At 44.2% G+C, this 138,551-nt stretch overlaps 1 protein-coding gene across 1 annotated transcript; it reads left to right on the top strand.

The window, feature by feature from the left end:
- The first annotated feature begins 50,846 nt into the window (after nucleotides 1–50,846).
- On the top strand, nucleotides 50,847–135,650 carry SCN11A (sodium voltage-gated channel alpha subunit 11). The gene is made up of 26 exons (XM_032594643.1): nucleotides 50,847–51,151; nucleotides 54,248–54,366; nucleotides 56,159–56,260; nucleotides 63,628–63,756; nucleotides 65,072–65,175; nucleotides 69,039–69,212; nucleotides 70,180–70,243; nucleotides 75,450–75,591; nucleotides 76,158–76,355; nucleotides 77,191–77,364; nucleotides 80,438–80,567; nucleotides 81,633–81,871; nucleotides 85,796–85,978; nucleotides 88,626–88,994; nucleotides 91,145–91,576; nucleotides 101,641–101,754; nucleotides 102,714–102,828; nucleotides 104,796–104,950; nucleotides 107,893–108,066; nucleotides 113,521–113,622; nucleotides 114,076–114,345; nucleotides 115,023–115,076; nucleotides 117,799–117,940; nucleotides 125,867–125,967; nucleotides 130,974–131,244; nucleotides 134,174–135,650. Exons 1-26 carry the CDS (start codon nucleotides 50,879–50,881, stop codon nucleotides 135,202–135,204), a joined length of 5,361 nt encoding a protein of 1,786 aa, XP_032450534.1. The 5' UTR covers nucleotides 50,847–50,878; the 3' UTR covers nucleotides 135,205–135,650.
- Nucleotides 135,651–138,551: the final 2,901 nt, after the last annotated feature.

Below are 138,551 nucleotides of genomic sequence, written 5' to 3'. Positions count from 1 at the left end.
GAGGAGAATAAGAAAGCTGGAGTTCTCAGGATGGGCTACGAAACAGGAGAAAACTGCACATTGGGAGAAACCCAGAGACATGTAGAGTGTTCTCACGTCTTCAGCAGAATACTGGTCAGTGAATGCATGTAGAGAAATAACCTGTGGACAGGGAAAGCAGCACCCAAAAGTGTGAGAGGTAGCAATGCACAGTGCTCACACAGAGCCAGGAATGGTGCCTCTTCCCACCAGCCAGACTGGGAAACCTCAAGACGCACAGGGCACTGGGTAAGGTACACACAAGAGTCTTAACCTCCATACTGGGAAACAGTCAGCCCTAGAATGAGCACTGTGGAAGTCCCACCCAACAAATCATCAAACCAAGACCAAAGGATCAAACGCTTTCCAAGTTACTTAGTAGTGGCCCAGAACGAAGCTCAGAAATATTTACTGGAAGACAAGTTGTCCATACATAACAAGTGAATTTTATAATATCTGCTATCCAATATATAACTGCCAGGCAATGCAAAGAAGTAGGAAATATGACCCATGATGAAGGGACAAATTATTCAGTTGAAACCACCCAGAATGGACACAGATATAAGAATTAGTAGACAAGGATATAAAGTTATAACCATATGTTCAAAAAGTTAGGTAGAGACATGGAAGATGTTTTAAAAAACACTCAAATAGAGCTTTCAGAGATGAAAATTAATAAGTGAGCTGTGGGACTTCAAGTACCCTAATATAAATATAGTTGGAGTCTCTGGGGGGGGGGAGACAAAAAAAAATTTAAATGAATAATGATTGAAAATTTCCCAAACTTGAGGGAAACTATAAACATATACATATGAAACCACAAATATTCAAGCACAATAAAGTTGAAGAAAACAACATTGGCGCCCATCATAATTGATGAGGGAGCGTAAGGCAAGCTGACACCCCCCCACACCCCCCCTCCACTCCCAGTAGGGATATGTGTGACATTCCTCAGGCACTCCTGGCTGTCCAAGAATAAAGGAAAGGGGAAAATAAATGGTTAACTGAGAGATCACGGTTCTGCAGGACATGAGTTTCCATCAGTTTACAAATGTACAAATGTCTTAGCAAATTATAAGAAAAAGGCAATCTTATCAATAGCCTAATCTCCAGAAACCCATAGACTCAGTTTCCTGGAGCCCCCTCCCCTCCATAGTGATGGGGAACAAAGACAAGAAGGAAATGACAGGTAAAATTAAATTTCTCTGTAACCTGCAGTCCGTTGACAAATACTTGAGGCAAATACAGAGAGAACATTTCTCTGGGAACCCCCTACTGTCCTAAGGTTAATGCCTTACTAAAGGGAAAACAATCTTAGCTTGACAATAGCAAGGCCTCTGGTGTCTTAGGAGTCCTCATTAGCATATGAAAGTCCTTTTGGAGGCCTCCCTTTTGCTTGCATCTACCTCAAATCCATGGTATATAATCAGTTGCTCTTCACAACCCCAGTGCTGCTCTTTCGGCCCATGGGTAGGGTCCCTGTGCTTTAATAATGTCTTTTTGCGTTAAAGACATCTCAAGAATTCTTTCTTGGCCATCAGCTCTGGACCCCTACTACTCCAAAACCCCGTCAATAATCAAATGGCTTAAAAGCAGTGATAAAGAGAGAATCTTGAAAACAACTAGAGAAAAAAGGCATTCTACATATGGAGGAACAAGGGTAAGGATGAGTTCAGATTTCTTGTTGGAAATAATGCAAGTGAGAAGATAATAGAGCAATAGCTTTAAGTGCTAAAAGAAAAACAAACCCATCAACCTAGAATTCTATACTCAATAAAATATCTTTCAAAAATGAAGGTGAGGGGCACCTGGGTGGCTCAGTCGGTTAAGCGTCCGACTTTGGCTCAGGTCATGATCTCGCGGTCTGTGAGTTCAAGCTCTGCGTCGGGCTCTGTGCTGACAGCTTGGAGCCTGGAGCCTGCTTCGGATGCTGTGTCTCCCTCTCTCTCTGCCCCTCCCCACTCATGCTGTGTCTCTTAAAAAATTTTTTTTAAATAAAAAAAAAGAAGGTGAAATAAGGTGAAAGGTTTTTAGACTTAACGAAGATGGAAAGAATCACTACTACATCACACACAAGAAGAAATATTAAAGGATGTCCTTCAGGCAGGAGGAAAATGATGCCACATAGAAATCTGGATCTATACAATGAAATACACAGCAACGGTTCCATTGATGTGGAGGCATTTCTACACAATGGAGATAAATAAGACTTTGTCTGGAATTGGGATTCATTAAGGTGCTTCCTAATACCTGCAAATTCGATAGGAAAGGTCAGTCACTATAGGGGAAAGGGATAATAGCAACCCCAAAAGGCAGGATGATTAAGAATGAAGGTTGGGGTCACCTTACTAGGTAAAGAATTCCAAGCAGCCAAGGTTCTGAATGAAGTCAAGGGCAACATGGAATGGGTAGAGGGAGAAGGATATGATAAATAATCAGCTATGGCCTTGTGATCAGTTATGAAGTTGAGAACTAAGGCTGCTCTATTATGTGTATTTTAATGAATGATTTCAACACCCCCTTCCTTTCCCTGTGGTTTTGCATAAAGAGTTTTGGCAGTGCTTGTGGGGGGAGGGGGCTCAGTTGGTTAAGCATCTGATTCTTAATTTCAGCTCAGGTCATGATCCCAAGGTCATGGGATCCAGCCCTGCATCAGGCTCCATGCTGAGCATGGAGCCTGCTTAAGATTCTCTCTCTCTCTCTCTCTCTCTCTCTCTCTCTCTCTCTGTCTCTCCACCCCCCCCCCCGCTCTCTCTAAAAAAAAGTGTTTATAATGTTATAATTTCAAACTTTATAGGCAACCAGGTTATGAGGCATCACACTCAGGCCTGATGGTGCTGCATATCCCTTGGAGATCCTAGACTTGATACGGACAACCTGGTAGATGGAACTGTGTTCCCTCTTTTTGGGGAGAAGGTGAGAGCATCTTCATTTGTAGGATACATCTTCTGCCTGGCCTAATCTCCAGAAACCCATAGACTGACAACCCTTTGTGTTGTGTTGGTTCCAGCCGATTCATAGTGATGCTATTGGCTAGGAATGCCTGAAGCACTTACCCAGACCTATTTTATTGTTAGCAAGACCCCACAGACAGTTCCCCACCAGGACCAGCATTGTGGCTGGATTAGCCCTTGAGATTCTTCTTCTTATTTTTTAATTATTATTTTATTATTTTTTAATGTTTATTTATTTTTGAGAGAGAGAGAGGTTGAGAGAGAGAGAGAGAGAATGCAAACAGGGGAGGGGCAGAGAGAGGGGAGACACAGCATCCGAAGCAGGCTGCAGGCTCCAGGCTTTGAGATGTCAGCACAGAGCCCAACCCGGGGCTCAAACTCACAAACCTCGAGGTCATGACCTGGGCCGAAGTCAGATACTTAACCGACTGAGCCACCCAGGTGCCCCTTGTGATTCTTATCATGATTGTAGGATGCATTTCAGCAAGAAATGATCAGAGAACTTTGAGGAACAGGATTTATTACTCACAAGTGCTGGAGGGCCATATAGTGAGGTCTAGGGTAAAGGGAAAAGAGGGAGGGAAGGAAAGAAAGAGGGAGAGAGAAAAAGAGAGGGAGAGAGAGGACCTAGGGCTCTGCCTTTATTAGGGTCTAAGGGTGGGTTGTCTGGGGTTTCATAAGTTTCATTGGCTAGTGTAACACTGAAGAGTGGGAATTAATTAGGGCATGGGACAAGAGAATCAGGGTCAGACAAGGTTCTGACAAGAGAATCAGAATTGAGTGGTCAGTTGTCTAAGTTACCCAGTGCTCTCTGAAGGCGGAAACCTCATGGGTAGTGGTGGCTCGATTCCTTATCTGGTTGTTTTGCTAGTAGCTGTGTCACACAGCCGGCAAAATGTTTATTCAAGATGGATGTCTTTGAAAGTGGATGCTTCAGCAATCGAAAGCTTAATGCCGGGCACACACACTGCAGTTTTATGTTAGGTAGGGGCATGAAGTTGTTTCAGAGGGTTAAGCATGGGTAGAAAGATGGGAACGAATGCTGAGTAGCAAAAGGGGTGGACTGTGTTGATGTGGCTCTTGTCGATGCCTCACCTGGCCCCTTCCCTGATTGATGGGGGCTTGCCTGCCGCCCGCCACACTTTCCAGACCCTCATGTCTGCTGGCTTCTGGCCGCGTTTGGCACCACTGGGAACCCGGAAAGAAAAGAAAGGAGGAAGCCAGGGAATTTCTTTGTCTTCTTCTCTGTTCTGGGCATCATCTCTGGCGGGGGGCCACGTCTCCTCCATAGAACAGCTATGACATGTATACGCTTTTATGTCTGTGACAGTGTGTGTGTGTGTGTGTGCGCGCGCGCGCTTTTAAAATGTGCCTTTGAAATGTGTCGCTGGGTCACTCTGGTTGCTAGAGCTGCTAAGGAAAAAGATTGGAAGACACTATTAATGATGCAGTCTGTTAAAGGTGGTTTTCTCTAAGTGGTAGCATTATTGATGACTTTTCTTCATTTGGTTATTTTTAAAAAAGAAAAAACAGTATGCCCCCTCTCACCTCCGTTAATACTCTTTGATGAATAGTGCAAACTGTCACCTGGTATTTATTTTCATGCACGCCTAATTGCAGCTAATCAAGCATTTACCTTGCATTTACAGGCTCTTGCTACAGGTACATTTTTAGCTATCCTCAGTAAAGAAACATAATTGCAGTAGAAACCATAGAAATGAACATAAGAAAAAGTAAGAGTATCATCACTTATTACTTAAGCATAATTCCTTTTTTCTAGCCACAGAGATCAGGAAGAGAAAACAGCATCTTAAATAGAATTTACCAAGCAGAGAAGCTGTTGACAAGGAGCTCAGATAAAAACACCATGGCATTTGCATGTAATGAAACTGTATCCACAACGCCAATTTTATTCGATGAATAGAATTATGGATTATTTAATTGGCAAATCTTGAAGCCCAAGTCAAATGCTATTTTCTTCTCCAAAATGTTTTCATTTCTGTGTTAAAGATAAAAGAGTTTCCTTGTTCAGATCAATCTGACCTGCCTTTGCTGTCCAGAATGTTACTGGTAGAGCCTACAATAGGTTTTTAGACTTAATTGTAATCTTAGTGACCATCAAGTGCAGCCCTCTAATTTAATAGGAAATTGAGACCAAGTGACTTGGTTAGGCGAGTAAGTGGCAAAGCCAGGACCACAAACCACCCTCTTGATTCTACCTTCACTGCTTCCCATAAATACTAGCGGCTCTCAAATAGTGGTTTGTCTTCAAACCACACCTACCCTCCTCAGTGTTCTGACTCTTGTGATTCTCTTATGTTCCCTTCCCCAGTTGAAAACCAGCATGTTATAATCTCCCACCTCTCAATTCAGAATTTAAAATCCCAAATTTACTATGTTATCTCTTGGCTTTCTACTGTGGGAGATGTGGAGTTAGCACTCTTTTGCCTACCGTACTTTTAGCCCCCTGGTCCTGCCCCCAGTCCCCCAACATAGTTATGCCATACCTTTTTTTTTTTAAGTTTATTTATTTATTTTCAGAGATACAGAGACAGCACAAGTGGGAGAGGGGCAGAGAGAGGGAGACAGAGTATCCCAAGCAAGCTCTGTGCTGCTAGCACAGAGCCCGATATGGGGCTTGAACTCATGAAACCACGAGATCATGACCTGAGCCAAAACCAACAGCCGGCCGCTTAACTGACCGAGCCACCCAGGTGCCCCAGTTATGCCATACTTTTGATTAGACAATATCAGTTTACATTAATATGTCTATGTAAATAAATGCTTTCCTCAGCTGAGCCATGCAGTATGCTATGGATACTTTCCTTTTCTATTTGATTTTCTCTTTTCTCTGGAGTTTACAGTTGTTCGTTTGCTTAGGTCTACTTAACACGAATGCAGTCCACACACTCCACTAGCTGTCTAAATTAGTAGTTCTCAACCTTTTTGGTCTCATAATATTAGGAAGGATCCCAAAGAGTTTTTGTTTATGTAGGTCATATCCACTGACATGTGCCATATTGGAAATCAAAACCAAAAAAAATATTTATATATACATTCAAAAGAATTAGTAAATCTATTTCATGTGAACATGAATAATATTTTTAATGAAATATAACTATATTTTCCAAATCAAAATACATTTAATAAGAAGAGTGGTATTATTTTGTGTATTTTCAAGTATCTTTAATGTTGGGCTTATCAGTGGACATCTGGCTTCTCATTTCTACTTCTGCATTCAATCTGTTGTATGTATGTTGTATGTTAAGTAGCCTCTGGAAAACTCCACTGTCTGCCCATGTGGAAATAGTTTGACCTTGCAAATTCCCTGACAGGATCTTGAGGACCTCCTACAGTCACTGGACCTCATTTTGAGAATTATTGGTTTAAATACGTTCAGATGCAACAGGTGTTTCTGGATCCTCTGAGTTCTCCAATACGGCCTGGTTTCCCTCTATGTCAAGTGCTTAGCTATTATCCCGGGATCTCCCTTCACCTGCCTCCAAAGGAAACATCCTTTGTTTCATATATCCCAAGGCTTCCTCTTTCTGGTTTTGGTGGAGTATATCCTGCAGTAGCTTTCTTTAAAATGATGCATGGGAGGGGCGCCTGGGTGGCGCAGTCGGTTAAGCGTCCGACTTCAGCCAGGTCACGATCTTGCGGTGCGTGAGTTCGAGCCCCGCGTCAGGCTCTGGGCTGATGGCTCAGAGCCTGGAGCCTGTTTCCGATTCTGTGTCTCCCTCTCTCTCTGCCCCTCCCCCATTCATGCTCTGTCTCTCTCTGTCCCAAAAATAAATAAACGTTGAAAAAAAAAATTTAAAAAAAAAATAAAATGATGCATGGGAAACACACTTTCATAGAACTTGCATGTCCAAAAATATTCTACCTTCATACTCCATTGGAATTTGGCTGAATTTATAATGATTGGAAATTATCTTTCCATCATTATTTTGAATGCATTACTCCATCATCTTTTCTTTTAGCTTCCTACGTTGTCGCTGATGAGTCAAAAGCCATTGTGATTCCTGATCCTGGTATTTTATCCTCAGGGAATTTTTAGTACTTTCTCTTTGTTCCCCCTGTTCTGAAATCTCACAGTGATATATCTTGGTGTGAGCCCACTGGAGTTTCCTGAGTGGTAGGAGTGAGAGGAACATCTTTTGTTATTTATAACAAATCCATTTCAAGCATACCTGAGTTTATGTTAATGAAGTGACTCGAAGGTTGGGGGCTGGTTGCCAGAGGAACCAACCCTGTGGTTAGAGGGTTGGAACTTTTAGCTTTACCCCCTGACTTCTGGGGTGTCAAGAGTTGGGGAAAGAGAGGGGAAGGCTATGAATTGAGTTAGTCACCAGTGACCAATTTTTAATTAATCATGCCTACATAATGAAACCTTCATAAAAACCCTAAAAGAAAGGGTTTGGAGAGCTTCTTGGTTGGTGAAGCTGAGAAGGTGGTGCACCTCAAACTCCATGATAACAGAAGCTCCTGTGCTTGGGACCCTTCTGGACCTTGCCCAATGTACCTCTTCATGTGGCTTTTTATCTGTATGCTTTATAATATATCAGTGATATTAAGTAAAGTGTTTCCCTGAGTTTGTGAGCCATTATTGAACCTGAGGAGAGAGTTGTAGGAACCTCCATTTTGTAACCAAAATCAGACAGAAGGATAGGTAACCTGAAGACCTATGACCTGTGATAGGTATGACTGGTTGAATCATTGGCCATTAGTGACTGACTTAACCTCTAGTCCCTGTCCTCTATCTGCAGGTCAGGTGTTGGGACTGCTAGATCCAACCCTCAAGTCACATGGTTGGTGCTCCCAGGCAACCACCCCCCATCCTGAGTCTATCTAGGGACTTTACAAAAATTATGTCATTAACATGAACTCCGGTGTGGTTGAAAGTGTTATGAGTGACAAAATCTTTACCGCTTTGGAGACGTTTTAGGAACCAAGGACAAAAGACCAAATATTATAGCAAAAGATGTTCCCATCACTCTTTATCCTTCAGGATGTTTTAGGAGCTCTGTTCCGGGAATGAGACAAAGACCAAATGTACATATTTATTACATATTACAATCTCATAAGAATATACACAGGTCTGGCTACCACTGTTCTGGAGGGAAGAGCACTGGGCATCTTAGCACTCAGCAAGTAAACATTCAGTCTTCCTAATTTCAAAATGGTGCCTGTTGCAGAGATTGTTAGTTCACCTAGAGCCCCTCAAATCTTTTTAAAGTTTTTAATATACTTTATTTTTTATTTTTTTAAACTTTTTTTTTTTAATGTTTTTATTTATTTTTGAGACAGAGAGAGACAGTGCATGAGCAGGGGAGGGGCAGAGAGAGAGAGGGAGACACAGAATCCGAAGCAGGCTCCAGGCTCCGGGCTATCAGCCCGATGCGGGGCTTGAACTCATGGACGGTGAGATCGTGACCTGAGCCGAAGTCGGACGCTTAACCAACTGAGCCACCCAGGAGCCCCTATACTTTATTTTTTTTTAATGTTTATCTATTTATTTTGAGAGAGGGAGAGAGCACGAGCATGAGCGGGGGAGGGGCACAGAGAGTTGGAGAGAGAGAATCCCAAGCAGGCTCCACACTGTCAACACAGAGCCTGACATGGGGCTCAATCCCACAAACCATGAGACCATGACCTGTGCTGAGATCAAGAGTTAGACGTTTAACTGAGTCACCAGGGTGCCCCTGTACTTTATTGTTTAGATCAATTTTATGTTCACAGCAAAATCAAGTAGAAGGTACAGATATTTCCCCAAATACCTTCTACTGCCACACATTCATACTCTCCCCAACTATCAACACCCCAAACCAAAGTGGTACACTTGTTACAGTCAATGAATCTACATTGACACATCAGTATCGACCAAAGTCCATAGTTAACGTTAGGTTTCACTCTTGATATTGTACATTCTATGGGCTTTGACAAATGTATAATGTCATGTATCCACCACTGTAGTGTTATATCAAATAGCTTCAATGCCTTAGAAGTATTCTGTGCCAGACCTATCTGTCCCTCCCTGACCCCTAACCCCTGACACCACTGATCTTTTTACTGTCCTCATATTTTTGCTTTTTCCAGAATATCATATTGTTGGAATCATACCACATATAGCCTTTTCACATTGGCTTCTTGCATTCAGTAGTATGCATTTAAGGTTCCTCTCTTTTCATATCATGATAGCTCATTTCTTTTCAGTACTAAATAATATTCCATTTCTGGATGTACCATAATTGATTTATCCATTCACTGACTAAAGCACCTCTCATTTGCTTCCAAGTTTTCATGATCCCTTTTGCCTCTGTGCTTTGGCTCATATGAATCATTCCAAATGGTGAAACTCAGCTCTCTTTTTACTTCATAAACATATTCCATTCACACAAAACATCTTTGAGTAAAGAGAATTTATTATAGCACTGGTCATGGGGCATATTATGGGCAAAATAAACTTACAAGTTCATGCTTTCATAGTCTTTGTATTTCACTTAAACTTCTTTATGCCTTATTGCTTAAGAATCACTGGTGAGATTTCAAAACTTACTATAAGCTACAGTGATCTAAACATTGTGGTACCAGCATAAGGATAACCATGTAGATGAATGGAATAGAATTGAAAGTTCACAAATAAACTCATATGTCTCTGGTCAATTGATTTTTAATAAGGATGCAAAAACCATTCATTGGGAACAGAATAGCCTTTTCAACAAATGGTGTTGGGACAACTGGATAGCCACATGCCAAAGAATGAAGTTGGACCCCTTACCTTACACCATATACAAAAATTAAAATGGAACAAAGACCTAGATGTGAGGCCTGAAACTATAAACCTCTGAGAAGCTAATGTAGGTATAAACCTTCATGACCTTGGGTTAGGCAATTGTTTCTTAAATATGACACCAAAAACATAAGCAACAAAAGGAAAAAATAGACAAATTGGACTTCATCAAAATTAAAACTTTTGTGCCCCAAAAGATACTATCGAGAAAGTGAAAAGACAACTCACAGAATGGGGGAAATATTTGCAAATTATAGGATCTGATAAGGACCTCATATCTAGAACATAGAAAGAATTCTTACATCTGAGCAACAAAGAGACAACACAATAGAAATAGATATTTCTTCTAAGAACATATACATGTAGGGGAGGAAAAGTAGTTTTCCTGTACTCTTCTAGGTTCTTGGCTGAGATCCCTTATAATAAAAAGATTCACAAGAGAAAACATATTTAATTACATGTGTATGTACAGGAGCCCCACAAAGATATGGGATAAAGAAGTGACCAAAGTAGGAAGTATTTTACCTTTTAGACAAGGAAACAATAAATTTCTGAAGAATTGACTGGTAAAGGGGTTTGGACTAAGGGTAGTAAAATGGAGAAGAAGTAACAAGGTTTAAGGATCCTTTTTGGCCTTAAATTCCCCGTCTCTAGTGATAAGGATGCTTCCTTTCATAGGGGAGATTTATCTCCTGCTTTCAGAAGGACAAAGACAGGTCAGAGTGTTTTGTGCTTGGTGTTTCTCAAGTTTAATTCAAAATAATCAGTATGCCAAATGGCAAAGCTTGAGGTGATATATTCTGAGTCACTGCATACAAATAGCCAACAAGCACATGAAAAGATGCTCAATATCACTAGTCATTAAAGAAATGCAAACCAAAATCATAATAAGATACCACTTCATACTCACTAGGGTGGCTATATCTAGTGTGAAACATGGCGAATATACTAAAACCACTGATTGTCCACTTTAAGAGGACTTAACTGGTGAATTGTATGTTACATGAATTTTACCCCATTTGAAAACACGGACTTCAGGAGACTGATGAAACCTTGGGCTGTTTGACACAATTACAGGATTCATTCATTTAATAAATTTTGAGCGAGTGTTTTCCATGTGCTAGGTAGTGGAACACCTAATAAAATTAAATCATGACAGCTATACTCAAAAAGCTTGAGTCTAGAGGAGGAGATGGACTATTAAACAATTAGGTTGCATGTGGTTAAGTGTTGTCAACAGAACTGACTAAAACTTGTTTGAAGCACAGAGGAAAGGGAGAACAACTTTGGGAAAGTTGAGAAAGTCTTTGTAGAGGGGACATTTGAGCTTGATCTTGAAGAAGAGTTTGCTGATTGGACCAGTACTATAAAGAACGTGTGCAAAGTCAGATATGAAAGAATGAGCCATATTCCAAGAATGGATTTCCCTGTTACTGTGCAAGCCTTGAAGGCTTGTAGAGCCACACCCAACACAGTCCAGAGCAAACCAGACACAAAACCAGAATCTCTCAACAGTCTCCCATTAGGAGGAAGGGGTTTTAAGCCTTGCCAGACCTCCTCAGTGGGACTCCTCAGCCCTGACTAGGGCTAAGCAAATCTACACAAATCATAGACTGCAATGCATTGCCCCCTAGAGTCCTTTATATTGTCTACAACAGTAACATTGGAAATGACGCTTACTTTCAATAGGTGGCAGTGTTCACAAAGCAGATACTTGTGTCTTCTTTTCCCCCAGGATTTTGGCTGTAGGTGTTGACCATAGCCTTAGGGCTTCACCACGCAGGGTCTGGAAGCCACAGCCCGGAGGGACCCTAGTCAGCCTCTTAGCCAGCATCACTTACATCAGAGCTGACCACCTTCACCCGTGGTGGACTCCTCACATTTCTCCCAGAGGAGTCCTTTCACCCAGAAACTGCAGTGCTAATTCCTGTTTTTGAGTGCAAAGGAACGGCATTATCAGAGTGTTTGTTATCGGAGTACCCATAATTACCAGTTGGGAAGCAACCTCCCAACATGAAATGTTCACTGACAGACAGATCCCTTAAAGCCAGTCCCCCATCACATCTCTTTGTGGCTTAATGCTGACAATCTACTCCCACCCAACCTTGATGTCAGATGTTTTCACTGTGATTACTACTGTGTCAAACAATTGCAAAGTGAGATTGCCAGTCTCGCCAAAGATGTAGGATTTCGCTAAGATAATGGAAGTGTTGGTGGAGGACTGATTCAGTAATTATTACAAAGCCTCCAAGAAATGAGGGTCTGGCAGAGTTTATCTGGTTACTGAAAAAAAGAAACTCAACAATGATGATGACGTAATGGAGGTTTCAGAAGGGGATGAAGAGAAATTCAAAAATTAGGAGCAGCCCTGGGGAAAAGTCATGAAGCCCTCGACTATTTGCAAAATTTACTTTCTTTAAAACCTCACTGTGAAGTTCCAGTGAGAAATGATGAATGTTGTATTTTGCTATGTTACAGTTTCTTTTTTTCAGAAAAAAAGCATGCCCCAAACAAGTCTGGATTCATTTTTCTGTTCCACGAATTAGTCCATTGCAGTTATAATCAAAATGTGGTTAAATATAAAATAAATTTACTTTCATCATTTTTAGTTCTTTTTGAGATAAATCTCTGATCTGCATTCCCATTTACCCCCTCTATTTGCTATAAAATGTTGCTTTCCATTTAAGTGGATTCACTTAAAGTGACCTTTTGCCAGGACCAATTATCCTCAAAAACCTTTTTTTTTTTTTTTTTCTTAAGGAACTCCTTAATTCTACCCTGTGAGAGCCTATAGGGCCCACTAGGCGTGAGAGCATTTTAGATGTGCTCTGTGTTTGGTTAGTGGAAATTGCAGACTCTCTGGGCTTTGTGAGGAATTCAGCTGCTGATATAACTGGCTGTCCATCCTTCCTTTAATGGTGCAGCCACATTTCTTTTCTTTTCTTTTCTTTTCTTTTCTTTTCTTTTCTTTTTTACTTTTCTTTTTTTTACATTTATTTATTTTTGAGAGGCAGAGACAGAGCAAAATTGGGGGAGGGGCAGAGAGAGAAGGAGACACAGAATCAGAATCAGGCTCCAAGCTCTGAGCTGTCCGCACAGGGCCTGACGTGGGGCTCGAACTCACAAGCCGTGATATCATGACCTGAGCTGAAGTCGGACGCTCAACCAACTGAGCCACCCAGGCACCCCTGGTGCAGCCACATTTCTTAAAAAGTGATACATGTAAATAAAATATTTATCAAGTGAGTCAATTCTAAGGGAGGGGGGAAGTCCATACTTAAAAAACAGAGAATCCCCATGTTATACTAGGAGCAAAGAATTCCTCCTTTTTTGGAAGAGAAATGTTTTGAAAATTCTTCCCCTCCCTATCCCTAATTTATAGATATTTAATGCATTTATTTTTTAAACTGTGTGACCAGGGTGAAAGCGGGGAGGTCAGTTATCTGCAATAACCAAAGCAGGAAATGATGGTCACTTAAACCGAGGTAGAGGCAAAGAAAGTGTTCAGAACTGATTCGCTTTGAAGGTAGATCCAACATGTATTTTGGTACGTTGGATGTGTGATGCAAGAGAAGCAAAGAATGATTCTAAGTTTCTTGGCTACTGGAAGGACTGAGTTTCCATCAGCTGATGAGGGAAGACTGTTTCAAGCATAAGAAAATCTTAGCCGTTTAGCTTTGGATATGCGAAATTTGAGATGTCTGCTAGTCATCCCCGTGGAGATAGTAAATAAGCAGTTGAAAATAGAGTTTAGAGATTAGGAGAGTGGTATAGGCTGGAGATATAAACTGACTGTCACCAGCAGATAGATGATAATTAAAGCCACATCGATCGAGGAGGTTGCCAGGGGTAGTAAAGAAGACAAGGGGCCCAGGATGGAGTCCCTGGGCACTAACATGTAAAGGTGTTGGGAAAAATAGGGGGACCCGAGCTGAAGACTGAGAAGGAGCTGCCAGAGGAGAACCAAGGGAGTATGGTGACCTGGAAACAAAGGGAAGAAAGTATATATAAGAGGAGAGAATGGCCAACTTTATCACGTGTCACTAAATGGCTGAAAGCTACTCATTGAGTTTAACAACTTGGGATGCAGCGGTGACTTTGGCATGAGAGGTTTTGTCATGGGGATCGAGGCAAAAGCCTGACTGGAATGGGATTCAGAAAAGGCAGGAGGAAAAGAACAGGAGACTGAAAGAAGAGACAACACTTTGGGGAGGTTTAGAGCAAAAGGAAGCAGAGAATTGGGGCAGAAACTGGCAGGGGAAGTGGAGTCAAGAGAAGGTTTTGATTTATTTTTTGGTGTGGGGGAAATGTCAGCATGTTTGCAAGCCAGTAGGGATGATTCCTTAAAGTGGGAAACATTTGGGGTACAGAAAAGAGAGGGGAGAAATGATGAATTGTGGCTCTAAAGTTGTAAGAGGGGATAAGACACGTGTGCAAGTGGAGGGGCTGGCTGTAGATGGGTCGCAGAGAGTCCATCCAAAGTAATAGGGAGTGTGTTGGTTAGCTTTTGTGGCCTAACAAACCACCCCGAAGCTTAATGGATTAGTGGATCAGTGGGGTGGTTCTTCCTGTCTGGGCTGGCTTGAATGGTCTTTCCTGGGCTTGCTGTGGGTCAGCTGGTGGGTTGGCTAGAAGTTGGGTGATCCAGATCATCATTTGGAACTCAAGCATCGCTCATCTATCTGGCAGTTGGCTGTCAACCGGAGTGTGTTGGTGGTTTTCCACGTGGCCACCACTCTGCTGGGAGGCTCACTTGAACTTGTTGACATGGTAGTCTCAGATTTCCAGGGGAATGCAGACCCCAGTGTGCAAATATTTCTCAAGCCTCTATTTGCATCGCACTGACTAATGTCCTCCTGGCTAAAGTGATTCAAACGTTAGAGAAAGACATTCTATCTCCTGATAGAAGAAGCTGCATAAGTACATTCCAACGGGACATGGATTCAGGGAGGGGAAGAGTTTGTGGCCATTTTTGCAATTGGCGACAGGACAGAAGGCAGTGAATATGAATGCAGATCCCAGTAGGTAAATGGATATAATTGTGGGATTCTGGGGAATTCTCTTCTGAGTGCTTCAGTTTCCTTAAGTTAAGGTCTCAAGTTCGAAGCTCACACCAGGCTGATGTTGATTTATTCATTTACAATGAACCAGAAAACTGCTTAGAGAACTAGGTCTTTATGGCACCTTTCTAGAGTCCTCCTTTAGGAGACTGTTTCATGGAAGCCACCCAGCCATGAAGCCTGGGATTCCTACAAAAGGGACTAACTGGGTAATTGATGACTGATGTCATGGAACTTAACAGCGAGATGCACCCATCCTTGAAAAGGACAGATTGAAATATCCTGTCTACTAGGCATCCCCCACTCTGGATAATGCTCTACGGGTGCCTCTGGACTCTGCTTTTTGAGTATATTTTCTCTGTGGACCAGCCCCTTTATCTACCTACTCTCTACTGCATATGTTATTAATGAGGCTGTGGTGGACTTCTGTTCTTGCTGTTGTGGTCCTGGGACCATTTTGACTTTTCAAATATATGTTATCCCAACCTTTACCTGAATCTTTACCAGTTTAACTACCAGTGTTCTGAGAGGTATTTCCACTTGGGTTTTTCTTTCTTTGAATGTATAGATTTTTTTCAGACCTCTGTTTCTTCTGGATTTACAGTGTCTCCCTGTAATTTTATGAAATGTCATTCAGTGACTAGAAGCTTCTATCGGCCTGGTTTTATGATCAGTGCATAATTTGATTCTTGTAGTGAACCTCATCCTTCTCTTGGTTAGTATAAAAGTATTTGATTGGGAACTAATAATTTTAGAAGGAGGAGAAGGAGACAAGGTCAGTTTTATGGACTGAATGTTAATGTCCCTATTCCGCCCTGTACGCCCAAATTAGTATATTGAAGCCCTGACCCCCAGTATGATAGTATTAAGAGGTGGGGCCTTTGGGAAGTAATTAGGTTTAGATGAAGTCATGAGGTGAGACCCTCATGATGGGATTAGTGCCCTTATAAGAGACCAGAGCTCATGCTCCATGCTCTCTCTCTTCACCACGTAAAGACATAGCAAGAAGGTGACCATCTGTAAACCACCATCTGGTGGGCTCTCACCAGGCACTGAATCTCTCAGCACCTTGATCTTGCACTTCCCCATCTCCAGGACTGTGAGAAATATTTGTTGTTCAAGCCACCTAGTTATGGTATTTGTTGAAGCCTGAGATGACCAAGAAAAGCAGCATAACTTTGGGACACCTAAATATGATGTAACTTGGCTGAGAAAAGGCGAGACATGATTTTGGCTCAGTGCCTCTAAGTGGCAATGGAGATTCATTTTTGGTAGGGCTCCATTTTTGTGGTTTCTCGTAGACTTGATCCTGGATTCTTGAATGAGTAGGACTCCAAGGAGTACCCCCAGTCTGGGGTCTGTTGCCCCTCTCAAGACCCTTTAGAAAGCCTCCTTCTGCCCTCATGGGCACCCCCAAAGAAGTCCAGGTGGATACCCAAACACTTGGGAGTCAGTCACTCCAAACAACCAACCAGCCACAGCTGATCTGTGACAGAGAAGTGCCTTGGAAAAATCGAATTTTCCTCTCCTCCTCTCACTGCAACCCATTCTCTGGGGCTCAGTGGGCCAAGTGCAGCATTAACCACTGCTCCTAAAAATCAGCCAACTCTACCTGTCTTTGAAAATCAAGAAAATGCACTGGATTAGAGTCGGGCCCCATCTGGGCAGTATGATGCTTGGCAAGGCACTTAACCTGTCTGTGCATTGGTTTCCTAATCTCTATAATAGTGCCATGCCACTCTAATGAGGTTGCTGTAAGAGTCAAGTGAGATTAAGCGTGTGAAAGAATATTAGCTTGACAGAATAACTGTAAGGGCATTTTTACTATTTAAAATAAGTAGAAGGTCAGGGTATGAGTCATTTATATAATATGCGCGAGCAGGAGAGAGGTGATGGGGAGTTGACTGTCAATGGGGAAACGAGATCAGCCGAAGGGATGCAGGTTGTCTGTAAAGACATAACAGAAGTCAGCAGTTATATTTAGCAAAACTATAGGCCTCGGGGTGAGCGGTGTGTTGTCTATTAACGTTTTGAGGCATAAAAGCACAGCATTCATGAGGGGGAGCTGTATGGATGATTTGGCCGTGACCCATCCTGGATAGATTGAAATCTGGGTCTTTACCCTGAAATTAACTTTGACAGATCAATTCGTCAGACCCTCAATGAAACGTCTCACTGATAGAGGACGCACAGAATGGAAAGGATGTGTTGGACTTTGTTCCTGTGCTCCAGGATCGTGGGGAGAATAGAGTTGCGAGACAACTGGGAATTATTTGCAATCTAAACCACGAACTGAAAATTCGACTGCTTATCAGGGCCCAGCAGGTGACATAGCTGAGGAAGGACACCAGTTATAAGAGAAAGAAATGCATAGATGCCATATCGATGGCATTTAGACTTAATAAGAAAATATAGGGGGTGGTAAAGACAGAGGCAAACAGCACGGGTCCTGTTGAATGGGCCAGGAACCTCAGCTCAGCTCCCAAGTTGCCCAGCAAGAATGAAGGCCTATGGTTGCCAGGTCTTCTGGTTTGGTCAAAAGAGATAAGAAATCCAGATGTCTATATGGAATTTCTGAATTTTTGTAGGTTCTCAATTAATTAAAAAAATTATAAAACATGGGTCTGTAGCTCTCTTTGGGATCTTTGCAAACATGTAGTGGTGAGTGGAAAGCTGGGGGGGGGGGGCTCCTAGAGAAAGGAGTGGTGGGGGTAAGCTTGGCATCCTGGGACCGAAGGATGGGCCCTCTGCATGGCAGGAGGGCGGGTCCTCAGCTCACTCTGGGGAGGACAGGATACAGAGGCTCATGGTCCCTGGCTACTTCCGTAGCCCAAGGGCTGGCTCTGGCTTGATCTGTTTTCCCCCTCTTGACATTCCCTTAAGGGAATGGTGGGGGCAGGTGGAGGAGAGTCTTTCCTTTGTTCATTTTTAACCAAACAATATAGAATTGTAAAAGTGACACAAGACAAAACTTTCTCACATTTGGAAAGTACAAAGTAAAAAGTAAGAGCTCCTCTTCCTTCCCCCCTACTCGCTTCCATTTCCACTCCTAAGAGGTAATCACTGATAACATGTTTTTGTGTGTATCGTTCCAGAAATTTGCTAAGCATATAAAGCCATACGCACGCTTCCTTTTTTTCCCAGGAGTCAGAGGAAAGATGTGATTGGCCACTGAATGAAGAGCGCAGCCCCACCTCTGTGCCTTTCACCTGTAGGGTCTCCTCCTTTCCCTGTCCCCTCACCTCTTTGTATTAATGCCTTGAATGGCGGCACCATGTAGTGGCAAAGGACAGATTCCCGAGTCAGACTTTCTGGCTGCACATCCGTTCTACCATTTGCTAACTCTGATTCTAGCTGAGTTACTCAACATTTTCGTGCCATGATTTTCTCATCTGTAAAAGGGGATTAAAAGTAGAATCCACCTCAAAGGGTTGTTACGAGGAGTAAAATATGCTAAAGTGTATAAAGGGCTTGGGGCAGGATTTGGCACAAAGCAAGTGGTGTATAAGTGGGCGCCTGGGTGGTTCAGTCGGTTGAGCGTCCCACTTGGGCTCAGGTCATGACCTCACAGTTCGTGAGTTCGAGCCCCGCGTCGGGCTCTGTGCTGACGGCTCGGAGCCTGGAGCCTGCTTCCCATTCTGTGTCTCCCTCTCTCTCTGCCCCTCCCCCATCCATACCCTGTCTCTCTCGCTCTCTCAAAAATAAATAAAACATTAAAATGGGTGCATTAAAAAAATAAATACATGTTTCTTCTTCTTCTTCTTCTTCTTCTTCTTCTTCTTCTTCTTCTTCTTCTTCTTCTCAAAAGCCTAGCACTTGTTTCCTCCTTACTAGGAAACCTTCAATTAGCCCTAATCCCTGCTCCCCTCCAGTTTACCTCTTTTAGTGCTAATCATGCCACTTAATTTGGCACCCAATTATACTGCCTCGTATTGTCCCACCGTCTGTCATATGTGCATGTGTCCTGCTGACTGTCAAGGCAGGGGCCACGCCTCTTCTTTGTGTCTCTGTAAAGGCACCGCTTGAACAGAGTTGGGGCAGGAACACAGGTGCCTCCATATCTCTGTCCTGCTCTGTCCCCTGTCAGAGATCAGTGAGCTGCAGCAGGGACCTGGGACCCAGCTGCCCTTCTTGTCCAGGGCTTGGGGTGAGAGGAAAATGGAGGGCTTCTCTTGTTTTGAGCTGCTCTTTATATGCCCCAGAAGGTGCCCTGCCAAAATTTAGAGCAAACAGTTTTAGAAACTCTTCCCTCGCACCAGGGCCCTCAGGGCGGCACTGCTCGGCACTTCTCCTGTCCCCAGGGAGCTTCTGAGATCATCTCAGTAAAACTTTAATGCCTGGAAGTCAATTAGAGCGGAGAATTCTCTTGTAATCAAAAGAGGCAATGCTTTTATTGGAAAGGTGCAAACTAGAGGGGAAGGATGGCAGCTGCGAGAGGCTCTCGAGTTAATGGCTTGGGCTGGGAACGTTGTTTGGACCAAGTCAAGCTGTATCTCCCAGGCCTCAAGGCGAGGGGGGCTGTGGAGTAGGCAGGACGGGGAACAGATGGTAGGTGGCCGCTGTGATCCCCTTAGAGTGAATAGGTTTATGCCTTCACTTTCCTGGACCCTCCCTCACCCCCCACCAGATCCACAAAGTGAAAATCACACCCCATCTGTCATTTATAGAAGAGGAACTGAAGTTCAGAGACCTTAATACAACACTGGATGTGAAACTCCAGCTTGTCCACTTCTTTCCAGAAAGCAAACCTGGCTGGAGCGACGAGTGTGAATGGGGAGCGGGGAAGAAGCCTTGCTTCTTCTAAGCACATCTTCCAAAAGCACCTTCTTGTTGTCTATTAAGAGAACACTGTTAGAAGAAGTCATGTGAAATTTATGACTTAAACCTCAGCGGACAGATGTACGGCCTGTCTACGTCTGTTCTGGTTACCGCGGCATTACAGGTCACCCCAGCACTAATGGTCTCGCAACAACCATTTCATTATATTCACAGATTGTGTGGCTCAGGAATTCAGACCGGGCAACAGTGAGGATGGTGTCTTCTTTCTGGGGCGTCTGCTGGGAAGACGTACCCACGAGGGTCACTTGACAGCTGGGGCTAGAATCTTCTAAGGGTCCACCTGGGTGGATGTCCAGGGTTGCTTATCAATGGCTGGCAGTTGATGTTGGCCATCATGGGGCTCAGCTGGTGCTGTTGAGTAGAGCCCCACGTGTGGCCCCTGTAGCATGGCAGTCTCAAGGTACTTGGTACCCTTACACGGGGGCTGGCTTTCCCCAAAGTGAGCCTCCCAGGAGCACTTGACAGACCTTTTTTTGACCGAGCATCACTTCTGACCCATTCTATTGATTGAGGCAGTCATAAGGGTGCTCAGACTCGAAGGAAGGAACACAGATACCCCACCACTCAACAATGCCAAAGAACACACAGCCATCGTTTTTAAAAACCGCCATTGTCTTATTCCTTTATGTCGTTGTTGCTTTATTTATTTATTTTTTTATGACCCCCTCTAATTCCTAATTACTTTAGAAACTGTGGCCGGAGTCAGCAGGTGCCGAAATCCTGCCTTTGCTTTGCCACTTCCTAGTTGTGTGACCTTGGACAATTTACCTAACCCATCCAAATTTCCATTTTCTCATTTACAAAATCATTTACTATAAAACAAACAAACTTTTGGATATCTTTTGTCACTTATAAAATATCTTTAAAAGGTAGCTGTCCTAAAAAAGATCTGAAAAGGGTTTTTGGAAAGGATTGGAATGTCCCCAAATTTGTGTATGGTTCTTGTCGGGCAAAAGCTTGGTAACAATGGAGAAATGGGTAGAGGGCCTTGAGAGCAACGGTGGGGAAAATGGAGCAGAGCTGGACAGAGGTGAGAGGCACGTGTGGGATCACCGGAGACAGAAAGAGACTGGAAGGTGATCCAAGAGGGTGAGTGTGGGCTATGGGGCTGCCACTGCTGCCCCAAAATAGGAAGAACATTGTAAGGAGGAGGGATGGGATGGTCCAGAAACTTTGATGATGGAGACCACAGGATATGTGGAGGCCAGGGAGGGGGGCAGATGAAATTGCTTAGGCTCAGAGAGTACAAGATGGATAATAAGTAGAGGAAGGAAGAATATTTCTCCTTCAGGGTCCTGTGTGGCCCAGCCCAGGGCTGGAGGGGGCACACAGGGAGACTGGCAGGATGAATGTCAATGGCAGGCATCAAAGCTATGGACTCAGGGGAAGGGACAGGTGGGCAGGGCCGGCTTGGTGTGTGTGCAGGCTTGTGCAGCCACACAGAGCCCTGCACTTCGAAGGGCCTTGCACTTGGTTTAATGCTCTGCTGTCACCATTTTGAAATTCTTAATAATGTATGAACAAGGAACCTCACGGTTCCATTTGCAAGGGGCGCTGCAAATGATAAACTTGGTCCTGTAGGCAGGGCAGCTTGACTGTCGCCTTCAGGCTTAATCAGAGGCTCAGCTGCAGAATTTGTGCCTAGATCCCTCATGGGATAGCAAAGTGAATGCATGTGCTTCTGTGGATGGAGGCTGGAGATGGGCACAGGGTGGGAAAATGTCCTGCCACTGGCGAAGACGGATGGGTATGAGGCATGGTCCTTTGTTAAGAGAACTCTTCCTTAAGGCCAGTCCTGGGGCAAGACAGGACCTGGGCTCGCCGAGGGAGCCCACCTGGGTGTTCACAGAGCCCGGTCTTTGCATTTTTAAGGTAAGACTCAGTAAATCCGATCAGTTAGCATTTATGGACGTGTCAGTGCCCAGGCTGAGTTTGATAGTGTTCACAAGGTGACCATCTCGGAGCTGAGGTCACAACCCTTCAGATCACAGGGGTGGAGAGCTTCCTCCTTCTTGTGCTGCCTGCTCTTAGGGGCCAACTCTTGGTCTCAGAGTGTCTCAGGGAGATTAATACCTTCCTCAGTATTCGACCCACTTTCCTTGGTGGAGTCTTTGAGAAGTTTCGGGCACTGGGAGAGATCCTGTCACCTGGATCACCTGTGGCAGAAGGCATAAACTAGGGATATGGTCCCAGGCATACCTGTGCCTTTAGCCAGACCTGTTAGGTAACAGTGACTCCTGTAAAAGAAGAGAGGGGTGTGTGTTTGTAGGGTGGGGATGCTTGCATCTCAACACTGACCACTAGCCTTAGTCGATTTCTTTTATATCTTCAGCTCCGGGTTTCCTCTTCCTTCAGCAGATACAGTCACCTCCCTGTATGATGATTCATTAACTCTTGTGGGCCCCTCCGTGTGTTCTGAACCCCAAGCAGGAATCCACAAGCCTTTCGACAAATAGGGCTTTGTGTCTCTCTAGCCCAGCTCGCCTCTTAACGGGGAACATCGCGCCCCACTCAAGTCCACTTTTACACGTCTGGAATCACTCCCGTTTTCTCATTTGTACCTCTAAAATCTGCTCTAATCCTATTCTCCAGGTCCCTGTTGCCAGGTGGGCCCCTCAACACCCTGAGTGCTCTGTCTGCATTGTGTCCCAGCATCAGTGTGGACGGTGTGGGAGCCAGTCACCAAGATGGCTCCTAGTCATTTTTGCCCCCTGGGATCATGCCCCTCTCACACTGAATAGGGCCGACCTTTGTAACCCACAGGATACTATGGGAATAACAGAGTATGACTGCTGAGGCTAAGTCATAAGAGGTCTTACATCACTTGCCTGGAGTAAGGCAGCTGTCGTGTTGTAAGGACACTAAGGAGATTGGAGAGAGGTCTAGGTAGTGAGTAACGGAAGTTGCCTACCGATGGCAAGCACAGCCCGCCGGCCAGTGAGTGAGCCACTTGCAAAGCACATCCTCCGACCCCAAAGAGGACTTACAGGGGCTGCAGCCCCAGTCAACGGCTTGCTTGCAGCCTCATGAAAGAGCCTGAGTCAGAAGCACCCAGCTGGCCACTCCTGAATTCTGTGGCCACTCACAGAAACAGTGAGATAGTGACAGTTTATTGTTACTGTAAGCCACTAAATTTTGTGGTCATTGTTATGGAGCTAGATGACGAATACAATGACAGGCCTCTCTCTCCCATGGTTTCCACCATCCCAGCAGATGGCAACTCCATCTACTCTGTGGCTCAGTCCAAAATCCAAGAGTAAAACTGGATTCTTTTCTTCCCCTCCCACCCCACATCAACACATTTTTTAAGGCACCTTTTCCTTAAAACCTTATCACAAGTATGTCCACTCTTCCCCACCTCCACTACCCTGACTTGCACCCAAGCCACAGTCACTTCCTGAAATAGTGTGTGTTTGTGGACTCCTGAAATAGTGTCCTCACTGGCCTTTCTGTTTCTACACTTGTCTTCCATGGGAAGTTCTCAAGACAACCAGCCAGAAATACGTTTGGTTTTTAAATCAGAATAGGTCACTCTGTTCAAGCCCTTTAGGGGCTCTTACCATATCATAAAACCACAACCCCTCACTGCAGCCTAGAGACGCTTCAGGATCCAGCCCCTGCCTAGCTCTCTGCCCTCGACTCCTTCCACTCGCTTGTTCACTTGGCTCTAGCCACGCTGACCTCCTTGCTACTCCTTGATGATGTTCCCACCTCACGGTCTTTGCATTTACTGTTGCCTTCCTAGAATGCTCCTTCCCAACCCCTTGCCTGCCTTGTTCACACACTTTGTTGAAGGATCATCAGAAATTTTGCCTCCTTAGAAAGGCTTTTCTTGACAACTCTATATAAACAGCTCCCTTTCCCCATCTATTCTCTTTCCCTCACAGGTGAGGTATCGTATTAAAGCCAAGGTTCTTGAGTTGCAAGCAACAGAAACCAACTCTTTCCTATTTAAGCTAAAATAGCAATTATGAGAAGGCAGGGGGAGCAGAATTTGATGGAAGGCAGTGTTGAAGGGCCAGGAAGGAGCAGACGTTGGGCAGCTCTGAAGTTTCTGAATAGAGCACCTGCCCCAGGGCAGGGGCCTCAGATGAAGAATGAGTAAACCCAACTGGAGAAATGTGGTTAGAGCGAGCTGCTAGTGAAAAGGACCATATGACCAAGGTCATAGAGCAAGACTGCTCCAGGATTCCTCCTTTGGTCTGGTGGGTGAGGTTGGGGAATGGTGACTGCTCTGGAAACCTTCCCAAAGCGATTGGACTAAAAGGAATTAGAAATGTGATGAGCAGGATTTCATTTTACCCCATTCTAGTCCTGGAAACAAACCAGTGAACTGACCTTGACCTGCACCAGAGGACCATTTAGAAAGAGAGTAATGGAAGAAGCACACAGACTTGAAGGATTTATAATGTGTAAGCTCATCTCTAAGTAGGTTCGGTTTCTAACTTCCTGGTGGGTGAAACCCAAAACAAGCTAGCTTAAGCAGAAAAAGGTTTTTGCTTTTGCTTTTTTTTAAATAGAGATAGATCATTGTTTTACGAACCCGCAGTTCTCTTATGATGGCCAAAGGACTGGGACCAGAGTTTTTGGCAACCTATAGGGGTTCTTACTGTGCTTCTCGCAGCCTCCTTATGAGGTAGGGACTATTATTAATTCATAGTTGAGGAAAGCCGACGCATAGAGAGGTTGAATAACTTGCCTTAGTGTCACATCTTGTCTTGCCTCTAGGATAGGAGGGTCCTCATTCATCCTGGCACAGTGCCTGGGGGTTTCAGAATGTCCTTGTTCTTTACTACTTTCTTTCCCCATTCAAATGAGACTCAAGCTTCTGGCTCAGGGGTAGGCAGGCTGCAGAGGACCCAGTGTCCATTGAAACATCACTTTACAGGGCAGCGTAGTGCCCGCCCTCTGTCCCATTGCCTGCTACCTTGGAGTCCTTGAATGGGGGGGGCCCAACACCCAGCACCCTCTGTCTGAGGCCTGAGTGTTGAGAAACGAGCGGCCTGATCACTCTGGGCGGGGTGATGCGGAGCAAAGAACACCAACTCTCAGGAGTAGAGGGCGGGATCATGGAGACCTTGAACCCAGGAGCCACAAGCCCACCTGCTGCAAGAACCATCCAGGCACCATAAAAAAAATAAACAGTATGATAGGAGTGTGATGGTGTGGCTGATGGTCTCACTTAAAAAAGCCCAGCTTCTACTCAGCTCTGGCTTTTTTCTGCTATGTTGGACTGGCGCCCAACATTGTCAGGCTTCCTGATTTGTTTTTCAGAGAAATCAGAAATTTTCTTCTCCTACCTCATGAGATCGTTGTGACAATTAAACGAAATAACTGCATACAAGGTGCTTGGGACGTGCATCTGCCATCTGGAGGGAACCAAGTGTTGGTTGCTATTATTATTACAGCACTTCACAGATGTAGAAGCCAAGGCCCAGAATGGGGCCCCCCAAGCTTACAATGAACAGGTAGATGTTACATGACAGCCCAGGCTCCCGACCCTGGGCCAGGGCCCTCCTTCCCGGCTTCCCCCTCCTGCCGTCACCCCTTTCCTAAGCCATCAACCATCTTTATGATGTAGCACGACACATTTCAGGTAACCGCATAATGCTTTGCTGTTGTAGCTCTCATGCAGTATTTCTGCTGATTGCCTACTCTCACAGGAATCTCCTTCCCTTAGTAAACGAAACCGTTCTTTCGGCTTATTCCAGTAGAACTGTCCATAGGGTTCTTTTATGTCCCTTTAGGTTCACGCAGGAGTAGCAACTTTAAAGTAGCTCCCCACCCTGCTTCATTAGCTCTGTGGGGCTGTATTCTGTAAACTCACACTTTTCCATTTAAGTCGGGGGCTCACCTACTGTTTCACCAGGGCCCATTAAACCATTAGGAACAGCGATGCTTAGCGGGCCAGGGCGATCTGTGCACTTTGCTGGGAGTAAAGCTCATTTCCTCTTGCTCTGTGGAAAATGCCCTTTATACTCATTAAAAGTTCCAGGAATTCTGCATCCTGGGCTACTCCAGGTGTGATCCCAACAGACCAGGTGTCAGGGCTACTGTTTTCCTCCTCAGTTTTTTGGTCCTTCATCACAGCTCTAAATAGGGCCTGGTGTTGACCCCAGTCCCTACGTTTGTCTTACACTCGTTCGCACAGTTCTGAGTCCGTCGTGTCTCACTTTGCACTCTGTGTCAGATTCATCCCACTCATTGGAAAGTCTGAGGTTGAGTGAGGTCACTCCCCATCCCTCGCATGTTTTGAACTGGAATGTTCCTGTTGTTTGACCTGTAGCTAGCCTCATCTTGGCCCTAGGATGGCCACTATGGCACTTGAACCTCAAAAGCCTGCCTTAAGTCGGATGGCCTGCTGCCCTTTCCCAAGACCGTGGATCAGGTTGCAGAAAGAGAGACTCGGGACTGATCCCTAAAGACAGCCCCATAGGGCTGGGGCTGAGGGGGCACTGGCTGCCCTTGGTTTTCAGTTCTCCTCAGCAGACAGAGCTCTGATTCATACTGGAGCCGACTTGGAGCCATTTTCCAGGTCTCTTTTTTTCCGAACCACTTCTTGGAAATATAATTAAGGTGCAAGGCGAGACAGTTGCACCCTTGCATTTGTCCCTCAGGTCAGGAAGCGACATCCCTGGGTACTAAGAATTTGGCTAATAGATGGGAAGCCCAATGCCAGAGAAGGCTTGTAAACCCATGGGTGATTTGAGATTCCGGTTTTTCCGAACGACGAAGATAAGGAGCCACATCAAATAAACTGTAGCCTTAGAAACGGTGACGTGGTAATGACAGACATGTACCCACAGAGAGGGTAGACGAAGGTAGATGGGAGAAAACCAACGTCAGGGTCTATTCAGCTGCAGCCTAGGGAGGGAGGCACGGCGTCTGGCATTCTTGAGTACCTCACTCTGGGTTTTAGGCGGGCCGGTTCCGCACTACATCGAACATCCCAGGCCCTGTGTAGTCTTGGTTATGAAACAAACAAACAAAAATATGTCTACAACTGTCTGGTCCCCTCCGGCTCACTTCCACCCAGCGAGTGAACTTCCGGGTACTGATTTGGCTTCCCTGGAATCCTGATGCTGGGAAGAGGCTGCCCAGGACAGCAGTCACAACTGTTTTATTAATAAATGAAGTGCGCCTGATGCAGCAAAGCTCAGGACCAAAATCCGCATCTGACCCGACTCTACCGTGAGCTCCTCCCTGCTGGACACCAGCACCTACTGGAAACTCGAAAAGCCCCCCAGATCTCTCCTGGGCTCGGATGCCCTCGCAGCCCGGTTACAGTTAGAGCAGCCTCTCACGCATTTCTCCTTGTCATCCTGCCTTTCCAGTGGCATTCAGTTTGCGATCTGTTGCGGATCCTGGTACGGACTCGGAGAGTCCACGGGTAGGGACGTGCCTGAGTCCCTGCAGGGAGGGCACGTGGCAGCGGTGACCCCTGACTCCCACTAATGACCGAGATCGCCGTGCCACGGCTGCCTGCGGTGGTTCTGGGTCTTTTGTTGTGCTGCTCGCCCGTTAACTTCCCTCCCCGGGAAGATGTTTTAAAAACCACTTTGCCCCTGGAAAGGAGCCCCTTCTTTCTCCCATTCTTCGCAGAGGCTGGATGTGAGGTTGGGGCCGCGCTGAAGAGGGCCTTTAATGTTTGCCGGGGGGTTTTGAGGACATCTTGGGGACCTAGGGTTTTTCAGCTAAGGGACAGTCTGCTCATCTATGAATTTTTGACTGTGTGGCGAATCGGTTGAAGAAGACAGGGACTGGAGGGGCGTGTTATGATGGTCGAGGTGCCAGAGCATGAGGGCACGCGTTAGAGGTCGGCAGTGGAGACGGGGCGATCCAGAAGCTTCAGAGGACCACCCTGCAGGCTTGTCGGGCAAATCCACGCCTCACCGTCCCATCAGAGACACAGAAGCTGAGCAGGGAACAGAAGACTTCCCTGCTACACCCACAAGGAATTGCAGGACTTCACTACTTGCTATCTCCAAAATCCAGGAATCGTTCATTCGTTCAGCGAGTCATTCGTTCAGCAAATACCATTAAGTGTCTATGCTTGACTCTGGAAATGCAGTGGTGAGCAAAACCAACAGCGTGCATACCCCTGGTGGAATTTACATGAGCCGGCGGGAAAGACCGATGTTAGTGGACAAACGGAAAAGTGTGGTGGATGGGGCGCCTCGGTGGCTCAGTCGGTTTGAGTGTCCGACTTGGGCTCAGGTCGTGATCTCACGGGTAGTGAGGTCGGGCTCTGTGCTCACAGCTCAGAGCCTGGAGCCTGTAGTTGGATTCCGTGTCTCCCTGTCTCTCTGCCCCTCCCCTGCTCATGCTTTGTCGCTCTCTGTCTCTCAGAAATAAACAAACATTAAAAATAAATTTTTTAAAGAGAAAAGAAAAGAAAAGTGTTGCCGGCAGAAGTGCTGAGGAGAGACCAGCAGTGCTCTGAGACCTGAGAGTAGGGGGATTCAGTTCACTCAGGGAGGTCTGTGAAGGTTTTCCCAGGGAAATATTTTACACTGGTATCTGGAAGGCCGGAAGGAATTTTTTTCATAGTTTCTTTTAAGTTTATTGAGAGACAGAGAGAGAGAGAGAGAGCTTGTACAAAGTGGGGGAGGGGCAGAGAGAGTGGGAGAGAGAATCCCAAGCAGGTTCAGCCCTGTCAGCACAGAGCCTGAGGCAGGGCTCAATCTCACCAAGCATGAGATCATGGCCTGAGCCGAAATCAAGAGTCGGACGCTTAGCTGATTGCACCACCCAGGTGCCCCAAGGCCTGAAGGAGTTTAAGAGTAAGCTAAGAGAGTGGGGAAGAGTGTTCTGAGTGGGGGAACAGCATGTGCAAATACCCTGTGGCTTCAGGAGGCATGGCAAGCACTGAGAACAGAAAGCAAACTGTTGTGACCAGAGTGGAAAGGGCAGGGGAAGAATGAAGGGATTCAAGGCTGGAGGGGCAGGCGAGGCCTAATGGCACCTTCCCGGTATTGTTATTCAGGATTACTTTCTATCTATGGCAAGTGTTGTTAGTTTTTAATGGATAGTAGTAACATTCAGATTTTCTCAGAAGAACATATTTAAGACTAAAATTTGGCTTGATTTAAATAAAAATGGTAAGTTAATAGTTAGGTGGTAAACAGAAATGGCAAACATTGCAAACGCAGCTCAGAGACCATACTTGTGGAATTGAGGAAACAGACCTGTTCGAAATTCCGGCCCCTCCACCACTAGCTCTGTGACCTTGGCTCTGAGTAGCAGTTTTCTTGTCTGTAAAATAAGCATGGTAATACCCGCTTCATGAGGGTGCTTGTGACGAGTAATGAAATATTGTAGAAGGTTCTAGCGGTGCTTGGCACATCCCAGGTAATCAGAGAATGTTCGTCTCAGGAGAAGAGAATTTTCTGGAAGCATCAAGTATGGTGACATTGGTGGAGAGAGGTTGAGGGTTGTTTGACTCTGCAAATATTCCCGTTTGGAGGTGATACAACTCTGATACAGGATGGTGGCAACAAGAGGAACGTCTGGAGAGAAAGTAATATTTGAGTGACACCTTTAAGAAAATGGCCCATCTGCCTATTAACCAATATGTAGAGAGAAAAAGCATGCATTCCAAGTGGAAATTACAGAGTGATCTAAAGTGCAGGGATAGGAACTCATGGGCATGTTTGGGGGCAATGGAGATGGTCCAGTTTGAGTCACAGCATGCAATGAGTCAAGAAGCGTCAGTGAGGGTAGGGCCACAGTGCACAGCTTTATCTGCAGGGTGGACAGTTGTGAGCAAAGCAAGACAGAGCAAAAAATAAAATAAAATAACCAACAGTGGTAACAGCTGACATTTGTCGAGTGCTTATGATGTGTCAGGCAATGTTTGAAAGGCTTTTCAAACACTAAGTGTTCCTTCTCCTATCAGCCTCATGCCTCATGTGAGTTTTGTTTTCTGTAATTCACAGAGGAGGAAACTGAGGCACAGAGGGCTTAAGTGACGTGTTCAAGGTTGTGCAACTCTTAATTCAGTAGCTAATGCGGGGGTCCTCCAAGCCTTCTGAGCAGCTGTGGTCTCAGGAGTGCTTGTGTGTGGGGCGGATGGAGGGGAAGAGGAACAGAAGCCGAGAAGCGACGGCCAGGGAGGAAACCGCACTCGATCTTGGCCAAAAGGCCGAGAAGCGATGGCCAGGGAAGAAACCATAACATTTCGGACAAACTATGAGCGTTGGACTAGCCTGGTGGAAATTCGTTGTGAAGCAGAAACCTACTGTCTCGTTTCGTTTTGTTTGGAGTAATCACTGTGTACTCAGCAACAATAATTTTGTTCATGTCATTTTCTTTTTCCTTTTTCCTTTTTTTTTTTTTTTTTTTAGCAGAAATGCACATGGATCCAAATTCACCATAAGACATCTGATTGAGAGGGTTTGAAGGGAGGCTTTCAGAGGGTTTGCTTCTCAACCCTAGTTAGGAACCACTGCTCTCGAATGATCTACACTCTGTGAGCCGCATTGGATATTAAATCATTTCTCCGGCTACTTCTAGTTCTACATGTAGTGATAAGTCACTGCCTTCTGAGGAGGAAGGCTCCTCTGAGTTTGGACAGAGGGACGGGAGAAAACTGAGTTGCTCAGAACAAAGACCAGGGAGGATTGGAGACCCTGGTTGCCAGAGGGGTGGGTGGAGGGAGAAGGACTAAGCCAGTGAGGTCACTTGAGGCATGGGACTTTGAGGGGTGACCAAAGAACTGTTCAAACTTTGGTTTGAAAAGGTTTGTATATCTGCAATGTGCAGGCCCTGTCACCATCTCCCAAGACCTTCAGTAAGGTCCCCTGCACGCAGAAACGTCTAATGTGGGGTGTGAGTGGATGCTTCGAGTGTGTAAAAAGCGAGAAACAATACTCATAACTATGGAAACTTGGTTTGTCACGGTATGTGTGTTTTGTTGGTTGACTTTCAGTATTTCTGTTTCCTTATGTTTTAATCATGTCTCAAAACGAGCCTACACCTGGAGTTTTAATTTTAAATCTAATATTACAACATTGTTTGAAACTGGAGAGCCCTGTTCACTTTTACAGTAATTACTGATATACCAAGATACATTTCTACTACATTATTGTTTTCTTCTTATACTGCACTGTTTTCTAATTTGTTAAGAAAGAAAATCTCCGTTCTTTTTTCTTTTTAAAAAACTTGTGGTAAGATCCACATGACATAAAATTTACCATCAGCCGTTTTAAGGGTATAGTTCAAGCGTCAAATACATTCGCGTGGTCGTGAGACCAAATCCCGGGAACTCTTCTCACCTTGCAAAACTGAAACTCTCTATCTGTTAAACAACAATCCCCTGTTCTCCCCTCCCTCCAGCCCCTGGCAACTGCCGTTCTACTTTCTGTATGAAGTCACTACTCCAAGTACCTCATGTAGGTGCAATCTTTTTCCGACTGGCTTATTTCTCCTAGCAGAATGCCCAACAATCTCCTCCTTGTTTTCTTCTTCTTCTTTTTATTATAATTTTTTTGTCAACTTGTTTAGAAGTTATATACTCTGTATCTATTTTTTTTTTTTAAGTTTTATTTAAGTACTCTCTAAACCCAACACGAGGCTTGAACCCACAACCCCGAATTGCACGCTCCTCTGACTGAGCCAGCCAGGTGCCCCTCTGTGTCTATTTCTTAGCAAGTTATTTTAACATGCCTTCGCTAGTTTAAAGTTAATCAGCATTTTAATCCTACTGAGTTAGACAATCCAAGGGTCTGAGCATGCTTTGATCCTTCTCCCTGTGATCCAGTGTTTTATTTCTAGCCTACCTTTCACCCCTCAAATTAAGCATTATTATTAATGTTACTGTTATTATTATTAATTTTTAAAGTCAGTGTTTGTTTAGCTTTACCCACATATTAACATATTTTTACTTGGGGCGCCTGGGTGGCTCAGTTGCTTGAGCGGCCGACTTCGGCTCGGGTCATGATCTCGCGGTCCGTGAGTTCGAGCCCCACGTTGGGCTCTGTGCCGACAGCTTGGAGCCTGGAGCCTGCTTCAGATTCTGTGTGTGTGTGTCTCTCTCTCTCTGCCCCTCCCCCACTCATGTTCTGTCTCTCTCTGTCTCAGAAATACACATTAAAAATTTTTTTAAAAAACATATTTTTACTCAATATCGTTTCATGTGTCTCAGACTTTCCATCTGGGAAAATTTTTCTTTAGCTTGAGGGATTGTGGCAGAGTTCCCTCCCTAAGGAGAGGAAACAAACAAAGAAACAAACAAACCACTCAAGGCAACCTGGCTATAGGACCTTGTACCATGAGACCACTTGATCAGACTGCATGTTTGTGTGTTACCATATATGGGAGACAAAGAAATAGAAAATGTATATAAAAGAGGCTACGTGGCCTGTGGGGCTCAGTTCTTCAGGTAGGAACCCAACTGAGCCTGAGCGGGGCCAGCAGGAATAAAGTTGCTTCCTGGACAGAAAAGTCTTGGTGTCACGACTGTGTGAGAATCCTACTACAGTATATTTTTAGTGAGGATCTTTTGTTGGAAACCTTTCCTAGTTTTTGTCCAAAATTGTCTATATTTCACTGTTGTTCTCAAAAGATAGTTTTGTCAACATGGAATTTCAGGTTTACTTTTTTTTCCTCTCTCCCATTCCATTGGATGTTTTATTCGGTTCCTTCCCGGATTATTTTATTGCTGTTGAGTTGTTAACCGTCAATTACCTCACCATCCGTTGGTACATGATCTGTCTTTTCTCCATGGAAGCTTTTAGAATCTAGTTACTTGGGAGGTTCTGAAATTTTTTTTTTTTATTAAAAATTTTTTTCCCTTCTTTGGATTTATTGAGCTCCTTGGACTTAAAGATTGATGTTTTCTAACAGTTCTGGGAATTTCTGCCAACTGTACTTTGAACGTTCTTTTCTTTATTCTATTTTTTCCTTTTGGAACCTCAATATGAACTTATGTTAGGCTTAATCTATCTTCCATATCTCCTAACCCCTCTTACTAATTTTACATCCTGTGCTGCTCTTTGTTCTAACTTCCTTATATTTATCTTCCAGTTTAAAATTTTTCTCTTTATATGTGTCTAATCTGCTGCTTTACTTGTATATTGCATTTCTAATTGCAGTTAGTAAATGTTTTACTTTCTAGACATTTTTCGTTTCGTTTTAAAATTTGCAAAGATCATTATTTACAGTCTCTTGCTCCCTCATATTTTTAAGCTTTTTAAAATCAGTTCCTAAATTTCCTGTCAGATAATTCTACCACCTGAAATCTTTGTGTTGTCTGTTGCTTTGACTGGTTCTCGCTCTTGGTGACTTATTTCCTTCCATGTTTTGTGATTTTGATTGTGCACTGCTGAGTTTTATTAAAACATTATTGTGGGAATTGCTTGAGGCCCTGGATCACAGTGGTATTTCTCCTGAAAGGATTTGTGTTTGCTTCTGCCAGACTCCTTCTAGAGGCAGATTTTATTTCTTGTTTACTGTGCATTGTGGGTGTAAGCACTTTGAGGCTTCCACCGTATACAGTGGACTGTTCTGACACATCCCACTTTAGATAAACCCTAGGCTTTCTGTCCTGCCCCACACACTGTGCAGCCGTCTATTGGACACATAAGGTCTCTAAGGCTTGGCAGAGATCCTTTAGGTAAAAGCTGGTTCCAACACTCTTTTCCATCCAAGGGTTTCTGTTTTGTCTTTATCTGTAGAGTCCTTCGAGCTTTTTAAATATTTTAATTTTTCATCTTTTAATGTTTTATCCAGTATATTAGTTGTTTCAAATACAAGAAATTTTCAAGGTATCTAACTCTCCATATATATATATATATATATACATGTATTATATGTATATACGTGTATTTTATATATATACATATACATATACATGTATATATATATACATGTATATGTATATGTATATATACACATATAGACGTGTATACATGTATATATTTTATATATACATGTATTTTATATAATTTTATAATTATAAAATTTTATGTATACATGTAATTTTATCATTATAAAAAATAATTAATATATATATATGTATATATATATATTAATTATTTTTTTCTCCCAGTACTGACTCCTGACTCTAAGGAAAGTCTGTGAACCTCTAATTAATAGTCCTGTGAAAAAGCTTTTTCTCCTGAGATAACATGCATTTACACAAAAGCTTCATGAAAGGAATACAGCAATTAAAAAGTTTTTCCTGTGATAAAACTGAAGGTTGAGAACAGTCTTTAAACATAAGATTAAATATAAATTTAAATCCACGTTTAGGAAAAGGGGCAGGGTCTTCAACCTTCTACTTGTGCTATGTCTTATAACCCTTGTTTTTTATTTCTGTAACCATAAAAATGTCTCTTGATAGTATTTGTTAAACTATCTTGTAGATGGGTAGACTTCAACATTTGAATGTCATCTCCCATATCAGGTAACTGTAACTCTCCAAGCCTTGCTAACTAATTGTCATGTAAACATTACTTGTGAAAATCTAGTCTGTAACAGTTCTAAATGTTTCGAAACTTCTTTCTTTGCGGATGTTGTTATCAGGCTAGCTTTGCCTGCTTCTTCTTCCTTCGGCCACAGGATTGTCAATAAAATCCCAGACTCTAACAGATCCTTTGTCTTAAATTAAATGTTAGATTTTTTTTTTCTATGCAGCCAGTGAGTTCCATGTCTGTTCTCTTAGCTGAGTGAAGGCAGAAGCTGCGTCTTACTTATTTCTGGGTCTCCTTAACCCTCTCTCCCACTAAGCGCTTTATAATTTGGTAGGAACTCAGGATATATATAGGAAATAGAATAGAAACATAAGAAATAACAGTCAAAATCCAAGTTTTTGAACAGAGATTGAATCTGCTGTTGAAGCCACCTGGCTTTCTTTAGGGTGAGAGACATCTGAGTAGGGCCCCGTGGGGCAAGGTTGGTGTTCAGAGCCTGGGGGATCATAAGGTGACCTCCTGCCACTCAGCTCACCCCTCTGATTCTCTCTCCCTTAGGAGACTTGGCTGCAAACAGCTACAGCCGCTGGGGACCAGAGTGTGGGTAAGGGGACCTGGCCACCGCAGGGGGCTAGGGAGTGAGGTTGGCCCCATGCTTGTCACCCCTGCGTGATGGCTTTGCGGTCCTAGAGAAGCTGCAAGCCTGAGATTGCTGCCGTCTCCCACCCCGTTCGGCAGGCTCAGCGTTCCCTCCAATTAACTGTGCATAACAACAAGGAGTGAAACCAAGTGATTTAAGCAATAATTTATCATATTCAGTTCACCATTAACAGCCATCTAGTGTTTCCTTTGCCCTTTTAAATGAGTCTTTGTTCTGATGCTCAGCTCTTCTGTGTATTCGAGAAGCTTTTAGTGAGCCTTTCCTTCCCTCCCTCTCCCTCTCTCCCGCCCTCCTCCTGCTTTCCTCGAGCTCTGAAGCACAAGGGTCTTTCTGGAAGCAGCTGAGCCATCCCTCATCTAGCTTCCTTCATCCCATTTAACAGGGAGCTTGAATGCTAATTCATGGGCACCCAGAGAGCGGGGTGCTGAGAGACGCAAAGGGAAGAGGACGCAGCCTTTGCCCTGGACCAGCCTTCAAATAGGGTGACGAGGCTCATCCAACAGGGAATGGTCAGAGGAGGAAGGGGGAGGGGCAGTCAGTGTCAGCAAAGTGCGACCTTGCTATGAGAAAAGCTCCCTAGAGGAGGGGGCGTCACCTAAGTTCTGAATGTTGGTGTGGATTCCAGGAGGAGGTAGCGGGGAGGGCAGCGTGGGCAGGGGACTGGCAGGAGCACAGGTGTGGCTTTGAATGTGAGCCTCCAGCTGGCACAAGGGAGGTAAGTAAAGGTCAGGGAGGTGAGCCTTAACCAAGCCAGGGCTGCTCAGGGCGGCCCTTTGTCTGCCTGCTTTTGCTAGTTTGTCTCCTCTTTGGGATCACCTGGCCTGTGAGCCTCCCTTTCTTAGCCTCCTGGTGTTTGGGGGTGTGGGGAGCACACTCTTATAGAAGAAATCAGGTCATGGCCCCAACGAAGTTTTAGGTTTTCTTGGTGTTATTTACTGTCACGTCTCTGTTTGCTGGGTTGTGTGGATGAGTGTGTGTGTGTGTGTGTGTGTGTGCGCGCGCGCGTGTGTGTGTGTGTGTGTGTGAATGCACACCTGGGCTCTCAGGGAGCCTCATCAGACACTTGTGTTCTGGACTTGAGCCTAGGGCGATAATAACAGAATTGGTGCAGCAGGGGCGATAGCTTTGAGTCACTGACGCTGTGAGACCCTCAGCCCCACTACGGGGACCCTGGTAGCAGCTCTGTCCTCACCTTGAGGTCTGCCAGGCTCCTTGATAGTGGAGGATGGGCCCAAGGATGGGGAGGTAGGGAATCCTGGGCCTTCAGAGGGGCTGAGGGAGCACCCAGGAAGGCCCTTCCTCTTGAGCAAGGTCCTAGGCCTCTGGGGACACACGGAAGGTCCCATGGTCAGGGCCCACCGACCCACTGAGCCGGCCCTTTCTCAGAAGGAAATTCATGCTGGGTGCTGTGGGAGAGTGGTCTCACTGGCCTCGAGGGGCTGAGGTGCTGACAGGTTGGACTGGTCAGGGCACAGATAATTCCAGAGAGCGGAGAGGAGCAGAGAGGGAGAAGCTGCACCCCAGTGGTCTGACTCCCCAGGCATCTAGGAACGTCTACACACGTACTCGCTTCATGGTGTCATTTAAGACTAAACTGTCTTAAAAGCGAGTCCTCAAAAACATGAGGATTTGCGGCATCCATTTTGATTTCTAAAGTTAAACGTAAAACCAATGGCAAACAAAATAAGACAGTATTACCTTTAATTCCCAAGTATGGCAATCCAGTGAGGTAAAGACTTGTTTCTTTACCACATTTCTTTTGCAGAGAGCGTATTATTTGCTCGAAAGAAATGCTCAGATAAATCGCTTGAGATGGCAGGTGAGACCCAAGGGCCTGCGGGTAAAAAAATTGAGGGGGCATCTTTGAAACCGTGATGCTCAAGGCTTGGAAAGAAATGTGCCTCATTCTTGAGGGGAAAGATGGCAGGATGTTGAAGTGAATACAAAGACTTGAGGGCCCAGGGGGGCTGGGGAAGGCCGAGAGAGATTTCCCCAGAGCCAGAAGCAAGGGACAGCCGGGGTGGGTCCAGGAGACGTTGGAGGGACAGACCGCTGACATCGGTGCTACAGTTAAAAGGCTACCTTCTCTAGATGGCCACCGATGGCCACCGATGGCCACCGACGGCCACAGGCTCCAGCCCTCCTAGAGGTTTGGGTCGGGCCACGTTTTACAGCGGTGGCCAGAGGAGCTACTGTGCTGAGGGTTTTAAAGAGACCGGAATAGCATCAAGTTTAGGCTTTGGCGTGAAGCACTTAACCCGAGGCCAGGGGAGGCAGAGGAGGAACGTCTTCGGGCTTCTCCTGGGACCCCCCTTCTGTTTCTGAACTTGAACCTCAGAAGACCTTGTTTCTCTTCTGTTGCACACGGTGAATTCATTTCCAGATGGCTTTACATTTGCTCCAGAAATACCAACATCCACTTTCTGCCCAGTCAGGGAAAAGCAGAGAAGACGCTGAAATGACAAAACAACGGGGGGGGGGGGGGGGGACATCCTGAGGCAAACCTGCTGAACTGCAGTCCTGAGACCACCTTCAACCCCTAGGGGATTAAGGGCTGCTGGGGAGGGGGTGGGGGAGGCGGGCCGGGAGCGGGGTGGGGAGGCAGTTGGGGCAAGACAGCTTCATAGGTAGATGTGTTTCTTCCTGTCACTACAGCTCAACCCCCCCTCCTCTGTCTATTCTCTGAAGGAGAGCTGTGCAGAGGTCTGATGTCAGGCAGGCCGCTTCGTGTTTGTTCAAAGCCTAGACCGGTCCCTCTCCTTTACACGCTTGGGGGGGTGCTGTCCCTTTAAGACTTTTCCTTGCCTGTATTCCTTTCCTTCCCTTCCTCCTCCACACGGGCAAACCACCGAGAAGAATGAAGCCAGGGTAAATTGAGAAAATATTTGAAACCTATTAAGTGTGGCTACAAGTTTATTGTGATTCTTAAGTTAATTATATCCTTTTTGACTTCCAGCCAGTCCCTTCCCTGGGCTTCCTTATAGACTTGGCCACCTATCCCAGCCTCGGGCTGGCGGCATGCCTGTCTGCCTGCCTTGTTTCCCCCCTCCCTCCGTCCTTCGCTCCCTCCCTCTACCTCTTCCCCTCTCCCTCCTACACAAATAAGTTAGCAATACACTGTAGCTACTACTTGCTGGGGATTAAAAAGGGTAGGGGCTGCGGTGGGCATAAAGACGTTGGAGCTTGTGTGTATTTGTATCTATGGGGGTGGGGGGTAAAGACGCGGTAGCCAGTGGGCGACCACACATGGGAACGCTGACTCTCACCGCAACGAGCCTGCGTTCATTTCAGCTTGTACTTTACAGTTCACAAAAGCGGTAGCCCCTGATCAGTTAAGTCTCACAAATGCTGCCTACAGCAGGCGTTATCAGTGCCGCTTCTGGACGAAGAAACCAAGATTTAGAGAACGTTGAAAAAGAGATCACGTGGCTTTTAGGTGGCACAACAAGGCGGGATTCCAGGCCAGGTCTTGTGGTTCCCCAAGAACGATAAAGTTGTTTCTTTGTATACCGTGTAGGACTGTACAGAGAGAAGTTCACACATGTTGCCTCATTTGATCCTTAAAACATGGTGATGTTGGTGCTGTCCGCATTTGGGGTTCTCCAGGAGCTGCTCCCCCTGGATCCATTCGGGTTGGCAGTGGGAGTGGCCAACCTCCAGCGCCCTGGCCTCTGTTGATCGGTTCAGAGTCAGGCCTTGGAGCCGAGTGGGGTCATTCAGATCCTTCCCCAGGGATTTTGCATCCCAGAGTGGAAAGGCTCCACATTTCAACGCAGAGGTTGAGATGCCATTTTCTGCCGGGTCAACGAGGATCACAGAAAACTCATGTACAGCAGAAAAGGGAGCACAGGGGCTGGGGAACAGCAACAGGAACAGGAGATGAGGAGAGACAGAGCTTCCTGAGTTTCCTGCTGGACTTCGGCTTTTCCGTCAGGGGCCACAGCCATTCGTCCCTTGGATTCTGTGCGACACCCCTGATCCCTGCCAATAAAATCTCTTTTCTGCTTATACTAAACGCCAGGGTTAGGATTTTGTTAGCTGCAACCCAAAGAGTCCTCACGGTTACATATCAGAAATACGCATCATGTCAGCATGCATATCAGACAGTGGAAGCTCTGTGGACTAAATGCTAAATACAGGCTCCAGTAATGAACGGTAGGAGTTAGGTGATGGGGCTGTCTTCACTCCTGTGTTGCACGAGACCTCACGAGCTGGACATTGAAGCCTTCGCTCAGTCCCTACATGCTTGTACGAGCCTTTGGCTGACCGTGTGGCATCGGGGAAGGGAAGAATATATAGGAACCAGCTTTTAGGAGGTCTCTGACTAGAGCGGCTGCTTTTGGTACACACTGCTGCATTTCCTCGGACTACCTCCGATTTCAGCTAGTTCCCCCGGGTTGGTTTGCTCCCTCCCAAGTTTTCCCGCACACGTGCCGCTCACTTCGGCTGCCCACACCTGCTGTGGCATACGTCGAACCCTCGGCATTATCCGTGAACATTGTTTATTTGCACGGATGTCTTACTGTCGGTGAGATGTCGGTGGTGGTGCACATTAGGGAAACAGAAGACTTGGTGGTTATACATCATCAGAAGCTTAAGGCTGTGCCGGCGCCATGCCTGTGACTCCATACAAGTTCAAGTTCAAACTCCCGAGTGGTAGTCAAGTGGTGTTCAAGGCCACGCAAAGCCTCCTCCTCTTCTGTATCCTCTTCTTTGTCACCACTTCATCCTCATGGAACAACCTGAGGTTCTCTACACATGCCCTGTCCTTGCCGGCCTGTGTGTCCTTGCTCAGGCTTTTCCTGGAAGGTCCATCCCTACCTGCTCTGCATACTGAGTTCTCATTCATCTTCTCAGCCTCAGCTCAAATTCCCACCTCCTCTTGGAAGCCTTCCCAAGGCTCTCTGCTCCCTCCTGTGAAGGCCTCTGTTTGCATCTTGCTTGCAGCTTCTTGAAGTCCTCTGTCTTGTTTTTAGTTCTCTGTACATCTTTCTTTCCCATGGAGGAGACGGCATGCTCCTCAAGGACTCAGGTCCTGTTTGGGTATTTCCAGGCGTTCTGCAGTAATAGAGGTTCAATGTCATCTTTGCTAAATAAACAGATGGGTGTGTGGCTGCTGCTAAAGCCGATGGTCCCTACTTGGCCACTGAGGTCAAAGCTGGCCAGCCTATCAGATGGAAGGACTGAGACTGTCAGGATCTTGCTCCCTGCTAGCACCCAAGGGAGGTGACAGTGCTCCAGGGACACAGCAGATGTGGGGGCATCCTGCCCACGTGCCGATGTTAGCATGCCCTTATAATGCAGACTCAACACAGGGGCTCTGCTCCAGCCTTCAGGTGCACATTCGCTTTCCCCAAGTGCTCCGCAGGAGAGGCGAGTCTGGGGAGCGTCCTGCATGCAAACCCCATGCTGCTTCTGTGGCCTGCGTTGGTGTATTACTCTTTGGAAGTCCTTACATTTGGAATCATTTGCATTTACCTTGAAGACAGAAGCTAGGATGTTCTCTGAGACTTCAGAGTGGGAAGTCAGAAAATGACTTAATAGCTTAGGAAAATAATATTTGCCAAGAGTTTATATTTAAAAAAAAAGCCAGGGCCTTTTAAGATAATGGATTTAGAGGCCTCCTTTAACCTCTCCAGACACACACGTTTTTAACCATGTAAAAAAAATGCTTATTTATTAGCTCTACATCCTTTTCCTCTTCACTGGTCTTCTCTTATTCTGAGAATCGCCCTGAAATCAGACAGAGGTTTAGAATTTCTGATCACTGCTTTAAAAAGTCAGGGCATATACATTGTGCCAAGCCCAGCACTAATCCCATGTCTGTGACTTCAGTGTGGCTGCGTGGGATTTAGGTGTTGAGTCAGTAGGGGGAGAAAAGCAACGAGGCCTTTTCCCTCTTAAAGATGAAGATACTCATATCCGGTGTTTGCACAGTGTTTTTGTAGCTATTATCATATTTGCTTCTTAAGGCTAAGGAGGTTTGAAAGAATGATCCCATTTTATGCGAAGAAAATTAAGGCTCAGGGAAATTGAGTGCTTCATCCAATGTCATGCAGCTTTAGCGGTAGAGCTGGGATTTATGCCCAGTTCTTTTGACGAGTGTTCAGTGCCACTTCTGACAGGACCGAAATCTGCCTGTAATTGCAATCCAGCACTCCTTTAAACACCTACTTCCTGCCTCCTGCCCCCGTATAAACATCTTGTATCGTTTATCTCAGCTGGTTGTCAGCTAGCCTCTGGAAGGGGACAGCGGCTGAAAATAGCTTATGGTGCAACACTTCCCAAAGAGATCTAAGTTTTCCCCAAGAATTAATAAAACAAAAGCTAAGTTGGGGGAGTTTGGGGGTTTGGTGACAGATCATTGTCGCATCGCTTTGGTGGCCAAGGGATGTGCTTGGCGTCCCTGGTGACAACCACCTAGGTAAGCATGTCTTTTCACAGGTCTGAACCCTCGGTGTTGATGGCCCGAGAGAAAAGAAGGGAGGAGCAGCCGACCGGGCGCCTTATGAACCATTTCACATCGTGGGCCTTGGCAGGTTCCGGGGGGCAAGAAGCCGGAGCGCCTGGGTCAGGTGGCCTCCAGGCTGAGCGGCGTGGCTTTTCAGCTAGACTCTCCGCTGTTCTCTCACCCACTTGGACGAGGCCAAAGAAAAAAAACAACCTGTTTCTTTATTAATGATGCTCTCTGCAGGGTTAGATTAAGCGCTGATTAAAGGCAGATGCTTCCAAAGTATAAATGTAAGTACCATCTCAGTCACTTCTCCGGTTACAGGGTTTCCTACACGATTCTTTAAAATCACTTTGGCTGTGTTCCCATTTGCCTTCCTCAACACTCTCCACCCAGCTTCCGAGCTGCCCCTCCCAGAAGGCCTCCAACTGCCAGGAGCAGAGGCTCAGGCTCTGTGAGACTTGCTCCGTGGAGAGCTCTGAGAGGGGCTGCTGTCCGGAGCCGCCTTCCCAAGGCAGGTAAGTCCTCTGGGCCGGTGGCATCCCTGTTCTTCTGGGCTTTCGAGGCTAGACCTGTCACTATGGAACTTGCTCTGTGTTTTCCATCAGGATGGAGTACAGGCCTCTTGTAACCACGTCCTACTCAGATCAGGGACCAGGTACAAGATACACGGCTCGGGTGATGGGGTCCATCGGGTGCTTCTCCTCCATTCAAGTGCTCTGAGAAGACATGGGGCCAGGGGGACGGGAGATGGCTGCCTGGCCTGATAGGTGCTCGCAACACCGGACTTCATGTCAGGAGTTGGGTTTTTCTAGAAAAGATGTGCTCAAGTCTTCTATCCCGAGACTGCAGTGCAGACCCTCCAAATAGTTTCTGAGTTCCCTGTGGCCAATTAATTTAATCAGAAATTAATGTGTACTTAAAAAAAATTTTTTTTTTTTTCTGAAGAGGTAGTAAGCTCATCAACCTGGGATTGATTTTGGATTGAGATCAATGAAAGTCTATTCATGTTCGTTTGTTTTCTGATCTTCTTGTGGGATCTAGGAAGGAGGAAGGGGCCATTATTTATTTGTAACCTGTGTTAATGGACATGGTTTGTGTGTCACCAGAGGTAAGATCTTGTTGTTCAGACCACCATCCAAAATGGACAAAGGGGTGTCTTATAGGGTACGTTACCATCGGGCTGTCTGGCTTGGGTGGATGAGACAGTGTCACGGTGGGGGTGGTGGGATGCCCGAGGGAGTGACGTGTGAGGCTGTGGCAGTAAGGCTGATGTCCTGGGAAGCATGTCACACAGTGAGGATGTCATAGACCCCACCCAGCCCAGCTGGAAGCTGTGTGGCTTTCTCCTCCGGACTCCCTTCTCTCACCTTCTTGGGTTGTCTTAGCTTGGACTATGAAGAACTAGGCAGGTAGGTGGATTGCACAGTGGTGATTACTTGGGATTGAGATTCTCTGGCACTTCCGTATGTGATCTTAGGCAAGCCTCCCAATTCCTTTACGTCCTCGTGCTTTCTTCTGTAGAATGGGGGCGATATAACAATATCTACCTTGTAGATTTCCTGGGAAGTTAGGAGAGATTATGAGAGATGATCCATCTAAAGCATTTGACCCAGTGCTTGGCCCATAGTGTATAGCTTTTATTAACCGCAGTGTTGCGTCTCAGGTTGTGTGGACCAGATCCACATCGAAAGGCTTTGGGTTGCAAACCTTTGGTGACTTGCCCAATGGCCTCCCCTACTGGTTAGGGTCAAGTGTGAGGGTCGGTTTGTCCTTTCTCCTACTAACAGAGAGAGCTGGAGAGAAACTCTAGCCAAGGAAGGTATAAGGTTAAAACCCCTGCCTCTTAAGAGAAGGCCACAAATAATTCACCTTCATTCCAGATGAACATTTCCTTTCAGAAACCCCTCAAGGTTAATATTTATCTCATGAGATTGTTCTGAGGCTTAACGGAGATAATGTGTGTTAGCACACTTAAAATTTTACCTGGAACAGGGTGGATGCCATTAAGTGATACCTATCTTTGCAAAAATGTTTGCAATATCACATTAATTGAAAAGTTCACGAGATAAAATTGCCTATGCATGACAATGCCAGCAGTGTAAATATGTGGAAAAAAGACCGCGGAACAGAAATATACCAAAATGTTAAAACTTGCATGTGCTAGGTGGCTTTGGTTTGTGGGCGATCATTTCCTTTTCTTGTTTTCTAAATTTTATTTAATGGATGATTCCATCAGCCAGAGCCCTGGCAGGAAGCAGATGGCACATTCAAACTGGGCATTTCGAGGATATTTTATTAAGGGGACATTTTTTTTTATTTTTATTTTTTTATTTTTTTTTTTTTTAATTTTTTTTTTTTTTCAACGTTTATTTATTTTTTGGGACAGAGAGAGACAGAGCATGAACGGGGGAGGGGCAGAGAGAGAGGGAGACACAGCATCGGGAACAGGCTCCAGGCTCTGAGCCATCAGCCCAGAGCCCGACGCGGGGCTCGAACTCACGGACCGCGAGATCGTGACCTGGCTGAAGTCGGACGCTTAACCGACTGCGCCACCCAGGCGCCCCCTTTTTTTTTTTTTTTTTTTTAAAGGTACAGGCAGAGCTCAGTAGCAGCAACCGGTGAGGGTGCAGTTCTCAGGGGTGGTGAGAATGGGGTGCCTTACACCCACATCTGAAGGGGCCGGGGGAGGGAGGTGTTACAGAACCAGAGAGAGCCGTGTGGATGGGCCACCGGGCAGGAGCCGTGGCGCGTGGCCGCCACTGGGGAGAGAGCTGGGAAGGAAGACCCTGACCTCACTCTCCGCCGTTCTCTGGGTCTCTTGCTGGTGCCTCCCACTGGCCAAAGGGAACCAGAAGCCAGAATTCAGGGGCCCCCACTGAGGGGTCCGTGTGGGTCAGCTGCACAGGCCCTGAGCAAGGAGGAGAAGGACAGGGAGAGGCTTGGAGCGCAAACTGCAGATGTGCAGCACAATGAGGTTACTCAACTTTTATAATGACTGGCAGAGTCATAAATAGGGGAGAAAGCCGTTTGCTACCCTCAGTGTTTTCACACATGCTCACACCTCCCTCCATCCTCCCAGCTCAGTGATTTCCGATTCTTCATAACCACGTTGTCCTCTGGGCTCCCACAGCACCTCGGGTTCCCCGCTAGTGCGGCCGTATTCACTGTGTGGTTTCAGCCTCGGTCCCTGACTCACCCAGGTGCCCGCCCCACTGTAAGACCCCTGGGGCCTGGGATGGTGTTTTAAACCATTTTGCATTGCCCGTGCCCAGAGCGTGAATGAGCGAGCAATCGGAGTTCAGATCCAATGCCTCTGTAAGGCTTGTAGATTGGACACAAAGCCCGGAGCGACCTGATCTTAACTGCAAGTGAATTCCCTGAGTAATTTAAGCTCTCTGCTTAGGGAATGAAGCTTCAGCCCTGTTTCCCTGGATGGGAGCTTGTTTTTTATCTGGCAAGCGTGGGCCTGTGGGCCTGTGAGCCTGCTGAGGGCCAGTCCTTAGAGGAGCAGGGACAGAGCCCCCTCTGACGGGGAGCCCTCCAGCCAGTCTAGGGCATCCCCTCAGGGAGGTCTGGCAGAGCCTTCTGGGGGGGGGGGCGGGGGGGAGGTCCTGGTCTCTGTGGTTTCCCTATCACATCATAATTCACACGGCGCTGGCCTCCTGCTTTGGACTTCAACTTGAGATTCTGCTTGCTTCCTTTAGGACTCGAGTTAGTTTAGAGCCTGTCATTGTACCTGATATTTTGACCCTCTGTTTTAAATCCGAGGATGCTTGGAGGCCTGGAAGGATTTTTAGTCTTTTAGCAAATCTGTAAAAGTGACACTTAGGTGTACATAATTCCAATAACTCAGAAGGAAGAAATGCTGGGAAAGGTATCACATGAAAAATAAAATGACTCCCCGCCCCGCCCCCCCCTTGCCTATCTCCTCCATCCCACTTTGAACCCCTTCAGTGTTTCAGTGTTCTGGTTGTTGTCTAGCTAACTCGAACTGATCCTGTTAATGCTTTTATTTCTTGAGTTATCAAGTTTAAGTAACAGTTATTGAATTGCCCCTGTGCAAGATGAGGAATTTAGTGTACTGACGGTAATCCTTCTTCCGTACCCAGGATTCCTTCAGTTTCGGCTACTTAGCATATTTTTAATTTGGTCTTGCACTGGATTACCTGCGTAATTTTCAGGGATAGACTTATACTTGTATTGCTTGATCCACAGACCTTCTATAGGATGTCTTGATTCTTCAGGTGCTTAGGATGAGGAAACTGTAGCTTTGAGCATCCCTTCATCTTTGCTCTCCAACTCCAGCTCGCAATACAATTTTATAACATTTATGTCATTTGAATTCTATTCTGTAATTATAATTAATTCTGCTTTATCTATAGGATGATTGTTAAAATAAAAAACTGGTGTATAACTTTTATGATATAATGAATTTGTAGCTTCTAGTCTCTAAAACCAATATTTGGTATCTTATTTGGACCCATAGAGATGCGAATGGACTCTGATGTCACTGACCTTCTGTTTCATGAAGGAGAATGTCCTAAGTGTCAAGGTCAAATGGACTTTTTCCCCTCTTCTGTCAGCTGCTCAAGCCATTTAGTCAGCTTCATACGTAAAATCTGACTTTCTGAAGAGCTGTTGTTTTGATGGAATTTCTAGTTACCTTTCTTTTTTACCTATTAAGAAACCACTTGCTTAATCATATTCCTTGTGACAGAGAACTTAACTTATACTTGAAAGGTTTTTCTTAGGGCTCTCTGACTTCTAGTTCTTCTTAGATCAATTGCTTTTTAAGCTGATTGTAGTGCAGTTATCCTGGAATTTTTTTTTTACTGCACTCTTGGGTTTGGTACACTATGTTTTGGAATTCATGTGCCCATCATTTTTGAGATTCTGTTTTCATTATTTGGAAGCATATACCCAAATAATTTTTTTTTTTTTGTAAAGAATCACTCAGTGTCTGCAAACCTTGCATATATTGCAAACCTTGCATAAATATTTGATTATTAGTAAAGCTTGAGAAAGATTGCACGTAGCCAATTTTTCAACCAATTTTTCCGTGCAACGCAGTCTACTTGCTATAGAAAAATTCTCAGCGTCAAGTATCTGGGGTATAAATTTCACAATGAAGATTTGAATTGTTCCAAATGTTACCAATTAGGCATACTGATTTTATTAATTTATTAATTGAGTTAATTTTGCATACACAGGCTTTATTTCCACAGTCCAATTTTCCTGAGTCTACTTTTATTAAAAATATTTGAGGGGCGCCTGGGTGGCGCAGTCGGTTAAGCGTCCGACTTCAGCCAGGTCACGATCTCGCGGTCCGGGAGTTCGAGCCCCGCGTCGGGCTCTGGGCTGATGGCTCAGAGCCTGGAGCCTGCTTCCGATTCTGTGTCTCCCTCTCTCTCTGCCCCTCCCCTGTTCATGCTCTGTCTCTCTCTGTCCCCAAAAAAATAAACGTAAAAAAAAAAAAATTTGATTCATCAATGTTTTTCAATTATAAGACAATTTTACTGTGTGTGATTTATTTTTTCAGATTTATTTGAGTTGATAATTTTTATAAAGTCCTCTTTTTTTATTTTTTTTATTTTTATTTTTTATTTGAGAGAGAGAGAGAGAGAGAGCATGAGCGGGGAAGGGGGGCAGAGGGAGAGGGAAAGAGAATCTTAAGCGGTATCCGCCCTCAACACAGAACCCAATGTTGGGCTTCATCTAATGACCGTGAGAACATGACCTGAGCTGAAATCAAGAGTCAGACACTTAACCGACTGAGCCACCCAGGGTCCCCTAAAGTCCTCTTGTTCCTAGGTCAATTTTTGTAGTTTTCAATGTTACCTTTAACATGTGGTTCTTTAGTTATTTCCACGTCTATAACAAATTTTATTTATTTATTCATTTTTAATTCAAATTCAAGTTAGTTAGCATACAGTGTAGTCTTGGCGTCAGGAGTAGAACCCAGTGATTCATCTCTTATGTGTGACACCCAGTGCTCATCCCAAAAAGTGCCCTCCTTAATGCCCATCACCCATTTAACCCATCCCCCCACCCGCCTCCCCTACAACAACCCTCAGTTTGTTCTCTGTATTTAAGAGTCTCTTATGGTTTGCACCCCTCCCTGTTTTCATCTTATTTTTTTCCCTTTATGTTCATCTGTTGTTTTCTCAAATTCCACATATGAATGAAATCGTATGATATCTGTCTTTCTCTGACTGGCTTATTTTGGTTAGCATAATACACTCTAGTTCCATCCATGTTGCTGCAAATGTCAAGAATTCATTCTTTTTCATCGCCAAGTGGTATTCCATTGTATATTATATATATATATATATATATATATATATACCACATCTTCTTTATCCATTCATCAGTCGATGGATGTTTGGACTGTTTCCATACTTTGGCTATTGTCAATAGTGCTGCTATAAACATTGGGGTGCATGTGCCCCTTTGAATCAGCATTTTTGTATCCTTTGGGTAAATTCCTAGTATTGCAATTGCTGGTTCGTAGGGTAGCTCTATTTTTAATTTTTTGAGGAACCTCCATACTGTTTTCCAGAGTGGCTTCACCAGCTTGCATTCCCAACAGCAGTGCAAAAGGTTTCCCCTTTCTCAGCATCCTCGCCAACATCTGTTGTTTCCTGAGTTGTTCATTTTAGCCATTCTGACAAGTGTGAGGTGCTATCTCATTGTGGTTTTGATTTGCATTTCCCTGATGATGAGTGATGCTGGGCATCTTTTCATGCATATATCTGTAAACAATTTTAATGTGTGCAGTTTTTATTTTGTGTTACTTATTTCCATTAAGTCTCTTTTCTGCTAGAACCTGGGTGAAATATGCTTAGGGTCAGAACAACAGGGTCAGAGTATACAGTTTCTTCTTTAATAGTCTCCTTATTATGGTAGCAGTCCTGTATTGGATTCCTTGCGGTAACTTAGCGTAAGCTTTTGCCATCCAGGGTCTTTCTATGCTCATCTATTTTCCAGGATCAACTCGCATCCATAGGCTGTTGACTGCAGAGGACTTCATCCCTGTCTCAAATGTCTTTCATGAGCTCCAGAACCAAATACAGTAGAGTCTCACATAGTCCCACTTTATTTATACAAATTCAATAATATATGTTTGTGAGAGAGAAGGAAGTGGAATGGAAGAGAAGAGGATTGGAGGGGTGGGAAGGGAGAGAGAGTAATTTAAATTGTGTGGCCAATTCCATCATCCAGGCATATCCATAAAGAGCTTAATGCTGAATGGATGGGACAGAATGCAGTGAATCTAGGTTCCATATGTCATTTCAGTTGACATATGACTCACACTGTGGGCATTGCATTACCCTTAGTGTGTTTAAAGACACATATGTTGCCTTTATCATGGCCCTTAAACACAACCTGACCACTCTGTTTGTGGATAACTGAAGGGTGACTGGTTCCGGCGCTAGAAGAAAAACTGGCCGTGTTGACCTCGTTGACCAGTGAGTTGGGATGTCTCTTCAGTCTGGTGCCTTCCTGAGGGATTTCCAAGAGAAACTTGACTATGCTTTTTTTTTCTTATATGCTATATTCAGAGGCTAATGTGTAAGCTATGATTGCCCTGTATTCAAATGCCTCCTGGCTCTCTCTACTTGCAGGTTCATAAACAGCTTCAGCTTTATCTGTTTTAAACTCAATTTATTCCCCCAAAGCTTCTTCCTTCCCTAGTGCTCTCTGTCTGAGTGAGTGGCACCTCTGACCAAGCCATTGGTGCCCAAGCCGGGAACCTCAGCTCCTTCCTGTCCCTCGAATCTTTCCCTCACCATGGCTATTTCGAAAGTGACTCTCCAATCTACCCACTCCATTAGGTCATCCTCAGTGGTTGTGATCATTGCAACAATTTCTTCAGTTCTACCTCCTCACCTCTTTCAGCCCCTGTCCCAAGTCCTATCTATTCTCATGAGTAAGAGGGATTTTTTTTTTGAAACCCCGATAGTGTTACTCCTCTGTAACAACAACAACAACAACAACAACAACAACAACAACAACAACAGTAGCAACTCACTCTTTAGCAACCCCCCATTACCGTCAGGGTGAGGTCCATGGTTTTCACTAGGATTCTAGGGTCCCGCATCCTCTCTCAATGCTGACTGGGGCCTTATCTGGCCATTTTACAATGGCAGATAGAACTTGTTGATGGACATCATGTTCTTTTTCACCCACGGGTCACTGCACATGCTGCTTGTTTCCCCTACCATACTCTAATGTCCTCCTTTTTGCTTATCTATGTCTTACATATCCTTCAGGTTTCAGCTGAGACATTAAAGCTTTGGGAGACCATCCTGATTCCCCAAGACTGGTTAGACGCCTAGCCCATGCACAGACATAGTACCCTCTCTTTCTCCCTATAACAGCATCTGTGTTACTCTTATAATTTCCTGCCTTTTATCTGTCTTCTCCACTTACACCAGGAGAGCATAACTTGTAGGACCGGGAGGAGGGACTGTTGTGTTTTTCCATTAGTGCCTACCACTGTTCTTAGAGCAGACACCACGCATGTGGTTGCTGAATGAACAAACCAGGGCTATGGTGGATTACTCGTAATTCTCTGGAGTGCCTTGGAAGTCAATCGTAGATTGGTATTCAGGTAAATAAGAAAGGAAGACGATGCATGGCATGGGAAGTAAAGGCATTTAACATGAGCCCTACTGCCTTTTCTCATAGCCTACTTTTTTGTTTCTTTAAATGTTTACTTATTTTTGAGAGAGAGCGAGAGAGCGAGAGAGCGAGAGCGCAAGTGATCAGGGGAGGGGCAGAGAGAGGGGGAGACACATAATCCCAAGCAGGCTCCAGGCTCTGAGCTGTCAGCACAGAGCCCGACGCGGGGCTCAAACTCACCAACTGTGAGATCATGACCTGAGCTGAAGTTGGACGCTTAACCAACTGAGCCGCCCAGGTGCCCCTTTCAGAGCCTACTTTTAAACTTGAAGCTATAGAGAAAGTCCTTGTAGGAGGGTTGTCAGGGATAGGGGCCAGTACAGCTATTATCCCGTGGTAGAGCGACCCCATTAGTGTTGGCAAGTCATTTCTGCTTTCTTGGATCCTTACTTCTGCCAGGTGTGGGTTTCAGAAGTAAGAGAGTTGGCATGGAATCAGAGGTGTTAGCGTAAATGTTCTTGCCTGTGCTTATGGCCTTTTTGTTTCCATTTCATCATATTTTAAGAACTTTGCTGACCAAATGTGAGAAGATGTGTGCACTTAATAGTTTTGATTTTGCAGCCCATACTTATGTCCCACTTGATTCCCTATTTTTTCCTCTCCTGTTCACACTATGGCCACTTAGTCACCATCTGCAGGCCCCATTTCAGTAGTTTAGCTGGTTCAGTCTTACTGTGTTGCTCAATGCTTGGGTCTCAATTTTAGAGACTGGGCTTCTTCTGCCCACTGTTCCTGAACTTAACTTTCCACTTATATCTAGGTCCTCCAAGAATGATGGCCTGCTTTGGTCTTCCCTGCGCCCAGAATTCCTGCTGTATCCACAATGGTGGTCACCTCTGCTGGCCTGCCCCGCAATCAGTGAGCTCCCAAGCCCCCTCACCTCACCCAATCTTATAGCTCCCCATGACATCACCCCTAAGGAGCAGAATTCCAGGGCAGGCTGTGTGATTTCTATCTTCCAGAGCTCTCTGAGGATCTGCTGCTTATCTCTGTCCCGAGGATGAAAATGGATGACAGGTGCTACCCGGTGATCTTTCCAGATGAACGAAATTTCCGTCCCTTCACTTCGGACACCCTGGCTACAATTGAGAAGCGGATTGCCATCCAAAAGGAGAAAAAGAAGCGCAAAGACCAGACACCAGCAGAACCCCAGCCTCGGCCTCAGCTTGACCTAAAGGTCTCCAGGAAGTTGCCCAAACTCTATGGCAACATTCCCCGTGAGCTGATAGCAAGGCCCCTGGAAGACTTGGACCCGTTCTACAGAAATCATAAGGTAGTCGGATGGGGTTCTGGGGTGTTCCGGCCATGCAGTTATGGCTGGTGTTACAAGAACCTCCGAACATTGATCTTGGGGTTTGCAGGGGTGTCTGTCCTCCTTTGCTGTCACCACTTGTCATTGCCTCCATAGTCCTGAGACCCTCTTTCAGTCTTCATCTTCTCTCTGTAATGCGTGTCTTGGCGAAGAAGAGAAGGTCCAGGGGGCGGCAGGAAGGTTAGAAGAAAAACAGAAAACATAAATGGTGTCAGGAAAGAGGACTGGAATAACAGTCACAAAAATTAGGTGTAGGCCATTTAAGTGACTGGCTTTTTGACTTTGGGTGAACCCCCAATCCTCATTCTCCTAATCTGTAAAATGGGACTAAAGCATGCTTCCTACAACATGGACAGGCCATGGAAGCACTTATCAACTGTAAAGCATTATACTGATATGAGAGATGAATATCGCTGTCCAGGAACGTCCAATTCAGTAATGAGTTTTCCTTGAAAAACTCCCCAGCTATAGGCTTTTTAGGCTATTAAATGAGAATTCTGGAGGTTGGAGCCATACACCAACATGGTGCATAATAGAAGTTCAGTAAGTGATGTTCAAGAATGTGGTAATCAAGTGGGCAGGTGGAGATTTTGCATAAATCCCATGCCGATATGTGATAGGCTTGCTATTTAACCTACCTGAATATAGTTGTTGCAGGGAAATTCTAGTAAAAGTTCTTTAAAGGGGCTCCTAAGTGAGGAAATGTGAGCTCTGGGCTCCTCTGATGGCTGCTTGGAAGCCTGGGACAGTGAGGACTGTCCTCTGCAGACCATCCGGAAAAGCTCGGAAGACCTTGCCATAATAATCCCATTGTGTGATCCAGCAGCGAATGGAAAACCCACCTCACCAGACTGAGGGCAGAGAGGAAGGAAGTTCGGGTAGAAGTCCTAGAAATATGAGATGCTGAGACCATTCTCTGCTGGCCACCATGAGAAATTGATCTCTCCAGAGAAATATTGCCTGGTATGTCACCTTGCATTGGGACAGACTTAGGGTTACCAGACCAAATGGGAACTGTGTGTGTAGAGGAAAGTGGGGTGTGAGTGGGAAAGACAAGAAAGAAGAAGAGAGATGAAGGAACGAAAACACCCCAATATTTCTCCTTCTTCTTATGCCCCAGAATCCCAGGGGCTTCTTGGAGGCAGAGTTGTTAAATGCGAATTGATTTCTGGAGGTCTTCTGCTTCAAGGCTGGAGCAGGTGGCAGCTTGGTGTGCTGCAGACAGTCCTGGGAGGACAGGTTCTGTTCCAGCCTGGCTGAATGTTCTAGGACTATCTATCTCTTCTCAGCTTGGGCCCTCCCTTTAAATTAGAAGACACGATACTTTTTTAGAGCTCTGCACACCCATGACCCCGCATGGCTGGTACTCTCAGCAGTCATGTGAGGTATATGTGATAGTTAGCTCTCCGCCTCATAAATGAGAATCCAAAGACTGGATGGGGAAGAGGATTATGACGGGTCAAGCAACCAGTAAGGGATGAAGCTGGGCCCTAAACCCAAGGGCTCTTTCGATAGTCTAAGGCCACTTCCTGTCTTTTGAAGCTTCCATTTTGAAGAGCTACAGAGAAAGGGGTGGAGATATGTCAGCAAGAAGACAGAAGGAGCAGGTCCCTATCATTTTAATAATTTAAACCCTGGTGAGTATAGTTAAATACACCATTAGCTGAAATATTTAAAGCAGTGAGAGATGGCATTAATAAAATATCAAGGGGCACAGAGACAGAGCCGTATCATGCCACCTATTAATCTGGGGTGACCTGCCTCAAGGAGGGGTTTGCTCTCTGCCCTAAAATTGTCTTTCTAGCCGAAGGAAGGGCCCAGAATCCCTAAAGTGGGTCTTGGGCTCCTGAGCTCATAGCTTTCAAAGAAGCCTGTGGCCCATTTCCTTTTGTTATGGAGGCAACAGAAAATATCCTGCCCCATTTTTCCCTGCCGCCAGATGGCCAGCAGACAAGTAAGTTCCAGCAACTCAGCAAAGGGAGGTTGATGGTTGGCAGTGGCTGAAGTTCTGGTACCTCAGCCAAGGCAGCACCCACCCTGCTATATTGGGCCTTGGCGACAAGGCCTGTCTTTCCTGTATAAGAACATGCTGGATTACATGCCAAGTAGTACTTTTGCAGATCTGAAAGGAGCAGAGACATGGGGAAACAGGAATGACTCTCATTCTGTGAAGGCTTTTGTAACAAACAGCCTTGGGGACATGTAAGGGGACAGCCAGATTATAGCTAAATGGAAAGAAGGAGGTTTCGGGGGGTTGATGTGAGACCCTGTGAGTGATGGGTTCTTCTGCAGGCACTGCCTCATTCCTAGCTCCCAGGAAGAATTGGGCACACGTCTGGTGTTGTCTTCAGTGGAGCCCAGTGGGCATTTTGGATGGGACAGTGTACCACTTAGCAGATCTGTCCGGGGTTCGGCATCCCTAGACTTACCCACTAAAGACCAGTAGAGCCTCCAGTCGTTGTGACAGACAGCCAAAAACACCCACATGTATTTCCAGACGCCTTCTGTAGGGCCTCCCCCACCGGTTGGGAACCGGAGGCAGATTTGCTCACACGTCAGTGGGGAGAATGGGAGAGCAAGTCTGGGAAGCTTGATGACTTTTTCTGTTGAAGATCCTCGGGGTTGGAATTGATCGGCAGACTATCTCGCGTAGAACTGCTCAGGTACAGCAACACAGACTCCCCGGGTCCCTGACTGTTCTAACCTTTGTCACGAAGCTCTTATTCGTAATCAAAATAATTTAAAATAATCTGCTGAATGTGAATGTTCAATACTACTCCCCATCTCTTCAAGTTCCCTCCTAGTTCTTATCTCTCTAGACGGAGACACAAGACGAAGGGTTTTGCTGGTGTCCAGGGTCACAGCGTGGGCCGGTTGGAAAGTGCCTCAGGCTACAGAGTGACAGTAGCCCAATCAGAAACTGTCATGATCATGATAAGCCAAGCCACGCCTCAGTCCGCGGTCCCACTGAATTTCCTCTGAATGAACTAACTCGCGATAAATGTTGTTCCGTCACTGCATGTAATTCTTGTGGCATTTGTTTGCTTGTCTTCGCAGACGTTTATGGTGTTGAACAAAAAGAGGACCATCTATCGCTTCAGTGCCAATCGTGCCTTGTTCATATTTGGGCCTTTCAATCCAATCCGAAGTTTAGCCATTAGGATCTCAGTCCATTCATATCCTTTCGTTGCATCTTCCTCCAAGTCCAGGTCATGTGAAAAGTGCCAGAGCCCCAGACTGAGGGGAAGTAGCTGATTCTTGGAACCAATAATGGCAGAGTGCCTGCGGCTGCATGGCGGGGGCTGTGCTTTTACTGCGTGTGAACAAGGCTTGGCCCTGCCCTGGGATCCTGTGGCCTCAGAAGGAGACGGGCCAAAAGGCGGGCAATTTCTTCAGTGGATCGGGCAGTTTGGGAGCGGTAGTGTGGAGAGGCACCGCTGTGCTTTGGAGGCATCCAGGGGGACTTCCCGGAGAAAGGAACATCTAGGTTGGGGCCCAGACAAAGGTGGCAAACCATCTACCTGTCTCTGTATTTACCTGCTAACGGTGTTGTGTTGGACCTAGACAGAATTTTTTTTTTTTAATTTTTTTTTTTAACGTTTTATTTATTTTTGAGACAGAGAGAGAGCATGAACGGGGGAGGGGCAGAGAGAGAGGGAGACACAGAATCGGAAGCAGGCTCCAGGCTCTGAGCCATCAGCCCAGAGCCGGACGCGGGGCTCGAACTCACGGACTGTGAGATCATGACCTGAGCTGAAGTCGGACGCTTAACCGACTGAGCCACCCAGGCGCCCCGGACCTAGACAGAATTTAAAGCTTTATGGAAACATTCTGTAATGTGGGAAGTCCATATCTCTGGCTTCTTTTGAAAAACGGAACCTCTCTCAAGGCTCAGCCTATAGTCCTAGCTGGCAAAAATCGGTGTAGTGAGGAACCACTGCCTGTTTTAGAGGGGCCATGCAAGCTCTGCTTCACCACCTCTCCACCCCTCTCTGTGGCCCATTTTACCCATTTAAAGGACTCCCGAGACTCTTAAGGCTTTGAGTTTGCAACCTCAGTCTTAAGGATAAAGATAGGAGGGGATTATTGAGCATTCCTGCTGTGTGCAGGGGGTGGTGGAAGATGCCAGGCAGTTTTAGACTGGGGGAGGTCAGAAAGACATGGACTGGTACATGTATTGAAGTACTGGGGGGATGGGAAGGAATAACTGTTCAGGTTGGCTTCCCTAGAAGCAGAATCTGAGATGGGGATTCTTATTTAATCCCCATCTTTAATAGTATTATTATTTTTAAAATTTTTTAATGTTTATTTATTATCGAGAGACAGAGAGAGACAGAGCATGAGCAGGGGAAGGGCAGAGAGAGGGGGAGACCCAGAATCCGAAGCAGGCTCCAGGCCCCGAGCTGTCAGCACAGAGCCCGACGTGGGGCTGGAACCCACGAGCCGCGAGATCATGACCGGAGCCGAAGTCGGACGCCGAACCGACTGAGCCACCCAGGCGCCCCCCCCCCCCATCTTTATTATTTAATTATTTAATACTAAATGATGACTTAGTAGAGGAGTTGCCCTCTGGAGAAGGAAAGAGGGAAGCAGGATGGAGAGAAAGAGGAGCAAACAAGGATGGGGTCTCAGCTGAGCCCACATCAGCTGGAGTCCACCAGGAGCTCTAGAGCACCGATTACGTCGCAGAGGAAGCCCACCTGGAAGCGAGGGCCAGCTTTTCTCTACGTCTCAGTCAGTCAGACATGAGGGAGGGAGTTGTAGCCCTCCAGGTGAAGGGGCTGCCTTTTGGCTGAGGACAGTTCTTCAGGGGAGGGGACAGGTGTGGGCGGTCGCCCGCCAACACGCACCGTCCGCAGACAGGTTGCACCTGCGGCCAATGGGGCCTGGAGGTATGCCCGCAGCCTCCACTGTGACGGATGACCCGGGCCACCCTGAAGTGTACCTGCCTTAACAGACAGCGGTTACATTGTTCAGCATGTTCATCATCTGCACCGTCATCATCAACTGCGTGTTCATGGCCACCGCCTGTGGGAAGGACAACAGCAACATATATACCGACAATGCCGAGTAAGTGTTTGTCCTGCGCTCATCCAACCTAAGGTTTGGAACAAATACGCCTAAACGACCTGTGATTAGATCAGAGTTCAGCTATACAGAGAAAGACAAAGTCACCCATGATCCCAACTTCCCAGTGCAAATGTCGGAAGGGTCCCTTTTAGTTTGGTACACATATTTTTAACAATTATTTTTAAAGACCTCAAAAATAATAAGCAGCACACTTACAACTTTTATGTCTAGCTTTTAAGAGGTTTTCTTTGTGTTTGTAGAGGCTTTATAGGAATCTGCTTTTATGGTAATATAACATTCTATCAGGTGAATAAACCATAATTTACTTAACCGTTCTAGTATCTTACTCCTATAAATATCACTGCAACAAGCATCTTTTTTGCATAAAGCTACTTTTCAAAAATGATTACTTTTCTTAGGGTAGAGTCTTAGAAATGGGTTTACTAGATCAAAAGTACATTTCAATGCTTGAAAAACATATGGGGACAAAATGTTTTCCAAAAGGTTTGGGATAGTTGTTAATTTATAGAGTTAACAATATTTCCATTTCCCATGTATCATTTTTGCTTTTTCCCTGGTGAGTTTGAGTGAGTTCTTCCTATAATTAAAATACTAACTTTTTGTAATTTTTAGTTGGCTACTCAGTAATGCAAGTTAATTTTTCAACTTAGAAAGTTCTATATTTTGATAAGTATTCTCTTATCAAAGAGAATGTTGTCCTAGTTTTTCTAATTTAACATATTTGCTGCTTTAGTCTTTCAGGAATATATTGAATAATTGAGAGAATAATAAGAAATCACTTATTTTATTCACATATTTTTATCCCATATTTAACTTAACTGTGTGATAGAAACCATCACGGTCAACATGCAGAACGTACAGAACATTCCAGACACTCTAAAATTTCCACTTGGCAGTCAATCCCTTGACCCCCACTTGCAACCCCAGACAAATACTGATCTGCCTTCTGTCACTCTAGACAGAAGTGTTGCCTTTTCTAGAATTTAATATAAATGGACTCATATAATGTATATGATACCATACTTTCCTATCTGGCTTCTTCCACTTAGCATGTTTTGAGATGCACCCGTGCTGTTGTTTGTATCACTAGCTTTCCCCCTCCTTGGTGTTGAGTTGTATTCCTTTGTATGAGCATATCACAATTTGTTTTCCCATTCACCTGTTGATGGACATGTGGGTTGTTTCTAGTTTGGGGCCATTATGAATAAAGCTGCTAAGAACATTTCTGTATAAAAGTCTGTTTGTGGGGATCACCTGGGTGGCTCAGTCGGTTGAGCATCTGACTCTTGATCTGGGGTCAGGTCATGATCCCAGGGTCGTGAGACAGAGCCCCATGTTGGGCTCTGTGCTGGGTGAGGAACCTGCTTAAGATGCTGTCTCTTCCTCTGCCCTTTACCCTGCTCATGCTCTTTCTTTTTCTCTCTCTAAAAATTGAATTAATTAAGTAGGTAAGTAAAAGTCTTTTTGTAGATATATGTTTGCATTTCCCTTGGATAAATACGTAGGAGTGGAATTGCTGTGACATATGTGAAGTATATGAGTGAGTAACTTTGTAAGAAATGGCCAAACTTCTCCAAAGTGGCTGGACTGTTTTACATTCCTGCAATATATGAAGGTTTCAAAGTCTTTATTAATTTCATCCTTAATTTGCTCTTCTATTTCTAGCTTCTTAAGGTAGAAACTTAAATAGTTGGTTTTAGACCATTCTTCTTTTCTTGTACAATTGTATAAAGCTATAAATTTCCACTATGCACTGCTAAAGAAAGCTTCATCCCACATATTTTGATATGTTGTGTTTTTATTACCTTTTGGGTAAACATTCCCTACTTCTTCTTATAATTACTTCTTTGTCTCATGTGTTATTTAGAAGTGTGTTTTTTTCCAAATATTTTATATTTTTCTAGTTGCCTTATTGTTAATGATTTCCAATTTAATTCTATGGAAAGAATATACTCTGTAAGTTTTCAATCTTTTGAAATTAGGAGAAACTTATTTTATGGCTCTATGGGGAATGTTTCATGTGTACATGAAAAAATGTGGATTCTGCAGTTTGATATGATTGTAAATAGTCTTATTAGGTTAAGGTGGTTGATAGTGGCATTTATATATTTATCCTTTTGCCATTTCAATTAGTACTTCTATGAATTACTGAGGAGAGGCTTGAAATCTCCATCTATGATTGTGAGTTTGTCTATTATCCCTTCATTTTTAGCAAATTTTGCTTTATATATTTTTGCAGCACTGTTATTAGGCACATACAGATTTATGGTTATTATATCTTTCTGATGTATGCATTCTTTTATCAGCATGAAATGCCCTTCTTTATCTTTAGTAATATTCCTTTTAGTATTTGTTTTGTCTGAGGTTAATACAGCTACTCCAGTTTTCTTAGGCTCATTGTTTGCATGGTATATCTTTTTCCATCCTTTTACTCTCAACCCTTGTGTGTTTTTGTATTTATAGTGTATCTCTTGTAAAGAGCACATAGTTGGTTTTTGTTTTTTATGCAGTCTATTTTCTAATCTCTGCCTTTTGATGGTATATTTATTTCATTTGCATTTAATGTAATTATGAATATGCTTAAATTCAGGTCTGCTGTTTTTCTATTGGTTTTCTGTTGCTCTCATCTGTTTTTTGTTCCTTTCCTCTTCTATTGTTCTTCCATTCCTACCTTCTTTTTTGTTAATCAGGTATATTTAGTATTTCATTTTAAATCTCTACTGTTTTTCTTTTAGATTTACTTCTTTGCATTACTTTTTAGTGATTGCTCCTTCTCTGTCCTTAAGTGGGACTTGGGTCTAGTTAAGGACAGTGAGCTTGGGGCTATGCCTTGAAGCAAGGGGCACGGATACTGCTGAGAATAGAAGTGATCCTGGGCAATATCACTGGGGAAAATGGTCTCCCATTTAGATAGTTGGCTATTCCATGTGAGGAGCTAATTGAGAGTGGAGGAGTTGCTCATTATTTACTGCAGTGTCTCTGGAAGCCTTTGTAGTCAAAGTGTAGCTGAGCCTGCTCGGCTCTTCTAGCGAGATGCAATGAGTCTTCTTTTTCCTATTAATGGAAAGCAGTGGCCCAATTGGATGCTAATCTGCTCAAAGGTCATTTTCACTACTAAAAGACCCATAAGGCAAAGATATGAAAAAACCCTTGTCTAGGCTACTAAAAGACCCATAAGGCAAAGATATGAAAAAACCCTTGTCTAGGCTGTAGGGAAGCTGCTGCTGTCTCCTGGTGGCATTTGTACTGACAATGGATGCATAAAAGTGAGGGTGGGAGGAGGAGGTTGAAAATGTTTTTACAAAAGAAGGCATGTGACTGAGTTATTAGGCCCATGGGGGGAGAGTTTCTCTAATTTTGTCAGTGTCCTTTGGTTAGAAAACTTTTAAATGGGAAATTGATTCCAGGTCTATAGCTCTCAGAGAATGAATGCCAAAGTGCCCTAGGATCAGGCGATGGTGTTCTCTTAACCTACCTGGACACCACCCGTGGCCCTGATTGGATACCCTAACCATGCTTGAACTGACAGTGACACGCTCCAGAGGGCCTCATTTGCCTGGTGGGTTGGGATCTCTCTGTCACGGAGCTCCCAAGCCCTGTTCCTTGTGGTGGGCATGGCTGTACTCCATATCAGATATCATGGTTGGTCTGCCTGTCCCTCTATTGGCCAGGCTTCGGCTGGGAGTGGGAGGTGGGAGACCAGGTGGTTAGGTAGAAATGGCAGTCAAGGGCTGCTGTCTCATTTGCCTGAGACCTAGATGGAGATTTGCAAAATCCCACAAATCTGCAATTACAGCTTTTCCCAAAATACCCTTAACTTTGTAAATTATGCCTGGTTTTTTAAAACAGTATTTCAGGGCAGACATGAATTAATCTGCTGTGTTCTTTTGTCACCTAAAAGGTGATCAGCTTAGAAAAAAAAAAAGGCTGAAGCAGAGAGCAGCTCATAACCATTTCAGCCCTTGGATTTGGCTACTTTGGATTTTTCAAGTTTCCAAGATCTTAGCTCTTTAGCTTTGTGGGCTGACAGTGGTTGGATGTTCTACCAGAAAAGGTCCATTTCTTTTACTGTGAACCAACAGCTTGTTTGAATTGATTGTTTCTGTCCCCAAAGTGGAACCCGTTTGTGTGCGTGTGCCCACGTGCACACGGACAGACCCAGCATTTTTGACAGACTGTTTTAATTGTGGTAAAATACACATTACATAAAATGTACCACGTTAACCACTTTTGAGTGGTATTAAGCACAGTCACATAGTTGTGCAACCAATTATCACCATCCGGCTCCAGAACTCTTTTCATTTTGCAAAACTGAAACTCTGTGCCTATTAAACACTAACTCCCCTCCAGTCCCTGGCAACCACCATTCTACCTTTGGTTGCTATGTATTTGACTGCTCTAGGCGCCTCACTTACGTGGAATAATACAGTATTTATCTTTTTGCACCTGGTTTATTTCCCTTAGCAGAATGACTTCAAGGTTCATCCACGTTGTAGCCTGGGTCAGGGTTTCCTTCCTTTTTAAGGCTGAATAATATTTTTTGGTATGTACCCCATTGATCTGTTGATCCATCAGTGGACATTAAGGATTGTTTCCAACTCTCGGCTATTGTGACTAATGCTGCTGTGAACGTGCATGCACAATTATTTCTTTGAAATCTTGCTTCAGTTCTTCTGTGTGCATGCCCACAAGTGGGATTGCTGGATCACGTGGTAATTCTATTTTTAATTCTTTTGAAGAGCCTTCGTAGTGTTCTCCGTGGCTGTTTGCATCATTTTACAGTACTGCACGAGACTTTCTGTTTTTCTGCATCCTTACCAACACTTGTTATGTTCTGAGGCTTTTTTTTTTTTTTTTGAAAGCAGCCATCCTAATGGGTATGAGGTGATATTTCACTGTGGTTTTGGTGTGCATTTCCCTGATGATTAGTGGTATTGAGCATCTTGTCGTGTGCTTGGTTGGCCATCTGGATGTCATCTTTGGAGAAACGTCTAATTCAAGTCATTTAGCCATTTTTAAATTAGGTTACTTGATTTGTGCTGTTTCTTTTTAAATTTAGTTTTTTAATTAAAATCTTCTTATGGAGATGTAATGACATCAATACTGTATTAGTTCCATGTGTATAGTGATTCAAAGTTTATATACATTATGGAATGATCACCATAAGTCTAGTCACCATACAAAGTTTTACAGTGTTACTGACTGTAGTCCCCATGGTGTACATTACATCCTCATGTCTTATTTATTTTATAACTGAAAGATTGTACCTCTTAATCCCCTTCACCTATTTCATCCATCTCCCAACCCCCTCCCCTCTGGCAACCATCAGTTTGCTCTCCGTGTCTAGAAGTCTGTTTTGTTTTGTTTCGCTCTTTAGTTTCTACATAGAAGGGAAATCATACAGTATCCGTCTTTCTGTGTCTGATTTTACTTAGCATGATACCCTCTAGTCTATCTTTGTTTTCATGAAGGGCAAGATTTCATTCTTTTTTAGGGTGGAATAATATTCCATTGTGTACATACACCACATTTTCTTTACCCATTTATCCATTGATGGATACTTAGATTCCTTCCATATGTTGGCTATTGTAAGTAATGTTACAATGAACATGGCAGTATGTGTACCTTTTCAAATTCGTGTTTTCACTTTCCTTGGATAAACACTCAGAAGTGGAATTGCTGGATCATATGGTACTTCCATTTTTAATTTTTGAAGGAACCTCCATATTGTTTTCCACAGTGGCCGCACCAATTTCCATTCCCATTAACAGTGCACAAGGGTTCCCTTTGCTGCATCCCTGCCAGCACTTGTTTCTTGGCTTTTTGATAATATTCATGCGACAGGTGTGAGGTAATATCTCACTGTGGTCCTGATTTGCATTTTCTTCATGATTAGTGATGTTGAATGTCTTTTCACATTCCTGTTGGCAATCTGTGTGTCTGTTCAGGCCTTCTGCCCATTTTTAATCAGATTATTTGTTCACTTGATACTGAGCTGTATGAGTTTGTTTTTTTTTTTTTTAATATATTTTGGATGTTAACCCCCATGTGATATATCATTTGCAAATCTTCTCCCATTTAGTAGGTTACCTTTTCATTTTGTTGATGTTTCCTTGGCTGTGCAAAAGCTTTTTACTTTGATGCAGCTCCGTTTGTTTATTTTTGCTTTTGTTATCCTTGTCTGGGGAGACAGAACCAAAAAAATATTCCTGAGACCAGTGTCAGAAAGCTTACCGCCCAAGTTTTTATCTAGGAATTTTATGGTTTGGTTCTTGCCTTTAAATCTTTAAGACATTTCAAGTTTGTTTTTGTGTATGGTGTGATTTTTTTGGTTGTTAAGTTGTGGGAGTTCTTTGTATCTTCTAGATATTAACCTCTCATCAGTAATATGATTTACAAATATTTTCTTCTTGAAGTTTTATAGTTTCTGCCCTTGCACTTAGATATTTAGATATTTTGAGTTAATTTTTATACATGGCGTAAGGTAGGGGTCCAACTTCATTTTTTTGCATGTGGGTACTGAGCTTTCCCAGCGTTATTTGCTGAAAGGCTGTCCTTTTTCCATGGAATAGTCTTGGCATCTTTGTGGAAAATCATATGACCATATATGTTAGGGCTTATTTCTGGGCTCTCTGTTCTATTCCAGTGTTCTATATGTCTGTGTTTATACAGGTACCGCACTGTTTTGATTAGTTTAGCTTTGTGATAGGTTTTGATATAAGAAAATCTGAGACCTCCAAGTTTTTCAAGATCATTTTGGCTTTTCAAGGTCCCTTGAAATTTGGGGTCCCGAAACATGAATTCCAGGATGGATGTTTTTATGTTTGCCAAGAATGTCATTGGGATTTCGATAGAGATTGTACTGAATCTGTAGACCACTTTGAGTGGTACAAACATCTTAACCGTATTAAGTCTTCCGATCCACGAACATGGGCTATGGAAAGATCCAGCTCTTAACCTTTTCGTTTATTCTCCTTGTTTCTTTGCCATCATCCCCTTCTGTACATCAAAGTGACAATTCTAGAATAGTGATGACAAAATAGCAGTGACAGCGCCCGTCCCAAGGCCCCAGGTTGCTAAAACAACTCTCAAGAATGTGGCCATGGAACTAAGCACTGAACAGCAGCTTACGACTTTATCTGTGGGCCTGTTGCTTAGAAATTCTGACTACTAGAACTTGCTTACGATGCTTGCCACTCTGAACTCGGGTTTACTGAAAATCAGAATGTTAAACGTCACACTGAAATGTAAAAAAAACCACATAAAAGCCAGATAAGACAGATGGCCTCTCTGCTTTTCGCATCACTTACCATATTCCTTCTTGTTCTGAATGATTTACTTTGCAGGTATGTCTTCACTGGGATTTATATTTTTGAAGCTTTGATAAAAATATTGGCAAGAGGTTTTGTTCTGGATGAGTTTTCTTTTCTTCGAGATCCATGGAACTGGCTGGACTCCATTGTCATTGCAACAGCGTAAGAATGTCAAAGATGTTTATTGAGGAGACTCGGGGTGGGAAAGAAGCTCCTTGGCTTCCACCAGGGGTCTCTGTGGGTCCATGTGAGCAGCTAAGCATGTCCTAATAATGCCTAGAGCTCTGAGTGCAGCGTGGGTTGGCCCTGAACGGCATCATGCAGCCAATTGGCCAGAGGCCTCCACACGTGAATCCATTTCTAGGCCACATTCATGCTCTCCTTCCTCCAGCCATTCACTCCCCAAACAGTGGCCTATGATGGGCCAAGTTCTGTGCAAGATACAAGGGTTGTGATAATGAAAACAAAACAAAACAAACAGACATGGTTCTCACCCTCTTGAAGCTCACAGTCCAGATGGGAAGAGGGAAAATTAACAACCATTGCAATCTGGTAGGGTGAGTGCTGGGACAGGAGCTGGGCATGTATCGGGCTGTCAGAACGTGTAGGAGGAACCACGGAATCTGGAAAATCTTTGGCTACTGCAAGCTCTCAAGGAGTTTTCCTCATTTTCCTCTAGAAGTTTTCTAGACTTGGCCTTTATGTTTAAGTCCATGGCCCCTTTTGAGTTAATTATTGTGTGAGTTAATTATTGTGTGTATATTGTATATGACATGAGGTGAGGATTGAAGTTCTTCCCGGAGGAAAGGGCATCAGTTTGGCATCTGAATGATGACACAGGGTCGGCAAAATGAAGAACAAGAAAAGCAATGGCCCATCACTGGCACAATGATAGTAACCTAACATTACTTAATTTGTGCCAGCCATCGTCTTAAGCACTTTGCTTATGCTTTCCTGTTTAGTATCTGCAAAAGCCCTTTGAGGTAGATGCTATTAATTCCCAAGTTTTACATTTGAAATTCCACGGTTGGATGATCTTGGCTATTGAAAGGCGGCGTAGTGCAGTGGTGAGAGCTCAAGAGTCAGATTGCCTGGGTTCCTTCTGGGCTTGGCCACGTAGTGAGACCTTACGTAAATGCACTGGGCCTGGAACCCGGTAGTCAGTCAATACATGTTTTGATTGATTTCTCTTATCGATAGCTGTAGCCACAACTGCATGGACTATTCCAAGGGATCTTAATCTATGTCCAAATATAAAAATTAGCTGAGAACAGCCTCCCGTGCAATCTGTGGCCCACAGCTATGGAGAATGATACTACAGACCCCGAGATGAAGGTGGGGCCAAGAAGGTGAGGCCCCAGATTTCACCTTGGTGGACAGAGAGCTGAGGCCATGTTTATTTGTGGCCTGTGTGGAGATACACAGTGCAGCTGCAGGACTGAGTAGGCCCCGGCTTTCCCTGTGCTTTGTCTTCTAGGTTTGTATCATACTCACCAAGTATCAGGGCCAGTGGCATCAGTCTGTCGTCCCTACGTACCTTCCGGGTGTTCAGAGCTTTGAAAGCAATTTCGGTGGTTTCAGGTAAGTCAGTCTGACTTTCAGCATTGCCTTTTAGTGGGAGGAATGTTCTTGTATGTTAAACGTTTCTCAAGGTGACGTATAAACCAAAACCAAACAAATTCTGCTTTCTTCATTTATTTGATCATTCAACAAATGTGTCTTTGAGCACCTCATATGTCTAGACACTGTGCTAACTACTTGGGGTATATCAGTGAGTGAACACACAGAGGTCCCTGCCCTCAGGGAGTCTACATTCTGAGTGGGAATAGGGAGACAGATACTGAGCAATAACTATAATAAATAGGTAATTACCTGCCCTGTTAGAAAGTGCTATGTGCCATGGAAAAATAAAAAGGAAAAGTAAACAACAGGAGGGCTACTGGAAGCCGTGGGTTCAGGGAAACAGGATGCGGTTTTCAATAAAGTGATCAGGCTAGGTGTCATTGGGGAGGGCGTACGGGAGTGGATTTGAAGGCAGCGAGAGAGAGTCCCACAAGCGGGTGTATGGGAAGGAGTGTCCTGAGCACAGGCAAGAGCTAGGAGTGCTGAGACTGAGGAATAGAAAGGATACAGATGCGCCGAGCAGACAGAGTGAGGGGCCAGGTGGTGGAGGTGGACCACCCTAGTGAAGGGGGGGAGGTATGTAAGCACTAGGAGGACTTGGGCTTTGCTGTGAGATAAATGGGAGAGCTTTGGGCAGAGGAGTCACATGACCTGACAAGGCTTTTGTTTTGTTTTGTTTTGTTTTTATGGAAGTTGGCCAACACACCATGATATGTTCGTTTCAGGTGCACGATATAGTGATTCAACAGCTCTATAAACTATGCTGTGCTCACCACAAGCGTAGCTACGATCTGTCGCCATACAGCACTCTTACAATACCATTGACTATATTCCTTATTCTTTTCTTTAAATGTTTATTTGTTTTGAGAGGGAGAGAGAGTGCAAGCAGGGGAGGGGCAGAGAGAGAGAGAGAGAGAGAGAGAGAGAGAGAGAGAGAATCCCAAGCAGACTCCCCACTGTCAGGGCAGAGCCTAACGCGAGGCTCGATCTTATGAACCGTGAGACCGTGACCTGAGCCAAAATCAAAAGCCAGATGCTCAAGCAACTCAGCCACCCGGGGGCTCCTCTGTTCCCTATTTTGTGCCTTTCTTCTGCACGGATTACTCATTACAAAACTGGAAGCCTGTACCTCCCACTCCCCTTCTTCTGCCCATCCTCCTTCTTCCCCCTCTCTGGCAACCACCAGTCGATTCTCTGTATCTATGAGTTTCTATTTTGTTTTGTTTGTTCATTTATTTTGTTTTTGAGATTCCACATGTCAGTGAAATCATGCGGTCTTTGCCTCTCTCCATCTGACTTATTTCACTGAGCGTCTAGGTCTATCCATGTTGTTGCAGATGGCACACTCTTGTTCTTTTTTATGGCTGAGTAATATTCCATTGTATGTGTGTGTGTGTGTGTGTGTGTGTGTGTGTGTGTATTTACATTTACCACGTCTCATTTATCCACTCATCTAATCTGACAGGTTTTAAATGGACTGCTCTGGCTGTTGCGTGGAGAATAGAATGAAGGGAAGGAAAGGCAGAAGCAGGGAAATCGGATAGGAGACATGGTGGTCGCCATGGAAATGTGTCACTCAGATCTGCTGCGGGCAGCAGAGCTGAATAATGATCCCAGCTGCCACGTCTCTGGATTCACCACTGCATCTGTGTCCACGCCAAGATCACGCTTTCCCTGCATGTCAGGGGGCCTAGTGCAGGCCCGTTGCTGAAGGACACGGGCCCCCTCGAGTGGGAGACGTCAGTTCAGGGGCTCCTCTCACAGCGGCTCTTCTTGTCCACTCCTGCTTCCTTCCCACTCTCCTTTCCCAGCTGTCAGCGCTGTGTCACAGCCCGAGGCTCTCCCTGCCAGCTGTGCTCTCTTCCCCTTTTTCTTCACGGGCGTGTCACCCAACACATCCCGTGCAGTTCTCATTCCAGAGTGTCTGCTTCTCAGAGAACTCAAACAGAGGCACAAGAGGCCACTGTCATAATCCAAGAGGAGAGACGGTTGTGCTCTAGGATCAGGTGGTGTGGAGGAGTGAGTCAAGGTTCTTGGCCCGAGTGACTGGCCAGATGGAGTCATCATTAACTGTAAACCCTCTTCACCAAAAAATTTTCTCTCTCTGCAGTCCTTCCCTTCCCCCTTCTTCTTCCCTTCCCTTCTAGTCTCTTCTATCAATGCTTAGCTCCCCCACCAAAACGCTAGGCAATTTGGATCCTTTCAAAAAGAGGCAGTGGGTTGGTTATTTTTTGAAACCTCAGAAAAACAGCCACGTAATGGTAAACTGGCAGTCAAGGACAGTTTATGTAGGATTTGCCCCTCTCCTTCTTTTCTTCCTCTTTTGCAAGGTCGGCCTTGGTTTCCCAAGTTAAGTGAGGGGCTCAGTGCCTTGTGTTTCCTATGGGTAAAATATACATCAGGCAGTCCCTTAGCAGCTGTAGAGTTTCCTTCTTCATCTCTAAACGGGTGACCATAGTCTCTGTTTTGACCCATGAAACACATGAGATCCCTGGATACTTTCTGGAAGTAAGGGCTTGAGGTATGATCCTTTAAGGAACTTTGTAAAAATTATTCAGGCGTTCCAGCCATCTTTCAGCCAAATTTCCTTGCTTTGGAGAAGACTCAAACACGTTGTTATAGATGAGAGTCGGGCTTAGGTAAGGTTGAAGCGTCCACTTGTTTGGCTGCTGCTGGGGACACAGTGAATGTCCCAGCTTGGCCGGAAGCCTCCTCCTTATGCGGCACTGCACTTTGTGGGAAAGTCATTTGCTGCCGCTTTGGCCTCCTGTCAGGTGGCACTTTCTGTTCTCAAGTCTACCCGTCGTGGTTTACACTGATCACTGGAAACTTTGTCACTTGGTGCCATCCCACACACTGTAAGTCCTGTCTGGTTGTTTCTCTCTCCACCTGTGTGGACAGCGGGGCCCCTGGCTCAGTCATGTGCTGGGGCTGACTTGTTCTGGCTCCGCAGCAGGAGAACGTGCACCTCCTTTTCCAGCTCCGCATCCAGGGACGTCGTGCTGTGTAGCCTGAAACCAGCTGGATGGGAGGGCTGTACGGAGGGAGAAGAGGGATCTGCTACACAATTCTGCAAACAAGGAAGGCTGAATGCTACAGATGGGAATTTCCCTGCACATACACCCCCTCTCCCCTCCCCAGAAAGCTGATTTTAAACATTTGCCGTCGTACCAAACATGGTGTCCTTATTTTGTAACTTGGCAGCCTATAGAGTGCCGTGGACACAGTAGGTGTTTAGTAAATATTTCTTGAATTCAAAAAACCCCTATTAGAAGTAGTAATCTGAGTTCCCCCCTCCCTAGAATATTCTCATTATCTGAGTCCAGAAAGAGCTCCTCCTTCTAGCTCCCTGCCCCCTGATTTAGCGAGGTCTCACGGCACCTTGCAGAGCTTGTGGTTGGTAGTGACCACTGCATGTTAAATACAGCTCTGTGTCCTCCTCTAGGGTGGCCTCACTGTGGCCTTAATGCTGCACGTGACCCCCAGCTGTGCGTTGTCTGCACAACTGTAATCAACTTGCCTGTATGGGATGTTTCTGTTCGGTCTTCTAACTTGCCCTGCGGAGCAACCCCGTCACAGACACAGGGCGGGAGGAAGAGGCTGAGCCCTAGACCGGCGTCCACCCAATGGCACGTAACTTTGCTCTGGCAGAGTTAGAACCAGAACCCGTGGCAGCAGAATCCCGGGCCAGGCTAGTTTACAGTCCCAGCCGGCAGTCAGGTGACACCCGAGGCCTTGGACATTCGCTCCATGCCCTTTGCCTGTGTCTGCTGTAGACGTGAGTGGGGGCTTCTTCCCACCCTGGTCCTTTTCCTCCCCAGGTCTGAAGGTCATCGTTGGGGCCTTGCTGCGCTCTGTGAAGAAGCTTGTTGACGTGATGATCCTGACTCTCTTTTGCCTCAGCATCTTCGCCCTGGTAGGTCAGCAGCTCTTTAAGGAAAATCTGAACCAGAGATGTGTCAGGAAGGACTGTAAGGATATGGATAACCTTGACGGTAAATATTCTACCTTCCACACCTTGGTCCGTGCATGGTTAACTTTTATTCTCACCATTCATGCTATCTACAGATCTACGTTCCAGAGTCTTAGCAGGAAGGATGATTTCATCCTTCCAGGGGTCTCACATGGGCAGATGTGCTTCTTAGAGAACTGCCTCATTCTTTGGGTTTCCATGGAGAAGGCAAAGCCTGAAGCCATATCCATACAAGTGGTGTCAGCTTCCATCCCTTCCCCTGTGGATCTGTCCACCCTGTGTCATGTTTTGCTTTATTTATTTTTTTTTTAATTTAAGAAAGAGAGAGAGAGAGAGAGAGGGAGAAGGAGAGGGAGAGGGAGGGAGGGAGGGAGGGAGAGAGAGAGAGAGAGAGAGACTGACCATGAGCAGGGGAGGGTAGAGAGAGGAGACACAGAATCTGAAGCAGGCTCCAGGCTCTGAGCTGTCTGCACAGAGACCACTGTGGGGCTTCAACTCACAAACCATGAGACCAAGAGCTGAGCCAAAGTCAGACACTCAACCGAGTAAGGCACCCAGGAGCCCCGATATCACTTCTTTTTCTGCTGCACCCTCTCCACACTGAGGTCGACCCTCTAGCAATTCCGCATGTCCTGGATCTCACATGGCTACCCCGTTTCCATGTCTGTCTTGGTTTATTTAACTTCTCGTGGGTTGAGTCTGTGTCCAGCTTCCCCCAGGGCCTGGTCTCCGGTTCAGTTTTATGCACTGAGAGGCCAGGGGGGCATGGTGGTGTCCCTGCTTCCTCCTCGTCCTTCTTCCTTCTTCCTTTCCCTCCTTTTCTCTTGCTCCTTCCTGAGGGCTTACTGTCTGCTTCTTCTCTGGCTGCCCACTCCGATCATTTTAGAGGATTCCAAACCATTGGTTTCAAGCAAACCTGGCACACTGGCTGTTGTCTTTCCTTTCAGGTTTTGCTTTTAAATCTGAATTTATGATTCTTCCCTTTTCAGACCATTGCTTTGAAAAGAAAGATTCCACTGAATTCAGAATATGTGGCAGCTGGATGGGTGAAAGGTAAGAGGTTCACACTCTCCTTTTTTCTCCCAAGCAGATCACTTGTGGACCTTTTGGGGTGATGTTGCAAACGGTCTTCATCTAATGACTCGTGGAGGCAGTGATGGCAGTTGACAAACAGTCCCGATTATTGCACGCATCTACGCAAGTTTCGACATACATTATTAAGTTATTAACAACTCACCACTGTAATTAATAAAAATAAAATCAATTATTTTTAAAATTAATAATAAAACAATAAACTTACTGTAATTGATATATTCATTTAAACATGAATTTAATATAATTCAATTAATTTCATATAGCTTAAAAATAATAAAAAAATAATGTAAAATAATTAAAAAAATAATATAATAATTATTTTCAAGTGTTTACAGCAGCTTCCCTTCCTCCCCAAAGTTAGGTTGAATTAGTAGCTGAAGAAACCTACTGAGAATGTAGTATTTTGACTTTATGGAGTGAGTATTCAGGACTTTCAAAGGTTAGGAAGAATGTTATGACTGAGAGCCTCATGGAATCCTTATTTTCTCTTCAATGGCGTGGTCCTGATGCAAGGCCATCTGAACGTCTTTCTCAGGTGCTCACGTGTTGATCACCAAAGCCTCTAATTTCATACACGGTTTTATGTGTGTTCACAGGCCGCTCGTAGCCCTCTGGCCCTTTGGGGATACCCTTCTTTCTTCCAGGGTCTCAGTGCTCTCTTGTGGTGAGAAATTCAATTCAGGGTGATTTAATGAGCATATTTCAACGTTTATTTATTTTTGAGACAGAGAGAGACAGAGCGTGAACAGGGGAGGGGCAGAGAGAGAGGGAGACACAGAATCTGAAACAGGCTCCGGGCTCTGAGCGGTCAGCACAGAGCCCGACGCGGGGCTCGAACTCACAGGCCGTGAGATCATGACCTGAGCCGAAGTCGGACGCCCAACCGACCGAGCCACCCAGGCGCCCCTGATGAGCATATTTCAAATTAAGATAATACGCAAATCCTTCTCACAAAAGAGGCTAAATTTGCGCCCCAGTAACAGATAAGTATCAAAGGCCAGCAGCATGCCAAGCTCTGTGCTAAGCCCAAAGAGTCCAAGTGCGAACCAGGGAGCATATTCCTCTTGAAGCTGGCCTCTCGCGGGAACGAGAGAAAATGTGTTTGACTCTTTGAAAGTATGATGAGTGTTTTAAGAGAGATGGGTAGATACTGAGAGAAATAACAGGGGATATAACCCTGTCTATAACACGAGAGAAGCATCCTGTGATGCCACGTGGGACGGTCACAGGTTCAGACTCAGCCAAACTCACAAGACGCCAGAGGCTTTAATCTAACACACAGTTTATTGAGCTTTCTGAAAGGGTCCCCTTCCACAGTGCTTTCGTTTAATGAGGAGACAAACACTGTAACGTACGGTGCTTCCTTGACCCCGCACAGGGCAGGTACAGTTACTATGGGCAAAATCCAAGGGGGGTCGGGCCACCTGGACACACAGACACCGCAGCCTTGGCTTCTAAATGGTCTTTATTGTGTCTCCGTCTCTCTAAGCTTGTATGCCGGTCTTAGTTCTCTAGTCTAGGTGTAGTCTCAAAGCTCAGGCGTTGTTTTTCTTAAAAAAAAATTTTTTTAAGGTTTATTCATTTCTCAGAGACAGACAGAGCGTGAGCAGGGAAGGGGCGGAGGGAGAGGGTGACACAGAATCTGAAACAGGCTCCAGGCTCTGAGCTGTCAGCACAGAGCCCAGTCGGGGCTTGAACTCATGGACCACGAGATTGTGACCTGAGCCGAAGTCGGACGCCCAACCGACTGAGCCACCCAGGTGGGCCAGGTGTTTGGTAGACCAACTCTTAGTACATGATCTTCTGCATTGATCATAGCACAGTAGTTCCCAAGGAGATGGCAGGTCTCAGGTCACCTTCCTAGGCAGGTCTCCATCTGCCCAGGGCCCAGGCCTGGTCTTCAGCCTTTCCTTGCTGCCTCGTGCCCTGAAGACCATCCGGCTGGTTCTGAAGCATGAGTAGGAGGTTCTGGCAGGTGAGGAGATAGTGTGAACAAGTCCATTCAGTAGAAAAGTAACGGGGAAGGCTTTGCGCCTGAGGGTAAGTGGTCAGGGGGAGTAAGAAGAAACCCAGCAGCTTGTTGGGCAGAGGGGCAGGGGACGGGAACTAACTCTGCAGGGTCTGGTAGCCCGTCAGTGCCAAGGATTTTTACTTTGATCACAAAGGAAACAAGACCTGACCAGGTTAGGGGTTTATAAAGGTCCCCATGGCTGCTACATGGAGAATGGATGCATGGAGTAGATGAGGCAGCCACTTAGGAGACTACGTTGATACAGGGGAGAGTCACGAAGCAGTGCGGTGGAGATGATGAGAAATGGATGGACGAGTTCCAAAGGCATTTAGGAGACAGAAAGAGCAAGATCTGTGAATTGAATAGTAGGGTTTCACTGAGGTCTGAGAAAGGGGCACAATGGATGTCTTCCTTCTGAGTCACCCTAACGCCAAGTCTACCCCTCACCGAGTCCTGTTCTGCCCACCAAGCAAACTCCCAATCAATTTGTCAGGACCTTTGATTAAATGTGACTGAACAGCCCAGGCTTGCCAGGTATCTGAAGAAAGCCTTTGGCATAAAGGGGCCGACATAAAGAAATGGGAAAAATGATCATTGTCATAGTTCAGGCAGCTATAATAAAATACAGTAGACGGAGCGACTTATCGACAACAGGAATTTATTTCTCACAGCTCTGGAGGCTGGAAGTTCAAGATGAGGGCACCAGCTTGGTTGGGTTCTAGTGGGGGTCTCTTCCAGATTGTAGGTGGCAGTCTTCGCTGCTGTGTCCTTGCATGGCAGAAAGGGGGTGAGAGAGCTCTCTGGGGTCTCTCTTATGAGGGTACGAATCCCATCATGAGGGTTCCACTCTCCTGCTCTAATCACCACCCACAGGCCCCACCTTCAAACAGTATCCCACTGAAGATAACAACTGCAAGGTACAAATTTCAGGAGGACCCAAACATTCAGGCCATAAGAGCTGTGGACAAAACAACGGTTTAGAGAGAACCAACAGGGGCTTTTAAAACCTTAAATAGGGTCCTCAGTGAAATTAAAAGAGCTATTGTATACATCAAAACAAAAATAGCTCATTATGAAAAAGGAACAGGGGTGTCTGGGTGGCTCAGTCGGTTGAGCGTCCGACTTCGGCTCAGGTCATGATTTCCAGTTTGTGAGTTCAGCCCCGCGTCGGGCTCTGTGCTGACAGCTCGGAGCCTGGAGCCTGCTTCAGATTCTGTGTCTCCCTCTCTCTCTGCCCCTCCCCCAGTCAATGCTCTGTCTCTCTCTGTCTCAAAAATAAATATAAACATTAAAAATTTTAAATATTATTTAATTATTAAATTATTATTTACTTAATTATTATATTAAAAATTTTAATATAAACAAAAAAAAGGAACAGTGAACACAAGTTTTTTTTGTAACATGATTACAAAAACTCAATAATAGAATTAAAAGATTAAGTTGAGGAGGGGCACCTGGGTGGCTTAGTCGGTTAAGCGTCCAACTTTGGCTCAGGTCATGATTCATGGTTTATGAGTTCGAGCCCTACACTGGGTTCTCTGCTGTCAGCACAGAGCCCGATTCAGATCCTCTGTATCTTTGTGCCCCTCCCCCATTTGTGCGCACGTGTGCGCGCACGCTCTCTCTCTCTCTCTAAAATAAATACATTAAAAAAAAATTTTTTTAAAGATTAAGTTGAGGAAATACTCCCCAGAAAGTAGCAACAACAGAGACAGAAAATATGAGAATAAGTATCAATCCAGAAATTCCAACTTTCAACTAAATAGAAATTTCTGAAACAGAGTACAGAAAAAACAAAAGGGAGAAAATTAGCAATGCAACAATACAAAGAATTTTCCTGAGCTTGAGGATGCACGTCTCTCTGTCCCTCCGTGTCCCATAAAGTGCCCAACACCGTGAATGAAGAAAGGCCATGCCAAGGGCATTATTGTGGCATTTCAGAACCTTTAGGAGTCAAGATCTTAAATTAAAGAGAAAAAGGTTACCCACAAAGGAACAAAAATCAAAATGACATCAGAATTCTCAACAGCGACACAGGATAACCACTGCACAATGCCTTCATATTTCTAAGGAAAAATTATTTTCAAACCAGAATTCTACTTCTGACCAAACCATCAACTGTGAAGGCAGGATAAAAGTATACTCACATAGGCAAAGATCACCCAGTCTTCTTTAGAAGCCACTTGAGATTTGTTCCAGAAAAATGAGGAAATACAACTTGGAAAAAGCAACACACAAGAGCCAACAAAAAATGGATCTGACTGGGGAGAGCCATCAACCAAGGCTGCGGTACTTTTCTGGAAAGAGGGATGTAAGTGGTGATGGAGTGGGATAGGATGTTGGGGAGCTAGCCCTCATCTACCACAGCAGCAACTTAATCACCAAGGACTAAAATTGAGAGATATCGGCATAAACATTATCTTTCGAGGTACGGACATAAATGAGTTGAAAGTTGTTGACTTTGGGGTATGTAAATGGTGGTTAAAGAGTGGTGATAAAGGTCTTAATTACAAGTCTTTGGGTACCACATGGCTTTTAAACTGTATGCATGTATTCCTTCGATCAAAATGCTGTACTTATCAAAAATGAAGAAAGTATGTACCCTTAGTATTATCTGATAGATGCACTTAGTGATGTGTGCTTTGATGACGTGGGCAAAGACCCATGTACACCATATCCACTGTTTGTAAAGTAAAACCCAAATGTTTGTGAGACCAAAAAGACTTAACAACTGAAGCATAAATCTTCACCATTCGCACAGCAGTTAAATAAATCATCGGGCTGTAAGGCACGAAAAGAAATAAGATATTTCCCTGTATGGTCATGTGGAAAGGCGTCCGTGCTATCTTGTTCCATCAAAAAAAACAAGGCGCAAGAGAGCGGTCAAAGAACGCTCCCATTTAATGAAAAGAAAAAACCTGCTAATATGAACTTACTAATCAATCCAGTTGAAAAGAGCCAGTGAGTGCCCACAGTAAGGTGCAGGCTGGGAAGCTTGGCAGCTGGGGCACAGTCACTCGACAAAAGCTCTAGGGCTTTCCAATGGGAGCCGTGGTCCCCAGAAGAGCAGGTGCGTTGGCCAGGATGGGCGGGAGGCAGGAGCGAAGCTGGCCTGGAATGTAACTCCTCCTCTGTTCCTTTGTTTCCATCTAGTGCCTGTTCTGAACAATTTCAGTGCAACCACACCAAAAGGAATCCTGACTATAATTATACCAATTTTGACAACTTTGGCTGGTCTTTTCTGTCCATGTTTCGGCTGATAACCCAAGATTCCTGGGAGAAGCTTTATCAACAGGTTATCTAATTACCCTCCCTCCCCCTCTCCCTCCTCTCCCTCTCCCCCCTCCCTCCCTTCCCCTCCATCACTCATCGACATTTCCGTCGTTTATTCATAACTTGCCATCCACTCCCCGCCATTGTCCTCTGCTCTCTGTCCTCAGCAGTTGTACTGTTAGGTTCTACTTCAGATATTCCGTTAGAAACGCCAAAAAAAGTGCCTCCTTTTCCTAGAAATGCTGCCCCTCTCCAGATTCCCTGCAGCCTGAGGTTCTGCTACCCATGCTGGGGTTTTCAGGAAGCATTCCTTTCTCTCCTGCCTTTTCAATTCTAAAATGCAAATACCCTTGAGAAAGTCATCATAAAGTTCCGAGACTCACATGGGAGTTCAGGGCCGGCCTCTCCTCACTGATGGGCAGCAGGAGCCCCCCAGGAACGGGAGGCTATCCATGATGCTGCTCTGGGCGGCTCAGCCAACCGGTGCTGGGGGCGGGCCGCTTGCCACTGTGCTGTGTCTCCTTGAGGTGACGGTCACCTCCTGCGGAACAAGGCTTCAGACGCAAGCGTGTGCTGTGTCCTTTGCAGACCTTGCGTACCTCAGGGCTTTTCTCAGTCTTCTTCTTCGTGGTGGTCATCTTCCTGGGCTCCTTCTACCTGATTAACTTAACCCTGGCTGTTGTCACCATGGCTTACGAGGAGCAGAACAGAAACGTAGCTGCCGAGACCGAGGCCAAGGAGAAGATGTTCCAGGAAGCCCAGCGGCTGCTGAAGGAGGAAAAGGAGGTAGGGACACGCAGCGTCAGACAGTGGGGTCTGCTTAGGGGGTGGACTGCAGAGGTCACGAAGCCTTGAGCCTTAGGCAGGGGCTCAGAGCCTTCTCTACTCTGCTTTTTGGAGAATTTAAGCCCCTTGAAGACTGGCTCTGCTGCTGTTCTTACTGAGCTGTTCAGGCACAGAGCTCTTGAGAGCAGGAAATCCTCAGTCTTCTGAGACCTGGGCCTTGTAGGACAGACCCCAAACCGGGGCTAGAGGATAAAATATACATATATGTAAATTAAGGCTGTGCTCCAGGCTTGTTTATGGGAACCCGGAGATGCCTGTGTTCAGGACCTTTGCTTGCCGAGGCTTTGGGAAAGTACAATGGTTCTCTAGACACAATAGCCGTGATTACCTCTCCCTTCTTGAAATTCCCGTCATATTTACAGGCCATTCTCACTGTTTCTTGGCGTCTTTACATTTTTCCAATTCGAAGACTTCAGGAACATGTTTTGTTCTCTTTCTCAGCCTCCACGGAGATTTGTCAGAGGGAGGCCCCACCATGTTTAATACCGGCATCATCAGGCACAGACACGTATAGAGTGCCGTGCTACGGTTTAGCGATAGAGACATGAAAGCATTAACCTTGCCTTTGAGGCTGCAGTCTCTGTGGATAAATAAACAGGATATGTCCCTCTGGTAAATAATAACAAAGCTAGCATATTCCAAGTCGGCGATGAGCAATCTAAGTGGGTGGACGCCTCCAGAAGGGAGGAGAGAACGCTCACGGAGGTCAGGTCATTTGCAGTGTTTTATGGGGAGGTATAATCTGTTTATTAATTGCTTTTGTTCACTTTCTAAGGCTCTGGTTGCCATGGGAATTGACAGAAGTTCACTTAATTCCCTTGAGGCATCATCTTTTTCCCCAAAGAAGAGAAAGCTATTTGGTAATAGGAAACGAAAGTCCTTTTTTTTGAGAGACTCTGGGAAAGACCAGCCTCCAGAATCAGATTCTGATGAAGATTCCACGAAAAAGGCAAGTCTCGGCCCAGGGATTAATGATCCTATAGCACCGTTAGGGGGACAGGTCAAGTTGTCAGCCTAATTGAAGGGATTCATTCATTCATTTAGTCATTCATCCATTTGCACGTACTTTCCCACATCCATCCATCTATTCAACTACCCATTTCTTTACAAACATCTATTTGAAGTGTTGAGAGGGTTTACCAGCCACGTGGCACTGGGGTAGGTACGAGGGCTATGTGAGATGTCTGAAACAGACGACTAACGATGAAGACACACGAACAAGGAGGCAGTTATTGTTTAGTATGACAGCTGACATGATGATCCCATATGGGAGAACAGAGGAGAAGCCATGTCTTAGTGGGGGTTCCTTGCGAAGCAAACCCTGAGACGTTAAAGTGCAGGTAGATTATTTGGGAAGTGATCCCAAGAAGCACCAAGAGGAGTGAGAAGAAGGGTTACACGGAAGATAAAGTGGCCAACTAAGGTTCGTCATTAAGCTGGTTACCACTGAAGGTACTTGGAGTTTAACCTCCGTGGAGTGAGGGCACTAGAGTATTTGTACACCGACTTTGGTCCATCATTGGTTCCGGACTGCTGGATTCAGGTGACAATCATTTTCCTGCATTTCTGACTTTGTGTTCATTAGGGCAGAGGGTGGTCAGGTCGCCAGAGAAGGCCCTCAGGGAGGACCCGGGGACATACAGATCCAGCCAGTGGCAGCATCTATGACTTGGGGGGGGGGTGGGGGGCGGGAGAAGAGCCATAGATCAGAAGAGTTCCCAGAGGAAAAAAGCATCCGTGCCCAAAGGATGAATTAATGTTTCATCCCTGGGTAAAAAGTGAATGGAGCACCACAGGTAGAGGGAGCGGCACACGCAAAGGCCTGGAGGCAAAGGAGAGCGGGAGAATGTGACCTTGTAGAACACTTGTGAGTGTGTGTGTGCACGTGCATGTGTGTATGAGGCTGGAGACGGCCTGGCAAGAGGCTATAGCGGTAGGATGGGGTCATCACAAAAGGCCTTGAAGCTGAGCTGAGGGGCTCACCCTTTACTCAGGGACCAAGGGCTAAGCAGTATTGAAAGTTGTTTGTTAGTTTTTTTAAATATTTATTTATTTTTGAGATAGAGAAAGAGACAGAGTGCGAGCAGGGGAGGGGCAGAGAGAGAGAGGGAGACACAGAATCCAAAGCAGCTCCAGGCTCTGAGCCGACAGCAGAGAGCCTGGTACGATACGGGGCTTGAACTCATGAACCATGAGATCATGACCTGAGCCAAAGTTGGACGCTCAACCGACTGAGCCCCCGGGCACCCGTGAAAGGTTTTAAGCAAAAGAGTGACTTGACTAGGTTGACAGTTTTGAAATCCTAGATGCACTGAAGAGACCGGACCAGAGCAGGCGAGACTGGAGGGAACCAGTTGAGAAGTTGTGGCGGCAATCCAAGTAAGAGGCAACAGGGGCTTAAACTGTGGTGAGGGCAGGAGGATGAAGAGACAATAGTGGTACAGTGATTTCCAGAAGAGAAAATTTGGCACTTGACTAGATAGATGCAGAGAGGGGGAAGATGCCAGGTTGACTGCTTGGGTAGCCAACTTGATGGACTGTAGTTTACCGAGACGGGAAAGGAGCTTGTCCTGGGGGAGGGAAGGATGGCGAGCTCAGTTTTGGGTGTGGCAAGTTTGAAATGCCTGTGGGGCATCCTAGCAGGGATATTTTGTAGGCCAAGTGGATATGAAGCTATGAGGGGTAGAGAAAAACCCTATCTTTATCAGTGTGGTGGGGGATGTTTGAACATGTTTTAATTGTGGAGAGAGAAATCGGAGGAGAGGAAAATGTTGAAGATACAGGCCAGGGAATCATGGCGAGAGCCACTTTTCTGAGATGGGAGGAAGAGGTGAAGTGGTCGGAAGGGAGGGTGCATGCCTGAGGGGAGGTGGGGAAAGGGGGTCGGGGGCCTTTACAGAAGTAGGTGGGCAGACCTCGTCCATTGCTGTGTGCAGTTCTCTGGTGGAGTGACAGGGACCCATCTTTCAGTTTAGAGGCTTCTCTAATGTCAGACCATAGCATATTGAAGAGCCTGCAAATATTTTTTAGTATTTTGAAGAGTTTTTTTTCTCATTTCACAAAACAATAGACCAAGAGCAGACAGCTAATAAAAAGTGTCTTTTCCCTAAGCCAAAATAGGAAATAGCTATAGAAAGACTACAGGTTGCCTTTAAAATAGCTTATCACTGGGGCACCTGGGTGGCTCAGTCAGTTAAGCATCTGACTTCAACTCAGGTCATGATCTCACGGTTTGAACCCCGCATGGGGCTCCATGCTGACAGCGTGAAGCCTGCTTGGGATTCTCTCTCTCTCCTCTCTCTGCCCCTCCCCAACTCATGCTTTCTCTCTCAAAATAAATGAATAAACTTAACTAAAATAAAATAGTTCCCTCTGGGGCCACAGTTGGTCAGAACTTCGGGGAAACAAGTCATTATGGGTAATTCTCTAGGTAGCTGAAGATTTATGTACTGTCGTGTCCAGAGACTTTAGAATTGTAGGTAAGATGAGAGTCGAGCCCCCAAGCACAGCCTGAGAGAGTGCTTGAGGTTTAGTATATAGACTTTGTCATATTTATTTTGGCCGTTCTTTTTAGTTACTGACTGTTTCAAAATCAATTTAGGCAGCCATTCTAACCTGGCCCCGATCCACCCTTCTAAATGTATCTATCCCCCCACTCCTGCCACTCAAAAACATTATTTCTAATTTTGACTTTTATTGCTTTTGTGTCCTGAACCGTTTATTGTTCCTTCATTTTTTGTAAAATTTCATTTGCTCTTTGTTGACAATGAATAAATCACAGAGAAAGAAACATTTCCATAGTTAGCATCCTGGAAATGTGCATACATTAAAAAGTATGAACGCCACCCTGCATTTTAGTTATTTATGAAATCTGAAACAGGAAAGCTGAACCTTCGTCCTGCCATGAGATGGAAGGGAGCAGAGCTATTTAAGATACTAAGTCTTACAGAGTAGCCTGTGACCTTTTGAGGAGGGGCAGTCCCTTCCCTTTGAAGGTCTACCATGCCTTCCTTCTCTTACAGCCACACATCCTAGAGCAAACCAAACGGCTGTCCCAGAATCTGTCAGTGGATTTCTGTGATGAGCACGGGGACCCCTTCCAAAGGCAGAGGGCCCTGAGTGCTGTCAGCATCCTCACCATCACCATGCAGGGTAAGCTCTGCCCTCTTGGCCCCAGGGACAGCCCAACTGCAGTGACGTCCCTCCATTTTCCTTCTTTCCATCTCCCCCAGAAGCCCTCTGTAGCCCCTTCTGCTTCCTGCAGAGTGACTTCTTGTGCCTCTTTGGAGCATGGGAGCCAAGTGGCTTGAGGAAGCAGGCCCACCCTGAGTTGGCCCTTGGGTATTGGTGGGAACTGGCTAGCTTTGGCATTTAGGACCAAGAGTACAGACAAGACCCCCACCCTTACCCACCCTGATCAGGCCAGGCAGTCACAGGGGGTCGCAGTGGCAATGACAGTGACCAAAGAAGAGACGACACAGAAGTTTCCAGAAGGTGACGGTTGTCATGGAAGTTAGAGTTAGGAATCTGGCATGCAAAGTGGAAGACCTGTGTAGATAGGCTGGAATCATCTGATGGACCTCATCAACAGCAGGTAACCAGGACCCCCAACTGAGGGGTTGGTGTTCAAAGGCAGGACCCAAGTCCTTACAGGGACGGGGTCAGATTCGTCCTTAGCACTTTTGAGCCCTATTGCATCACTTCATTTGGCTTGTATGAGTCCCTTGAAATGGTGCCGGGGAAATCGGAAATCAGGGGTACAGTGGCCTTGTGGCCTGAATTCAACCTGCTGATAGAGTACCTTTTGGTTCAAAACAAAAGATGCCCCTGCCTGAATACCTGGCCTTCCTCTGAGCCCTGGTAGCTCTGTGTGCCTCTGGTACAGCTGTCACCGTGGTCTGCCTTGAATGAACATAATTTGAGCTTATACGTTTCTCTCTCACGGGTTCACAGCCTGTGAGTGTTGACTTCCCCATCTGTATCTCTAACGGTGCGGCTCAGCTCCCAGATGCTCGACACAAGTATGAAGACTGGATGTACATGGCTGTACCGCAGGGAAGTCAGGCTGCACCCGTCAGCGCCCTCCTTGGCTGATCACGTTGTTCACAAGAGACCGTAGGGAAGAGGGAGGGAAGAGAGTGGAATGCACTCAGGCAAACAGCGGCCAGATGGATTCATAGCTAACTACTCAACTGCTCTCCCATTCTCCTTCTCCAGAGCAAGAGAAATCACAGGAGCCTTGCCTCCCGTGTGGGGGAAACGTGGCGTCCAGATACCTCGTGTGGAACTGCAGCCCCCAGTGGCTGTGCGTTAAGAAGGCCCTGCGAGTCGTGATGACCGACCCCTTTACTGAGCTGGTCATCACCATCTGCATCGTAATCAACACTGTCTTCTTGGCCTTGGAGCATTACAAAATGGACCAGAGTTTTGAGTATATGTTGTATACAGGGAATTTGGTAACTTTAGGCTTTTTAAAATATACAAATATTCCAAACTGTGACTTATAACTCTTTCAAAGTCTAAACATTTTGTAAGTGGCCTAACCTAGCCTAGATCCCTGGTCCCCTTAAGTAGAGTCGAGGGCAAATACAACTGTTAGAATTTTGTTTTCACTCGTTTGGTAATTTTCCATGGCCCCCGTGTTGGCCCTCTGGTATGCCAAGGCACCTCTTTAGCCTTCCAGTGGTAAGCCAGAAGGCAGCAGACATCTTAAAAGGTCAGCTATTTGGCCCGACCTTGGGGGCAAGAAAACGTTAATGATGTCCAGAGACCCTTGGTAACGTGTCTCATGGTCCCCAGTGATGCTGATGGCATCGTTTGTCACAAAATAATGTGACTGCCATTACTACTTATTATTCCCCCTGGAAAGGTGGGCCAGGGCGTGGCAGCTGTGGGAGGCTTGCTTTCCCAGGAGGGAAAGCTTACGCTTATGTGCAAAGCTCATGAAGTACAATGCTTATGAAGGCGGGGTGGGGCTCCCGACTTGAGCCTGCTTCAGTAGGTTTCTCGTTAGATGTATCTAATCCAAGTTAAATTGGGAAAATTAAGGTAGGAGAGCAGACGTTTCATGAACTGCTCAATTTATTGTTCCCGGAGAAGGCATTTTTCCCGAGGATTAATTAGTCTCCTAAATATCAGAAATAGCAAATTACCCGCTGAACGTTCTATCCTAATTAGCTAATGAGTGAATAGGCTAAAAATCTTACCAGAGTATGTAGCCATTTTTTCTTTTTTTAAAAAAATTTATTTATTGTTTAATTTACATCCAAGTTAGTTAGCGTATGGTGCAACAATGATTTCAGGAGTAGATTCCTTAATGCCCCTTCCCCATTTAGCCCATCCCCCCTCCCACAACCCCTCCAGCAACCCTCTGTTTGTTCTCTATATTGAAGCGTCTCTTATGTTTTGTCCCCCTCCTTGTTTTTATATTATTTTTGCTTCCCTTCCCTTATGCTTATCTTTTCTGTATCTTCACTTGATCTTAGCCAAAAGGCCGAGAAGCGATCATCTTTTCTGTATCTTAAATTCCTCATATGAGTGAAGTCAGATGATATTTGTCTTTCTCTGACTAATTTCGCTTAGCATAATACCCACCAGTTCCATCTACATAGTTGCAAATTGTAGCCATTTATTCTTAAAGTTTTATTTTATTTTTCCAGCTTAAAAAAGTAATACATGTTTTTTTTAAATTTTAAAACTAAGGAAAATTTTTAAGATGAGGGGAATACAAAGCAGAAACTTATTTCCCATGGTCCTGTTGGCAAAGATGATCATTTTTTAGCATTGCAGAGGATTTCTAGGCAATATGTACGTATGTGTTTTTTAATTAATTATTTTCCGCTGCTCGGAACCCGCTATGCCTATTGAATCAGAAGCTGGTTCACAGAGCTGCTTCCATGCATCAGGTTTAGGTAACTGTCACCCTCAGTTCCAGGGCCCCTCAGGAGGAGCAGGGGTCCAGTGGGACCACAGGGCAGGACCAAGGTGGCTCTCCATACAGTCTGCATTTAAGTTTCTTTCCCCAAACTGCCCTTGGGAGGAAGTGCCCTTGTGGGTGTGTGTGGGTCAGATCAGATTTCATGCTGCTCGGTGAAACTAACACACATGGTCCCTTCTAATAGGCTGGTGTCTTCTGGGCTCTAGGCCAGCGTATTCAGCTATCTCCTGCTGACGTATCCCAGACATGGGCTGACAGTGTTATTTCCCTTGGAGACAGAAAGCTGTGCCCACGAGACCATGGTTCCCGGCTCAACGGAGTCAGCAGAGCCATCCTTCATCACCTCCTGGTGGATGGAGTTATTAGATTAGTTCCAGAGAATAACCCAAAGAACCCAAAGTCATGCCCCTAGACAGGGCTTTCCAGTTGCAAAGGTGGCCTGTCTGTCCATCCCTTCATTTTCTGATCCAAGTGTGGGAAATGACAAAAGCCACCCTCTCAGATTTCCCACTGATTAGACGTTCTGGGTGTTGAGGTGAAGCTGCATTTTGCAGTCAGAAGTTGGATAATTAAGTGACATTCTTCTTCACTCTCCCCAGAAGTGGTATAGAAGGAGGCCCAGGGACATTGTTGGTGTCTGAGTTCACAGGCAGAGGCTGCACCCCGGCCCCCTGAAAATTGACACGAAACCTGCATTGCTGGCCACGTAGCCTGTGCTTCCATCCCCTGCGCCCCGTTCCCTAGGCACACGATACGAGGGTGGTAGCCACCTCATCTGTGCCCCCGTAGCAGCCGTGGAAGAAGGCTTTGGAGCCCTGAGTTCCCAAGAACACATCCAAGCCTCCCTCCTCTGATGGGTGGACGAGGCTTTAACTGGCCTGTGGAGGTTCTGTGGGACTGGACTTGAAAATGGACTCTCTAGGCTTTGGGACAGCTTAAATCAGGGGAGTACGTTGAGCTCCCGAAAAGCCATGAGTAGCAGTTGAGTCGGCTTGCAAAACCCATGGTCCCAAGGCATGTAGGGTTGCTGTAGGGCTAGACGGCTTAAGCCTGAAGGGGACAGGAGGGGGAGGAGGAGCTCAAAAGGGGAAAGGGATCAGTCCAGCACAGTTAACTAGAACAGGTAACACTGTGTGCGTTTAGACTCTGGTTGCAGCTTTGGGCAGAAGTAGATAGAAATATTTAAAGGGAAAAGACTGATACGAGCTTTGGGTTTTTTGGTTTTTGGTTTTTGGTTTTTGGTTTTGCCCCCTTGATTTCTATTTGCCTATCTTGGATTTATCTTTGCCAATTCCCCCCCCCCCCCCCCCCTTTTTTTAACTTGTGTCACTTTATTTTAGGGATTTTTAAAGATAAATAGTACGTCATCAAATTATTTATAAAAATGGATCATCTGTTACTTTTAATAAGGACATTTAAAAATCATTTCAGGGGTGTTTCTTTTTCTTTTCCAAAGCTGTAGAGTCCTATAGCTGACAACCTTTTTGTATTACCTTATTTCATACTATTGTTTCATACTATTATTACTTATTTCATGCTATTGTTTTCATATTTCATATTATTTCATACTATTGTTTTCTCATATCTATTTATTTGTGTATGTGAGAGAGAGAATGTGCTATTTGCTATGAAGAAATGCTTTGTTTTATCGTCTGCAAAGATGTAGATGATAGATGATGTAGAATTTGGCTGCCGCTTATTCAACACTGCAGTGTTTTTCAGCCTGTATTTATCTAATTTTCAAAGACAAAACCAAAAACATATATTTGTGCCTGTGGAAATCACATCGTTTAGCGCTTTCTGTAACTCTTGCCCTTCTTTTTGATTCTCCAGTATTTTGTTCTGGAATAAGGAACCCTGCATTCTGCGAGTGAATGTTTAGGATTATATGCCAACTCACTTCTCCTTTCAACCATGACCAATGTGGGGTTTAGCCCATGGTATTCATCCTAGAGGCTAAGCCTACATATCGAGTTGCTCAACGATGTTTCCTGTTCCCGGCAGTGTTTTTTCAAGTCTCTGCTCTGGGCCCCTTTTAAATCTTTTTCTGATCAAAGTGGTTGGGTGAACTCCTCCTGGGTTCTGCTTTATGGAGAATATTTATCTTCAGTTTTCAGAGCTGCCGTGTACTCCCCGCCTCCCCCATTTTGGAACTTTCATTGACATTTTAAAGGAACTTAGAGGAGGGATCGCTTGACATTTTCTATCACTCTGCCTTATTTTCAGCTGAATGGGAAATAATATTTATTCTCCACGCCAATGTCTGCGAGCTTGGGAACACTGGAATGGGCACTATGGGGAGAGGAATGGGGGGAGAGGAGTCAAGTAAATCAAAATGCGCTGTATTTCTTCGTGACTTCTGCAATTCCCTCGGACCATTCTTAGAATTGTATCTTCAAGGAGCAGTAGCTACCTTTTCTCATTCTTCCCTGTCTCACTGCAGGTTTTCACTGGCATTTTCATGGCAGAGATGTGCCTAAAAATCATCGCGCTCGATCCCTACAACTACTTCCGCCGAGGCTGGAACATTTTTGACAGCATCGTCGCTCTTCTGAGTTTTGCAGATGTGATGAACAGTGTAGTTGTAGGAAAACAAAGTCCTCTGTTTTTCCATTCCTTAAGAGTGGTAAGGCACTTACTGTTGTATTTGACTGAAATGCCTTAGCTGCCAGGGTTGACGAGAGTCTTGAGTGAGTTCAGTGGCTATTTTGCACTCAACTTGGACTCCTCTTGCCTTTACCAGAGACTCAAAACTGCGCTCCTCCTGCCACCCAGGTTTTGCATATTCTTGGGAGTCCGCGGGGGTCTCCTCCCAGCTGAACCCCTCCCTCCCCACTCCCAAGATGATCGTTTAGGCAAGCAGGTGCAGTGTTGTGTCTTCTGGTGTCAGGATTCTGCTCCTTGATTAGCGTACCACCCCTCCCTCCATCTCTTCCCCACCATCCACCCCTGAGCTCCGAGCCAGGCACCCTCACATCTGGGCTCACCAAGGGGGGGTGAAGACCGACAGGCACGAGGTTCCACCTCACGGCTTCCAGGGCCACATTCCCATCCTGTCGTCTTGGTCCTCCGTCTACTGCCCACGGAGGCATGCTGGTGACCTTTGCAGAGGCACTTGATAGGAGCTGACCCGAAGGAGGGCTGAAAGGTGAGGAAAAGAACTGTCTTCAAGGAGTCTGGCATCTAGAGACGAGACAAGGCAGGGCCAGAAATGACCATGAGGCAAAGTAGAGAACGTGACAGACCCCATGAGAAGAATGGATAGAAAGCTACAGAGAGACCACATCTAACAGGGGAAGCAGGAAGCCAGAAAAGGTGGCCTTTTGTCCCCTTCCAGAGATTTGCTTTTGATTTGGGCAGGGGTGAGATTTCCAAGAGTAAGACAGTTGCCCCAGTTACAGAAGGTGTACATTTTATACTTGGGATATGTTAGGCGATCACACTGCCCAAAGTCATGCATCGTTTTAGGCTGCTCTCCTGAAGTTTTATTGGTGCTCAGGTGAGCAAAGTTACATTTGCTTTACGATCGTTTACGCTTATTACAGCCATGCTCTGAGGGGAGGGACTCTGTGGAGTTGTCTATATGAGAACAGAACCGTGATTTCCCCCATCTACCCTCTGGGGACACAGCGCTGATCCTTCTCTTGGGCCATAAGTCTTACTGACCTGAAACGTTTCTCCCAAATAGTTGATAGGATTGTACTTTGGAATGAAACCCATTGGTTTACATTTGAAGTCAATGTAGGAAATGACCCATGAACGTAGTTGCCACGTTGTCTCCTACAGGGTCTATAAGGTTCCAGGGAAAAAATGTTCTTTTTGGAAAAAGTGTGTGTGTTTTGAGTAGCTGATTGCTTTTTCTCTCCTGGGTACAAAATGTCATATTACTTTCATCACTGTTAGTTTAGATTCAGACTTGTGACCTGAATTATGTAAAGCAGGAGTTAGCAGTTTTTTTCTGTAAAAGGCCAGATGGTAAATATTTTCAGCATTATGGGCTATGTGGTCTCTGTCAAAATCATTCAACTCTGCTGTTATAGCACAGAAGTAGCCATAGACATTCGAGAAGAAATGGACGTGACTGTGTTCCAATAGAATTTTATTTACAGGCGTGGACATTTGAACTTCATACAGTTCTCATGTGTGATGAAATACCCTTCTTTTGATTATTGTCTAACCATTTAAAAATGTAAAATATTCTAAGCCCTTAGGCCATGCCAAAACAGGCATTGCCTGGATTTGGTCCTTGGGCCAGACTTTTTTGACTCTGGGTATAGTATTCTATAGTATTCTATAGTATAGAATTCTAAAACATTTCATTTTATGCAACAGACACGTATGCTTAATTCCACCATCATGACTCCAAATTTAACAAAAATCAGAAAAAAATATTTCTTTTTTTTAATTTATTTAAATTCTAGTTAGTTAACATATAGTGTATATTGGTTTCAGGAGTAGAATTTAGTGATTCATCACTTGCATATATCCCAGTGCCCATCCCAACAAGTGCCCTCCTTAATACCCATCACCCATCTAGCCTATCCCCCTACCCACTTCCCCTCCAGCAACCCTTAGTTTGTTCTCTGTAGAATATTTCCATTTTTTTTTAACTTTTTAAATTTTTATTTATTTTTGAGAGAGAGAGAGCGAGAGAAAGACAGCGTGAGCAGGGGAGGGCAGAGGGAGAGGGAGACACAGAATCCGAAGCAGGCTCCAGGCTCTGAGCTGTCAGCACAGAGCCTGACGCGGGGCTCCAACCAACGAACCGTGAGATCATGACCTGAGCCGAAGTCAGACACTTAACTGACTGAGCCACCCAGGCGCCCCAAATATTTCCATTTTTAAAACAAAAAGTAGGGGCGCCTGGGTGGCGCAGTCGGTTAAGCGTCCGACTTCAGCCAGGTCACGATCTCTCGGTCTGTGAGTTCGAGCCCCGCGTCGGGCTCTGGGCTGATGGCTCAGAGCCTGGAGCCTGTTTCCGATTCTGTGTCTCCCTCTCTCTCTGCCCCTCCCCCGTTCATGCTCTGTCTCTCTCTGTCCCAAAAATAAAATAAACGTTGAAAAAAAAAAATTTAAAAACAAAAAGTAAATATGGGTGTTAGCGTAGGACAAGGAGTTGATGACTATGTTTAGGATGGATTTGGCTTTGAAAAGATTTTTGATAATCATAAATGCTGTGCTTTGGGAATGTGTCATTTACTACATAGCTGAGCAGATGGAATTTGTCTTTAACAGGCTTTTCTTCCACTTTTGTTTATCGTCTGTTTCTACAGCTAAGGGTTTTCAAGTTAGCCAAATCCTGGCCGACTTTAAACACACTGATAAAGATAATTGGCCACTCCGTCGGAGCCCTGGGAAACCTGACCGTGGTCCTGGCCATTGTGGTCTTCATTTTCTCAGTAGTTGGCATGCAGCTTTTTGGCTCTAAATTCAATTCTGTAAGGAATAACACCAAATCCTGTGGCCCTACAGTCCCATGTTTACGACGCTGGCACATGGGGGACTTCTACCGTTCCTTTCTGGTGGTATTCCGCATCCTCTGTGGGGAATGGATCGAAAACATGTGGGAATGTATGCAAGAAACTAGTAAACCACTGTGCGTCGTCGTCTTTCTGTTGATCATGGTGATAGGAAAACTCGTGGTGAGTGTCTTATATCTTTTTTTTTTAACATACGGACTAAACGGATGCATTACCTTCTTTTGCAATGCTTCGCTAGTGATTATTACTCTAAATATAAAATTATGCATGTAATGTTACATGATATTAAAATATGCATTTGAATTTGACTTGAGGAAATTACTATAAGCATGAAACAAAACCTCCTTGTCACACAGCACTCATGTTGACAGATGCCTCAATATCTATTCTACTACAGGTGATTATTCTAAGATAATTGTGTTCTCCTTGTCCATGAATGGCTGAGGTAGGGATGTGTGACTTAATTTGGGCAATAAGATGTAAAGGGATATCTAGTAAGGAAGATTTCTTGCTCTTAAAAAAAAAAAAAGGGATGAGCTAAAAAAAAAAAAAAAAAAAAAAAAAGGTCCTTTTACTTTCCCTGGGCCTTTTTATTAAAGACTGATTCATCTCAGAGCTGCAAACATTATCCAAGCAGGAGAAGAGCCAGCCTAACACAAAGTTGTTAGGAAGGTAGAGGGAAAAGGGAACGAACCTATCTTTGTGTTCCCCATGTTTTATTTTTTTATTTTATTTTACTTTTTGAGAAAGAGGGAGAGAGAGAGAGAGAGAGAGAGAGAGAACACGCACATGTGTGCAAGCAGGGGAGGGACAGAGTGGGAGAAAGAGAGAATCCCAAGCTTGGGACGGGGCTTGATCTCACAACTGTGAGATCATGACCTGAGCTGAAATCAAGAGTCAGACGCTTAACCAACTGAGCCACCCAGACACCCCATCGCCCTGTTTTATTTTCAAGTGTCTTGTTGTGTTACATTTTCTTGTTGTGTAAGTTACCTTGAGTCTATTACCTGCAGCCGGAAACATAGACACTATTAGCTAATTGGGTACCCAGTAAAGATATGAAGAGACAAGAGACACACAGGACATCTGATCACAAGGTCTTGAGAATCAAGTTGGGGCTATCGTGCAAATATAATGAACCATCCGCATGAACACCATTGCTTCATCCTATGTACGAGATCAGCGTTGTTAGAAAGACAATAAGTGATACAAAAGTTTCAGAACAGGGTACCACCGATGGGAGTGGGAACGGAGTGTTAACAAAGGATGTGTGGAAGATACAGTACTTGAGAAGGGTACTCAAGAGGCAAGGAGGTGGCACCTAGGCGGCTCAGTCGGTTGAGTGTCCAACTTCAGCTCAGGTCATGATCTCACGGTTTGTGATTTCAGGCCCCACATCACTCTCGCTGCTGTCAGCCCAGAGAGTGCTTCGGATCCTCTGTCCCCCTCTCTCTCTGCCCCTCCCCTGCTTACACTCTCTCTCTCTCTCAAAAAAAAAAAATTATAAAAAAAAAAAAAAGGCAAGGTGGACTTAGCAAAGAGAGGAAAGCATGAGCAAAGATCCACAGTTGGGAATTCTTATGGTGAAGCTGAGGGAGAGTGATGAGACCCATTCGAGCTCATGAGATACGCCTCCCCGAAGGCAGTCTATTTTTGAGTGGGTGACAGCCACAAAGGCACTTGAGGAGGTAAAGATGATAATGGGAGGGTGTGTAAGTGTCAGCAAAAAAATCCCAAGTAGGAAGCTGATGAGATGATCTGAATTTAAATTGATCCAAGCTTCAACAGAAGAGTCGCAGATTCGATTCCAACCCCTCCGGCTCAGTCCCAATACTTTGTTGTGGTTCAGGCAACAGGACCTAAAAAGCCTGCCTAAAGCACATCCTCTCTCAGACTGTACCAACAGGAGAGGACTCCATGGCAGTATGAGACATCAGACCCATATCCCTGTGGGCAATTCCAGGAAAACCAAGGTCAGGATTCGACGGATCCCCAAGGAATATACATGGCCACACAGCTCTGCTTTACCGTGGCCAGGGTTTACAACATCTGTTGCTTGTATGTAGACAAGCCAGACTTGGGCTGTTTGCACCATTTCCCTTCCGTTTTTCTTTTACCTTGCTCTCTTCCTCAATTTTTCTCCTCTTATTCATTTTATAGGTAAACTTTCTTAGAAGCCAGAAGGATGTAGAACTCTCATTTGAGTTAGTTTGGGGTCTTGGGGGAGAAGTTGCTCCGGAAACCTACTGTATCTTCCCATCTGCTAAACTTCCTATTCCCCTTGTGTCTCCCCTTCCCCCGCCCCGCCCCAGGTACTCAACCTCTTCATTGCCTTGCTGCTCAATTCCTTCAGTAATGAGGAGAGGGATGGAAGCTTGGATGGAGAGGCCAAAAAAACCAAAGTCCAGTTAGCCCTGGATCGGTTCCACCGGGCTTTTTGCTTTGTAATCCATACTCTTGCGCGTTTTTGTCACACGTGGTGCAGGAGGCAAACGTTACCGCAGCAAAAAGAGGTGTCGGGAGGCCCCCCTGCCAAAAGCAAAGACATCATTCCACTGGTCGCAGGGGTGAAAAGGGGCTCGGAGACCTGGGAGGAGTTCGGTGTAGTCACGTCTGCACCAAAGACCTTGAGTGTGGAGCATGACCGGACTTGGTTGGCCCCACTTGCAGAGGAAGAGGATGATTTTGAATCTTCAGGCAAAATCAATGCACAGTGCGTTGCACCACCTGAGGCTGGCAAACAGGTACGAAGCTTCATACGTAGACGTAGAGGTCACATGAAGGGAGAGCTGCCATGGGGCACTGGTGGCCCACCCTGTTCTGAGCGCCATGCAGTATTTGCGTGCACATCCTAGTGCCGGTTCGAATCGTGGTCCCGCACGTACGGAGGTGGAGAGATGGCAGAGGAGTCCAGAGGGGAGCGAGATCAGAGTGGGCCAGGGTGACAGGGGAATCAAGTGACTGTGGTCGAGCCCTAAAAGAAGCGTAACGTTTGGATTAGCTGAAAGGTGGGAAGTGAACTGAACAGCACAGAAAAGGAGATGGTGGTGAGAACAAAGTCTCTGAAGGGACCAGTAGGCGAGGAGTGGTGGGAGATGAGGCGGTCAGGGAGTGGCAGGGAGCTGAGCGCCCTAAATAAACAACTACAGGCTTCATTCTGGATGCAGCTGGGCTGTCTCAATCTTCCTGAGTTTTCCACAGTGGTTGTAGCATATTGCATTCCCATTAGCAATCGTTGTAATCATTCTAACGGGTTTGTGGTGGTATCTCATTGTGGTTTCAAGTTTCATGTCACTGATAAATAATGATATTGCATAATATATCTTCATTGGTAAAGTATCTATTGTCCATCTTTATTTCTTATTATTGAGTTGTAAGAGTCTATTACATATTTTGATACAAGTCCTTTGATAGGTATAATACTGCACATATTTTCTAACTGCCTGTGGTTCATCTTTTATTTTCTTCCCGGTATCTTTCAGCGAGCAGAAATTTTTAATTTTGGTGAAGTATCACTCATCAATATTATTCCTATGGTTTGTGGGTTTTCATTCCATTCTAAGAAATCTTTGTATAACCCAAAACTGGACATATTTTCCCATATGTTTTCTTTGAGAATTTTACAGGTTTAACTCTCAGGTTCAGGTCTATGATCCATTTCAACTTAATTCTTGTGTATGATATGAGTTGAGTCATTTTTTCCTGTATATATGAGTGATTATAGTACCGTATTTTGAAAAGACTGTTCTTATCCCACTGAATCAACTTGGTATCTTTGTCAAAAATCAAATTGGCTCTATCTGTTAATATTTTTATGTTATTGTAAATGTAATTTTTAAAATTTTAGTTTCTGAATGTTCGGTATTAGTACATGGATATAAATAGGCTTTTGTGTTTTGACTTTGTATCTATCCTGCAGTGTTGGTAAACTGACTTATTAATTCCAATAGCTTTTTTGTAGTTTCCTTAAAATGTTCTAGGCATATAAGTATTTCATCTGTAAATAAAAACTTCTTTTTTTTTTATGTGGGCTTTTTTTTTCTTGCCTTATTCCATTGGTTAGAACCTTTGGTATAATGTTGAATAGGAATCATGGGAATGTATTCCTTGCCTTGCTCCTGGTCTTAGTTAGAAACATAAAGTCTTTTCCCATTAAGTAAGATCTTAGGGGAGGAAGTTCCCTTCATTCCATTTGCCAGGAGGTTTTATTTTTCTTTTAAATTATGAATGTGTATCGATTTTTCTGAAATACTTTTCCTATATTTATTGGGATACTCATTTTTAACATTTATTTTGGATGCTAAATCACTTAGGCATTCCTTGGATTATCCCTAGTCGGGCATGGTATATTATTATCCTCTTATGTATATTTGCATCCAACTGGCTAGTATTTTGTTAAAGATTTTGCATCCCTAGGTTTTTCCCTTATAATGTGTCTGCCTGGTTTTGGTATCAGGTTAACACGGGCCTCCTTATAATATGATTACCACCATAGTATTAGCTGACACCTCTATCATGTCACATAATTATTTCTTTATTGTGGTAAGAATATTTAAGGTTTACTCTCTTAGCAACTTTCAAGTATATACCATAGTATTATTAATTATAATCACAACACTGTACATTATATCCTTATTCATCTTCTAACTGAAAGTTTGTATTTTGGGACCAACAACTACCCACTCCCCCCACCCCCCACCCCCCAGCCCCTGTTAACTACCATTCCGTTCTCTGTCTCTGCAAATTTGGCTTTTTTAGATTTCACACATAAGTGATACCATGCTGTATTTGTCTTTCTCTGACTTGTTTCACTTGAGCGTGATGTCCTGGGTCCATCCAAATATTATCAGTTATAATTGAGGCTAGAACATTGTGTGTATTGTTTCAAATATTCTGTTCTTTTCTCTCTTCTCCTTCTGGTATTCCCATTACACATATGTTTCACCTATGTGGGTGCCCCACAGGTCTTAAGGATTCTGTTCCTTTTTTTCCCCGTATTTTTTCTTTTTGTCTTTCAGGTTTGGAGATGTTTACTGAGATAGCCTCAAGCTCAGAGATTCTTTCCTCAGCTGTATCCAGTCTACTAATAGGCCCATCAGTGACATCCTTTATTTCTATTACAATGTGTTAGATCTCTAGCATTTTTTAAATGCTTTCTTAGAATTTTCATCTCTCTTGCTCAATTTGCCTGTGTGTTCTTGCATGCTGTCTACTCTGTCCATTAGAGCCCTGAGTATTTTAATCATAGCTGTTTTAAATTCCTGGTCTGGCAATTCCAAAAACACTACCATATTGAGACTGGTTCTGATGCTTGCCTGTCTCTTCAACCTATATTTTTTGCCTTTTAGTATGCCTTCTATTTTTTCTTCAGAATCAGACATGATGTGCTGGGTAGATGGAAATGCTCTAAATGGGCCTTTATCAATGTGTTGGTGAGGTTTGAGAGGAATGAAGAAGCTCTGTGGTCCTATGATTAGATCTTAGTCTTTTAGTGAGCCTGTGCTTCTGGACCGTGAACAGTCCTTCTCAGTGTGGCTGGCATGAGCTAGAGTCGGGTATTTCCCACCCCCGGGTCAGTTAGGTCCTGATAAAACCCCAGCAGGTTAGGCTCTGGTTAGTTTCTCTTGAGGGAAGGGCTTGTTAAGAATAGAATGCTCTAGCATGTTTCAAAATGGTTCCTTTTACTCTCCCCCTGCTGGAAGCAAGTGTGGATTTTTCTCCTACATTTACTGTGAGAACCTGGTAGAGCTCTAAGAGTTAAAACTCACAAATGTGTGGGGGCCTCTGTTGACTGGGTCCTCTAGGACTTTTATCTCTGAGACTTGTTCACACTGAGCCTCCAGCAGTTTGTCAATTACAGTTTAGGTTTCCCTCCTCGGGGACTGATTCCCACGGAGGATTTTGCTCCTGGGCTTCCTCTTTGGTAAATTGTGATTCTCTGTATTATCCTGTCTTTCTCTCCAATTTGGGGGACAATAATTTGCCCTGGACTTATTTCTCTTATGGCTCTAAGAAGAGTTATTGGTTTTCCAGTTCGTTTAGCTTTTCACATGTTAGGATGGAGTGGAGACTTCCAGGCCCTCTTACATGTCAGACCAGAAACTGGAAGAGAGAGAGAGAGAGACAGAGCATGAAGAGGGGAGGAGCAGAGAGAGAGGGAGACAGAGAATCTGAAGCAGGCTCCAGGCTCTGAGCTTTCAGCACAGAGCCCAACGTGGGGCTCAGACTCACAAACCCTGAGATCGTGACCTGAGCGGAAGTCACTTAACCGACTGAGCCACCCTCCGTGAGAAGTTTTTAAATTACAAATTAAATCTGTTTGCTTTGTTATAGGAATTACAGGGCTATTCTGATTTTCTGTTTCTTCCTGTGGCTGTTTTGGTAGTTTTTGTATTTCTAGGAATATGTCCTTTTTTTGAAGTTATCTGATTTGTTAACATATAGTTAATCATAATATTTCCTTGGAATCCTTTTGGTTTCTCTAAGGTTGATAGCAATGTCCCCTCTTGTTCCTGATTTTAGCAATTTGACCTTTCATTTTCTCTTGGTCAGTCTTATTAAAGTTTTGTCAATTTTGTTGATCTTTTAAAATAATCAACTTTTGATTTTGTTGATTATATCTATTATTTTCTGAATCTCTGCTCAAATACTTACTGTATGCTTATTTATGCTTGTTTTGAGTTAGTTTTCTCTTCCTCTCCCAGTGCCTTCAGGTGGAAGGTTAGGTTACTGATTTGAGATGTTTTTTAATTGTAGGTATTTATAGCTATAAATTTCCCTCTAAGTGCTACTTTAGCTGCATGTATCCAACAAATTTTGGCATATAATATTTTTATTTCCACTTATCTTAAAGTCTTTTATACTTTCAGCCTTAAAGTCTAATATCTTTTGTGATTTTTTCATTTGACTACAAGTCAAATTGGTTGTTTAGGAATGTTTTCTTTAATTTCCACATAGTTGTGATTTTTCAAGTGTCTTTTTGCTCTTCCAATTTTATTTCATTATGATCAGAGAACACAGTCTGTACAATTTCAATACATTTAAATTTATTGAGGCTTGTTTTATGGCCTAGCATATTGTCTATCCTGGAAATGTTCTGTGTGCATGGGAGAAGAATGTATATTCTGCTGTTTGGAGTTGAGGGTTCCACAGGTGTCTTTTCAGTATAATGGATAGATCAGGTGGTTCGAGTCTTCTATTTCTATCTTCTACTTAGTTGTTATATTCATTTTTGAAAATGGGTTATTGAAGTCTCCAACTATTATTATTGAAGTGTCTATTTCTCCCTTCAATTCTGTCAGTTTTTGCCTCATATATTTTGTGGCTCTTCTGTTAGGTGCATACATGTTTATAAATGTTATATCTTTCTGATACAGTGATTTGTCGTCATTATAAAATGTCCCTCTTTATCTCTAGTAAATTTTTTTGTTTCAAAGTCTGTTTTGTATGATATTAATATAGTTATTACAGCTTTATTCTGGCTTCTGCTTGTATGATAGCTTTTTCCATTCTTTTACTTTCAAAATGTTTGTATCTATGAATCGAAAATGTCTCTTCTGTAGACAGTACATAATTGGATCTTGTTTTCTTATCCAGTCTAACATTTTCTACCTTTTTAATTATATTTTTTGACCCATTCACATTTAATATTATTATTGATCTAGTTTATCTACTAATATTTTACTTTTTGTTTTTATAAGTTCCATGTGTTTTTATTCCTCTTTTCCTCCTTTATTGCCTTATTTTGCATTATTTGAGTATTTTCTAATATAACATCTTAATTCCTTTAACAACTTTCACATCATTTTTTGAGTTACTTCCTTATTGATTGCTCTAGGAGCTGTCACATACATCTAACTTCTTCAGAATTGATGTCTGATAAGTTAACTTAGTTCTAATGAGATACAGAAACATTACTCATGTGTAGCTCTGTTCCCTCTCCCACATTTTTGTACTATTTTTATTATACATATTACATTCATATATGTTAAAAACACAACAGTACACTTTTATCATTGCTTTATATAATTATATGTTTACTAGTGAAGCTGAGAAAAGAAGGAAAACAAGTATCTATTTATAGAGTTTATTAATTTTCTCATTTATCATTTCTAGCTCTCTTCATTTGTTTCTGTGAATGTGAGTTACCTTCAGGTGTCATATCCTTACTACAATAAAACTTTGCTCCTGGTTGCCTCTTTGGTATTATTATTCTCACATATATTTTATTTTTATATGTTACATGTCCAAAAATACGTTAATTTTAAACTGTTTCAGACGATTTCTTTTGAAATCAGAAGGGAAGAAAAGAAATATGCATTTTTCTCACCTTTTATAATTACAGACTTACCTTTACCTCCGCTCTTTGCTCTCTTGTGTGCACTTTTACTATCATTTAGGATCACTTACTTTCAGCCTGAAAGATCTTTTTCAGCATTTTTTTGTAAGGTGGGTCAGCTAGCCAAGAATTTCCTTTTTGTTAATCTGGGAATGTCTTTATTTCACCTTCATTTTTGAAAGATAGTTTTGCTGGATAATAAAATCTTGGTTCACATTTGCTTTTTAATTTCAGCACTCACGGCATATCATTCCACTGCTTTCTAGTCTCCATTGTTTCTAATAAGAAGTCAGCTGTTAATTTTGTTGGAATCCCATGGTACATGATGAATGGCTTCTTTCTTGCTATTTTCAATATTTCCTCTGTCCTTGGCTTTCAGCATTTTTACTATGGTATATCTATGTTTGGATCCCTTTGTGTTTATCCTATTTTGAGTTTTCTGAGCTTCTTAAAGGTGTCGATTAATATTTTTGGTCAAAATTGGGAAGTCTTCAGCCATTATTCTGCTCCTTTCTCTCTCTCCTTTCTTTGTGGTTGGTGTGCTTAATAGTGTCCTACCTTCCTCTGAGTTTCCTTTAGGTTTTCTCTCTTCTTTCTTTCCTGTGCTCTTTGGATTGTACAATCTGTACTGGTCCCTCTTCAAGTCCACTGAATCTTTCTTCTGCCAGTTCAGATGTACTGTTGCTCAACTTAGTGAGTTTTTCATTTCCGTTATTACACATTTCAACTCTAGAATTTTTATTGTTTTTTAAAAAATATTTTTTTAAGGTTTATTCATTTTTGAGAGACAGAGAGAGACAGAGCATGAGCAGGGAAGGGGCAGAGAGAGAGGGAGACCCAGAATCTGAAGCAGGCTCCAGGCTCTGAGCTGTCAGCACAGAGCCCGACACGGGGCTCGACCTCACAAACCGTGAGATCATGACCTGAGCCGAAGTCGGACGCTCAACCGACTGAGCCACCCAGGTGCTCCGAATTTTTATTGTTTTTTTAAATAACTTTTCTCACTTCATTGATAATCTGTATTTGATTATACATTGTTATCATAGCATCCCTTATTTATTAAATATTGTTAAAAATTCTTTGAACATATTTAACCTCGCCGCTTTGTATTCTTTGTTTATTAACTGTGGCATCCAGGCCCTCTCACAGGCAGTATATGTTGTCCGCTTTCTTCCTATGTATGGGTCATACTTTCCTGGGCTTTTTCCCATGTTTTATAATTTCTGTTTAAAACTGGACATTTTAATATATTGTAGCGGACCTGGAAGTTATTCCCTTTTCTCCTCTCTGGGGATTCTTTGGTGACTTGGCTAGACTATTCTAGTGAAGTCTATTCCCTCCTTTCCCTACCTCCCCTCACCACACACACACACACACACACACACACACAAATGTGAAGTCTTTGGTGCCGCTTTGGAGGGCACACCCTTGGGTTTGCTGGCCGTCACTGCAGGATGACAGTTATTTTAGTAGGTCTCTCTTTGACTGTCTCTTTCCACAATCTCCCTGTTACTCTGTCTGCCATATATGGCGTCACACCCAGATTTTAGGCTCAACTAATTGCTGACTTAATTGCTCTACTGTTTTTGACGATACCACAGGGCATTGATTGCTCCGCAGTCTGACCTAATTAAATTCAGGTAGGGTTTACTCATTAGGCCGGTCTTGGAGATTTGTTCTGACCCCAGGGAGATTCTTCTCCTCCTCTTCCTCCTCCTCCTCCTCCTCCTTCTTCTTCTTTAAAAAAATATTTATTTATTTGTTTATTTATTTATTTATTTATTTATTTATTTATTGGAGGCACGCAAGCCGGGGAGGGGCAGAGAGAAGGGGACAGAGGATCCAAAGTGGGATCTGCGCTGACAGACTGACAGCAGTGAGCCCAGTGTGGGGCTCAAACTGACAAACTGCGAGATCATGACCTGAGCCGAGGTCAGATGTTCAACTGACTGAGCCACTCAGGTCCCTCCCCTCCGCCCCCAACCCAGGGAGATTCTTCTCAGTTGTCTCTTTCCTCGGTTCTCTGTGGTGAACTTGCTGACCTGTGGTTTAGTTTGTTGCTTTTTTTAAATTTATTTTTTTATTTTTTAAGATTTACATCCAAATTAGTTAGAGTTTGTTGCTTTTAATGAAGAGCTACCAGTCTCTTCTTACTTGCTTACCGTCAAAATCTCCGTTGTTTTCAAGAATACCCTTAGGCTTGGACTCCCTCACGTTGTGTCAGATAAAGTCGGTTCTTTTGTGGAGAGCTTCAAAGTTCTTGTTTCTTATGGAATGCCTCCTTCCATAGACAAAAGCCCTTAGCTACTAATGCAAGTGCTTGGAGGGGCAGTGGTCTCACATCTTCTCAGCTTCCCTCTTTGTAAAAAGAGGGAACCTCTTCCCTACAAACTAGCTGGCGTGAGGCTTATCAGGATTCCAGTATTCTCAAGCTGGGGAGCCTGGAATAGTCTCTGTCCTAGGAGACTGGTTCGAAAAAGAGAGCCCAAATTCTTGGCCACATTCACCAGGAACGTGGCCTCGTCAACTCCGCATTGGAGAGGATAAGAAAAGCTAGTGATCTCCACCTCCTGATAAGATACATATCCGTTCCTTGGGGGCTGAGGGTAGAGAGGGAACCTCATCTTTGTTACAGCTGCCTCGAGTAAGGCTTCCATCAAACTGAGCTGGAAGGTGGGAGGGAGAGGGGAAATCATGGCTCGATTGCCGTGGACTCCTGCTGCTGTTCCTGAATTCTGAAGATTTTTTTGAATAAATGTTTCTTCCTTTGCTGTATGCCCTTAGGACAATTTCCAGAGACTCTAAGTGATTTCTTAAAAATATTTTTCCCCACTTAGGCTCATTTCTCTGGAGAACATGTCCACAGAGCTCCTTACATTGCCATTCAGGAAGTGAAACTCTGTATACTTTTGATGAAATCCTAAACTTACTCATTTTGATGACACTTCCAGATTATTATATGATTTCGTTTTTTTCTCAGGTAAATCCACCTCCTAGTAGTTAATTTACAGGGCTACTGATTTGTTTGTCTCCTCCTGTATTTCGGAGTCTTCGTTTAAAATTTCATCTTTAGTGAGAGGATCTGTCACTCCCTCTGCAGTCTAAGTTCTGTGATGTCTTTAATAGATACTTCTGGGGCAACCAGCGCAGAACCAAGTCTTAAATTGCCAACCGGAGCTTCTTGTCTAATAGTGACACTAGGCGTATTTCAGATCCAGTGGGTACCTTTACTCAGGCCTTATTGCTGAGGTCTTCCTTCCTTCTGCCTCCCTAGATAGGCAGCTGTGTATAATTGTAATTCCAAGCATTGACAACTTGTTTTGGCCTTCTCTCCTAAGTGCAAGAACTTCAACCCAGTCCACAGTTTCAAGCTGTGGACATAGCTGTGGTTCCCTTCCTCCTATGGGGCACTTTTAGTTATCATTCTCTGCTACACACTTTAATTTTTTTTTTAATGTTTATTTATGACTGAGAGACAGAGAGAGACAGAGCATGAGCGTTGGAGTGGAAGAGAGAGGAGGAGACGCAGAATCTGAAGCAGGCTCCAGGCTCCGAGCTGTCAGCACAGAGCCCGATGCGGGGCTCGAACTCACAAACCATGAGATCATGTCCTGAGCCGAAGTCAGACACCCAACCGACTGAACCCCCCCAGGCGCCCCTCTCTGCTACACACTTTAAATTGTTACTACTTCATATTTCTGTTCTGTGTCTGGTCCACAGATACATTTACCTGTGTTTCGTGTGTGTGTGTGTGTGTGTGTGTGTGTGTGTGTGTGATGTGTCCATGCATGTGTTCAAAAGGGAGAAGTGTTCTTAAATGATGACCTTAGAGTGTCAGAGTCACAGGAATATTTACATACACCGTGACATCCTCCTTGATTATACCTGCAGGTGTAATCACATATACCTGCATGACTTTGTACATCTTTCTTGAATATACCAGCAGGTTGTCACACAAAATTTACTTTTTATTTTTCTGTAGTAATACATCTTCATTTGTCTCTTTATGCCCTTTTCTATTTCACCAAGCCAACCCTCTGTACCCCAAAGAATAAAAAAAATTATTTTCCAAATTATTCTTCTAACATTTTCTACTCATCTGTTTTTATATTAGTACATCAAATCATTATGGATTTTATTTTTACTGCATTCTGTATTATATTATTTTTTTCAGGGATAATTATACCAGCACCACTTTTTAAATAATTTATTATTTAGCCATTCCCTTCTGAATTATTTGGTGAATTTTGTACCAAAACCATATAGTTTTGCTTAAATGACTTTTGGGTAAGTTTCATTACCTGTTTCCTATGGTAGCTTTCCCAGAATTATTTTGTGTGGAGTTTCTCCAGGAGAGTTTTAAAAAGTGAAAAGAAAAGGAGTAAAACGTCATAATTCAAAGTTGTTTTATCTCAAGTGAGCTGTCCAGGAGGAATATTAATTGTACTTAATTGGCCTCCTCTGTGTCAGGCCTATGAACTCCCTCAGGAGACCAAGACGTCTACCAGCCCAGGAGCTCAAAGTGTGGAAATTGATGTGTTCTCTGAAGGTGACATTTATCTGTCAGCACAGAACCCCCGAAAGGTAATTTTCCCAGGGTGCTCCCAAGAGGAACCTGTGGCTTATCCATACACATTCTCCAAGACAGTCACTATGGCTATCAAGACTAATGCGGAACCAATTTCCAGAGTCAGATCTTTTTTTTTTTTTAATTTTTTTTTTTCAACGTTTATTTATTTTTGGGACAGAGAGAGACAGGGCATGAACGGGGGAGGAGCAGAGAGAGAGGGAGACACAGAATCGGAAACAGGCTCCAGGCTCTGAGCCATCAGCCCAGAGCCCGACGCGGGGCTCGAACTCACAGACCGCGAGATCGTGACCTGGCTGAAGTCGGACGCTTAACCGACTGCGCCACCCAGGAGCCCCTCCAGAGTCAGATCTTAAGCAAAGGTGTAGGCCAGGGTTTCTTAACCTCTCCACTAAGACATTTGGGGCACGATAATTCCTCATGGTGGTAGGTTCTTCTGTCTACTGTAGGATGTTTGGCAACATTCGTGGCATCTACCCACTAGATGCAAATAGTATCCCCCAGTTGTGAAATCGAAAGTGTCTCTAGACATTGTCAAAATGTATCCTGGAAGACAAAAATCAATGAGAGCCACTAACATAGGCCTACTCTTCTAAGGATTGAGAGAGCTGAAAATTAGTCTCAGTAAAGTAGCCTTCACCTCATCACCCAGCTTCCCTATTTGGAGTTAGGTAGTGTATCAGAGATGCGAAGGTTGAGACACTGTATCTTCATATACCTTGTCTTTTTTCAGCCAGGGGAGAGCAGTTAGGAAATTCTCTCCTAATGTCAGGGCTACTCAGAGCACTTTTTAGAAACACCCAATGAGAGGGACACTTTCTAGAAACCCCTATACCTGGAATCTTTGTCTAGCTAGCTTTATTCCTAAAATGTCGCACACTAAGGTATTAGGTGCTACGATGGTGAGAGACAGTCTTGGTAAATGATTCCCTTTTTCCTTTGTTCTCATGTGCAGAAGTCTGATACTACCAGTGTTTTCTCAGAATGTAGCACCATTGATCCACAGGACCCTTTTGCAAGGGTACCGGAAATGGTTCCCAAAAAAGAACCAGAGAGATGTTTTCCCAAAGGTAAGTGGCAGTATTCGTGCATCCGGTTCGCAGAACATTTGGAGGAAATTCTGTTGTTCTTGGAAGCTCTGTAGATGCCTTCTTTCTACTTCTACCGGAGACAAAAGTGAAGAGAGGGCATCTATCGATTCTCGGGGCCATTATCAGATCCAGGCAAAGGAGATTTCAGGAAATTCTTGATTTAGGTGGGCTCAACTTATATCACCTAACAACTAGGGTAGAAACTCTAGAAAACTTTCCGAGAGAGCCCGCTGGGCCAATATGTCTTCCCCTTTCTCTAACCCCCAGTACATCCATTGTCAGGATGTAGACGAGGTGGTAGAAGAGGGAACCTGACCAGGGTTGAATGGAGCCCTGCCATCCCTCAAGATTTTTCTCTGAAAGAAAGATAGCATTGTAGGTAGGACCTTTGGCTCTGGACCCAGACTGCCTGAGCTTAATTTTGGCCTCTCCACTTACTAGCTGTGTGACTTAATTTACTTAGCCACTCTGTGCCTCATTTATAAGATGGCTATAATACTAGTATCTACTGCGAAGGGTTGTTAGCATTAAGAGTGAATGTAAATCACCTTCTAGAAGAGTATCTGGCATATAATAAGCGATCAATAAATGCAGTCTCTCCTGATTCCTTGAGTAGTTATAGTGGTTCGTTCCTATGTGCCTTTATTATTTCCTATATTCATGTGGGGAATTTATTTGTGTCTGTCTCTCTTGTGAGGTCCTTAAAAACATAGGCAGTGACTTAATATTGTATCTCTAGGGTGAGAATGGAATCTTTCCTAGATTATGGGCTCAAGATAGATAGATAGATAGATAGATAGATAGATAGGGACTTAATGAATGAATCTAAAAATTAAAAATTTCTCCATAAGTTTGACACTAGACCGGTCTCAGACAAGACACCAAGAATGGTTTCAAACATATTCCAGGTTGTTTGATGGCCCCCCAACTTCCCACGGGGTCAGAAGTCAGGCTAGGAATAGATCACCGTTCTCCTGACTTACATTTGGACTGGTCTTTGAGGTATGCACAGGTTGTCAACAGTGGAGTTGGAGAAGAAAGGTTGGTTTCAAGAAGGGAGGGGTGGCATAAAAGAAGAAATAACCTTTCAGGGAGATTGACCTATTGGTGTTCTAAACAATGGAGGATGGCAGGGACAGACTGAGGAGACCTCACGGTTGCTTAGGAAGATGATGAGGAAGGGAGTGGAATGTTGTGATCGCTGTGAAATTAGCATCCACAGGACTTGGAGGATGGGCGGAAGAGACAAGGGGAGAAGGGTGACGTGATTCATGCCGAGGGCTCGTGTGTGTTGAAGTCAAATGTCCAGCTATGTGTAAGCACCTCGACAGTGGATCAGATTCTCCCCTGTGTGGTTTGGGTGGTTCACAGAGCCTGTGCCCCTCCTTACCTCATTCCCCTCAGTCCTTAGGACACAGCTTACTATTGCCAAAAGAAATTGCAGTATAACAAACAGCCATGCAGCCCCAGTGGCACACGAGAGTGAACATGCATCTACATGATTCCGCTCATCTAGGCTGGTATCTCTGCTGATTTTGGCTGGCTTTATTCGTATGAGTGGTAATGACTGGGAGCTGGCCAACCTAGCCTGGGCTTACCTGGGCCATTTGGTTCTGTACCACATGTCCATCCTCCTTCTCCTGAAACCAGTGAGCTGGCCCAAATATTCCTTTCTTATGGAAATGGTCCTGGAGAGCAAGTGGAAACATGCACGGCCTGTAATGTGTGTGTGACTGGCATGTGTGACTTTCACTCTGCTCTATTGGCCAAATCAAGTCATATGGCCAAGCCCGGAACTGAGGGGTTGGAAAACGACTTCACCTCTTTCTTCAGTGGGAAAAATTGCAAAGGTAAGGGATAAACGTAAAGGCAGGGATGAAGAGTTAGGATTATTAATACAGTTCAAGGCAGGCACTAATGATAATGCTACTGCTTATTTCTTGCAGGCCTGGGTCACTGCTTCCCATGCTGTGCCACGGACAAGAGAAAGTCCCACTGGATCATTTGGTGGAACCTGCGGAAAACCTGCTACCAAATAGTGAAACACAGTTGGTTTGAGAGCTTTGTTATCTTTGTGATTCTGCTGAGCAGTGGGGCACTGGTAAATTATCACGGTCTTGTGGGGACATTGGGGATCAAGGCAGCTGGGCTACATTCTGACATGGGACTGTGAATGTGGGGAGACAAGGCAGAAGTGGGATCTCTGCTGCTGGGTCCCCTCAAGGGCAAGATTTTACACAACTTCTAGAGTCATGCTCCAACTGGCAAGTCCCCAAGCCAAAGGCACTTTACCTGTGGGGAAGCGTGACTCAAATCAGCACTTTAAAGTGGCTCCTGGAGCCTGCCCTTGACCCCAGGCCTGTCCCTCATTCTTGGAGAATTTCTAGACATTTTCACTGTATCCTACATATTTCTTCCTCTGGACAGCAATGTTTCTACCTCTCTTTTCCAGAAGAACATAGAGCTGCTCTCCAAAAGGTAAAACATTAAGAGGGAAAGGCTACAGGGACCAGATGAGGATATAATACGTTGTCTTGGTATTTTCCACCACTCATGTTCCCTTGGGAGGAGAAACAAAGAGATACTGCTTTATGTACATGGCAGATCCTTCTAGATTGAGGTGTCAGGTGTGTCCCAGTGAGGTTTGGAAATAACTCCAAATCCACTGGCCTCCATAGCATATATCCTTCCTTCTCTCTCTCCTCACCTTTTGGTCCTTGCCTTCTCTTTGCCTCCCACCCTTGAGTGATAGTATCTTCTTCCTTACTACCTACATGTTTCTCTCTCTCTTTCCCTTTGTCCCCTTCTATCTTGTGTTTTCCCTTAAAATGGACATAATGTATAACTAAACTCTCTTACTATTTGGTACGTAAGTGAATGGAACCTTAGGTTCTCCCTTACTGATTTGGGGTCACAGAACATTAAGTCACTAGCCATTGGAAGGGACAAGGAAATGTCTTGCTTCGTCACCGTTGCTTTCCTGGCTAGTGCTTTACGTTTGTGTGATCTCCAGGTGAAAGCAGATGAGTGCACGCTGGGGCCCCCCAGACCCTATGATCAGCACCCGTCTCCATTTATCTACTTGCAGTACAAATTCTTTCTCAAGAAAAAAAAAATAAATTTCTCTAAACCGTATCAGAGAACTCTCTTACTTTTTGTTGCGAACCCTTGGTCTAGGATCCCCTGAAGTCTTCTGGGCTTACATTTTCACTGGCTATTTACCTTATTCAAGTAATAGGGCTCTTCATTTATTCCACAATGGTAACTGGTGTCTACCAAACCCTATGTTACTCAGCGGGAAAGCACGGTGTTGTCAGAAGGCCAGGGAGACATGGCACCCTCCTTCTAGTTCTCATCTTTGTTATGTTAAGAGAAGTGTAGGTTGGACAAAGCAAGACTGAACACACAACGTTGAGGGTTATAGGAGAGGGACTCGGGTCTCGTTCCACTTAACGTATCTGCAGAGAAAGGAAGACAGGAAACATCTGGTCTCTTGCCACTGTCTGTGCTGTGTGGACCAGCAGCCTTAGTATCACTTGGAAACTTGTTAGAAATGCAGTCTTGGGCCCAGCCCAGGCCCGCTGAAATCAGAACCTAGATGCTTCGGGACTCATGAGAGTTCGGGAAGCTCTGGTCTGGACAACTGTGTAATAATGGGAGCTTCCTGGACGAGGAAGTGTCCTCGTTATAATGTGGGAGCCTCCAAAGCTCAGTTGCTAATGTTGGCCTACTCTTCTGCGGAGCAAACAGATCTGCTGAGCCAGCTTGCTGCTCAGCTTCCAAAATGACAGAGGAACTGAGCTTCTACACCATTCCCATTTGCCTGCCTTTAAGAGGCAAACACACAGATAAGTCCCTGACTTCCAGGAGCAGGGAGTCTAGTAGGGAAGACAGATGGGGTCCAAGAATTGTAGACCAGGACCATAGTGATACACTCAGAGAAGCAGTGGATGACATGGGGCCATGTAGAATGGGCATCTAACTCATTCTTGGCGGAAGAAGGACAGTTTCCTATGGAAAATATCAGCCAAACTGAGACTTCAAAAATGATGAGGAGATGACAGGGGACAAGAGGAAGTGGAGGGTCTTCTCCAGTCAAAGCCCACCTCGGAGTTGAAAGTCAGACTGTTTTATTATTTTGCATTATTGCTCCCTAGGGCCATGGGGCCGTGGGCTTACCTTCGTACTCAACAGCAGGGCCGATTTCTTTCTTGCCTTCAGTGTTTGCCCAGATGTCCTGACAGGACCCAGATGTACTAGGTCCCCTTATCTTCTTTTTTTTCATTCTCAGTTTTTACCCTAGTTATATAGACCCCAAAGAATCACATATGCACTTTGAATGAGGGAAATGCTTGCATGTAGCATGGAAAAGGGTCTCTTCAGAAGCTAAGGCGTCTCATTTTCACGATCACACTGAACGAATGTTTCACGTTCAAAGTAAGTTACACTAGCCCAGAGCTTCCTCAACTTTTGCATGTGTTGGTACACATAAAAATGAGCACATCCATCGTGAGCACAGGGGTAAGTGGTAAGGCTGTTTGCGGTAGGTCGTTGGCATCAGGGTTGGCAGGATTTAGAGTGGGAGCTAAGGCGTTTGGACCTAAGGTGTTACAGGCAATGGAGAGCCACTGAATAGGGCTACTAAAGTAACTAGGAGGATGAGAGAGATGGAATATTTCACTGAGTGGTTCTGGAAACGTTGGCAAGATATTGTTGACAAGAGTTGGAAGGATCAGGAAGATCAGGAAATTGTGTGGTGATCTGTTAGGAAGATGTTTTCACATTTCAGGGGTCAGTGATGAGAACCTAGGGAGCTCTTGTGGCAATGGAAGTCTAGAAATAGGATCTTCCTTCTTGTGGTTTCACTTACTCAAGGAATTGATTCCACTGAGACATTTCATCCTTAATACCTTTTGGGCAAAACCTTGTCACCAAAAGAGATACTAGTTTATTCAAATAAGGAAGAAAAATTAAAAAGTAAAGTCCTCAAGCAGTTCTGTGCAAATATTCAACCTGGCCTATGGCTATGCTTTATCATTTCAGGTATTTGAAGATATTCACCTTGAGAAACGACCCAATATCCAAGCATTACTTAATTGTACTGACCATATTTTCACATACATTTTTATCCTGGAGATGGGTCTAAAATGGGTAGCCTTTGGATTTGGGAAGTATTTCACCAGTGTCTGGTGCTGGCTTGACTTCATCATTGTAATTGTAAGTTTACCATCTCTGTGTCCCATGCGGGCAAGGGTTGGGGGGAGGGGAGGGGTGGGCATCCTACGGGAGCTGCCTTCCCTGTGTGCCTTATATGGGTGCCTCTCCAAAATATTTTTCTCCACAGTACTTGCAAATAGTCGTCATCTACCCATCAGCAGTCCCGTCTGTTCTGGGTCACATTCTTCACACTGCACTTCATATTCTCACCACCCCAGCCCTTTCCATGATGACTCATCCAGTTCTCTCCATAAGCCCTGCTTATGTCTGATGTATGCCTAGAATAATATTGAGTGTCCTACCCTTCTCCTTCCAACTTTCTATTTTCCCTGAAGACTTCTCAAAGCAGGTCAGAAGCCAGTAGACTAAGCTGGTCTCCCTTTTGATTGTCAAGCAACATAAGAACATTCTTTCATTTAATCTGCACATCAGTGCTCTGGCTTAAGCAGAGTTATACATCACCTACCAGATTACGGACAAAGAACTTTGAAGCTCAGGTGGTTAGCAACTTGCTTCAGATGAAACTGGGACTCACACCTTGGTCTGTGTGATGCTAAAGCTAATAATAGTATATCACACTTATCAAAAGCTTTGTCTGTACCAGGTACTCTGCTATATGCTTCACATGCATTCTCTCTTTTAGCTATCACAACCACTCAGTACGGTAGGCACTATTACTTTTCTCATATACGCAGGAAGAAACTAAGTCATAGAGAAGTTAAGAAACGTGTCAAAGATTGGCTAGAAATGGCGGAGGTGAAACTCAAAGACCCAGGAAGCCTCACTCTAAAGCCCTTGATTTTAACATTGATATCCTTTCTACCATGAGCTAACTAGTTAGACTTTGTCCCTGCTATTTAAAGAAGTAGACATGATATGTGCATAAACCATGTGGTCAGCATACCTATTTGGAGAACCATAATGTTGCTAATGTTGTGGACACACCCAAGCGTCCGTCGACTCATGAATGGATAAAGAAGATGCGGTATATATGTACATAGTGGAATATTACTCAGCCATCAAAAGAATGAAATCTTGCCATTTGAAACAATGTAGATAGAACCAGAGTGTATTATGCTAAGCGAAATAAGTCACACTGAGAAAGATAAAAACCGTATGGTTTTACTCATGTGTGGGATTTAAGAAACAGATAAACATATGGGAAGGGGGAAAAAGGGAAAGAGGGAAACAAACCATAAGAGACTCTTAACAATAAAGAATAGACTGAGTGCTGCTGGAGGGGAGGTGGGTAGGGAGATGGGCTAGATGGGTGGTGGGCATTAAGGAGGGCACTTGTTGGGATGAGCACTGGGTGTTGTATATAAGTGATGAATCACTGAATTCTACTCCTGAAACCAGTATTGCACTGTATGTTAACTAACTAGAGTTTAAATAAAAATTAAAAAAATTATTGGTGGACACAAGTAGCCATGTGTTTCAGGCATTTTAGAAAGGCAGCAGTGCTATGGGAGCTCCAACAGGAATGATAAAAGGAAATAAATATATCCACGTCTGTCAACCCTGTCAGTTTCCAGGGTGCCAATCATTCTGAATCCATTATCTTCTTATATTATAGTGAAGAACCCATAAGACAGTGGACAAATGATTGGCGTCTCCATTCTAGGGACCTGTGGTCCACTGACCTCAACTCAGGAAACTGATCCTAAAGCTCTCTTGTCTGTGCTTTTTCTGTGCAACCTTAAGCAAAGTGCTTCCTTCTTTTGACATAAATCTTCACATTAATAAAAATGAGAGTATAGACTTTTTACCGAGTGCCAAAATTTGACCAGATACAAAATGGAAAACATAAATCTAACAATAACCATTTAAAATACCAAAACAGTAGTTCAATACCACACTGTCAAAAAAAGGCACCAGGCCGAGATGGTTTTACAGGCAAGTTGTATCAAACTTTCAAGGAGTAGTGCTATATGCTGAATGTTTGCATCCCCTAAAATTCATATGTTGAAACGTAATCCTCAATGTGTTCCTATTTAGAGGTGTTTATTAGGTTACGAGCAGAGGTTATGAGGGAGGAGCCCTCATGAATGGAACTACAGCTGCTATAAAAGAGAACCCCACAGAGCTTCCTCACCCCTTCTGTCACGGGAAGACACAGGGAGAAGAAAGCAATAGGTGAGCCAGGATGTGGCCTCTCACCAGACAGTGATTCTGCTGACACCTTGATCTTGGACTTCCCAGCTCCAGACTGTGAGAAATAAATTTCCATTATTTATAAGCAACCCAGGCTACGATATTCTGTTACAGCAGCCTGAACTAAGATAGGCAGTTACCCCCAACCTTATTCAAATTGTTACAAAGAATAAGAAAAGAGAGGAAGCTTACAAACTTTACTTAATGAGACAAGTATAACCTTGATAACAAAATGAACGGAACAAAAATGAGTAGAACAAGGAAAGAAATAATCTTATAATTATATGCTTTATAAATCCCAGACAACGCACTGGATAAGTGTGGTCCACTATTGCTATTATTAGCTGTAGCATCACATAGGCCAGGGTGTGAACGCCAATTCCACTTGAAGTAAGTTGTTAATCCTCTGGGCTTTGGGTTTCCTTGTCTGTAACATGGTAGGTGATATAAAATGTACTTAATTCAGAAAATTATTGTGCAGATTAAATAAGAGAATGTCTGTGAATAATCCTTTTACACTGCTTGTTAATCAGCATTGTGTAAAATGATCTTTATAATTTTGAAGTAGGAAAATAGAGGGGCGCCTGGGTGGCTCAGTCGGTTAAACATCCAACTCTGGATTTCGACTCAGGTAATGATCTCACAGTGTGTGAGTTGGAGACCTGCACTGGGTTCTGCACTGACAGCAAGAAGCCTGCTTGGGATTTTCTCTCCCTCTCTCTCTTCCCCTCCCCTGCTTGCATGCACTCTGTCTCTCAAAATAAATGGTCGGACTTAAAAAAAATGTATGTAAAAAGAAAAATACAAACACAACCACAAGAACATAATTGAATTCAACTATCCCAAAATGTAAAACTTCTGGGTTTTTTATTCAGTAGAATTGTAATTATAAAGACAGGCTCGGGCCTGGAGACAGTATTTGCCATATACATAACAGAAAATTATTATCCATAGTATAAAAAACTCCCTACAGCTCAACAAGAGAAAGACAACCCAATGTAAGAATGGGAGAAGGATGCGAACAGGTAATTCGCATAAGGAACTCAAGTTGTAATAAATATATGAAGAAATACATACTAGCTGCATCACCAATTAGCACAGAAGTACATGGTAAAATGAGAAACTGTGTTACTCATCAGACTGACAAAAATTTTAAAGTTGGAAAATCTCTAATACTTAGAAAGATATAAGAAAATGGAATCTCTAATCACTGCTACTAATGTAATAAAATTTCAGGGACATTTTTGCAGTATTTTTTAAAAAGGTTTATTTGTTTATTTTGAGAGAGAGAGAGAGACAGCAGGACAGAGGGACAGAAGGAGAGAGAGAATCCCAAGCAGGCTCCACACTCAGCACCGAGCCTGATGTGGGGCTCGATCCTGTAACCCTGGGATCATGACCTGAGCTGAAATCAAAAGTCAGACACTTAACCAACTAAGCCACCCAGGTGCCCCAGAAAAATTTTGCACTATTAAGTAAAATTGCAAATGAGCCCAATTTGTAATTTACTCTCCAGAAATACCACTTCTAGTTAGACATGTAAGGAAAATTCTTGAGTACGTAGGCAGGAAAAATGCATACAGCTGTCCAGTTTGTTCATAGCAGCAAAGAAATTGAAATAACCTAGATACTCACCAAGGGGGAATGGATCCATAAAATATGAATATTTGTATACTGTAATATTTTACAACAGTTAAAAGGAATAAACCACAAGGAAAAAAAGATATGTATCAAAATGGTGACTGTTCACACGGTGCGGACTGATAAATGCAAGTTAGATAGGAAAAAAAGATAAGATAAAAAGCAGCAGAAGACTGTAGAGTGGGAAAGAATGCGGGTGTTTTCATGTCTGCGTGTCTCATCAGTGCTTCTGAATCTAGTGGAGCGGAGACTGGGGATTGGATTCCAGGTGAAAAGGTGTACAATGTCCCTCTAGGGACCCTTCTTCCCCACCCATAACAGCTACTGGGTAAAGCCAGAAGAACCGTTAAGCTGTGCCGTTCTTTTCCCTCTTGCCAGGAACCAGGTAGAAGGAGTATTTGTGGAAAAGCTGCTGAAATAACTCTCCCGACGGGCAGTGCCATTACAAACAGCCTATTTTAGGAAACCTTTATAAATAAGAGCATTTTGAATCGATAATTTTTTAAAAGCTGAATTACCCATTTAAAAATTTTGTCATTCTGCCATACCAACTCACTTAATTTCTCTGAATTTGCCAGTATTTTACTACTACGATGAGATTGACAGGATTAGTGGGGAATGGTTTTAGATAATAGTGAACTCTAATATCAGCATAGTCAGTTGTAGGATAACTCACTTCCTGTCCCGCTGAGCAACCCGTCTCGCAAGCTGAGCCTCTGCATAATCGATGAGAGTGACTGGAATCCGCAAATGGTGGTGTGCAACTTAAGCTCATTATATTTAAGTTTCAATTTAGTGTGTTTATAGAGCTATCCAGTCCTTAGTCCTGACTCATTGGGAAGAAGTATGTTGGGAGAGAAAATTGGATTTAATCCCCCCCCCCCAAATTTAACTGAGTGAGGGGAAATACTAGCAAACAATTTATTATTTCATTGTAACTTTTAATTTTGATATTGAAACGGATATTTGAGGATATTACGGAAAAGTTGCAAGAAACAGCCTAAAGAACCCCTTATACTCTTTCCCCAGATTCACCAGTTGTTAACATTTCACCCCATCTGCTTTGTCCTTTTCTCTTCATTTTTCTTGCTAAACTGCTTGAGATTAGGTGGCAGGCACCACACCTCTTTACCCCTAAACATTCCAGTGTGTGTTTCCTGAGAACAATGAAATTGTCTCACATGGTCACAGCACAATTATCAAAGTTGGGAAATTTAACGTGACTCAATAGTAAGATCCATACACATTTTCTAATTTTGTCAATCGTTTCAATAAGGTCCTTTATGGTTAATTCTTTCTATCCACCTGTGTCACCTTCCCTCGCCTCCCCCTAGTCCAGGATCCAATTCAGGACCCTAAGTGACACATCATTGTCATGTCCTTTGGTTTCCTTTAACAATTTCTCACTTTTCTTTGTCTTTCATTAAACAAATCATGTAAGTGCATTGCCCTCACCTGCATGGGTTGTAGCTTTGGCAGACTGGAGCAAAAATAGCCTCTTCACTTGCCTTCCGACTTCTAGAAGGCTGGCCGGCTTCTGTTTCTGGATAATCCACTGAGGACACCCTGTCTGCCTCTCAGAATGAGGGCTACCAGCCCCCCACTGGCTTCCCTGGGAGCCAAGTCAGGTACACTACCTATCGCTTCTCTTCCCACCAGGTCTCTGTGACCAGTCTCATCGACCTAAAGAGCTTGAAGTCCTTCAGGACTCTACGAGCACTGAGGCCCCTGCGTGCACTGTCCCAGTTTGAAGGAATGAAGGTACGTTCTTCAGCAAAGGGGAGGAAGGTCAGCTGTCAGGGAGAGGTGGAAACACCAATCGTTCTTCTTGGGCTGGGCTTCCCTTAAATCGTCAAGCTGTTTCTGGACTCCTTCCTACCTAAAGCGCTGTTTAGAATTTGAGAGATGACAAATTTAGGACGTAGCGTGCATTCTGTGGTAGGCAAGATGGGTTCCGGCTTTCCTTCAATCCTAGGGCAGGTGTCCCATAGGTCTGTGACACTGTCATCAGAGGACACTTCTCAAGTGATCCTCAGTGACAAGAGAAACGGGTCCATATGGAGCCGAGAGCAGGGCTTGTCCTAGGATGCGGGGTTGGGAGTTTGAGGGTAGAAAGTAAAGACAGACCCTAAGAGGTCCAGTCCTGCACATCAGGCCCATCCTGAGATCCAGAGCTTGGTGAATCCTACTTTTTCTTCCGTTTTCTTTTTTAAGGTGGTCGTCAATGCTCTCATAGGTGCCATACCTGCCATTCTGAATGTTTTGCTTGTCTGCCTCATTTTCTGGCTCATATTTTGTATCCTGGGAGTAAACTTCTTCTCTGGAAAATTTGGAAGATGCATTAACGCATCAGATACAAACTCAGTTATAAATTACAGCGTTGTTGCAAACCAAAGTCAATGCGAAAGTGGAAATTTCTCTTGGGTCACCCCGCCAGTCAACTTTGACAATGTGGGAATGGCCTACCTTGCCCTCTTGCAAGTGGTAAGTGCCGTTGGTATATTTTTCACTCTGACGAGAGAAACCTTAAAAGAAGCATAAATCGTTTCTCGGGTTAATGAAAAACACAGTGACTGCATTGAGCTGGTGGAATCGAATCCCAGTTCCTCATGTGGAAGCCAGTGCCCTCTGGAACTGCCCCCCACTGAGTGTCTCCAACTTTCTTGTTTACTGAGCCTCAACCTCCACGCAAGGCCCTGTACATCTCTCACCCTGTTCCGTATGGCGCCTTACTCTCCAGAGCCAAACAGGAGCGGAGACTCAGTTGCTAAGCAGCACTTCTTCGTTGGAAGTCAGTCCTCTGGTCAAACCACGGTTGCCAGGGCTTGAACGGCACAAACATGAGGCACGAGGGAAGCCTCAGCCAGGCTCTTTCCAGCAGCTTTAACACAGCTTCTCCAGAAATTTTTAAGGCAGGAATTTCTTTAAAAAAAAAAAAAAAACTCTTTATTTTGTATAAATGAAGAAGAAAAAAAAAAAAAAACCCACAAGACACCCATAGTCTGAATTCCTTTGCAAAGGAAAGGAATTCTCTTTCACCTGGCCATTCCGTCCTGGAAGGGTGGGGCATCGTCTTCGACGCATCTGCCCACTGGGCCTCGCTTGCTGTTCATCTGTAGATAGCAAGTCTCTGTGTTCATGTTTCTCTGCTTTTGTTACAGGCAACATTTAAGGGCTGGATGGATATCATGTATGCAGCTGTCGACTCCAGAGGGGTGAGCTCGTGTTCTGCCATGTTACACAGAGTGCCAGGGTCACATCAGGGATGTTATCACTACACGGTCTAGAACTTCCCACGTCGTAGTTCCACTGGCTAGCGTTCTTGCCCTGTTTTCCTTGGGACAAACACTATGAAATAGGGATCAAAAAAAAAAAAAAAGTTTCCATTCATCTTCTGATGAGTATTCCATTCCATTCTGCTCCAAAGCCCAGTCCTGTTTCTCCATAGTGACCAAGGAACAACCTCTTATGGAGGAGAACTTGGACAAAAGGGATTTGGGATGCTTTGGAGCCAGAAGCAACAGAATCACAGAATGCCTTGATTTTCCTCTCTCACTTCTTTTCCAAATGGGTATACAGGCAGAAGCCAGATTTCAAAGGGTGCCAGCCAAGGGCTGTGGGAAGACCTTACAGATGGACTGCGTCTGATTAAGAGAGGCTTGCCGTGGCTACAGTCTCTCCAGAGACTAAACGGGCTTCTGGCGATGGCCACCTGTTAAATTCTAGTTAAGTAAGAAGTGAAATCATGGATTCCCAAAGTTGGAAGGGTACTCAGCCATCTAGGCCATTTCTATTTCCCAGTAGGGAAAACTGAGGACTAGAAGGGAAGAATGCTGCCCAAATCCATGGAGTAAGCAAGTGGTTGAATCAGGAATGGAGCCAGCATTATTTACTTCCTGTCGTCACACACATGTTGTTCTGTCTGAGAGTCTGCAGAATTGATGCCTGGCACAGAGTAGATGTTCAATACACGTGAGCTGGTAGAGGCAGCACTGGGGGTGTGAGAAGTGGTACAGTAGTAAATTATAACAAACGCAGTATTTTAAAGTATTAATGTGCTTAATTTTTGTCTCTTGAGTATATGACCTTCACCCTAGTTTACCTTAGGCATCCGTTTGCCTTGAGGTGGAGATGGGGGATGGGGAGGCAATCTTATGCAGAAGTCTGCAGGAAGCGTGGCTTACGTATGTTCCCTGAGCGAATGATAGGTGGGTGGCGGTGGGTGGAGGGATGCCCATCCTGATGCTGGTCCTGGGACATTATAGCTGGTATGTGCTGGCACCTAGCATGATGATACCCTTGTCTGTGTAGTCACGGAGAATCTTGCGGGTCTCAAATATTGGTGAAAACATGGGCCTTTCTCCTCCCTTAACTCTTCCTGGCCTTAAACACTGACTCTCTGTCATGTCCTCTACTTGGCTCCCTGGCCCAGCAGGCTACTCCCATCACTTACCAAAAGCCCATCAGGGCGGGCCCATGGCTATCAACTCCATTTCCCAGCCTCATGAAAACTGAAAAGTTTGAGAGACTCTTTCGGTCCAAGTATGCCACTCTAACCTCTTAAGTCATCCTGCCTGCGCAATGTATCCCAGGCCTTCCCAGCAGCAGCTTCCTTTTAGAAAAATACAGAAGTTGAGCAAAACCATCCTCTTTCCCCCCTTCATGTTCCTTTCAATTTACTGAATCCCAAGTCCCCTCTCCAAACCCGTGGAGGGAGAATCAGGATACACATCTCATGACTCTGATGTTCTCTGTCGCTCTACTGCTTTTTCTGGGTACAAGAGAGGTGAGCTTTTATCATTTACTTTCCCTAGTTGAACCTCCCTTTGCAGGATGGTTAGCCTGCATTATAACCTTATTTTAAATGTCAGATGCTGAGTGGTGATTCTTTCCATTATATAGTTTTTGTACTAATGGCTACCCTTAGTTCAAACAAATGGACATCTCAAGCAATGATTCTTTCCATTATATAGTTTTTGTACTAATGGCTACCCTTAGTTCAAACAAATGGACATCTCAAGCCAATTGGGACCAAGGCCAGGTACTCTTCAAGGCAAAAGACAAAAATATTTTCAAATATTACCTTCATTACATTAGTCTGTGTGGTGGGTATTAAATAGCAAACATCATAAAAACATTCAACAAGTGACAGAGCTGTCAACACTCATAGATATATCTTCGCATGTAATCTGGAGAAAGAAAAGAGAAATCTTCCTGCCACCTGTGCCCAAACTGCATAAAGCCAATGACAATGTGAAGAACTTGGACAAAGGGGATTTTGGATGCTTTTGGTCACACCTTGAGTTGGGGGAAGTTAGTTGTGGTCCATTTTTGCGTCTGCTCTAGAGCTTGATTATTAATTCACTCATCCATCCATCCATCCATCCATCCATCCATCCATCCAAGGTGTATTGAGAATCTACATGTCACAAAGTAGGCCAGGCACTGGGAATTCAAGAGTGACCGGGCACAAGCACAGACTAGACACAACAGTGGTCTCTATATGAAGGATGTAGCTGTTCATCAAGAGTTGGTAGTCACCTCTGCCTGAAGGGACTGTGCCCCTTCTCCAGTGGCCTCATCTCCAGTCTGGCTCCTTCCAGTTATGTGTCCATATAGACATTCTAGAGACCTTCTCAAAGGACACATGGGGTCATGCCATTCCCCAATCTTACAACCCTTTCATGATTCTCTATTGCTTAGGAGAAAAAGCCTACGCCTCTTTTCACATGCCCTCCCCATTGCTGGTACCACTTAAGCCCCTCAAGGGGAAGCTTAAAGAGGGTCTCCCTGCACGAGCCATGGCTGGTTGGAGGAGGCTGGGGAGCTAAAGCTCCTGCCGAGAGACACTGTGGTCTTTTAGATAAGGTAGTTAAGATGGCTTCTAATTTTCTCTGGTAATTGTTGTCTTTTCTTGTTTAAAAAACTCCCTAACAGAAAGAACTACAGCCAGGATTTGAGGAGAACCCACAAAACTACCTTTTCTTCGTGGTTTTTATCATCTTTGGCTCATTCTTTACTCTGAATCTCTTCATCGGTGTTATTATTGACAACTTCAACCAACAACAGAAAAAGATAAGTATGGGGGTTGTTCTGATTTGGTGGTTTTACGTCTTCCCCAAAGGGCTTGGAAGGAACACAATGCTGATCTAGATTGTGGTGCAAAGCATCATCTGCATGGGAACAAAGCCACCTGGAGAAGATTCTTGGAGATATGGCTGAAAAGAGATTGCGGATAGCTGGTTTTTATTAAATCGCTCCTTTTTATTCTCCATTCTACCCCCTTACACAGAGGACATTGTTGAACCCCAACAGAAAAACACGTACTAGGATTAGTATTTATGACTCTACAGTCATATTTAAGTAACCTTTCAAGTGTACCTTGTAATCCAAGATAAAAAGAAGAACTCTCCTTTTCCAGCAAACTTGCGTCCTGGCTCCCAGCACGCGAGTCTCGGCAGATTTTGTGAACTTACTTGGAAACAAGTTGGTTGGGAAAGAGGCAGGGTTTTTTTAGGGAGATTTTTTTCGTCATGCATTGTAATAAACAGATGTGTATTTTTTTTTCTGATTCTGTAATCTATAGGGGATGTTTAGTGAATGCGGAAAATAAAAGAAGACTAAAAAAATTTAATCGCCACTAAGGTGGTCACTATATGATAACAGGTTTAGAGTAAGCCTCGTCAGTTACTTTCTCACTAAATATGTATTCCTTGTACATGGTTGAGATGACAGAATATTTTTAATTTTGTAGCACCCCCCTTCCCCATTAGTACTGAGCCCATGTGATGAAATCATCTCTATTGTGAGAATTTTCAGGGCTGAATTGCATCTCATATTATAGATAGATCGTAATTTATCTTAATCATTCCCTTCTTTTTTGGACATTTAGGTCATTTCTAAATTTCTTGCTCTTCTGAAACAATCATGAACATTCTTGAAATTCTCTCTGTATCTGTGATTATTTTCTCAGGATAAGTTTCTAGAATTTAAGGCATTAAACATATATTGCCAAATAACCTTTCAGAAATGCTGTGCTCGGCGCTCCTTGCAACAGGATTGCAAGATATAAAAATGCCTGTTTGTTCTGTTCTCATCATTCATATTTTTATAATTTTTCATTTCCAGCTTGATGGGTAAAGGTATTATCTCATTATTTTATATTCATTTATTTAATCATTTGTGAGCTTATATATTTTTTCAGATTGATGGCTATATTTCTCCCTTCGTCTCTTTTCCAAATGGAAATTGTCATTTTTTTCTTGTTTTTATATATTAAGTCCAATTTGTGACTTGCTTCTTATATTTCTGTAATGACATTTTTTATTTGTAGGCATTTAGTATTTTTATGGGACTGAACTCCCAATCTTGTCCTTTTTTGGCTTCTTCTCTTACATGTAGGAACTGAATCCCCAAATCCTAAAATCAGGTAACTAAATATTCACCTTTGGTTTTCTAACTGTGTTTATGGCTCTTTTCAATTTTTCTTGAACTCTTGTAATCTATCCAAAATGTAGACTGATACTGATTAGCTTTGTTACTTATTAAAAATATTTTTTTAATGTTTATTTTTGAGAGAGAGTGAGAGAGAGAGAGAGCAAGGGAGGGGCAGAGAGAGAGGGAGACACAGAATCCGAAGCAGGCTCCAGGCTCCGAGCTGTCGGCACAGAGCCTGACGCGGGGCTCAAACCCACAAACCGTGCGTGAGATCATGACCTGAGCCGAAGTCAGACGTTTAACTGACTGCGCCTCCCAGGTGCCCCTGATTAGCCTTTAGTGACTTCTGGGAAAGTCACTCATTGTCCTTCTGTAAGTTTACTGCTGCTATTACTTGGAGGTGTGTGGTGTGGCGTCACCTCTGTTATATGCGGCTTGACTTCAGTCAATACTTACACTTTGGATGTCAGGCCTTGTGATTTTAGATTTCAGCTTACATTTGAAATCACTGTTTTGATCAGGCCATGGCATTTCGTTTTGTCTTTACTTTTTATTATAGAAGATTTCCAACATGCACAAGACTATACTAAAATAAACCTACACTACCCATCACCCAACATGTTTACTGATTTAAGAGCTTCTTTATGGGGGTGCTTGGGCGGCTCATTTGGTTAGGCGTTCGACTTCGGCTCAGGTCATGATCTCACTGTTTGTGAGTTCGAGCCCCGCGTTGGGCTCTGTGCGGACAGCTCAGAGCCTGGAACCTGCTTCAGATTCTATTTTTCCCTCTCTCTCTCTCTGCCCCTCCCCCTGCTCATGCTTTGTCTCTTTCTCACCCAAAAGTGAATAAAGCATTTTTAAAAACTAAAAAAAAAAAAAAACCCATCTTTATGGCATCTCTCCCCTTATCCAATCCTGCCACCAGATTTTTCAACAGAGCAAATGACAGCACATCATTTCATCCACCGATATTTCAAGACAAATCTCTTTTTAAACATAAACACAGTCCATGATCACACCTAAAAAGTTTAACATGAAATATTTAAGCTTGTCAAGTACCCAGTCAACATTCAGATTTCTTTGAGTCTTTCATTTTCTTAAAATATTTATCTTTCATCCTTTGATCAAGTGATCTTAAAGTTTGTTTCTTTTCAAATCAGGATTAAAATCAGGTCCTCTCGTTTGACAGCTTCCTTGCCATCTGGAATGACAAGATGTTCCAGGGCTAAGTGGTATCACTCCTGTGCCAGATCAAGAATCAGCCATTTCTCTAAGGAGTTCTGTTTTTTTTTTGTGGGGGTGGGGTGGGGAGGTGGTATCCCAAGATCACAACCTGGCACGCTCATTGCCATTGCTTCTAGGATTTTTCAGTGGCCAGAGCTATTCACATTTAGGACTTCAAGGAAATGTACGTAGAAATATGAATACTGGTCATTCAAGTTGAGAACTATAAGGTTTTCACTTAACCTCTTCTCTGATAATAACTTGAATCTCTTCCTTCCCATGCTGAGAAAACTGATTCTCACGGGCATAGGAAATGATAGAATTAACATTTTCCATGATTACTCATTTTTGCTTTATACCCCAACACACACACAGGACAGTCTCAGAATAACAGCACTAATACATACTGTCATGATGCATATGATTACTGAAGACGCATATCTGCCAGGCATCCTGAGACAATCTGGTTAACTTCTAGGGCTGCATTTTTTTTTTTTTTTTTACAAAAAAAATGTATTTATTTTTTTTACGGTGGTACAATATACATAACATAAAATTTACCACCTTAACCATTTTCCATGTACAGTTCAGGGGTATTAAGTACATTCATAATGTTGTGCAATCATCACCCCTACCCATCCCCACAACTCTTTTCATCTTGTAAAACCGAAACTCTGTACCTGTTCAACCCTGCCTCCCCATTTTCCTTCCCCCTCCCCCAGCCCTTGGCAACTCCCATTCTACTTTCTTTTGCTATGAATTTGGCTGCTTTGAGTACCTCGTGTAAGTGGAATTCTATGGCATTTGTCCGTTTGTGATGGACTTATTTCCCTCAGCATCGTGTCCTCAAGGTTCGTCCGTGCTGTAGCATATGTCAGAATCTCCTTTTTTAAGGCTGAAGAATATTCCACCGCGTATATATGCCGCATTTTGCCCAGCCGCTCAGCTCTTGATGGACGGTGAAGCAACCTGGGTTGCTTCCACATTTTAGCTTTCGTGACTAGAGCTGCCGTGAACATCGGTGTGCAGATATCTCTGACTCCCGGTGGTGAGCATTTTTGTTTTTCGTAGGCCTGTTGCCTATTTATATGTCTTCTTTAGACAAATGGCTAGTCGAGTCCTTTGCCAGTTTCTGAATTGGATTGTTTTATTTATTTATTTATTTATTTATTTATTTATTTATAGTATAGTGGACACATGATATCACATTACTTTCAGGTGTAGCACATAGTGATTTGCCAAGGTTATACATTACGGTGTGCTCACCACGGTGTGGCTGCCATCTGTCACTCTTCAACATTATTACAGTATCACTGCCTCTATTCCATATGCCGTGCCTTTTGTTCCCATGACTTATTCCCTCCATAACTGGAAGCCTGTATCTCCCACTCCCCTTCCCCCATTTTGCCCACCCCCCTTCCCTCTGGCAATCATCACTTTGTTCTCTGTATTCTAGGTCTGATTCTGCTTTCTGTTTGTTTATCCGTTTGGTTTTTAGATTCCGCGTAGGCATGAAATCATGTGGTATTTGTCTTTCTCAGTTTGACTTATTTTACTTAGCATAATACGCTCTAGACCCACCCAGGTGGTCACAAATGGCACAAACTCCTCCTTTTTTAATGGTCGCATAATATTGCACACATGTGTGCCATATCTTCCCTTTTTCTTAATGTCTATTTATTTTTGAGGGAGAGAGGAAGAGAGAGAAAGAGCGTGCCCTGCATGGGCAGAGAGGGAGAGAGGGAGACAGAGGATCCAAAGCGGGTTCTGCACTGACAGCAGAGAGCCCGATGTGGGGCTCGGATTCATGAACCGTGAGATCGTGACCTGAGCCAGATTCAGATGCTTAACCGACTGAGCCACCCAGGCACCCGCCCCTGTAGTACATCTTCCTTCTCCATTCGTCTATCAATAGATGCTTAGGTTTCTTCCATGTCTTGGCTATTATAAATAATGCTACAATAAACATAGAGGTGTGTGCATCTTTTTAAGTTAGCGTTTTCATTTTCTCTTGGTAAATACCCAGGAGTAGAATTATTGGATCATATGCTATTTCTATTTTTAATGTTTTGGGGAACCTCCGTACTGTTTTCCACAGTGGCCGCACCATTTTGCATTCCTACCAACATGCGTGAGGGTTCCTTTTTCTCCACATTCTTGCCAACACTCGTTCTTTCTTATCCTTTTTATTTTAGTCATTCTGACAGGTGTGAGGTGATATCTCACTATGATTTTGATTTGCATCAAGATCCCAACAGTGATGTTGAGCACTTTTTCATGTGTCTGTTGGCCATTTGTATGTCCTCTTTGGAAAAGTGTCTATTCAGGTTCCCTGTCCATTTTTTAATTGGGTTGTTGAGTTGTATAAGCTCTTTATATATTTTGGATATTTACCCTTACTGGATAAATCATTTGCAAAGGTCTTCTCCCATTTAGTAGGTTGCCTTTTTGTTCTGTTGATGGTTTTCTTCACCGTGCAAAAGTTTTTATTTTGATGTACTCCTGATAATTTATCTTTGCTTTTTTTTCCCCTTGCCTCAGGAGACATCTAGAAAAATATTGACAAAAATATTACACTCATTCATGATAAAAACTCTTAACAAAGGGGATTTAGAAGGAAATACCTCAACGTATTAAAGGCCATATACGAAAAGCCCACAGCTAACATCGTACTCAGTGGAGGGGAAACTGAGAGCTTTTCCTCTAAGATCAGGAAGAAGACAAAGATATTCACTCTTGGCACTTTTATTCAACATAGTACTGGAAGTTCCAGCCATGGCTGGAGACAAGAGAGTGAGACAAGAGAAAAGGAATGAGTCATCCATATTGTTAAAGAAGTTAAATTGCCACTATTTGCAGATGACATGAAACGATACGAACAAAATCCTAAAGACTCTACCAAAAAACTACCAGAAGTAATAGATAAGTTCAGTAAATGTGCAGGACACAAAATTAATACCCACCAATTGGTAGCATTTTAATACACTAATAATGAAGTAGCAGAAAGAGAAACTAAGAAAACAACTCCATTTATAATTACACTTAAAAGAATAAAATGCCTAGGAATAAATTTAATCACAGTGGTGAAAGACCTATACTCTGAAAACTACAAACATTGATGAAAGAAATCGAAGATGATACAAATGGAAAGATATTCCATGCTCATGGACTGGAAGAATTAATATTGTTAAAATGTCCGTACTACCCAAAGCAATCTATGGATTCAATGCAATCCCCATCAAAATACCAACAGCATTTTTTCACAGAACAAGAACAAATAACACGAAACCTTGTGTGGAACCACAAAAGACCCTGAAGAGTCAAAGCAATCTTGAGAAAGAAGAACAAAGCTGGAAGTATTGCAATTTCAGATTTTAAGATATGCTACAAAGCTGTAGTAATCAGAGCAGCATGGCACCGGGGCACAAATAGACACACAGACCAATGGAACAGGATAGAGAGCCCAAAAATAAATGCACACTTATCTGGTGAATTAATCTGTGACAAAGGAGGCAAGAATATACAATGGGTGAAAAACAGTCTCTTCAATAAGTGGCGTTGGGAAAACAGGACAGCTACGCGTAAAAGAATGAAACTGGACCACTTTCTAACACCATACCCCAAAATAAACTCAAAATGGATCAAAAACCTAAATGTGAGACTTAAAACCATAAAATTCTAGAAGAGAACACAGATAGTCATTTCTCTGACATTGGCTGTTTGGTTTTTTTTTGTTTTTTAGTTTTAGGAGTTTTCCATATATTCTGATTAATCTCTTATCAGATACATGATTTCTGATATATAAGGGGCACCTGGCTGGCTGAGTCAGTGAAGCATGTGACTCTTGGTCTTGGGTTTGAGTTTGAGCCCCATGTTGGGTATAAATATTACTTAAAAATAAAATCATAGAAAAATATGTATATGATATATACATATATAAAATAAATACATATACATATATATATATATATATGTAAATATTTCCCCCCATTCTGTGAGTTGCCTTTTGGCTCCACTGATAATGTCTTTTAATGTACAAAATTTAAAAATTTTCATGAAGTCCAATTTGTCTCTTTTTAATTTTGTTCTCTGTGCCTTTCACATCACATGCAAGAAATCATTGCCAAATCTAACGTTGTGAAGTTTTTGTCCTATGTTTTCTTCTAAGAGTTTTATTGTTTTAGATCTTACCTTTATGTCTTTGATCTTTTTTGAGTATTTTGTGTGTGTGTGTGGTGTTAAGGATTTACCTTTATTCTTAGTGCTGGGAAAATTGGGGATATCCAGTTTCCCCAGCACCATTGTTGAAAACACTGCCATAAGGCTGTATATTTTTGGTCTACATTGGTAGTGGTGAAAATTCAAATCCCACACTGTCATCAAGGCGGGCCTGGATTCACAAATTATCAGGGAAGACTGGATATTTACCCCGAGTCCAAACTAAGTTTCCTACTTATCTTCCTCCACCAACAGACAGATTCTGTTTTCTTCTTCACCCTTTCATTGGTAGCACTTGGGGAGTCCCAGATTCATGGAGGCATCTTGGCATAAACCCACTGCCTTTTTCCCTCATGACTCCCTTATACTTATTAAGGCCCAAGATTCTAGTTTTTACAGAGATTAGCAAATGCTCTTGGCCCACAATGGCTTCAAGCTAGTTTCCTACTCTCTGTCTTTTTTGATCACTATTGATTTTCAGACCCTGGAGATTTTCCTGTCTTTTGTGCCAGTTTAGCTGTACATTTTAAAAGAATTTGTTCTGATTTACCCAGCATTTCTAGATATTTTACTCCCTCCCAAATTTTCCAGAAACAGAAATTCTTGTTCATATTTCTATTCTTTCTTGCTCAATAGTGACATTTAAAGCTCTCTAGTTGTTACTGTTTTCTGAGAATTGGTCGGAACAAATCTTATGAAATCCTATTAATGGTGGTATGTGCATTTATACACTTATTTGGGAGAATTTTAATTGCCACTTCGTGAGAGTTTTTGTTTAAATGTTTGTTACTAGATTTTTGTTGCACTGTGGTTTGATTTATGAAACCTGAAATATATTCAGTTCTTGTAAAGATTCCATGGCTGTTTGCAAAGAGTAAGTAATCTTTGTTCACATTCTAAAAAGTAAAATATAGCTGATAAAAGTAACATTATTTCCTCATTCCTTAATTTAAACCCTGTTACCTTTCAGCCTTCCCCTAGAGTCCCGCCTCTTTGGCTTCCCACTGGAATTTTAGGATAGAATGTAGTAGAACTTTGAAACTGTTTCTGAAAATTTGGAACTTGTTTCCAAAAAAAAAAAAATACTGTTAATGATAATTAGCTCTCATCTTCTCCATATACTTAGGTGGTGAAGATATTTTTATGACAGAAGAACAGAAGAAATACTATAATGCAATGAAAAAATTAGGATCCAAAAAACCTCAAAAGCCCATTCCGAGGCCTCTGGTGAGAGCAACTGATTTGTTCTAAACACATAGATCTATTAAGTAGTCTTGAGCTCAGATGTCTACTGTGCCATTCTCCTTTATTTTCTAAGTTTACACACATTATCTAAGAACTCCATAAAAACCCAGATACACTAGTGTCTTTAAGGAAATGAGACATTCAAATTCAATAATAAGAACTTGGGCAAAAAACCTTTCATTTGCTTTTTGGTAAGCGCACAATAGGTATTTAGAATATGCTTATTGCAATGATGTGAACTTAACAGTTTAAATCTTTTTTTCTTTTTTAATTTTAAATTCCAGTGTGATTAACGCACAGTGTTATATTAGTTTCAGGTGTAGAGTATAGTGATTCAACACTTCCGTACATCACTTGGTGATGATTGCGACAAGTGCACTCCCCCCCTTTTTTTTTGTACGTTTATTTCTTGAGAGAGACAGAGAGAGAGAGACAGAGAGAGAGAGAACACAAGTGGGGGAGGGGCAGAGAGACAGAGAGGGAGAGAGAGAATCCCAAGCAGGCTCCACACTATCATTGCAGAACCCAACGCGGGGCTCAAACTCACGAACCGTGAGATCGTGACCTGAGCCGAAATCAAGAGGTGGACGCTTAACTGACTGAGCCACCCAGGTGCCCCACGACAAGTGCACTCCTTAATCTTCATCACTTATTTCACCCCTCCCCCTACACAGCTCCCCCTGGTAATCCTCAGTGTGTTCTCTGCAGTTAGGAGTCTGTTTCTTGGTTTGTCTCTCTCTCTCTCTTTCTTTTTCCTCTCTTTGCTCGTTGGTTTTGTTTCTTAAATTCCCCATGCAAGTGTGATCCTATGGTGTTTGTCTTTCTCTGACTGACTTATTTCACTTGGCTCTAGCTCCCTCCATGTTGTTGCAAGTAGCAAAATTTCATTCTTTTTATGGCTGAGTGATATTCCATTGTGTATATCCACCTTTGCCCATTCATTAGTTGATGGACACTTGGGACTGTTCCCATAATTTGGCTATTGTAGATAGGCTGTTATAAATATCGGGGTGGATGTATCCCCCCAAATTAGTATTTTTATGTTCTTTGGGCAAATATCTAGGAGTGCGATTGTGGGACCTTAAGGTAGTTCTACTTTTAAGTGTTTGAGGAAACTCCATACTGTTTTCCACAATGGCTGCCCCGGTTTGCATTCACACCAGCAGGGCAAGAGGGTTCCTTTTTCTCCATGTCCTTACCAACACCTGTTGTTTCTTACGTTGTTAATTCTGCCCACCGTGACAGGTGTGAGGTGATTTCTCCCTGTAGTTTTGACTAAATCTTGACCAGTTTAAAATGTATTTATACTATCCTTGACCGGTCTTTTCTGGTGTGAAGTCTAGGCCATGCCTACTGGCTTCCGCCTCACCAGCATTTACCACGAAGTTTCTGTGTCGGGGGTTGACACACCTTTTTCCGCAAAGGGTCAGATAGTAAACATTTCAGGCTTTGCGGACCGCGTGGTCTCCACTCTGGCATTAGCACAAAGGCAGCCGTAGACAGTATTGAACTAATGGTCATAAAGCATGGCTGTGTTCTAGGGCAACTTGGTTTATAGACACTGAAACTTGGATTTCTTTAATTTTCACATGCTGACATTTTTTTTTTTCTCGTGAGTTTTCCCCCAAACATTAAAAAAAAAAATGTGACACCCATGCTGAGCTCCCAGGCGACACAAAAACCAACTGCGGGCCAGATCTGACCCCTGCTCTCTGTGAATCGTGCTTTCTCAGGTAGTCTGGGGCTGTCTCAGGCTTGCAGCTTAATTGAGGCTCTGGAATTGGGGCACACCAGATTAAAAGGGGATGGCTAGCCATAGTTAACAGCTCTGACAAGTGAGTTTCAAGGTAGGGAGGGGGCTGAAAAGTTCAGGAAGGCAATATGGAAGAGGGGCTTGATGTCTGCAGCATGTAGAGGACATAGAGACTTCTACTCGAACACGAGACCCCAAATGATCCAAGGTATGTTTCGTTTACTGCTATTCCCGTGACGCAGAATAGAGCGTGGCACAGCGTGTATTGTCCGTGACCATTAGCTGAGTGAGAGGTTATGTTCGAGGGTCCACACAGAGTCCACGCCACTAGGATTAAATATTTGCGTTGCGCTAAAAATACCTGTGAGTGTTCGGGCAAAGGGTTTAGAATTTATACCAGGAAGAATTTTTCACTGGGAGGTTAATGATATAACTATATTTGAGGAGGTTGTCATTTGACCTCGAGCCAACAAAAAAGACAGAGAGAATTTTTATTTGCCCGTGGGTGTTGTGCAACCGCTGATTCGGGACTGGTTGGTCCTAGGTTTGAAATTAACTGGAAGACTCAAGAGACACAGTATGTTCCCATGTATTTACCCGTCGACCTCGTAAAGGGTATGAAGCAAGCAAGGCAGCACACAGCCAGACAGATGTTGCAAGGGCACAGATGCAGCTTCTAGGCCTTTCCGCTGCACTTTGCATGCTAGGCTGCAAGCGCCGAGCTTCCAGTGGGCACGAGCTACTTTACCCCAGGGAAGCTGCCACCTCCGTGCTTGAACCGTGTCTTATGGCGTTTGTGGCCCATGGATTGTCTGCGGGTAGGTGTCACCCCGTAATCCCCCGTGTAGCTGCAGCTTACCAGTCATAGCTTCACACCGAGCGATTCCAACAACCGAGTATCATTTCCCCAGTTAACGCATCACGTTTACGTTAACTTCTATGTTCCAGACAGCAGTCTTGCAAGAGGTAAATACATACTCCCCGATGTCCCTGAATTTAGGACTTTACATCAGCTGTTAGCACTTAACTTGCAACTTGATCTCCCTACTGACATTAAAAAAAATTTTTTTTAAACACTTATTTATTTTTGAGAGCGAGAGAGACAGACAGAGGGCAAGTGGGGGAGGGGCAGAGATCGAGGGAGACACAGAATCCAAAGCAGGCTCCAGGCTCCGAGCTGTCAGCACAGAGCCTGACGCGGGGCTCGAACCCACAAACTGTGAAATCATGACCTGTGCTGAAGTCTGGCCCTCAACCGACTGAGCCACCCAGGCGCCCCTCCTACTGACTTTTTTCAATCTCTAAAATCTAAATATTATCTTTGGAACAGATGAATAACAATTGCATGGGGGGGAATCTAACTGTTTTTACCTGAGCAGTGATGCATTTTCTTTTTAACGGTAGAGGAAGGGATCTGGAGTCATTTCTGATTCTTCCTGAACCATCCACACAGTGGTGGGGGGGAGGGGGCTCCATTACTGGTTTAAAAATGATACTGAGGTGCAGGATTCACTGTACATTCTAATGCTTTTTTGTACATGCAAATGCTTTTTTATCTCTGCCAACTTAGCTACCTTGTATTCTTGATCTCTGTTTGTCAGAGTTGAACTCTTAGGCCTAGGCTTACCCTCCCTCACTCTTAATTCTTGCCACTCACTGGGCTTCCCCGGACAGCGCCCTTAAAAGTACCTTTTCTCCAGTTCCTTTCTGACTTCCCAGATGCATTCTCACATAGCAAATGCAATTGACTTTCAAGTTTCTCCTCCAGACTCCTTTAATGATTCTGGGACAAAATTTGGAAGACACCAACTTACGTGTAGTATCCCTCCAGTGCTGTCCCTAACCCCTCTTCTCATTGCTCTCGCCCTTCCTGACTGATACCGTTCACTCTCATGGTTTTAAGTCATGTCGGCACTGGTGCCCTTGAACTCCACGTCTGCGTTCCAGCTCTGCACCTGAGCTCCGTACCCATACCGTTACCTGCCCAGGGCCCTCGGATGCCTCACTGGTGCCTCAAACTCAGTGTTCTCAGGACAGATCTTAACATCTCCCTCCGAAATTCCGAATTGTCTGCTCTGTGGCTGGCCCGGTTCCACCAGCCTGAGATGATAGCCTCAGCTTATCATTTTCCCGCCAGCCACCGCCATGAAAACACACTCCTTCTGTATTTACTTCCCTCTTAGCTCTTCGACCTAAATGCTTATATCTCTCTCCACTATTACCACCACAAGCAACCATCATCTTTTGCCCGATTACCGTAACAGATGCTAGGGTTCTAACGATGATTCTTAGGGGTTTAGGAGTTTTCCAAGTAGACTGGCGTGTGTATATTTTGATTGGGTGATAATACAAAATACCTTAACATGTACATATATTATAAAACAATCAATTTATAGTCAAGCATGCCATGCAATATTAGTGTCTGAGTTTGTGTTCAAGAATAGCTTTCCACTAAGAGCAAAGTAGTGCTTCGCAGCCGTTAGATTACGGAAAATATAGTGGAATAGTTGAGTCATATCACTGCGTGTGGTGGGTTAGGTGTGCAAACTTGAGATAGAACCTGTACCAGAGCAACTGTGCATCGTATGGCCATCTGTGTACCAGCCACTGTGCAAGTTCACCATCAGTAATACAATGAAATCATTTTTCCACTTCTGTCTTTAGTAATCATTGCCTCACAATCCCATTTACCTAGCCTTATTTTCAAGTGAGCCACATGTGGAACATTGGCATTCAAGAACTGCTCGCATACAGAGTTTGGGTTAAGTACAAGGTCTGACTATTCTGAATTAATGAACGGAGCCTTGGGGATGTGAATTCCATTTTGTCCAGCATACTTATGTGAGCAGGTATTATTGAAGTCAAAGTAAAGAAACAGATGAAGTATAGAGACCAAAGGTCATCTTTTTGTCATTAAATCCAACATGAGCTGTTCTATTTTAGCAAAACATCATCCATCACATCAAAGTTATGCTGTTACTAAGAATTTTTAATTTTTTGTGTTTTAAAATGGAATTAAAGCTGTAAGCCTACAGCTTAAAAGCAGTCATGTAATTAAATTTAAATGAACATGTATATGCAAGAATTTCTTGTTTAAAAAGGGTGTTCATTTTTCAAGAAACTGCTTTAATTGTAAGGGAGGACAAATTCTGTCGTGTGTGTCTTCCTTATGTACGTGACTTCGTTCTTACAATGCAAAATGATCTAAGATTTCTTTTTTTTTTCCCCCTCTCAGAATAAATGCCAGGGTCTCGCGTTCGACCTGGTCACAAACCAGGTCTTTGACGTCATCATCATCATCCTCATTTTCCTCAACATGGTTATCATGATGGCTGAATCAAATAACCATCCCGAAGACACAAAAGCCATCCTTGAGGATCTCAACCTGGCCTTTGTGGTCATCTTTACAATTGAGTGTCTCATCAAAATCTTTGCTTTGAGGCAATACTACTTCACCAATGGCTGGAACTTATTCGACTGTGTGATCGTGGTTCTCTCTATTGTTAGTAAGTAAAATCAGAAGCCAGAGGGGCCTTCATCTGAGAGCTAGAAGTAAATCTTATCATTTGGTAGCGTGTCCAGACTATCCGCAACGCAACAAATTAGGCTTAACGTGGATTCTGAAAAAATAGGTGTACTGATGCCATTCTCTCCTGGGAAGTTGCTAGGAGATACGGAGCAATTTTCATTCTCTTGACTGTTTACATGAGTGAAATAGAGAGTCCAATAAATGTGCGGATCCATTTATTCAGTGGAGAGAGACAAAGTTAAGATGACCTTAAAGTGTTTGTGAGGGTACCTGGTACAGTCACATAGTTGAGCCAAAGCTCTACCTTTCCTGTGCAACTATAAGCTCTCGTCAGCATCTTTTAGTTTGAAGGATTTGGCACTTAGTTCCCATGGTTTTCCTTAGTTCAAAATCCATGTGGATATCAGATCACAATTACTGTATCCCTGGGACATTCCTAGGCCCTCTCTCACCTCCTATACAGGGCCTCCATGGCTTCCAAATTGGGCTTCCAAGAGTGTGTCCTAAAGATAAGCAGAGCTTTCTCTTTATTCTGAATCCCACGTTAACCTAAACCACAGCATGAACGATGCTTGTCTCTACTGCTTGGACCCCATTCACCAACCAGCCTTACTCTATAATCAGTATATTTTTCTTAACATAAGCAGGATTACCTAGAAGATTTATGGAAGAAGAATACAGAAAAAAAAGAGCTGTTGCTGTATACCTTTTATAACACACATACATACACACACACATCAACTTTGAAATTAAATTCTTCATGGCTAAACCGTGAGAGTTAACACTCTGGGTTTTTGCAGTTTGCTTTTAACTAAACCGATAATTTGACTTTTTATAATTGTGTGCAACCACCCAGAGGCCATTCTCGTAGTTCAAAAAGCAATGAAGATAATGAAAACTGATTTCACAAGTGGGAGCTTTTGTGCTCCTTCAGAAAGGATGCGTTCAACAGATATGCGAGATCAAAATATTTTGGTTCCTATCACTACGGCAGCAATGCCGATGTTTCCAAGAACGAGAAAATGGTACAGATGATAGTCTGTTCTGGCTTCTAAGCCATGAAACTTATGTAGATAAAGTTTAGCAATAGATCCTTGCACACGCCTACAGTGAAATGGATCGCTTATCTTCGTCAATCACTTCCAATCCCAAGTCCTGGTGAAACTGACACCAACAGCAAAACCAGAAAACCGTGGTAAGGATGGGTCTGGCACAGCCCTCGGAGAACTTGAAGAGCCCTTCCTCCAAAATGTAGAGAGCAGCTCACTTATCCCACCACTTACTGAGCTCCTTCCAGGCAGTGCCAGCCATTGTGCAGTTTGTGGGAATATCTCTTACTTCTGTCCTTTGAACAACTGCTAGGCAATTTGAACAGACCCCAGCAGAGCCCTGTATCGCATTTTGCTCCAGTGGATGAGAAAATGCATGCGCTGAGCCAAATCCTACTCACCGATGTGGGCAGCATTTTATCTGCCTTTGCCAGTAGATAGATATGCCACCCAACACTAAGCTTCTACGCTTTCTCAAGCTCTTTCCTAAGCTTTTAGATAAATACAAAATGAGTGCGAGTCAAAGTGAAACTCTCTAGGAGTTAACGAGGCAGGTGACGTATTGAGACTTACTCACCTTAAAGAGTCAGAAACCGAGAAATTAGCTGCACACCAAATCTCATGGTACCCAGAAGAATTGAGCTCAGATAACGGACGGATTACTGTTGGCGCAATTAGTCAGAGAAATATTCGTGGAGGAGGTGGCCTTAAAGGGTGGACCTCCTCCAGTTGTTGCTAAATTGGAACTTAATAAATTCCACATCTACCAGCGTTGGCTGCAAAATTAACATGTGAATTTAACTTCATTGGCACAACAGGGCAGTTGGTGAAGTATATTATCCACCACTTCTCTTTAGTCATTAGGTGATAGCAGACAATTCTGGCTGCCCACCCCCCGCTAATGACCTCAGAGGACCCCCCAGAGCAAGACCAAGGCCATATCTACACAGGGTAAGCAGGTTCCAGCCGTTCTATAATATTTAGGCCAAAATGTGAGCTGTTTCAAATCCTGTATCATTTCCTTGCACAGCAGGCGATGAGAGAACAGGATGACATTTTAGGGCAAATATTCAGCTGTTTGCGGAAACCTCTGCTCGAGATGCTCTTTTGGGGGGTGTCTACAGCAATACGGAAAGTATCTCCAGTCCCTCAAGCTTTTTGAGCAGACCCCAGGAGTCCTTCCTTGGGATGAGCATATTGACAAATATGAGACGCCCATGGCAGCTTCCGCCCAGATTTGAGCCTCCCAACACCTTCTCCCTCCAGCCCTGTCATCACCTGTAGCAGGCTGTGCGCACATTCCCCTACACAAAGAGTAACTGGCCTTTTTAAGGAGTTTTGGGGTTAGGGTTTCCACAGTTTCTGATGACAGCTCAGGTTCAAGCCAACCTTCGGTAACAGACACTTCTCCCTGCGCTCTAATCTGAAGGACTCCATCCTTAGTTTACCTGTTTTCCATCTGTTTTCCACTTCCATTTCCAACAAATATGGAAAACTATTTATCCCGTGAATGACTTTCAATACCCGGCACAGAAAATGTACTTCGAGTGTATGAGATAACTCACAAAATAGCCTTTTATAAACTGCATTCTCTTTCCATTCCTTGGGTGCCTTCAATATTTTAGATCATCTCCTATTCCATCCAAAGTCCCATCTTAAAGTTGTACAGTGCTTGGAAATTATTTTCCAAGTTAAGGCACAGATAGATATTGCCCTGATATGGGTAAGCGTGCGGTGCGTAAATTGCAAAGTACCGAGAAAAGTCGGCCACGCTAAGATTCCGAGGCAGGAGCGACAAGCTGGATCTGAAAGCAGTGTGCCTGCTGGAAATTAATCGACCTATCTCCTTCTCCTAAGGTGCCATGGTTTCTGCCTTGGAGAACCAGCAGCACATTCCCTTCCCTCCAACGCTCTTCAGAGTTGTGCGCTTGGCTCGGATTGGTCGGATCCTGAGACTTGTTCGGGCAGCACGAGGAATTAGAACCCTCCTTTTTGCTCTGATGATGTCCCTTCCCTCTCTATTCAACATCGGTCTTCTGCTTTTTCTGGTTATGTTTATCTATGCCATTTTTGGTATGAACTGCTTTTGCAAAGTGAAGGAAGGGTTTGGAATTGATGACCTATTCAACTTCAAGACTTTTGTTGGCAGCATACTCTGTCTCTTCCAGATCACCACCTCGGCAGGCTGGGATGCCCTCCTCAGGCCCATGCTGCAATCAAATGATTCATGCAACCCCAACTTAGACAGCCGTCACCTCCCTGCCATAGCCATAGCCTACTTTGTTAGTTACATCATCATTTCCTTCCTCATTGTTGTCAACATGTACATTGCTGTGATCTTAGAGAACTTCAATACTGCCACTGAAGAAAGCGAGGACCCTTTGGGTGAAGATGACTTTGAAATATTCTATGAAGTCTGGGAAAAGTTTGACCCAGAGGCAACACAGTTTATCAAGTATCCTGCCCTTTCGGACTTTGCCGATGCCCTTCCTGAGCCTTTACGGGTGGCAAAGCCAAACAGATTTCAGTTCCTAATGATGGACTTGCCCATGGTGAGTGGAGATCGCCTCCACTGCCTGGATATCCTCTTCGCGTTCACCACTAGGGTACTTGGTGACTCCAGCGGCCTGGACAGCATGAAAGCAATGATGGAGGAGAAGTTCATGGAGGCCAACCCTTCCAAGAAGTTGTACGAACCCATAGTCACCACCACCAAGAGGAAGGAAGAGGAAAGATGTGCTGCTGTTATTCAAAAGGCCTTTCGAAAATACAAGCTGAAGATGTCCATGTGTGCCTTAGAAGACGGGCCTCGTTCACCACTCCAGACACTCTGCAACGGAGACCTCTCCAGCTCCGGGGTGGCCGAGGGCAAGGTCCACTACGACTGAGCCCCTACCTCACAGCCTCACAACCTTGCCTCCGGCCTCTCAGCTCCAGGGGTCCACAGCTCGGTGTGTGAACAAGCAACTGACTCCCCAAAATAGCCATCCCGTTTCTTTTTCTGCCTAAAAGAAGTGATATGTCAATGTGTATTTCAAATGGTTCTTACAGAGATACACGATAAGGCTGCCTGACTATCAACCACTGGCAGTATCTTAGCAAGGAAGACACTAGAAGGGCTGTAGAGGACACGCCAATGTTAGGATTGAAACACAGTTCAAATCATGGAGAAAAAAAAGAATAAACAAAACAAAAACCACATTAGAACTGTAGATGGTGTTTTTCCATATTGTTTCTAAGCACATTGTTCAATACCTTCGTTCAGTGTTTTCCCCGATGCAAGTATGTGGCTTATCCCATATAACTCCTTTGCATGATGAGTAAAAATTCAAAACCTGCCAATAAATAAATAACCTATTGCAGATATTTTTTTTTTTTACCAGCCATTAGTATTTTGGTTTTGTTTTGAACCTAAGGCATGATCTTGACTTCTCAGTTACCACCCTATCTTTCACCAGCTGCAATCTCCGTTATATACATTTCGAAAACATAAATAAATAAATGAGACTTTTAGTTGGCCTTTCATTCAGATGGCACACTAAAAAAACATCTTGTTTGGTGGTGGTCTAGTCATTTAAAAGTGGTGCTTTGCTTCGAATTTCGGTGGAAGCCAGTCATCTGCTGATAAATGTATAGCAACTGGCTCTTCAGGAAAAAAAAAAAAAAGGGCCACGATTTGTAACGTGTACTGATTTCTGTGGTGAACTCTCCCATCAGGCCTGATTTCAGGCTACCGACATGATATTACTGAATGTGGAGCGGGGAAGAGATGCCCGACCAGTTCTCATGAGCTGGCCCCAGCACACCACTGGCTGGAACCAGTAAGAAAGCCTCCCTTAATGGGGCGCCTGGGGGGTTTAGTCGGTTGGGCGTCCGACTTCGGCTCAGGTCGTGATCTCATGGTTTGTGAGTTCGAGCCCCGCGTCAGGCTCTCTGCTGACAGCTCAGAGTCTGGAACCTGCTTCGGATTCTGTGTCTCCATCTCTCTGTGCCCCTCCCCAGCTTGCACTCTGTCTCTCTCTCTCTCTCAAAAGTAAATAAACATTAGGGGAAAAAAAAGAAAGCCTCACTTAAAATATCTGCAGTGGCCACCTTGGGCAGGGAGAGCACCTTCTTAGCCACACACGGACCCCTGGGTGGGGGAGCCGTAGCGGGTGAGCTGATGAGCCCTACATTCAGTTCTGGCTGAACGTCTGGGTGAAATGCAGTCCAGAGAACCAACCAGGCCTCTCAAAAGGCCCAGGACCTCCCTAAAAACCGGAGGTGTCTACAGACCAAGACAGACTTGGCAAGAGGCTGCCCTGGGGGCGGAGAACCTACCTCGTGACAGTGGAGGCGTGGAGGAAAACCCTGTGCAAACCGGGGCTGCAGGCAGGCTGGAGGGGCCGGTGCCTGCCAGCGGCCCCGGGTCTCGGGTCTGAGCCTCTGACCTGCTGCTACTTGTCGCGGGGAGGGCACAGGCTCTGCTTCGCTTTAGCCACAGACTGAGCCACGCTTCCTTCACTAGATGGCAGCAAATGCCCGACGTGCTCTTTTCCGAGCGCTGCCCGGCATCTGTGTGTGAGCCTGGCACTGGGAGACCCAAAGGGCTAAGGGAGGAAAGCCAAGGCGGGAGAATTATCCAAATCCTGGGCGGGTGCTAGAAGTCTCTCTCCTCTGAGGGAGCTCGCACCGTGCGGGGCTCCAGGATACCCCCAGGACACGGGGACGATACTCTGTCCTCCTGGGGCTAAGCTGCATGTCCAGGGCAAACAGTCCTACAGGCACAAGAAGCCAGGCGTCTTGTCTTCTGAGTTGTATTTCCAGGCAAATCAGCCCCTGCTGAATTCAGTCGACAGCCATGTCGCTGAGGGCCAGTGCAGGACCACCCTGGGTAAACTGCTCACAGCCAATAGCCCTTAACGTCACGAGCACATACGCTGGTGGGGAGGGGAGTTAGACAAGGACTCATGGGATGATAATACAATGCAACGTAACAGGCGCGGTAAACCAGGGACATCCCTCTGTTCTCGAGAGTGTGACTGTAGTAGGCAAGCTCCCGGGAAGGCTTCACAAGAGAAAGTGGGGTACCCGACGTGACACTGATAGCTGTGCAGGATTGTGGCAAGGGAAGCTGGCTCGGGAGGGTGTTGAAGTGGAGACGGCAGAGGTGGCGCCGTGGAGGGGAAGGAGAAAGGTGTAGAAGGTGTAAGGAAGGACCAGCCATCCAACTGACCCATTGGGACGTAAGAGCACCTTGGTGGAGCAACCCCCACGGAATCTTGGAAACGGGCTGTTCTCTGAAGAGCCTTAAATGCCAGGGTGAGGAGTTATAACATATTTAGGTAATAGGGAGGCACTGAAGGTGTTTGAAACGGGGAGAACAACTAATCAGAGGATGCAGGGTGGAATACAGTGGAAAGAGAGCAGAATACTGGTCTCGGAGGGGAAGAGGCACTGAGGAGGGAGGCAGGGGCAATGCAGCGTGACCCTAGGATGCTTGTGCCCACTGACCGGCCGTGGCGGAGGGATCCAGGGGGAACCTTAGGATTTGAGGGTCAAGGTGACAGGGTAGACAGCAGTACAAGTTGCCAAGTTCATGACTATAGGAGGGCAAGAGGTCGTTTGATTTCACGGGTACAGCGGAGGAAATTTTTTATATAAATTTTTTTTAATGTTCATTTATTTTTGACAGACAGAGAGAGACAGAGCATGAGCGGGGGGAGGGGCAGAGAGAGGGGGAGACCCAGAATCCGAAGCGGGCTCCAGGCTCCGAGCTGTCAGCACAGAGCCCGACACGGGGCTTGAACCCACAGACCGACCGTGAGATCACGACCCGAGCAGAAGTCGGACGTCCAACCGACGGAGCCACCCAGGCACCCCTGGCAGAGGAAATTTTTTATTTATTTTTTTTATTTTTTACCAGTTCGGAACATTTTCAACAGTTGGGAACATTTTGAAGGTTTAAGATGCCGTCCAAGTGACGGTGTCCAGCCAAGACCGCGAGGATAAGGCATGAGCAGGGATGGCGTTTGAAGCCCCAGGAACAGATGAACTCATGGAGGAGAGGAGCATACCCAGATCTAGAAGGAGGCAGAGGCCTCGCCCCGGGGGACATGCTTTCAGAGGGTAAAGACGAGGAGGAGAGACAGTTCGGCCAAGGGCGTGGGGAGGCAGGGGAAGGGAAACACGATGCCAGGCCGTTTGGGCGTGGAGCGGGCTTCACGAGAAATTCACGGCCAACGGGATGAGTTAC

The sequence above is a fragment of the Lynx canadensis genome, chromosome C2 (assembly GCF_007474595.2).
Source record: "Lynx canadensis isolate LIC74 chromosome C2, mLynCan4.pri.v2, whole genome shotgun sequence".
Taxonomy (NCBI): Eukaryota; Metazoa; Chordata; class Mammalia; order Carnivora; family Felidae; genus Lynx; species Lynx canadensis.
Note: the sequence above shows the minus strand (reverse complement) of the source record. Positions and strands in the feature narration are given on the sequence as shown.

Coding starts and splice junctions, on each gene's coding strand:
- SCN11A (XM_032594643.1), top strand. CDS start 50,879: ATGAAAATGGATGACAGGTGCTACCCGGTGATCTTTCCAGATGAACGA. Junction 80,568..81,632: donor CCTCACCATCACCATGCAGG/GTAAGCTCTGCC, acceptor CTCCTTCTCCAG/AGCAAGAGAAATCACAGGAG. Junction 85,979..88,625: donor TTTTCCATTCCTTAAGAGTG/GTAAGGCACTTA, acceptor CTGTTTCTACAG/CTAAGGGTTTTCAAGTTAGC.